The following is a 144,179-nucleotide window of genomic DNA, read 5'->3' as shown; positions in this document are numbered from 1 at the left end:
CACCATATTTACACCAAACTAATTACGAAAGTATAGCAATTCAGTGGTCAAGAATTAAAGTAAAAGTTAATCTTTCCCAAGCATTAAAACTTGCAAAAATCCAATGATGCTCCCCCTTCACTTCCAATTCTGCTAATCGTATGTGTGTCTCTAGTGGCTAAAATCTCCCGACCTATTACCCCTATTAGATACAGTTAATCTATGATATTGGCCAATTACAAATATTAATATTAAAATATATCGACTAGAATTATATTTACCCATTAAACTACTAATCAAATTAAAGCATATTCGTGGTGCAAACATGGTTTCCCTTTGCGCCTGGAATGGACCTACTCACTTATACTAGATGTAAAAATGATAAAAATAATGATGAATTCCATATAAAACAGATACTAATGAAAACAATATAATAAGGAATACCTCAAATTTTATACTAATGAAGAATAATGAATCCGCTAAAATAATTGTATACAATGCTTACAATGGAAGATATGAGGAAAAACCCTAGCTCTGTGTATAGTACGTATCTATCTATGTCCTCTCCAAGCTAATAATAATAATTGATGTCTAGTCTAATAATAAAAGTATTTTATTATTCTAATCAAATTATAAGTGAAAATTCTAGACCGAGTAATAAAAAAGTTGTAGCTATCTGTTCACTGCAGTTTCTAGGCTGCTCGAATTTAATTCTCCTTATTGGACCTTCTTTAAATTAAAAAGAATTGTATAAGCTTCATGTGGGCTATAAGATCATTAAAAGTGGACTTTAGGATCTCTAAATACGGCCCAAATAATATGGGTAGTCCGTGTAGCCCAATAATACGAATTTTGCTCTATTTTCACTTTAAAATATGACTTTTTGCTCTAAATTCTTCCAAGTCTAGAATTTCCTTGTAACCTATAATAAAACATCAAAATCTATTAAATAAATATCCAGATCAGTGCAAAACATAATAAATATAAGGACAAAAATCATCTAAAATATATATATATAAATATATTTTATAAAGGCATGCTTTTAACTCATTGGTTTCATCTTTAACTTAGTTGAACGGTGATTCTTCTTTGCCTTTTTACTTGTTTGAGGAGTTCAACCTTTGGTTGGGGCTTTCCATTTTTCGCTATGGTCACTATCTCATCTACTATCGTCATTACTTCATCTTGCGAGTCCTTGCTAGAGCGGATTCGTCAAGGGAATATCACTATGTCTCTTGACCTTAGAGCATCCAATTTTGACGTTCGTTCCGATGTGTCGGGAAGACATATGGATGAGGCTATAAGTGGAGTACACATTCAGAGTAATCAGTATTGACTGGAGGATTGGTCCACTTTCATTCATGAGATGTCACATTTTCAACTACAACGAGAACTTTAGGATTCTTCTGATGGTTATCTCCTCTAATGGTAATCTCCTTAATTTTGGTGGATCTTGGCTTTGGTGCACCTTTTCATTCTTTCTTCAGGTCATCTTGGAGTGGATCGATATGGCGCCTCTTCAGTTGTCTCCTAACAGTTGGAAGTTGGCGGTAGCTTTGTTTGTGTTATATGATCGCCATAAGCTTGATGTTCGTCGGGGTGTCAAAGGTTTCTTCTATCTAGTTGCTCGTCTTCATCACAAGTTGTTTGGATTTTTGAAGGAAAAGAAGAGAAATGACAAGAAGTCCAAAGACATATTCTTCTAGTTGTATGATGTTGAGAGAGTCTGCACCAATTTTAACTTGGATTCTTGTCAACCTTTCTAACTTGTCTTCTATATATTTATCATACCAATATTCCCGTCATCTTCTTTCTTTGTGATATTCTTCCTTGTTCTTTAAAATAGATGATCAGAAGGTGAAGAAGTTGTATGACCACGGAGAGAGTGGGAACTATACTTCTTCTTTCTAGTGAGGACTTTAACCTTACGACCCTTGTTACGAAAGATAACCTGAAGAAGATTGGAATTCTTCAACCCGATGTGGGTTCCAATCAAAGGAAAGGAGCTTTCATCAAAAAGAAGGATGATTTGGACTTTTTGAAGGGCCTCCCGTCCTCATCTGGTACATTTTGGGCGTGCCCTAAGTAGTGCACACCCTCAGGAGTGCCCTAAGGGGGGGCACCCTTAGGGTTGCGCCTACTAGAAGTAGCATATTTAGTCTTTTCCTTAATTTCCATTCTTATGTGTTATACCTTACTTGTACTTCTTCATGTGCGCACATGTTATCTCCACGCCTTTTGTGTTTGTATCTTCATACATGTATCTTTTTTTACGCATTTATTTCATAATTCATATTGTATGCCTTATATTCATGGTAGGAGTCATAGCCAGAAAAGCATGGTAAGAGTCATAGTTGAGGTGACTGGTGTTGATTCTACTAAGGATTATGCTATTCCCGTGGCTGATGTTCATTCCACCATGGATCTTCCATTTCCGGACTACCTTCTCCACACCCCACGAGCACAGGGGTGCGCCTGTCAGGCCCTCCATCATCATCGAAGTGCGCCTTTAGGCTCTCTCTATCTTGGGTTCTTCCACATATTCTTTGTTATTATTTTCCCTTCATTATGAATATGTTCGTGACTCTTATTTGAGGTACGGGACTCTGTAAAATCTCTACAAGTTGTATGCATTTATCTATTTATTGCATCTTTATTTCGGTCTTCATATTATACTTCCTTTCATATATTGTTCTTCCACTTTTGGCTTAGATTATTTTCATCTTGAAAAAATCAATCAATAAATAAACTTGTAAGTGAAAGGATGTAACTCTAAAATCGTCCCCTTGAGGGAGACCTCTCCGGGCACGCCTTGGGGGTGTATGGCCCCTTAAGGAGGCTTCGCACCTCCTTGCATGCTTGGAATTTATTCTTGTTAATTTTGAAATCAAAAAACTAAAATGAGATGATGAGCAAACTTGTAAATAAAAAAACTTAAATTGAAGACTTCAATCATGGAGGAGGATCCCCTAGGGCACGCCCTAGGGGTTATGAAGCTTTTTCAGCAAGCTTCACATCTCCTCGCATGCTTGAATGTCATCCTCTTAACTTTGTTAATCCATTTAAAGATAAAAAATAAGACAACAAGTAAACTTGTGAATAAAATGATATGACAAAAAATCTCCCTTTTGGGTGGACAACCCCTGGGTAGGGATGGCAAAATAATCCAATCCGACATTTACCCGATCTGAAACCCGAAATTTGGGATTTACCGAATCCGATTTTTTGGATTTGAATTTGGATATGGATTTAAATTTTAAAACCGAAAAGTTTTGGATTTGGATTTGGATATTAGGTATACTGATCTGAAACCCGATCTGAAATCTGAAACTCTATCTGAACCCGATCTGAACCCGAAATCTGAAAAAACCCGAATTATTATATATATTAGTTATATGTATATATAATTAAAATTTTATATATTACACATTATAATATTATAAAATATATACACAATATACATTATACATATTAATATATAAATTTTAGAACATGTATTTTTATATTTACGTTAAAAAATAACTAATTATAAAGTTTAATGAAATATAATTATACAATCATTTAAACGGTGATAAGGTTTATAAGGTTAACAAAACATCTTTTAGTAATAAACCTAAAAAACTGGGTATCTATTGAGTTGATTTTTTAAATATTAGTTATACATATAATAACACAATTAATAGTGTTGTGTAGTGGTTGAAGATGACACGTTAAAACTCTTTCTCTATAAGTCGCGTGTTCGATCCCAAGTACTTGCAATATCAATAATTATACAAATTTTCAGATTTCGGGTTCGGGTTTCGGGTATGAATATCCAATTAAAAAAATCGGGTTTCGGGTATACCCGAATCCGATCCGAAATCTGATGGATCGGGTTCGGGTATTCATTTTCGGGTATTTTTCAGGTTCGGGTTTGGATAAAATTTTCAGGTTTGGATATGGATTCCGGAATACCCGACCCGATTGCCATCCATACCCCTGGGTGTTCCCTACGGCTGTGGGGCTCCTTCGGGAGTCTTCACTTCTTATAACTTGCTCGAAGGGTTATTTTCTCAATCCTTTTTTATCCTTGGAAGAATTAAAAAAGCAAACAAATAAATGCATGATCTTCAAAAATTCTTCCCCATGTGAGAGCAACCCATTTGGGTGCGCTCTAAGGGGGTGTGAGGCTTCTTTGAAAAGCTTTGCGCCTTCTTGCTTGCTTGAAAGACATTTATCTTCTTCGCTTGTTCAAAAAATGAACTATTTTTTACTTTCATGTGACTTTTCCTTTGTACTTCATGTATTGAAATAAACATAATGACGAGAATTGATCTTCACATTTTGAAATAAAAAAATTCAAAATTTCATCTATGCTGCGGAATGCCCTTTAGCGTAATATGCTCTAGTGCATGCACTACCCTTAGGATGAATTTTATTGTTGTTAGTTTGCTATTCAGGCTAAGCCCACTATAATCAACTATAAATAAGTGAGTAAGAGGACGATGCCACGCCTTATTCTAAGAATTTCCATTTATTGTCCATGGCATTAGCGTTGTATAAACCAAATGACATACCGGAACTGGGATCAAATTTCTAATCCATCTTCTCGCCCTCGGGTTCTGGAATTGATTCTTCCATCTTCTTTGTTATAGTATTTTATACCTCGTAGAAGTTACACAATATGGTCGCAAAGAAAGCGAGTGCCTTACAGCTTGTTCATATTGATGATTCTCATCACGGAGGAAAATTTAAAGAAGATTGGAATCTTTAACCCGAATGTTGGTTCAACTTCTAAGTTGGTTCCATCGAGAAGGTTGAGAGTGTGAACGAAGAAGCCGTCCCAAAAAAATCTCCCAACTTTCTCTAGTAAGCTTTGGGGCACGCTCTATAGGTACCACACTTCGGGGGGCCCTAAGGGGTATATAGCTCTTTCGCGATGCTTCTTCTTCTTGTATACTTCATAGTAGAGGATGTTGATGGAACTTTAATTGTTGATGGACACACGGTGGACATTCGTCACTCCAATTCCAATCTTTACTACCAAGGCATTGTATTCTACTTACTTCGCCACTCCAGGGCATGCCTGGGCCTTCTTCGGTTAGGGGAGCAGCCGACTTGGTTCTTGTTGACTTTTTTAGATCCACCACTGGTATCCTCCTTCCTGGAGCGATACTTGTAAGAGTCGTGTTCATCTCTCTTCTTCCCGCTGGCTTTAATTGAGCTCAGTCGTCCATATGGTGAGGTCTTCTTCTAGCTTTAGAAATATCAAACTCTGAGGTTCACCCGTAAAGGCCCAATGCTCGTTCATAATCATAGGACTTCACGGATAATGCACCTCATTGGCTAAGAATAACATTCCGCTACCAACTGTTTCCTTTGACTAAGAACGCAGGTATAGCCATGGTTCACCTTGAGTGTCAGACGCATCCTCAACTAGTGGATGCAAAGTGCAGGATTACTCAAAAGTTTTCGAACAAGGTTGATAACAAGAACAGAGCTCCTAAAGCATGCACCAAAATTAACCTCACATCCCAAATGAGAATATCCATTGACCACAAAATAAGGCCTTCAATATCTGGCATACCTCTTAAAGCCTTCAACATCAGGCATACCTCAGGAGTCCTTTAACATCAGGCACACCCGCCTTCAAAAAATATCCAGGCAAACTCCTAGAAGCCTTTAATTTTAACTTCTCTACAATCTTTAGGGTACACCCTAAGGGTATTGTGCTTCTTTGATCTTTTTGTGGCTTCATTCTTGGAGTGCATATCCTTTGTAAAAGGAACGTCTATTTTGACAAGGTCTTCATCCTTCAAAATGCTTGCCCAAGAGATTCTTTAAATGAGAAAATCCTTCTCACTTCTTCTGGATCTTCAAGTCGTTGAATTAAGTTTTCCTTTGAAGGCGCGCCCACGCCTTAATATATTGAAGCATCTAATTATCTTTGTGATTTTAGATAAGATTCTCCACCCGTGATCTCAAGTAAAATAGAACCTTAAATGTTAACTAGAGGACACGTCCTAGATGTACGGACATTTTCGATCAACAAACTATCCTGAATATTGTTGAAAGTCATCGGGGCCTCAAATATCCTTGTCAAGGTGGTTTTGGGGATTTCCTTGATTCAAAATCTTCTTCATGATATTTTTCCTAGACAAGTTAAAGAGACAAACATTGAAAATCACCACAAAACTAGTTGACTATTACCTTGATGGATCGCCTTAAAGATGAAGATTAACTCCCAGTAGTAACATCTTCTTCTTAAAGCCTTTTCCTCGTGATTTATCATCCGTGATCTCCTTCATAGCCGGAAACCTTCATTCATGGATCTTCTTTATGGTGGTAACATCGTTCTTTGATCTTCTTCATCGTGTCTGTCATCATGGCCACGGGTAGCCAACCTTCAGATCTTGTCGTAAAGTTTCTTCATTATGTTGAGACATCTCTTCATGATAAAGTTTTGCGGCAGCAGAATAACGACCGTGGTGTGACGCTCTCCAAACCCGGGTTAGAAGTTTGGGGTTCACAATACAAACACACAATATATAAACCTGCTTATGACAATAAAATATATGCAATGACCCTACTTACCATATTCCATGAATTGCAACAGGTTGAAGTATGCACATAAGCCACAACCTTACTTATATTATAAACATTCCAAAACCCATCTAGTTTAACTTACATCTGAAAATAAAACATTCTTACAAACGTTCAAACTTAAACTATAACAAAAGTCATTAACTAGCTTATTCTGTCTCACCTAGAACCCTAGCTCGCACATTTGGTTGGGGATCCTCGCTACCAACAGGCTCCTTCGTAACTGGAAAAGAACATAAACAGAATCACACAAATGAGCTAACTAGCTCAACAAGTCACTGTGATAAAACTGAGATTAAACAATGATCAAATAAAATGATTTCGAGTATCAAGTTTACGGATAAGCAATGATTAGAACTGGATATTCATTTTTAATTTAAAAACCAAGGTTAGGCTACTGATCAGTCACGCACTAACCCCGAGCAAGGCACACATCTCTACTCTATATACTGGATCCAAGGCACACATTGGCCCAATACGACCACGAGTCTCGTCTAACCACGAATCTGGTCCACATTTATAAAACAATCTAATTTTATAACAATAATAGAGTAAACAATGTAAATCAATAAACAAAAGCATAAATAACAGTTTCTTTCAAGCGTAAGATGATTTACAATCGCTACAGGGTATAACAAGGTAAGTACAAAGATTGGTATCAGCCGGTAACAGAATCAGATAATAAAAGAATCAAGGACTTGTGGTTACAAGGATTGATCTTCTGAGGTATAAGGTACGAAGGTTTGTATGTTAAACAATTCTGGTTCAGTGATCAATGTATAGTTTGTATGTATTTGTGGAGTAGTATCATATATCTATGGTTTGTATATGATATTCAACAATCAATGGTTTACAAAGAATAAGGCTTACGGCTCAAAATCAATAATTGGAATCAGGGTTTAAGGTTAAATACTTCAAAGCATTTGCAATATAAAACAGAACTATTCTAAACACATATCAAGATAGTTTAGGATCACTTGCCTTTTCTCACTCTCCTTACGCTTCACTTGTTTTCGTTCACCGACTCCTAATCACTGACTATCTTCTTCCCTTTTCTATGCCTCACTTCCTCTGCTAGACATCACAAGTATCTATAAATACTTATTCTTACTTTATTTTATTCGTTACAAGCATCTATCTACCCTTCGTTTCACCCAAATTCGACTTATTGATTGAAAGTTATGATAAAAATACAAACAATGCACACATAATCATATCATACATCAATCGGATCACATATAACACATAGTACGTAAGATATTCGATAAAAATATTTTTTCAAAGAAGATTCGGGGTTTAAATCATTTTTCAGATATTTAATACAAATTTTTTAAACGATTTTCGGAATTAAAATGGGTCGTTGAATCATTTATAAGCAATTAACAGGGTTCGAATACCTATATCAGACTTTAAAATCATTTTATAATAATCGTCGAGCCATGAAAATAATTTAAAGTAATATTTTAAAGCCCCAAACCATTTTTCAGAATTTTTAAATCAAAAGAAATAATTAAATCTAATTAAATAATCAATTAAAATTAATTAATAATCTATTAATCAATTAATATTCGAATTAATTGATCAACTAAATAATTAATTATTAACTAAAATTAATTAATTAAGTAATTCAGATTTATTTTTGAATTAAAAATAATTTTCAAAATTAAAATAATGATTTTTAGAATTTTTAATAATTTAAAATGAATTTTTAAAATTAAATTAAATAGAAAATATGATTTTTAAATAATTTTAAAACAAGAATCCAAAATTTGCAAGTTTTTGGAACTATAGGGACTAAACTGTTTCTTCTTCGAAACTATAGGGACCTGTTTGCAATTTTTACAAACCTTCGCCGAAAAATGACGTGGTTCACCGGGGAAGTCGACTTCGGTACCGTCACACCACCACAAGCTCCAGATTACATCTACTAATTACCAGGAGTCTATTCATGTAATCAAAACAACTTAATAACCCCTGAGTTGGCCGGAAAATCTCAAAGAAAACTCTTCGGACAGCGAGTTCTTTTCTCCGGCCAGCTCGATTCCGATATCGTCTATACATGAGACCGCCACAAATCGGTTCCTCTTTTTAAGCTCTACACATTCATACCAACCAATCATGCTAATAACCACTAGATCAAAAACCCCTAAATTTAATTGAAAACATTCAAACACAGATACCACTTAACAGATAATTCACCAAAAAAATTCATATAATAAACACATAATATTTATTTATTAACAAAATAATTACACGATACATCGTGGAATTTACATTATTCCCCCTTAAAAGGATTATGTCCTCAGAATCTCCTTAGTAAACAAATGAGGGTACTTTTCTCGCATATCCCTTTTTAGCTCCCAAGTTGATTCTTCAACCCTTGGGTTTCTCCATAATACTCTTACTAACTTTATAACTTTATTTCTTAACATTTTCTCTATTTCTTCTAGAATCTCTATCGGACTCTCTACATAAGACAAATCTGCTTGAAGTTCTATTGGCTCGTATTCGACTACATGCCTGGAATCTGGAAAAAACTTCTTAAGCATCGATACGTGAAAGACATTAGGAATGTGCACCATATGCGGGGGTAACGGTAATTAATATGCTACCTTGCCGACACGTTTCAAAATTTCAAAAGGTCCAACGTATCTAGGACTCATCTTTCCTTTCTTTTCGAATCTAGTCAATCCTTTCCACTACGACACTTTCAACACTACTAAATCTCCATCTTCAAAGTCCATATCCTTCCTTGATTGATCTGCATATTTTCTCTGACAGTCTTGGGCTGCAATTAACCTTTTTCGAATAACTTCAACAACTTCTTTTATTTGTTGCACCAACTCGGGTCCAAGTATCTTGCATTCTCCTACTTCATCCCAATACACTGGTGATCGACATTTACGTCCATAAAGAGCTTCGTAGGGTGGCATTCCAATGCTGGCGTGATAACAGTTGTTATACTCAAATTCTACTAAGGGTAAATGTTCATCCCAACTTCCTTTAAAATCAATGGCACAAACACGTAACATGTCCTCAATTGTCTGAATTGTTCTTTCACTTTGACCATCGGTCTGCGAATGATAAGCTGTACTCATATTCAATTTAGTTCCCAAACATTCCTCAAAACTTCTCCAAAACCTTGAATTAAATCTTGGATCTCGATCAGATACGATAGACATAGGAACTCCATGACGAACTACTATGTCTTTCAGATACATCTGAACTAACTTGTCCAATGAAAACCTTTCATTAATAGGCAGAAAATGAGTTGATTTAGTAAGTCTGTCCATTATAACCCAAATGGAATTGTGGTTCACTTTCGTATTTGGTAATCCAACTATAAAATCCATGACAATATGCTCCCACTTTCGTTCTGGAATCTCTAGCGGTTGTAATAGTCCATTTGGTCTCTGGTGCTCCGTTTTAACTCTCTGACATGTATAACATTTACTGGCCCATTTCACAATTTCTCTTTTCATGCCTGGAAACCAATAATTCTTCTTTAAATCTCTGTACATCTTGGTACTTCTTGGATGGATTGAATACTTTGAATTGTGAGCTTCCTGTAGAATTTCATTCTTGAACTTTATCACTGGTGGAATCCAAATTCTGGAAGAAAATATAAGAATACCTTGATCATCCTTTTGAGTGCACAACTCTTCTCCTACCAAATGATTGATGTCCTGGTCCATTACTTCCTCTTGACACTTCTTTATCTTCTCTAACAACTCTGGCTGAAAATTCATACTATACATTTTTGCTTTATTAGGCTTACAAATTTTGATCTCTAATTCCAATTTCTGAAACTCCTTATATAACTCTTCTAGTACTATCAACACGTCCAATCTCTCCTTTCTACTTAATGCGTCTGCCACAACATTTGCTTTTCCTAGGTGATAGTTAATCGTACAGTCGTAGTCCTTGATTAACTCCGATCACCTTCTCTATCTCATGTTGAGTTCCTTTCGTGTGAACATGTACTTTAAAGTTTTATGATCCGTATAAATATCACATTTTTCTCCATATAGATATTGTCTCCAAATCTTCAATGCGAATACTATGGCCGCTAGTTCCAAGTCATGAGTAGGATACTTCTGCTCATGAGGTTTCAGTTGTCTTGACGCATATGCAATAACCTTGTCGTGTTGCATCAAAACACAACCTAATCCCTTATGAGAAGCATCACTATATATTAGAAAATTTCCTTGATCGTCTAGTAGTGACAAAACAGGTGTTGTGATCAATCTCTTCTTCAATTCTTGAAAACTTTCTTCACACTTCTCGTTCTATATACACTTCTCATTTTTCCTGGTAAGCTTTGTTAAAGGTGTCACAATCTTCAAGAAATCTTGGACAAAACTTCGATAATATCCCGCTAATCCCAAGAAACTTCTCACTTATGTTGGTGTTTTTGGCCTTTCCCAATTTGTAATAGCTTCAATCTTTGTCGGGTCCACTTTGATTCCCTCGTTACTGATTATCTGTCCTGAGAACTGAACTTCATGTAGCCAAAATTTACACTTTGAGAATTTAGCATACAACTTTTCCTTCCTTAAAATATCTAAAGGTATCCTTAAATGCTCCGTATGGTCTTCTGTTGATTTCGAGTAAATCAAAATATCGTCTATAAACACAATGACAAACTTATCCAAATATTCCTTGAAAATTCTATTCATCAAGTCCATAAACTCTGTTAGGGCATTGGTTAATCCAAAAGACATCACTAAAAATTCATAGTGACCGTACCTTGTTCTGAAAGCTATCTTTGATATATCTTCAGGTTTAATCTTCAATTGGTATATCCGGATCTCAGATCAATCTTAGAGAAATACTTGGCTCCCTTCAACTGGTCAAACAAACCATTGATTCGAGGTAATAGATACTTATTCTTGATTATAAGCTTATTGAGCTCCCGATAGTCGATGCATAATCTCATGCTTCCGTCCTTCTTCTTAATAAATAACACTGGTGCACCCCATAGGGATACACTAGGTCTGATCACTCCTTTTCCAATAACTCTTGCAATTGCTTTGCCAACTCCTTCATTTCAACGGGCACTATTCTGTATGGGGCCTTGGATAATGGGTTCATTCCAGGTGCTAACTCGATTGCAAACTCGATTGCAAACTCAATTTCCCTATCTGGAGGAAGTCCTAGTAACTCATCTGGGTACACATCCGAAAACTCATTGACTACTGGAATATCTTCAAGTTTTGTTGGATCATGATTTCTCTATATCACATAAGCAATAAAATGCTCGCATCCTTGTCGCAGTAACTTCTTAGCTTGAACCATCATTAAGAACTTCTTTGCTTGTCTCTGACCTTGAAACGTCACCACTGTCTCGTCTAGCGTCTTCAAAATTACCTTCTTATTACGATAGTCTATCTGAGCATCGTGCTTAGATAACCAGTCCATTCTTAAAATAATGTCAAATTCTCCTAACTTAAATTGTATCAAATCCACACAAAACTTATTGCCAGAAATCTCAATCTCACAGTTCACACATACTTGATTAACAGATATACGCTCTTGATTTGCTAATTCCACAATCATTATTTCATTTAACAATTCAATTGGATAATTCAACTTATAAACAAAATCTTGAGAAATAAATGACTGAGTTGCTCCCGAATCTACTAACACTTTGGCATATAAAGAATTCACAATAAGCATACCTGCCACAACATCAGTGTCCTGAATAGCGTCCTTCACAGAAATGTCAGAAAGTCTAGCTCTGGGAGGCTCATTCACTACTAGAGTAGATCCCATAATTCTCAATGCATTACTAACTGGGGCTGATGTCTTGCAATCCCTTGCTATATGTCCTGACTTTCTGCACTTAAAGCATATAAATCCAATCGCTGGAACTTTGCCTGCTGGATTCTGGGTAGGCTGGTTCTTATTCTCTGGCTATCTGGCTGGTTGAGTATGGCACTCCCTTGAATAGTGCCCTTTCTGGTTACATTTATAACAAACCACATTCAACTTATTACAAACTCCTCCATGTTTCTTTCCACATACCTGGCATTCTGGTAGAGCTAGCCTCTGCTGATTTGGCTGGTTCCCAGTGGTTGGACGGTTGCCTTGTCCTCCGTCGCCTACATTCTGCTTCTCATAATTAAAATTCCTCCCTGCTTAAAACTTGCCTTTCTTCTGGTTAAAATTTGGAAACTTCCCTGCTTGTGATTGTCCTTCATTTCCTTCAAACTTCCTCTTTTTACTCTCCTTCTCCTTCTGTGACATTTCACTTTCCGTCTCTGCAATCATTGCCTTCTGTACAACTCCTGCCTACGTGTCTAATTCAAAGATGGCTAAATTTCCTCTGATTCATGGCTTAAGACCTTGCTGGAATCTCTTAGCTTTCTTCCTATCAATATCCACATATTATGGTACAAACCTTGACAATTCTTCGAACTTACTTTCATAGTCCTCTATTGTCATACTTCCCTACTTTAACTCCAAAAACCTCAATTCCATTTGATCCTGAACAAACAGAGGAATTTTTTCTCTAGAAACAACTCCTTGAATCTTTCCTAAGTAATAATATATGTTTCTTCCAATGTCTTAACAGCCTCCCACCAGTATGTGGCTTCATTCTTCAAATAGTAACTTGTAAATTCAACTTTCTGTTCCTCTCTCACCTTGACTAAAGTAAATGACTTTTCTATCTTCTTTAACCAAACTCTCGCTTCAATCGGATCTAAAGAACCTTTAAATTCTGGTGGATTCACCGCCTGAAAAGTCTTAAAAGTTACCTAAGGATTAGTGTGTGTTTGTTGCTATTAGGTCAGGTTGACTATTTGTTGAGCCAAGATATGAAGAATATGGGCTACTGTTGGGTCTATGGGACCTGGATTTGCATTCTGGTTATTGTTGTCTTGGTTGTCGTTGTTGGTTTCTTCATTCTGGTTGGTAGACCAGGTATTTCTTTTGGGAGGCATTTTCTGTAAAGAATCAAACAACTTATTTAGCCTTTAAATTAAATCAATTCTATTAAAAGTTTTGTAAAACAGAAATATCTCTTTTTGAAAACATTTATAATAGTTGAACTAAGTAAATTGCATGTTTCTTTACATAATTTAAACAATTAAAGGGGATGGGTATATGTTATCACAAGAGTTTATAACTAGGCCAGTAAATAAAGTAAGATAAAAAAGATGCAGTAATGTAAATGACAATGCTGGAAAAGGTAAGGTAATGATATGTATATTAAAGTTTTGGTAGTACAAGCATGAAAACGCTTCAACGAAAGCAAAAAGTGTATAAAAAGCCTACACACTAATCAGCAGGTCTAGTCTATATATACAAAACAAAAGTCTTCTGATACACACTATACACCAATGTACATATAACAGCTGTCACAACATCTTTGTCATCTAGCTCCAGGGAAACTCCGGTCCACCAAGCCTCACATGATCCTTTAACACCTCTCTGGCCCAGCCAATAAGAGCATTTGGGTCTGCATACTCACAAGTTGCTCCATACAGTCTAGCCTCCAGACCCCTCCGGGTCATATGAATCTCTTCCCGAAGCTCCCTCGCACTCCTGTCAACATTTATAGTCCTCGAAATATGATGTAGCACATGAATCTGTGCCAACAGGGCCTCTCGCTCCAAAAGAAGAGCCCCATACCGATGATAAGGAACATGGTGTGGAGTAAACTGGAAAGTTGCACCCGCAACCGATTACCTAGTAGAGTCGGAATCAGCAGGTGGGGGTCTTCGGATAGGTGGCCTCATACCATGGTGTGGAATAGCTCACAGTGGTACATCCGTCACAATAGGAGGTAGTATGGCTAACATCGGAGGAAGAACAGTACGTGGATCAGATGACGGTCCTTTGACTAAAGGATCAGAATGATCAGTTGGTATTTGAATAAAGGAATCTGCTATCACTGCTAACAGAAAATCACATCGCAAGATAAGAATCTTGAATCACCACACGAATCATACTAACATCTACAGTCGCACTCAACTTCTCAACATTCTATCTTTCTATTTCTTACTTCTAATCCTAACCCTCCACCCATTCCCAACATTCTAGGCTTGTGCCAGTGACTTATAACATGTAGCTCTAATACCAAACCAGTGATGCCCTCCAAACCCATATCAGAGTTTTGGGGTTCGCAACACACACACACAATATATAAACCAGCTTATGACAATAAAATATATATAATGACCCTACTTACCATATTTCACTGATCGTAACAAGTTAAAGTATGCACACAAGCCACAACCTTACTTATATTACAAACGTTCCAAAACCCATCTAGTTTAACTTACATCTGAAAATAAAACATTCTTACAAACTTTCAAACTTAAACTATAACAAAAGTCTCCAGCTAGCTTATTCCGTCTCAACCTGGAATCCTAGCTCGCACACTTGGTTGCGGATCCTCGCTACCAACAGGCTCCTTCTTAACTGGAAAAGAACATAAACAAAATCGCACAAATGAGCTAACTAGCTCAGCAAAGTCACAGTGACAATATTGAGATTAAACAATGATCAAATAAAATTATTTAGGGTATCAAGTTTACGGATAAGCAATTATTAGAATTGGATATTCATATTTAATTTAAAAACCGAGGTTAGGCTTCTGATCAGTCATGCACTAACCTCGAGCAAGGTACACAGCTTTGCTCTATATACTGGATCCAAGGCACACATTAGCCTAATACGACCACGAGTCTAGTCTGACCACGAGTCTGGTCCATATTTATAAAACAATCCAATTCATAACAATAACAGAGTAAACAATGTAAATCAATAAACAGAAGCATAAATTACATTTGCTTTCAAGCATAAGGTGATTTACAATCGCTACATGGTATAACAAGGTAAGTATAAAGATTGGCTATCAGTCGGTAATAGAGTCAGATAATAGAAGAATCAAGGACTTGTGGTTATAAGGATTGATCTGCTGAGGTATAAGGTATGAAGGTTTGTATGCTAAACAATTCCGATTCAGTGATCAGTGAATAGTTTGTATGTATTTATGGAGTAGTATCATATATATATGGTTTATATCTGATATTCAACAATCAATGGTTTATAAAGAATAAGGCTTACGGCTAAAAATCAATAACTGGAATCAGGGTTTAAGGTTAAATACTTCAAAGCATTTGTAATATAAAACAGAACTGTTCCAAACACATATCAAGATAGTTTAGGAATCACTTGCCTTTTCTCGCTCTACTTACGCTTCACTTGTTTTTGTTCATCGACTCCTAAGCACTGACTATCTGCTTCCCTTTTCTATGCCTCGCTTCCTCTGCTAGACATCACAAGTATCTATCAATACTTATTCTTACTTTATTCTATTCGTTACAAGCTTCTATCTACCCTTCGTTTCACCCAAATCCGACTTACGGATTGAAAGTTACGATAAAAAACAGACAAACAATGCACACATAAGCATATCATACATTAATTGGATCACATGTAACACATAGCATGTAAGATATTCGATAAAAATATTTTTTTAAAGAAGATTTGGGGTTGAAATGATTTTTCAGTTATTTAATACGAATTTTTTAAACATTTTTCAGAATTAAAATAGGTCGTTGACTCATTTATAAGCAATTAACAGGGTTCAAATACCCGAATCAGACTTTAAAATAATTTTATAATAATCATCGATCCTTGAAAATAATTTTGAGTAATATTTTAAAGCCCGGAACCATTTTTCGGAATTTTTAAATCAAAAGAAATAATTAAATCTAATTATATAATAAATTAAAATTAATTATTAATCAATTAAATCAATTAATTAATTAATATTTGAATAAATTGATCAATTAAATAATTAATTATTAACTAAAATTAATTAATTAAGTAATATAGATTTATTTTTGAATTAAAATTAATTTTCAGAATTAAAATAATGATTTTTGCAATTTTCATAATTAAAAACAAATTTCTGAAACTAAAATAAATAGAAAATATTATTTTTAAATAATTTAAAACAGAAATCCAAAATTTGCAAGTTTTCGAAACTACAGGGACTAAACTGTTTCTTCTTCAAAACTACAGGGACCTTTTTGCAATTTTTACAAACCCTCGCCGGAATACGACGGGGTTCACCGGAAAAGTCGACTCTGGTACCGTCACACCACCATAAGCTCCAGATTACATCTACTAGTTACCAGGAATCGATTCATGCAATCAAAACAACTTAATAACCCCTGCGTTGGCCGGAAAATCTCGAAGAAAACTCGCCGGATGACGAGTTCTTCTTTTCTCCGGCCAGCTCGATTCCGGTATCGTCTGTACATGAGACCACCACCAATTGATTACTCTTTTCAATCTCTACACATTCATACCATCCAATCATGCTAATAACCCCTAGATAAAAAACCCCCAAATTCAATTGAAAACATTCAAACACAGAAACCACTTAACAGATAATTCACCAAAAAAATTTATATAATAAACACTGAAAATTGACAAAATAGTTACACTATAAATCCCGAATATTACACGTGGCGCCCGTGGGCTGCTATTGTGCATGTGGAACGCCCGGGGCAATACGCGCCTGGGTCTGCTACGACACCCTAGAGATGTTGTAGGACCGAGTTGAATCTTGAGCATTAGTCTTTTACCGATTTGCTGATTTTTGATATACCTTAAGTGTTTTTTCTACACAATTAGCCACACTATAGCGTCAATCGTCATGTCTCTTAAAGCGTCCATCTTCATATATCTTGAAGCATCCATCTTCACCAAAGTTGTAGCCGTTATCGTGGGAGTTTCCACCATTGTTAGACATCCTAACCTCCTAAGATTCGATTTGATTCTGCCCCTCCTAGTGCCAATTTGTTAATGGATATAATTGGTTAATAAATAATTAAGGTTCACGGCCGGAATCAAGATCTGCAATAGTGGTTCTTCACAGTAAAAGTCTTCGGAGTATGGTGATTTCGATGAATCGTGAGCTGAGATTGCAAAGGGTGTTTAGTGGTGGCGTATAAAGCACTCTCTTTCAAACCTTTATTATATGCCTACGTACCTCTATTTATAAGGGAACAAACCCTACCTAGTTCTTGGAAAACAAGAAACCAATATTGTGATTCCCTCAAACCCGGGGTACTAATTTAGGGCTCATAACACATATATTAAACAATATAATTAATATTATAATTAACCCCGAGACTTATAACATGATCAATATAGGATAAGGTATGAAACAAGACTACAACTACCAACCAGAAGTTTAAAATTTCATAACCAACTTTATTATTATTATAATTTACAACTCCGGGTTGGAATTGCTAGATAACCCATAAGTGTCTGAAACCAAAATGTATATAACGAAAAACTAAAGCGATCCTCCCACTTTCCATCTACATGTGCTGGGACTGCAAACCTAACAGTCTGCAAAGGTCCACTAAACACACTCTTACATGTTGTGCACCTAAGAATTGCCATATTCTCACTACACTGCCAAGGATTAGATCAAAATAGAATAAATGAACCACATAGCTCAGCAAGTAACTAATCAAAACAATATATTTAAACTTGGCAGTAAAAGTCTAACTAGATATTTCCACTCTAACTCAATGTGATTTAGGGTTTAAGTCAAGGATTACGATGAGGGTAATAATCATGATTCTACAATTCAATTCCTTTCGACAACTCTTTCTTTTCAAAAACATTTTCATTTTCTATCTTTCAATAATTTGAATTCACTCTTCTTTTGAATATAAAAAGTGATGCCGCACACATATCTCATTTTGAAAATAAAAATGAATATTTTTTGATTGAAGTGTATATCAATTTCTATAAGTTAATAATACGGGTGATTAGCTCATACTGACCTCCATCCGGTCATTATAGGTACCCAAGGCACTATATGGCCTTTAAATATATTCTTGTCCATCTCCGAATTTAATAACACACCGGTCCATCTCCGGCTCTATACACTTGGCTGGATTTCAATTTTTGGGATTTCAATGAAAACCTTTATATTGGAAAAATCAATTCACCTTTCAAACTTTATTCCATTTTAAAACATTAACCAACCTTTGAAATCATTCAGACTCTTTCAAGTCAAAAATCATTCTTAGTTTGATTTCAGGGTATAAAAGTATAATAAGGATCACATGAGAATTCAATAAGTAGGGTGTAAACAAAGAATGAACTTAGGTATTATGAGCATGAAGCGTAAACAAGCTCCAGTTTATAATCACTGGTTACCAATAGTAAGGGTAGTATCAATATAGAGTTATTGTTTAAATATGGTTTCAATAAGGAAAAGGTATTCAATCAATATAAGTATGATTAAGGCAAAGTTTATCGATGAACGGAATGTCAACAGGGTAAAAGTATCAATATAGCATAAAGAATATCAAGGGTGCAATGTTTAGAATTTAATTAAGGTTGACAAGTATATAAAAGAGAATCAGGTTAAGCAAGGTAAAAGTATGAGACTAACAAGGATCATAATATAATTTTAACCATCTTTTCATTTCAAAGTCACAGTCTTTATCATTATAAAAAGGGCAAAGTGACTTGTCTCAAAAGCTTTCCATCTTAATCTGAATCAGTTCACTGTCACTTAGAATTTCCTTTTCTTTTCTAGTTCGCGTTTCCTCGCTTGCCAAATATATAATTAACAATAAAATCCTAATTAGGGATAAGTCTCACAACTGACAATCCCCTGATCGTCCAACTAGACTACCCTTTTCGCTTTACCGACTTATGTTAGGGCTAAACACGCGCTAATAATTCACACAAGTTTACGCGTTCGCAAGTAATATAGAATCTTTTCTAGTTCGTTCCCACAGAGACTGGCGTTAGTTAACTGTGTAATTTATGCACCTATTCACCGATGATATGGTTATTATCCAATGCTAAGATGATAACAATTTGGGTTGTTTATACTATGAATTACACTAATGATTATAACTAAAAGAGTAAAGAGAGTTGTATAGTATATGAGACAAATATAGGATTCTAACTTCATTAATACTTCATTCAATAGCCTTATTGTTCTTAACCTTAGCATACAATGGTGATGACACTAATCAGATAACACGAAACTGCTAAATGCCAACTTTCGTTGCACGAATAACATACTACCAGACATCCACAAAAGAGATAGAAGCTGAATAGACACCAATTTGACAATATAATGGTTTTAAGCACAAGTTATCTATCATGATTACACAGGGCAAATAAGATGGGTAAAACTACCTATGAATCATGCATAACAATAACACATGAACCTATGCTAGCATGGAAAGTTCTAAATCCTTAAATTCACGGTCGCTTCATTAAGAATTAACACGCTATCTTACAAGTTCACGAGTCTTATAAGACGAATAAGCACAACCAATACTAGGTTATCATTCAATCACGACAAACGAAGGTACATAAACAATTTTAACTAAAGAAATCCATAAATAAATCCGCTAGAACCCCACGATAACGATTAGCCCATAATCGGACTCATCATTAACGTGGGTTCCGATGAAAGCATGGTATAATAAACATAGTCTTTATACTTAAATAACAAAACCAAGTACGAAACAAGAGTAAAGGTTCACAAGTAAGAAAACTAGCATCCAAGCTACAACTTAGAACAAAAATTCACAAGTAAAAACAAGATTTTCTTCGTCTTCGTTGAATCCATGCTAAAACGGTCTTCTTACGGCTCTCCTTGCGCTCTGGTACGTCTCTTTTATGAAAACGTTCTTATTTGAATATATATAGCAGCCCTAATCAATATGGAAGTCTTCCAATTAGAATTGCATTAGAATCAGGATTCAAAACTTTCACACTGGCGCGGCCGCGCGCTATCACAGTGCAGGCGCGCTGTCATTCTAGAATCCTGGCGCGGTCGCGCGCTATCACATCACGGGCGCGCCGTCCTTCTGGGAAAAACTCAGATTTCATCTTTTTCCTTGCTGCTTCGAGCCGACTTTCCACGAGCTTTTATTCCAACACCACCTTGACACCAAATTAGCACCAAAATAATGCTAATTCACCTGATTACCTAGATAATGTCTGAAATGCAAAAACACTAGAAAACACATTAAAACACTTAACAACTTAAGTACAAATGCATCAATTCAAAGCTTATTAGAGCATAATAAAGTGTCATAAATACCACTCAACATACCCCCAAACTTGAATCGATGCTTGTCCTCAAGCATAAACAGACTCAAAGAACAAGAAACAAAAATGCATGAATGCAACTATATGAATGCAACGATCCCAATAGAATAACTCAACCACTCAACAAGCAACATATCAACAAATACAGTTACTCGCATAAAGATCAATTAAATCATACAAATCAACTTTCAAACTAGAGACGTGCGTGTGTGCAGATGCTTACAGATATACTATCGCAACTAGATCAATAATCATGACTTACTACTCATCAAGGCAATTGCAAGGTTATAAATAAAATAAAAAGCTAGACCCAAAATAACCTTTAACACTTCAATTCTTATATTGGAATTTTATACGGATTCATGCTTTTATTCAGAATAAAACAATACATATATTCTTATTTGATCGTTCAATGAGTGAGGTCCACAAAGGACTTATACAATAGTACCCAGGTAGAGAGCGTTAGGTTAGCGGATCCCAGACTATAAAAGCCTTAGGTCACTAGGCACAAAGTCCCCTAAGAACTTAATAACTCGAGTACTAAAGAGCCCACTCGTGATCAATTATACATAACACTTATTTTCTTTTTTTTTCTTTTTTTTTTCTTTCTTTTTTTCTTTTTCAATTTTTTTTTCATTTTATGAACGAGTGCATTTCGCTCCATCTCGTTCAGCCCTAGACTACTCATATAAATATGAGTTGGCTACTAGCCATTTGATACCTAGCCACAACAACTAGCAATGAAATCCAATTTTTCTCCAATTTCTTAAAATCCATGTTAATTTATTATTAAGAGAATATCCAATATTTTAAATATAAACAAGCGATTAAACCTCGACAAACAAGCAAACCATGATCATGATCTAGCACATAAGCAACCTATAAGACTTAGTGAAATACAATTGTCTCTAGCATGCAAATCAACTTAATACGACTTAACATCTCTAAACAGGACATCACTATACTAGCATCAATATCACAAGCCAACTGGAAAAATTATCTAAGGGATCATGCTATAATGCAAATGCGTGAACTATATGAACAAACTAACATCAAACTATCAAAAATAAAAAAAAACTGTATGGCAAAATATGCAACTATATGAACTAAAAACTATCATGAATATGCAACTATATGAGACTCACACAAAACATATTCCTTCAACTACTACCCCTAAACTTAAAATATTCACTGTCCTCAGTGAAGGTAATAGTAAGGAATTCAGGCATACCTAATCAGAATCAGGCTCCTCACCCTCAACGGGTGGAGTGTTAGGTGTGTCCGGAGGTGGATACACGGAATCCTCACCAAAAACTGGCCATTGGATATCAACACCGGTGGCTCTAAAATCTGTCCCCAATGTTTGGGTGAGATCTCGTGCGAACCTGCTGTGGATGTCATGCATCGCATCCATCCTCCTAGCCAGACGCCTGTACTGCGTATTGCTCTTCTTCAATGGTTTCTTTAACTGTGACGGCTCTATCTCCTTACCCAATTGAGCTCTCCAACCTGCTTCAAGGGCTTTCTTCGACCCACCAGCATAATACTGATCTGCTGGACGCTTTCCCAGAAGCATATCAAATGAATAACAAGACCCTTAGGATCGGGCTTACCACCATACCACTCCACCATGTGCAATATAATCGAATTATCAATGGCTGCACTAGGGAGCTAAAGTTGTTCATGTGTGGCCCAACGAACACGAACTGCCATACACAACCTCGTCACTATGGACGCATAGGGTATAAAACCTGTAGTGCTCCCTCTCAAAAATCGCAGAATACCACGGTGAATAATCCTACTTATGTCCACATAATCACCCTTCAGAATACCCCACAATAAGCGTGCTCACTCTACAGTAACCTCATATATATGAGACAATGGCAGAATATTAGCACAAATAAAGGCATTCCAAGCACAGGCAAATTTGTTCATACAAGAAGCAGGGAATGTGGCATAATCAGGTGTGCCTCTGTTGAATGTCCAATGAGTCTTAGGCACACAAGGAGTAGCCACAATCAAATCCAAGTCAAAGTCCTCCGGAGTCTTATCATTCCAAATGGCTTGACCGTGTTTTTTCGCGGGCTACTTAATTACCCTCATTATTGCTCCTACACTATAATCCACCGTCATCCCCCTAACTACCGTGAAACCATTCTTGTTCGCCTTTGTATTAGCATAAAACTCCCGCACAACATTCATGGGTACAGCAGCGGGTTCCTTACAAAAAGGAACCCAACCCATCTCTTGAATTATCTCCAATAGCTTACCATCATTTACCGATGGTAGAAAACCTCGTTCCTTGATGATTGGATTCGAAAGAAGCCTAGTATACTCCGCTTCAGCCTCGGGAGTAGAGAACCTTGGCATTACACCACCTACACTTGATGAATCGGTGGCGTTGCTGCTGACTTGTGTTCTTTGTCTCTTGGGTGCCATTGGAAGTGAGTAGAGGGAATAAGAGTTGTGTTTGAGAGAGAATTTATGTTTGAGAATTTATGAATTGGTGAAGAAGTTTGTGTATGAGGTGTATGTATATATAGGTTGTGAAAAGAGAATTATATATGGAATAGAAGTGGGATTTGATTATGGGAATAATGGGAGTAATTGGTTTGATTTGGAGAGGGGATTATGGGATGTTGGGGAGTAAAATTCGGTTGGGAATTGATTTTGGAATAAAATTCCCGTTTTTCCCTCCTTAACTGTCTTTTATTTTTTTCTGAGTTGGGATACGGCGCGGCCGCGCGCTGAGACAGTGCGGGCGTGCGCTACTTCTGCCAAACTGGCGCGACCGCGTACTGTAATAGCACGGGCGCACCGTGCTTCTGTGAAATCAGCGCGGTCACGCGCTAGGACAGCGCAGGCGCGCCAAGCTTCTGAAGTGAGCCCTGAATTTTTTTCTTTTTCTGATTTTTTTATGATTTTCTCTTTTCTTCTTGCTTCCTCTACTTACTAATGTACAACAAACTTGGGTTGCCTCCCAAGAAGCACTTGCTTTTCATCGTTAGCTTGACGTAGAACTTGAGATCAAACGGACAATAAAATGGCACTAACCACCTCGCGGTTTGCCGTGTCACCATAGTAATGCTTCAACCTCTGACCATTAACCTTGAATGCTTGGCCTGGATCATTCTCAAAAATCTTCACCGCTCCATGTGGAAACACGGTTTTGACAATAAACGGCCCTGACCATCTTGAATTCAACTTTTCAGGAAAAAGATGAAGACGAGAGTTGAACAAAAGAACTTGTTGCCCCGGCACAAATGATTTGAGCACTAGACCCCGATCGTGCCATCTCTTGACTATCTCCTTGTATATTTTGTTATTCTCATAAGCTTGAAGTCGAAACTCATCGAGCTCATTCAATTGAAGCATCCTCTTCTTTCCAGTTGCATCCAAATCCATATTGAACTTCTTCAAAGCCCCATACACCTTATGCTCTAGCTCCACCGACAAATGACACCCCTTACCATAAACCAACTGATACGGTGACATCCCTAGCGGAGTCTTGTATACTGTTCAATAAGCCCAAACAGCTTCATCAAGCTTCAAAGACCAATCTTTTCTTGATGGACACACAACCTTCTCTAGAATGCGTTTGATCTCTCTGTTAGATACCTCGGCTTGACCATTTGTCTGAAGATGGTAAGCCGTAGCAATGCGATGATTCACATTATACCTTTGCATCATAGCAGTGAACTTGCAGTTACAAAAATGCGACCCCTCATCACTGATTATGACTCTTGGAGTTCCAAATCTTGTGAATATCTGCTTGTGAAGAACATTAAGCACTATCTTAGCATCATTCATTGGCAGCGCCTTAACTTCAACCCATTTCAACACATAATCAACCGCCAACAAGATATACTAATTATTACAAGATGACACAAATGGTCCCATGAAGTCGATTCCCCAAACATCAAAGACTTCGACCTTGAGAAGCACATTAAGAGGCATCTCATCCCTTTTGGACATATTCCCCACTCGTTGACATCGATCATATTTCAAAACAAACTGATAAGCATCTTTAAACAAAGTTGGCCGAAAGAAACCTGCTTGAAGAATACGAGATGTTGTCTTTTCTCCACCATAATGTCCTTCATAAGCCGTTGAGTGGAAATCTCGCAAGATCCCCCTCGCCCCGTTTCGATGTAAAGAATACATCTCCTGATGATTTGGTTAGCTCATTGGCGAAAAAGAAATAATTTCCCTGTTAAATAGGTAAAAACCCCTCCTGGCTCATCCCACATATACCACTTCACTTCATGCAGAAATTTCTTCCTTTGAGCTGGAGTCAACTCTGGAGGCATGACGTTACTTACAAGGTAGTTCACAATATCTTCAAACCACAGTTCTTCTACTTGCACTCCAAATAACTGCTCATCGGGAACAGACTCATTAATCAAAGACTTATTTTGTGAAGTAGAAATTGGATCCTCTAAACGTGAGGGATGATCAGCGACTTGATTCTCAGTCCCCTTTTCTGTCCTTGATCTCTAACTCAAACTCCTGAAGTAAAAGAACCCATCGAATCAACCTTGGCTTCGAGTCCTTCTTCGAGACAAGATATCGAATTGTTGCGTGATCATTGAAAACTGTCACCTTCGTCCCAAGGAGATATGATCAAAATTTCTCAAAACCATAGACAATAGCCAAAAGTTCTTTCTCAGTAGTGGTGTAATTCAGTTGATCACCATTAAGAGTCTTACTAGCATAGTAGACTACATGAAATATGTTATTCTTGCGTTGCCCAAGAACTGCTCCAACTGCATAGTCGCTTGCATCGCACATCATTTTAAATGATTCAGACCAATCAGGTGCAGTTATGATAGGTGCCGTAATCAAACTCTTCTTCAATTTCTAAAAAGCAGCAAGGCACTCGTCATCAAACTTGAAAGGAACGTCTTTCTCTTGCAAATTTCATAAAGGCTTCGAAATCTTCGAGAAGTCCTTGATGAAATGCCTATAGAAACCCGCATGACCAAGAAAACTACGAATTCCCTTAACAGATATGGGTGGAGGAAGATTTTTTATCACCCCCACCTTGGCTTTGTCCACCTCAAGTCCCTTGCTAGAAACCTTATGACCAAGAATTATGCCTTGGCGCACCATAAATTGACATTTCTCCCAATTAAAAACCAAGTTGGTCTCAACGCGACTTTTCAATACTAAACCCAGATTATGCAAGCATTCATCGTAAGAAGTTCCAAAGATCGAGAAATCGTCCATGAACACTTCTACATTATTCTCAATCATGTCAGAGAAGATAGCCATCATACATCTCTGAAAAGTGGCTGGCGCTCCACATAGCCCAAAAAAACTCTTCGGAATGCAAAAATGCCGAAAGGACATGTGAATGTAGTCATCTCCTGATCTTCTGGAGTGATACAAATCTGATTATATCCCGAATAGCCATCCAGAAGACAATAGTAATCATGCCCATTCAATCTATCAAGCATCTAATCAATGAAAGGAAGAGGGAAGTGATCCTTCCTTGTAGCCTTGTTCAACTTCCTATAATCTATGCAAACTCTCGACCCTATTACTGTTCGTGTCGGAATTAGCTCATTCTTCTCATTCGCCACCACAGTGATACCACCTTTCTTTGGCACACACTGAACTGGGCTCACCCATGAACTGTCAGAAATAGGATTGATAATTCCTGCATCTAGCCACTTGAGAATTTCCTTCTTCACAACCTCCTTCATGATCGGATTTAGCCTTCTCTGTTGCTCAACAGTAGGCTTCCTTCCTTCCTCTAGCAGAATTTTATGCATACAATAAGAAGGGTTGATTCCTTTGATATCTGTTATAGTCTAACCAATTGTCGATTAGAACTCTCTAAGAATCCTAAAAAGCTTATCCTCATCAGTATATGAAAGGTCAAATGCAATAATAGCAGGCAAAGTAGATGCCTCACTTAAAAATACATACCTCAAATATTCAGGCAAAGGTTTTAGCTCAAGAGTAGGAGCTTCTTCAATAGATGGCTTGAGGCGTTTCAGAGAATTTTTCAACTCCTCTAATCCAAGAGATTCAAAAGGCATATCCATCTTCTGCTTCCAGGGAGAAGCATTCAAATATTGCAAGTGCTCGTCGCCCTTCTCATCTTCACTATCAGAATTCCCCATTAAGGCCTTCTTTAAGGCATCGGACCTTAGCAAACAATCGAGTTCATAATTAACCACAGTATCGACCATTTCCACCTTAAAACACTCATCATTTTCTGTAGGGAATTTTATGGCATTGAACACATAAAAAGTCACATCCTGATGCATCACTCGCATGGTAAGCTCACCTTTCTGCACATCTATCAAGGTTCGGTCAATAGCCAAGAAAGGTCTTCCCAATATTATGGGAATCTTCTTATCCTCCTCAAAATCAAGAATTACAAAATCAGCAGGGAAAATGAGTTTATCCACCTTGACCAAGGCATCCTCCACAATACCTCGCAGATATGTAATAGAACGATCGGCCAACTATAAAGTCATGTATGTAGGCTTTGGATCAGGCAAGTCCAACTTTTTGAAGATTGAAAAAAGCATCATATTGATGCTAGCTCCCAAGTCGCATAGACATTTATCAAATGACACATTTCCAATGGTGTAAGGAATAGTGAAGCTTCCAGGATCTTTAAGCTTCGGAGGTAATTTTTGTTGCAACACGGCACTGCATTGCTCCGTGAGAGCAACGGTGTCTAAGTCATCAAGCTTACCTTTATAGAGAGAATACCTTTCATGAATTTCGAAACTACGCATCTGTTCAAGAGCTTCGGCGAAAGGTATGTTAATATGAAGTTTCATGAACACCTCCAAAAACTTCGCAAACTGCTTATCCAGTTTCTTCTTCTGCAACCTCTTAGGAAATAGGAGCTAGAGGATAGATCTGTTTCTCCCCTGTATTACCCTCAGAAGAAGTGTGCTCAACAGTAGTCTTCCTTGGTTCCACTTCGGCTTCCTTCTGTACTTCTTCTTCATCAGCCTCCACTTCAGCAATGGGAGTTTTAGCTATTTCAGGATTCGCAACCTTACCAGACCTCAATGTGATTGCTTTAACATGCTCCTGCGATTCTTTCTTGCCTGGCGCTTCAGTGTCGCTCGGAAGCGTGCCAGGTTGACGATTTAGTAATGCATTCACAATTTGCCCAATCTGATTTTCCAAGGTCTTGATAGAGATAGCTTGGCTCTTGCACATGAGTCTCAACTCCTCCAATTCATATTTTTCATTAGCTTGAGGTAACTGCTGAAGTTGAAGTTGTTACTTCGGGACATACTGCGGTTGCTGAAAACCAGGAGGGTTATATCTTCGTGCTATATAAGGTTGATAAGATTGTTGCACCGTAAATAGACTGTTGCTCCAGCTGAAGTTAGGATGATTGCGGTTGTTTGGATGATAAGTGGCTGGAGCTTGTTGTTGTGATCTCTGAAAGTTGCTCACAAATTGAGCTGATTCACTAGAAATAACGCACTGCTTAGTTTCATGTGCTCCCGCACAAAGTTCACAAACGCTAGTAATCTGATTAACTCCATAATTAGCCTATTAGGTCACACACACTGTAAAAGGGGGTTGAATACAGTGTTTACTACAATCAAATCGAATATAAGAACTCAAGTAACAGGACACAGATTTTATTCAACTCAATAAACTCTGTTACAAAGAATTGTTCTCTCTCAGTGATGAACAAATTATCACGAGAGCTGCTAGGGTTACAATGAATAATAATCTCAAATAAGATAACACATATAGTGTAAACCCTATGCTATGTTTATATAGACACGCAGTTACAAGATAATCTTCTAATTGATATCGAATATGATTCTGTATCCTAATATATATCAACTAGTTATCTTTTCTTCCAAGTATTCTATTCTTTATAGAATTCTTGTTCATGCATATCTCTTCTTGTTTTAGTCTCGATCTTCTTTCCTTTCAATCAGCCGCCTTCCTTATCTGAAAGTCTCCTTAAGTCCTGATATTATCTCCTGATAAATATCTTCTGATAACTTAAGTTCTGACAACTTAAGTTCTGATATCTTAAGTCCTGAATTCTGTATAAGTACTGATTTCCAGTTAATTCCCGATTTGTCCTGTTAGTTAAGATCTGAAAACTAAACACAATTAATTATTAGACATGACATCAGAAATATATCTAACAATCTCCCCCAACTTATAAATTAGCAAAATATACAAGTTTAACAGATATTTGATGATATCAAAAACATTAAGTACAAATACATGAGAATTTGACTAGATAACTACAACTTATAGTCCTTACAGCTTTACCATCCTTAAAATCTGATATCAGCTTCAGTCTATATATCCTTCAGAATTTAAGCAGTTGTAGATCTTTGACTTGGCTTCAGTTTCTGATCTCTTTGATATTAGGAGTTGTTCTGAGATAGTTCTTCAAAAGTGTTCTCTCAGCATATTCAAGTTCATTGACCATCCTCCTTTTAGCATTTTTCAGTTCAACTGTATCTTCACCAGTTTGAAAGATAGCAGCCCTGAGATCATTTATTTTAGCTTTTCTTATATCCTGATCCAGTCTGATGATATAGGCTTTATCAGACTCTAGATTGAATTCAAGTCCCTTAATACCAGAAAATGTAGTGATGATTTTAGCAGTATTAGGCTTCATTTCAACAATATCTCCACTGTGAGATCTATACTTAGGACAGTATGGGCTGTCAAACTTTACAGTGTAAAGCCTCTTATGTCTTTGAATATTTGATTTTAAATAACCTGCAGCACCATATGTTGATCTGTTTTTCACTTGAAGTAGAAATAGAACATGTTCCAGTTCTTCAAAATACTTCAATGGAATAACATTCTTCCTGATCTGGAATACCCTCCCATCTGTCATAAAGTATAACATGATATCTTCTTTCAAAACAGAATGGTAAACCATTTGTACAGAGTCAAGTTGATTCAATCTCTCAGGAGTTGCACCTACTCCTGGTTCACTTAAGGAAGTTGGATCATTGGTAGTGTTGTGTATTCTTCTTTCATCAGAACTACCCAATCCTGATTTGTATCTTGCTTCCTTTCCTTGAATAACTCTTGCTTCAAAAGCACTTGATGTACTCTTCAAAGGTTGAGTCTGTTGAGCTTTTGTAAATCCTAGTAGTAGCATCTTTGAAGGTTTAACATGAGCAATATCAGAGGTTTCGTTTTCTTTATCTTCTAATATCAAGCCAACTTGAGCTATGTCAGAGGTTGCTTGTTTCACTGTAATATCAGATTTTACTAAGTCCTGATCTTGAACAACATGAGCTCTGTCAGAGGTTGTTTGAATATCCTTTTTCTTCAAAATCAGACTAGTATCTTCATCATTAATTATTTATTCATCCATGATTGCATGTATACCTTTACAAGTTCATCAATTTTTGCTTTGCCCTTGGATCTTGGATCTACCTCCACTTGTGATTTGGCTTTGATTGCCTCAAAATTTGTCTTCTCCTTAATCACAATACCCTTAGGCTTTGGAAGTTTCTTTTCAACAATAGAAGCTTTAGACTTGAATTTGACATTTTCTGCTTTAAGTCTGGCTTCTTCTTCCTTTAGACTTTCAAAGTCCATTCCTGGATTTTCTTTAAGAAATAATCTCTTTGAAATATCTTCATCCAGCTTCTGTAACTTAGGGTCTTGATAATAAACTATTGTTTCCTTCCCCTTGAGCTTCAGTTTCTGCATAAATTCTTGACTTTCACCCTGTATAGGAACATCAGGCTTTGTCAGAACTTGTTTACCAGAACTTATTCTTCTGTCAGCATCAGAGCTTGATCTCTGTGTAGAAGTTTCAGCTTTCCTAGATGAAGAACCTTGACCTTGACCATGACCTCTACCCTTTTCAGAGTTTCCCTAGTCATCATTTTCATCATCCTTACCCTTCAGTACTTGACTAGATTTGCATTTGGACTTACTCACTTTCTCCCCCTTTTTAGCATCAGCGGATAGAAGAAGAGAGACAAGCAATTCCACTAAGGATTGGATCTCATTGAGTTGAGTTTGCTGAGAAGCTTGATTCTTTAGAATTTTAGAAATCTGATCTTGTTGCTTCTCCTGAGTCTTTTCAATATACCCAATTCGGTCAAAGGCTGGCTTGAAAAATCTGTTCTTTTCTAATTTTACATTCATATCTTGCTGGATCAGTGATTCTTGAATTTTGTTCACCTTGTCATGAGTTATTAAGTGTTGACCTTGAAGGTGCCTGGTACTCAATGCAGTAACTCTAAGCTGTGCCTTGAAATCATCATTTATCAGCATTTCATCAGCTTTGTCCAGGTGCTCAGCAAGAATTTTTTCAGTAGGAACAAAACTAACTTTGTTCCACTCCTTAGTCCACTCCTTTCCTCTAGGAGTTTCACTCCAAGGTACTGGTGCATCCTCTCTAACAAACTTCTTGATTAGATCAGCTTTGCATGGAGCATGTTGAGGTGCATGTCCAGATGGACCAGCTGCATCAGCATCTACATTTGTAGCAGCTTCACCAGTAATTTCAGCATTGTCAGCATCAGAACTTACAGAGCCTGCAGTATCAGCATCCTCTGATAGAATAACAATATGTGAGGCTATAGAGGTTTCAACATCATCCTCTAAATTCTGATATGCAACTAAGTTCTGATCAACATCCAAATTTTGATTCCCACCTACAATCTGATCTTCATCATCTATATTCAGAATTGGTGTTGTTGGAATATCTGCATTAAAATCAGCATCTAGAAGTGGTGTTGTTGGTGGAGTAACTTGAGTGGGTGGAGCTTCCAAGTATAGAACATCAGGTACAACCAAGTTGTGAATATCCATTTCATCACTTGTACCTGGATCTTCAGCATGTACTGGATCATTAATAGGAGACACAGGAGGTATAGGCACTTTCTCTGGAATATCCTCTTGTTCTTGAATAGGAGACTTGTGAGCTGATTCAGCAGTGGGAAGTAATTCAATTACTATAGGTTCTGTTGGGATCAGAGATTCCTGACCCCCTTCTTTAGCTGCTGCATCCAGGATTTCTTCAGAGTGTGATGATTCACTTATAGCCCTCCTAGATCTTTGCTTTTTAAGTCTCTTTGCTGAAGTAGAGACTTTGGGAGCTTCATCATCAGAATTTAGCTTTCTAAGCCTTTTGAGGGGCCTAGAACTCCCAGTTTCAGTATCTTTCTGAGAAGAGATCTTCCCAGCTTCTACCAGAACAGTTCTGATAGGGGAACCTATTCCTCATTATCTGACTCATCTCTCAGAATAATTCTCCTTCTCTTCTACTGAGACTGAGGCACAATCTTAGTCCTCTTGGGTTTTGAAGATGAAGGCTTCACTGGATGTGCTGATGGTTGAGGTGAGTTTGAGGTTGTTGAGAGATGGTATGTTCTGATGGTTGTTGTGTTGGTTGTGATGAGTTGGTGGGTTGAACATCAGGATATACAGATGTATAAGTTTTTGGATCAGCATTTACTAAGATTTGTTTTACTGACTGAGGAATCTTTTCAGTTGACCCAGCTTTCTCAAACTTTTCTCATAGCCCAGACTGGCCATAAGCTGCTGTAAAACAGGATCCTCCACTGTTGAGAATGTACAATCTTTAGGTAAGTGGAGAGCTTTACAAACTGCTCCTAGAGTAACCACATGCTCGACATCTCCTGATATGAAAATTATGCTTGGTGACCCAGCAGCACCACTATTATCAAAAAGCCCATTTCGCCAAAACGTCAGCACTTGTTTGCTTGAAATAGTTTGAGGTTGGGTCAAAGCATACCCAATCTCACTATTGGCTAATAAATCTTGCACAAAGTGCTGATCTGATGGAGCTTCAGCCTTATTCAAGATTGCAGCATAGTTATCTGGTACAAACTTAGCTCCATCAACAATTAAATCCTTGGGCGCCATCAAAAATAAGTGAGAAGTTAGAGTGCCTGAAAGGTGTTTGAGAAAATGTCTGTATAGAAAACCGTCAGAAAATGTGAGAGAATAAGAAAAAGAGAGAGAGTGAATAGAATAGAAATGTGAATAAAAGAGTTAAAAATCTTTTATCTCTTTTACTTAGACAACCCACGTGACAACAGTTATGAGAAGTGGAACAGACCTTACACATGTCAGCCAAGCAGCAGTTAAGACAAAAGTTAATGGGCACGGTAAATAAGTAATGATTACTTTGCACGTTCAGTTTTTCAAAAAGAAACTGTTCCCACTAAACAAATGATTTTTACTGCTTTATCTCACATAGTCCAATATTCTGAAAAATATAACCGTTCAAGTATTGACTTAAAAGTAAACCAAGTAAACAAATATTGCCACGTCAGCATCAGAACTTGATTATTATCATAATTTAAAAGTCATCAGAATATGGCTCCTTAACTCAAAAAGTGAATGTACATTTTTGTAATTCTTCACACAAATACTGATATGATTTCAACAGAAATTAATCATCAGAACTTCCATCAGAACTTGTCCTCAGAATTTATGCAACTGACACTTAAACTGTTCATCTAAAATAACATTGATCACCACAGTAATTTGCATCATTCATATGGAGTGTAAGTGTGTGCATTAATCTAAATATCAGATAAAGAGTAAAGTCTGATTCACTTCAGTACATCTTATAAATAAGGTATAACTCAGAATTTTGCTCAAAATATGTCATTAGTCTGAAGTTCACTACAGAATGAGTTCATGCATAAGTCCACCTCAACTGTTTTGTGCTCATTTTATGCATCTTTTGATATTCCTTTTTACAGTGGCTTCTCAGTGCAAGTGAGTCACGACTGCTTATCAGAATTTATGCTATTATCAGAGTATTTCTCCAGTAATCAGAGAATGTAAAAAGTCACCAAGAAAATTTATTTTTCTTTTCTAATGCATATTACTTAATACCAGCAATACACTTGGGTCTTCCCTTCCACATGTATTTTTCTCTAGATCTCAAAGGAGTGCCTGATTTTTATTTCTTTTTCTTTTGATAAGTGAGGTTTATCAACACTTAGTAAATCCATAAGATTTACCAACATCAGAACTTAACAGATAAGAAACACTATTCTAGTTTTTTGACTTAGTAATAAGATACACAAAGTAAAACTAACCAAGCTCAATATCAGAATTTGCTTGTGTTAAGAGAGTTCCACATAAACAATTACTTCAAACATGGGATCATTAGTATATTAAAGACTACTAGGTCAGCATCTAGCACAGTTATCCTCATTGGATTGAATAGTCACAGAAACATTCATATCACTATCAGAGTTTAGAAATTCACATCAGACAACAATCAGCACTTCAAAAATTTCAATTTAAGCACAGAATACACAAAGATAGTAATATCTGTAAATATTGATCATAAAGTCTGATGTATCAAAACATAAACTAAGCAGATTTAGAGAAAGAACCTGAAACCATTTCAAGTTCATTTACCAATCTTGTAAAAGTAGCTTCACACAGTGGTTTTGTGAAGATATCTGCTAGTTGTTGATCTGTTGGAACAAAATACAATTCCACTGTATCTTCCATCACATGTTCCCTTATGAAGTGGTACCTAATGCTGATGTGCTTTGTCATTGAGTATTGAACTGGATTACCTGTCATAGCAATAGCAATTTGATTATCACAGTAAATAGGGATTTTAGAATATGTTAACCCATAATCCAGTAACTGATTCTTCATCCAAAGAATCTGTGCACAACAGCATCCTGCAGCAATGTACTCTGCCTCTGCAGTTAATGTGGAAATTGACTTTTGTTTCTTGCTAAACCAAGAAACTAATCTTCCTCCAAGAAATTGGCAGCTTCCACTTGTGCTTTTCCTGTCAATTTTGTATCCTGCAAAATCTGCATCTGAGTAACCTATTAGCTTAAAGTCTGATTCCCTAGGATACCACAATCCTAGATCAGCTGTACCCTTAAGGTACTTGAAAATTCTTTTTACGGTTGTTAAGTGAGGTTCTCTTGGATCTGCTTGAAATCTTGTACAAAGACAGGTAGCATACATAATATCAGGTCCACTTGCAGTTAGATAGAGTAATGAGCCAATCATACCTCTATAATCAGTAATATCTACTGATATACCAGTATCCTTATCCAATTTTGTTACAGTGGCCATAGGAGTGGATGTACTTGAACAATCTTGCATTCCAAATTTCTTCAAAAAATTTCTGGTGTACTTAGATTGACAAATAAAAGTTCCTTCTTCATTCTGCTTGACTTGAAGGCCCAGAAAATAGCTAAGTTCTCCCATCATACTCATTTGATATCTTGACTACATTAGCTTGGCAAACCTTTTACACAGTTTGTCATTTGTAGAACCAAAAATGATATCATCAACATATATCTGCACCAAAAGTAAGTCCTTTCCATGGTCGAGATAGAATAAGGTTTTGTCAATTGTCCCTCTGTTAAATCCACTTTCCAGAAGAAACTGAGCTAATGTCTCATACCATTCTCTTGGAGCTTGTTTAAGGCCATAAAGTGCTTTATCAAGTCTGTAGACATGATGAGGAAATTTTGAATCTACAAAACCTGGAGGTTGTTCAACATATACTTCTTCTTCCAATTCTCCATTAAGAAAAGCACTTTTTACATCCATTTGAAAGACTTTAAACTTTTTGTGAACAGCATAAGCCAAAAATATCCTTATGGCTTCCAATCTAGCAACTGGTGCAAATGTTTCATCATAATCAATTCCCTCCTGTTGAGAATATCCTTTTACAACCAGCCTTGCTTTATTCCTTGTAATTATACCATCACTATCAGCTTTGTTTCTGAACACACACTTTGTACCAACAACTGATCTGTTCTTTGGTCTTGGCACTAGGGTCCAGACTTTATTTCTTTCAAATTCATTTAACTCTTCCTGCATTGCTTGCACCCAATCAGCATCTTGAAGAGCTTCTTCCACTTTCTTTGGTTCAGCCTGAGAAAGAAAAGAGTGATAGAGACATTCATTTGATGTTGTTATCCTAGTTCTTATACCTGCTTCAGGATCTCCAATAATCAAGTCAGGTGTATGTGCTTTAGTCCACTTCCTTGCAGATGGAAGATTATCTCTAGAACTAGATGCTCCCCCCATGATCCATGATGTCTCCATCAACATTCTCTAATGCTCCCCCTGAAATTATACTCTCTGAGTTGGATCCTTCAGAATTTGAGTTTCTAGATCTATCAGAATTTGGTTCATCAGAACTTGATGAATCAGAATTTGAGTTTCCAGAATTATCAGAACTTGCCCCATCAGAACTTGAAGAGCCTGTTCTTGGTTTTGATGCTTCTTGAGATGTGGTTGGATCTTCAATATGCCCCCCTGCACAGGTGTATTTTCCATTGGCGTAGTTACCACAGTTTCAATAACATCAGAGTTTAACCCATCAGAGTTTGCAGTATCAGGATTTAGACTGTCAGGATTTACAGAATCAGAATTTAAAACTTCATTCTCAAATCTCAGCTGATCATGATCATTAAAATCTTCAAGTCCTGTAATCTTCTTATCATCAAAAGAGACATTGATAGATTCCATGACAACCCTTGTTCTTAAATTGTAGACTCTGAAGGCTTTTGTGGAAAGTGGATATCCAACAAAAATTCCTTCATCAGCTTTTAGATTAGATTTGGATAGCTGTTTAGGATGAGTCTTAAGAACAAAACACTTGCATCCAAATACATGAAAATACTTCAGATTTGGCTTCTTTTTCTTCACCATCTCATATGGTGTCTTTCTATGCTTGTTGATAAGTGTTGCATTCTGAGTAAAACAAGCAATCTACACAGCTTCAGCCCAAAAATAGGTTGGTAACTTTGCTTCATCAAGCATAGTTCGTGCAGCTTCAATAAGAGTTCTATTCTTTCTTTCAACAACTCTGTTTTGTTGTGGAGTTCCAGGAGCAGAAAATTCCTGCTTGATTCTATGGTCTTTGTAGAACTCTTCCATAATCAAATTCTTGAACTCAGTGTCATTATCACTTCTTATGATTTTCACAGAGTCTTTAACCAATTTATCCAGTTGTTTGACATGATCAATCAAGATAGATGTAGTTTCACTTTTTGTGTGTAAGAAATACACCCATGTATATCTGGTGAACTCATCCACTATGACCATAGCATATTTCTTCTTTGCAATAGACATGACATTCACTGGACCAAATAGATCAACATGTAGTAGGTGATAAGGCTCAAGAATTGAAGATCATTCATGCTCTTGAATGAAGATTTTCTTTGTTTTGCCTTTTGACAGGAATCACAAAGGCCATCAGGAGCAAATACTGATTTTGGCAGTCCTCTCACAAGATCTTTCTTGATTAGTTCATTTATATTGCTGAAATTTAAATGAGAGAGTTTCTTGTGCCAATCCCAGCTTTCTTCAATTGATGCTCTACTTAACAGACAGATTGCAGAACCATCAGAACTTGTTGAAAGCTTGGCTTCATAAATGTTACCATGCCTGTATCCTTTCAGAACAACTTGGTCTGTAGATTTGCTTACAATTTCACAGTGTTCTTCAAAGAAATCCACATGATAACCTTTGTCACGGATTTGACTAACACTTAGCAGTTTGTGTTTAAGTCCTGAGACTAGAGCTACTTTTTTAATGATGACATTCCCAAGATTGATATTGCCATATTCCAGAGTTTTTCCCATGTTACCATCTCCATAAGAAACACCTGGACCAGCTTTCTCCATAAAATCTGATACCAGGGCTTTATTTCCAGTCAAATGTCCTGAACATCCACTGTCCAGAACTAGGATGTTTTTCCTGTTGCCCTGCAATCACAAAGACCACTAATGATTAGTTTTAAGGACCCAGACTTGCTTGGATCCTTTGGCCTTATTAAGTTTGTTAACATTTGCAGCGGATTTAACATCACAGTTTATGTTAAAAAATTTCTTATCAGAATTTACAGTATCAGACTTTGCATCAGAACTTACACTAGAAGAAATAATGCTAAGTTTCTTTAAAGAAGGTTTTATTTGATAATAATCATAGTACAAACTATGATATTCCTTAAAAGTATAAATGGAATGCCATAAACTACCACAATGAAAACAAGGATTTTGTGGCCTATATCTAACAGACTGACTCTTAACTCCTGATTTTGAAGGTAAGGAGTTTATGTTTTTATTCTTCCTGCAAAAAGAAGCCAGATGGTTAGAATTTCCACAGTTATAACATTTCTTTCTAGGAGCATTAGGAACAGGCTTATAATCATTGCTTTTATTCACACCTTCCTATCCATTCCTATTTTTCCTAGGTGACTTTACCTTGTTTACATTCTTAACATCTTTCAGCTTATGCTTAAGCTGCTTCTTTGTCATTAAGCCTATGTTAACTTCAGTTGGCTTATCCTTTTTTGGTTTATCAGAAGTTAATTTCTCTTTAACTTCTGATTTATCAATATCAGACTTTACGGCTACAAACTTAACATGATTTACCTTTGACTTTTGTTTAATAATTATAGGCTCAATTTCTACAGTTCCTTTATTATTCTTATCATCTCCATAACCTAAGCCCTCTTTCCAGTTTCCACTACTTAACAAATTCTGAGTTGTTCTGCCAGAGTTAGTCCAAGTCCTGATAATATCTCTCTTTCCTTTTCTAACTCAGTTTTTAGAGATTGATTTAATTTTAACACTTCATCTCTAACATAAAAAGCATCATATCTTTCTTTCTAAGTTTGATGAAACATAACTAACTCATTTTCTAAATAGTCATTCCTTTTCTTACAAGCCAAATTTTCAGAAGTTAACCTTTCACATGTTAAAGTTTGATCTCTATAACTAATGAACATGGTTTTAAGATATCTTCTCAACTCAGTAATATCATCAGTATGAAAAGCATAAGTTGTTTGAAGTACCTTTAACTCAGCAGCTTCAGAACTGCTATCAGCATTTGCCATCAAAGCATAGTTCACCTCACTTTCAGAATCTGAAGTGTCTGTCCAGCTTTTCTTCTTTGTGATAAGTGCCTTTCCTTTGTCACCTTTTCCTTTCTTGCAGTCAGGAGATATGTGGCCTTTCTCACCACAATTGTAGCATTTAACATTTGAGTAATCTCCTCGGTCAGACTTTCCAGCTTTGCCTTCAGATTTTCTGAATCCCTTCTTATCAGAACTTTCACTTTTCCTGGAAAACTTCTTTCCCCTTCTGAATTTCCCGTAAGCTATCTTTGCGATACCCTTCACCATAAGAGCACACAATTTCATCATCTCTTCATCAGCATCCATCTCAGATAGACTTTCAGTTTCCGAATCCTCATCACTATCAGAACTTGATGACTCAGTATCAGACTTTGTGATGAGAGCCTTTCCTTTGCCTTTCTTTGAGACAACCACTTTAGGGGATTTTTTCTCAGCCTTAAGAGCAACTGTCCTTGACTTTCTCCCATGCCTCTTGCTTCTTTGATCCATCTCAAGTTCATGAGTTTTGAGCATACCATAAATTTCATCAAGAGTAGTTTCATCAAGAGCATAGTTGTCTCTTATAGTAGTTGCCTTCAAGTCCCAACTTTCAGGAAGAGCTAAAAGGAATTTAAGATTAGTATCTTCAAGATCATATTCCTTATCCACCAGTGACAGATCATTCAAGAGTTTGACAAATCTGTCATATAAACCAGTTAATGACTCATCAGGTTTTGAGTCAAAGTGCTCATACTCTTGAGTGAGTATAGTCTTCCTGTTCTTCTTCATTGAATCAGTTCCCTGGCATCTTGTCTCCAAGGCATGCCATATCTCCTTTACAGTCTTGCAGTTAAGTACCCTGTTTGACATGACATTATCAATGGCACTATGCAACAAATGTCTTACCTTTGCACCCTTGGCAATAGATGAGATATATTTAGCTGTATATTCACTTTTCTCCTTTGGTACAGTCTGTGCTGGCTGATCTGCAACTACAACGGAGAGCTTGGTTGGCTTATGTGGTCCTTCATTAATTCTGTCAAGGTATTTTGGATCTGTAGCTTCCAGAAACATAGACATCCTCACCTTCCATATGAGATACTCAGAAGGTTTCAGTATGGGAACCCTAATAGTCTCATATCGATTATGAATTTGAGTCTTTGGAGTTTCTTCAGTTTTGGTGGGCTTGGTTGGAGTTTGTGTTTCTTCAGACATGATTGTTTTTGGATCTTTACTGTATGTATGTTAACAGATTGCTCTGATACCACTTGTCAGGTCACACACATTGTAGAAGGGGGTTGAATACAGTGTCAACCAAATCGAATATAAGAACTCAAATAACAGAACACAGATTTTATTCAACACAATAAACTCTGTTATAAAGAACTGTTCTCTCTCAGTGATGAACAAATTGTCACGAGAGCTGCTAGGGTTACAATGAATAATATTCTCGAATAAGATAACACATATAGTGTAAACCCTATGCTGTGTTTATATAGACACACATTTACAAGATAATCTTCTAATTGATATCGAATATGATTCTGCATCCTAATATATATCAACTAGTTATCTTTTCTTCCAAGTATTATATCCTTCATAGAATTCTTCTTCATGCATATCTCTTCTTGTTTTAGTCTCGATCTTCTTTCCTTTCAATCAGCCGCCTTCCTTATCTGAAAGTCTCCTTAAGTCCTGATATTATCTTCTGATAAATATCTTCTGATAACTTAAGTTCTGACAACTTAAGTTATGATATCTTAAGTCCTGACTTCAGTATAAGTACTGATTTCCAGTTAAGTCCTGATTTGTCCTGTTAGTTAAGATCTGAAAACTAAACACAAATCATTATTAGACATGACATCACAAATATATCTAACATAGCCAAAGAGTCCACTTCATCGTTAAAGCTTGAAGTTGAGTAGTTATAGCAGTAGCTTAATCCACTTCCAGAATTTCTGCTACCTTTTCTTGCAACATTCTTTGTGTAGGATTTTGGTATTCATTGGTTGCCATTAGCTCAATCAACTCATAAGCTTCATTATATCATTTAGCCCATAGGGTCCACCAGATGCTACATCAAGCATAGGTCTCGAGTGTGCACCTAGACCATTGTAGAAACAGTTTATAATCATCCAATCAGGCATGCCGTGGTGTGGGCACTTCCGTAGCATCTCCTTATATCGATCCCAAGCCTCAGACAAAGATTCATCAGTTTGCTGAGCAAACTGAGTAAGAGCATTCCTGATTGCAGCAGTCTTCGCCATAGGAAAGAATTTAGTGAGAAACTTTTGAGCAAGATCCTCCCAATTGGTGATAGACCCTGGTGGTAGTGAATGTAACCAACACTTCGCTTCGTCCCTCAAAGACAATGGGAACAGTTGCAGCTTGATAGCATCTTCAGACATATCGTTGAACTTGAAAGTGTCACAGATCTCGATGAAATCCCTGATGTGCATGTTTGGGTCCTCAATAGGATTACCCCCAAACTGAACTGAGTTATGTATCATCTGGATCGTGCTTGACTTGATCTCAAAAGTGTTAGCCTTGATGGTTGGCCTAATGATGCTTGACTATATGTCATTGATCTTAGGCTTAGAAATTTTTATTAAAGCCTTAAAATTATCTGCTTGATCCGCCATCTCGAATAAAGGTGGTTCTTCAATTTTCTCTTCTTCAGCTACTTTCTTTTCGTCCTCAAAATCTTCCCTACGATCCCCTACAACTTCTTCCTCGTCTTTTTCCAGAATTCTCCTACGAACTCGCGAACGTGTTTGCATAAACGATCTCTAAATTACCTGAAATACAACAAGAAAAAAAATGTATGTAAGTAACAATGTCCGAGTCAATGAACTTTAACGATCACTGATGATAAACACATTAACTAAAAGTTAACACTGCAGTCCCCGGCAGCGGCGCCAAAAACTTGTTAGGGCTAAACACGCGTTAATAATTCACGCAAGTATAAGCGTTAGCAAGTAATATAGAATCTTTTCTAGTTTGTTCCCAAAGAGACTGGTGTTGGTTAACTATGTAATTTATGCACCTATTCACCGATGATATGGTTATTATCTAATGCTAAGACGATAACAATTTGGGTTGTTTATACTACGAATTAAACTAATGATTATAACTAAGAGAGTAAAGAGAGTTGTATATTATATGAGACAAACATGGGATGCTAACTTCATTAATACTTCATTCAATAGCCTTATTGTTCTTAACCTTAGCATGCAATGGTGATGACACTAAACAGATAACACGAAACTGCTAAACGCCAACTTTCATTGCACGAATTACATACTACCAGACATCCACAAAAAAGATAGAAGCTGAATAGATACCAAAAATATTGAGACCCTATATGTCTATAGAATTTGACAACATAACGGGTTTAAGCACAAGTTATCTATCATGATTACACAGGGCAAGTAAGATGGGTAAAATTACCTCTGAATCATGCATAACAATAACACATGAACCTATGCTAGCATGGCAAGTTCTAAATCCTTAAATTCACTGTCGCTTCATTAAGAATTAACACGCTATCTTACAAGTTTGTGACTCTTTTAAGAAGAATAAGCATAACCAATACTAGGTTATCATTCAATCACCACACACTAAGGCATATAAAAAATTTTAACTAAAGAAATCCATAAATAAATCCGCTAGAACACCACGATAACGATTAGCCCATAATCAGACTCATCATCAACGTGGGTTCCGATGAAAGCATGGTATAATAAACATAGTCTTTATACTTAAATAACAAAACCAAGTATGAAACAAGATTAAAGGTTCACAAGTAAGAAAACTAGTATCCAAGTTACAACTTAGAACAAAGATTCAAAAGTAAAAATAAGATTTTCTTCGTCTTCATTGAATCCGTGCTAAAATGGTCTTCTTACGGCTCTCCTTGCGCTCTGGTACGTCTCTTCTATAAAAACATTCTTATTTGAATATATATAGCAGCCCTAATCAATCTGGAAGTCTCCCAATTAGAATTGCATTAGAATCAGGATTCAAAACTTTCGCACCGGCGCGGCCGCGTGCTTTCACAGCGCGGGTGCGCGCGCGGCCGCGCCGTCCTTCTGGGAAAAACTCAGATTTCATCTTTTTCATTGCTGCTTCGAGCCGGCTTTCCACGAGCTTTTATTCCAACACCACCTTGACACCAAATTAGCACCAAAACAATGCTAATTCACCTGATTACCTAGATAATGCCTGAAATGCAAAAACACTAGAAAACACATTAAAACACTTAACAACTTGAGTACAAATACATCAATTCAAAGCTTATTAGAGCATAATAAAGTGTCATAAATGTCACTCAATAACTTACATATAGACTTATAATCAGACATCACGAAGTCAAATAGCACATTGTCACCTTTATTCATAATAAATTCATACTTTTATCTTCTTATTCTCAAACTTTTATTAACTTACTATAATCCAAGTAATCACACAAGCACATCTTGTTCACATATAACATGTATAATCATGTACTTATTATGAGTCACATAATCCCAATTAGTATCCTTCTCGTATCATAATACATGTAATTTTTAAGCAATCCATATTGTCAATTGTAGAGGATTTCTTAACATTGTATTTATACAAAAAAATTGAAATTAAGTATTCATATGTACAAGCTTCCCTTATAACCACATCAATCAATCATAAGCACATATCCACTTCTGAATTTTTTAAAACACCTTTTACATGCAATATTATTAATCGCCTAACAGTTGAATCACAAACCAAAATTAGATTCCCAATTCACGAAATCGATCTTATCAAATTTGAAAAATTCCAATAATCGCACATGTACCTCAATGGTTATTAATAAATAGGTTTTAGATCTCATATTTATCAACTAATCACAAAAACCGAACAAAATTTAAATTAATAAAATACGAAAAATTCTCTAATCACAACATGCAAACATCAATTATCGAATTTAGGAAATATAGAGCTCAGTAATAACATCACAGTCCACCACTGGTGGCGGCGGTTTTCTGACAGTGCCTAATCGGGGTTTCCAGCCCTTAAAAACCACCAATTTTGATTATTTACTAATGTAAACACACTTAACATCACAAATCACTCACAAAACCATACAATCCGATCCAAATTTGGAAAACAGAACCAAACCGGAATTAGGGTTTCGAATCAAACTCAAAGAAATATGCATGCAACTATAAAGAGTTATAGAGGAGGAAAAATCAAACACATACATGGTCTCATACTGAAATTTGATGAAGAAACGAGTGTGTAATCGAAGAGAGAGAGAGAGAGAGAGCGAGAGAGAGAGAGAGAGAGAGAGAGAGGGGTTAGAGAGAGAGAGAGTCGAGAGAAAAGAGAGATGAAGAGTTGGAAGAAAAAGGAAGGGAGGGGGTGTCCTAATGGATTTATAATTTTTTTTTTATGAAAATCTCTATCCCCTGGTATTTTTAAAATAATGTTTGAGCTTGCGGTTCATTTCTCGCAATATTCGTAAGATAACGCACAAAATAGAAACAACTTTCATAAAAACACTTTTAAATACCAAAAACTTAAAATAAATTCAACTCTTATTTTTAAAAAGTCTTTAGGACTATTTTAGAGATAATAGAGCAAGTTTTATAACTTGAACATACTATGAATATTTTATAAAAATACTTAAAGATCAAATAACCCTTATTTCTTGTAAAATAAATCATTTAAAAATATTCAAACATTCCCCAATCACAATTTTGCACATATAAAGGTCAAATAATATGTATTAATATATCTCATTCAATCAAAACTCATATCTGCCATTTTTCTCATTTAAACTTTACTTATAAGTATTCTTCGCATTTATCAACAAATCGATAATTCAAATAATAATTCAATTTCACATACCCTTAGTCAATTAATCATATAAACACATACAACATTTTTCATCTCATATTTTCCACATACTTCATTTGAATTTCGCTCTTAATCATCGTATCAATTCCACTTTTTATTTAAGCAGCCTTTACGGGTCACGTCCCATCTGACGACCCAGCTCACACTTTAACTTGGTTATTAATCACACTTCATATCTTAAGTCTTGTACTGACTCGTCAAACTGGAATAATTCATATTAAATATTTCTCCACTAATTCACATAATTTGCACATAATGAACATAATTTATATTTTATTCACATAATATAATTTACGAAAATCCCAATCGTTACAAATATGGACTTGGCTTCCCATTCTGAGGCCCAATAGGAGTTGTCGAAATCCTATTATAACTCGAACATATATTTTTTAGGAGTTTCTAGCGATGTGGCCTAGTCACAATGGCCCAAGGCTCAAATACAACTTCATAACTTCACGAATAAGGAAACTCCCCGGCCGATGGATATCCTCAACGCTGCCATTAACTTCGTCGATCATAATTGCATGTAAAACCATGACTTACCGCAAATGCTCAAGCGCATCCTCGGCCCCGCGATGAGGATAATCCACCAGATTACATGACGATTGATCTCAAGCGTATAAGTGCAAAGTGCGAGATAACCCCAAAGTTTCCCGACAAGGACAACCCGTCGAATGCAGGGACAAGGATCCCAAAGCACACACTAAGTTTAACGACCATTCTCCTACCAACAATATGCGCAAGACTACATAACCACACCTTCAATATATTTTCGGGAAAACGAGCTCTCAAAGACCTCTCTTTTATCCTCAGCTCACATAAATACACGCCAAAAAATTAACTTGAAAAATTTAACAAAAATAATAATTGTTCCTCCATCCCCCCCTCATTTTTTTACATTTCGGAGATAGTGTCCGACACACATTTTAAACTTTGTATAAATGTTAGTTCCATAACTTAATTTTACGATTTTAAATAAAAACTAAATATTTAAATTTTTATTGAAAAAAATATTTTTTTTTTAAATTTATGAAACTATACTTTATATGCACCTCAAAATGCGTACCGGACACTTTCTTCTGAATGTAAAGAATTGAGGGAGTGTGTGTGTGTGTGTCTATATATATAATCATTGATAGCACAAATAAAGTTGACACTTTAATTTATGTGATGCCAACATTTAGTACCCGATGTAGGCATCTCATAACAACTCACTTAACACCATAATAATATTTTAACAATTTAAATAAAACTATCTCTATACCTCGTGCAATGCACAGGTATACTCTAAATTGTGCTAATTGAAATTGTTTTCGCTGTAATTGGTGATGATATATTTATGTTGCTACCTGATGGATAAATAATTTATTTGTTTATGCATATGAGCACGAGTGATTAAGATATGTTTGTCATGGTGCATTCGCATGAAGTAATAAATGATGTTAGTTTACATTTTTTGCCACTTCATAACTAAATGGTATTTGTAATATGTTAATGCTTAAAAAAGATACAAGTGATTATATCAATCACTCTAAATATAAAAAAAAATATTAATTTATATTTTAATTATTTAATGTGTTTATGTGTTAAAAATGTGATTGATGTGTCATACTGTATAGGCAATTGACGTCAGTACTGTAGGTTTACTCACTGAATGACATATGATACTCTCCTACCCAATAAGTTTCTATTTTGAGATGTTCCAAAAGATTGTTAACATTTCCTAAAATAACATATATCTTTATAATGGCTCCAAATTTTTGCCCTCGTTTTCTTAATTTTTCTGGAACATAATTCCATTTTTAATCTTTGTGTCTAACAACGATGTTAACAACCTATATGACGGTGGGAGTATATGATATATGTCATAGAATGATTAATAATGACGTATAAATCGTACGTATATGTATAAATAGTTTATTTTATTTTTTATTTCATTGAATTTAATATAATATTTGACCATATAATTATGTTGGAGGACGAGTTTAAATTGATGACAAATAAGAATATACGAGTATGTATTATTGTGTATGTCCCTGTATTAATTTATATACATGTCTATATTTTAATTGTATATGTGTATGTATGCACATTGTAATTATAAAACAATTGAAATTCTTTAATAAATTATTGATAAGGTAAATTAAATTTTAGATAGATATTAATAAAGGTGTTTAATTGCCATATGAATTAATTTGCTCAACAAACCCCCCTAACGATGTTAACAACCTACAGGACGGTGGGAGTATATGATATATGTCACATAATCATTAATAGTGAAGTATAAATTATACATATGTGTATAAATAGTTTATTTTATTTTTTTATTTCATATAATTCTATATAATATTTGGTCATTTTATTGTGTTGGAGAACGATGTTAAATTGATGACAAATAAAAATATATGAGTATGTATGTATGTATGTATTTGTGTATGTGTATATGTGTGTGTATGCCTGTCTTTGTATATATGTATGTGTGTATGCATGCATGTATGTATGTATGTATACATGTATGTACATGTGTATATATGTTTGTATGTATGCATGTATGCATGCATACATGCATTTATGTATGTATGAATGTATGTATATATGTATGTACATATGTATGTATGTATGTATGTATGTATGTGTGTGTGTATGTATGTATGTATATATGTGTGTATGTATGTATGTGTGTATGTATGTATGCATGTCTGTCTGTATGTATGTATGCATGTATGTATAAATGCATATATTAAATATAAAACATTTAATAATCCTTAATAAATGAATGATAAGGTGAAATAAATATTATATTGATATTAATGTAGGGGCATAATCGTCATATTAATTAAATTGCTCATTAAACCTTCATGTTGTTGTATTATATATATAATAGATAGATGTTAACAATCGTGCCAAATTAACACATTAATAACATTCAACAATTTTAATTTAATATAATATTAACAAAGATGCCAAGTTATTTGATAGACAAGAGTTGGCTTTGGCTTAAATGCATATGCAAAATGATATTAAAAACTAGTACAAGGTAAGATTAAAAAAAGCTTTTAATGTTATATTAAAAATATAATTAGTATAATATAGATGCAAAATGATTTAATTTAATAAATAATTTTTAAATATGAATACTTTTTATTATTATTAAAGTACACTAACTTATACTCCTATCTTATATAATGGTGATCGGGGCAGGATGTATAAATTAAGGGTTAGAGAAAACTAAATTCTTCGTTAAACTTATTGATGTTTGCTAAAATTTGATAAGTTCTATTGAATATATTATTAAATAGTTTAGATAAAAAATATTTTTTATAATATTATTAATTGTTCGACTTGTTAAGAAAGTGTCCGAATTCGATAGCAAGATGTTTGGTTTAATCATAAATAGAGCAGTAAAATAATAAAAATTTTCCTTAAATTTTCACATTCGGCCATATTCGAACTTGATAAGCTCGCCTCATGCTTTCTCGAATTTAAATTTGAATAGTAAAATATGTTCAGTACTATAACGGACATTTTTCGATTCAATATTCGAGTTCTATTTATTCACAATCCTACATGAATTTATTCTTATCATAAAATTAAAAACTATTTATTAATATATACATATTTATTTAGATACGCAACTTCCTCGTAAAGTATGCTTTTCAGATTTGATTTAATATTACAGTAGTACAACAAAATTTAACATTTGTATTATATTTGCACCAACAAAATGACTGTCACAGTGACTGCTGGTGAGTACAACAATACATGAGCATTTTTTCAATAAGCACTTGATTACATTTTCAAAATTTTGACATTCAGAATGTACACAATTTTCGCCCTCCATTTTTTTCAATAAACATTTCTTAAACTTTAAAAATAGTGACCCGCACAGACAAATGTGGCTCACTGCAAATCAGAGAAGTACCTGGTCATGAACTCTTGTCATCTCTACCACTTTCTTTGTTCTGCTAGAATTGAGTAAATGACATAATGTCACTTTGACTTGAAAATATACAAACCAGTGAAAAAGAAAAAAAAAATCCCAAGCAAAATCTCTGTAATAATACAAACAGAAACTGAAAATTGTCCAAGCTTAATCTCTGTACTTTCCACTTTCAATGGCAAGAACACTATCTCTATCATTCACCTCTTCATACAATCAACCAAACTATCTCAACCAAACCAACCATTTCAAATCTCACAAACAATCACTTTTAAGCCAAAAACAAACCTACCCTTTTGTTAATTTCTCTAAATCTAGCCATTACAATCTCATTCTCACTTGTTCAACTTCTCAACACTCTTCTTCTTGTTCAACTTCATCATCACCAACCCTTTTGAGCCCACTTCAAACAGGCACCTTTCTGTCAAATCAAGATCTTGAAAAGCTTCAATTTTTACAAGATTTCAGCTATTTTCAAGAACTTGAATCTGGGTCCATGTGGGTCAGGGTGATGAGAGATGATGAATTAGATATGATTGTTGGGTTATTAGCAGAATCTTTTGTTGAATCAATGGTGATGCCAAAAGGGTATGTCAATCTTTTGGGGATTTTAGTGAAACAATATTTAGTGGAGAGGAGAAGTTTGATGCCTCATACAGCTACATTGATTGGGTTTTATAAAGGGAATGATGATCAAGGTGAAGGAGAGTTGGCAGGGACTGTTGAAATTAGTTTTAATAAGAAGGGTGCTAATGCTTCTCCTCCATCTCCTACTCCTCCTAAGGATTCACCATATATTTGTAATATGACTGTTAAGAAATCTCTTAGGAGGTATGTTCTGTTCTTATGACTTGGAATTGTGCGATTTTAGTTTCAAAGTTCCAATTTTTATTAGTGTTAGTTGTGCACTAGCGTTTTGAATTTTGAATTTTTGATTTTGGAACAATTACCTCGAAAATGTAATTTTGTTTGTGTCCTAATTTTGTGCATTAATCTTGGATAGTTTAACAATTATAATGTGTGAATGAAGGCGTGTGCTATTATATTGAGCTTGTTAGGTTTCTTTACAGTTCAATTATATTTCCTTTATCGGATTTGTGATTTTGAAGATCATTTTTGACTTCGTACTAATTTGAAACTGTTTGGCAATTCAAACTTAAGGGAAGGGTTAGCCATTACATATCTACTTCGATTCTCAATTTATCTAGCTACTTCCTATTTGATGAAGTCCACAGGGTCAATACACAAGTAACGTGACAAAGAATGTGCACTGTTATAAGCAACTTGTCGATATTATTTAAAAAATTTAGCATTTTCTAGTGTCTACACCCCCCCCCCAAAAAAAAAACTCCTGGCTTCATATCAGCATGCGCTCTTTTTCCAGCTGCAATCAGTAAATGCTTGTTTCATATGTAGGAATGCAGATACGTATTCTACAAACATATTTTTTTGGGTCATGATGATTGTTTCGACATTTATCAAGTACTTCCAGGCAAAATATTATCAGAACACTAAGATTAACTCTTTATATATTTTTAGGAGGGGCATTGGATGGCATCTGCTCAAAGCCAGTGAGGAACTAATATGTCAGATGAGTTTCTCAAGGGATATATACCTGCACTGCAGAATGATTGATGTTGCTCCATTTAACATGTATACAAGAGCAGGTTATAGTGTTCTTGAGACCGATAACATCTTAATATTGTTGACATTACAGAGGCGCAAGCATCTAATGTGCAAGAAAATAACTGTCCCAGCCAGTTATTCAGAAATGGATGTACCAGAATGAATACTGTTAATGAACAGCTACGAAGATACTAATCAATTTTTTTTCGAGGTATACTAATCTCAGCCATGACGATACATGGTAGTTGTATTATCCTTATTTCAGGAATGTATACTTATTTTCAGTGGCTTACTTTTTCTCTCTCAATCACGCTACATTAAGCCATTTGTAGTAGTTTTACATGGTAGATAAATATGGTTACCTTGTTCATCCTTAATTCTTATGAATTTACACTTTTTTTCTTAATGTAGTAATAGTTGAATTGTTCGATCCGCTCTGGTCATGTTTGGGCTTCATGAAAACTTTTGTTGCACTGATTGGTATGATCTGTTTGCAAACAAGGAAAATGCTTTGTCTTTAGAATAATCACAACTTTATGCATTTAAATATTCGACAAAATATATCAAGCAGAATGTATAGATGTACAACTAGAGTATCGTTGCAGCCTTGTGGGTTAACTATCGTATCAATGTCAACTGTGACGACAAGTAGATCACCAGGATGCATATGTAGATATTCATTCTTTAGATTATAATGCCCCATTATTATCTATGTACACATTTGTAGGTCTCTTAACTCTTAAAAAAATTAAATCTGAATTCTTGTTCCCATTCTGGATTTATTATAGTGTCTTTACCTGGAGATGTTTTATAGAAGCTGCAGCCATAGTGAACTCTTTATGGAGGGAAAGATCTAGCAAAACAATATACTTCTCAGACCATTTAAAAAAATGCATGTCCTCACTTGTCAGTCATCCCTCTCCCTCTTGCTGAAAAAATGTTGAAGTTGAAGTATACAATCTGTCACTGATGGTTTTCACTACCATCAGTGCGAAAACAGCTTGATGTTTTCAAACATGGCTATGAACTCTGTTCGTTCTTTGGGTCCATCATCTGCCGCATTCTTTTCTCTTCATTTAAAACATATCTTACCTGCACACACTCAATCGACACCTTTCATTCACATCATAACATTAAAAATATATTTCTTGTGCCATTATTATTTACTAGTACACCACCAGTATCTGGCTATCTGCCGGAAAGAGTTATAGCTGCAGTACAAGGTTTTTGTGATTAGGACCATGATTCAGGTTCATGGATCTCTATTCAGTCAAAAACTCAAGAAGAACCACTCCAAATGCAGCATAATGTGAGTTGGCCCGTCTGTTTTAAGTAAGCGCGAAGATAAAACTCTTGTGGAGAAGATCGGAAGTGCTGTTGACTATTAGTTCCGTTTCCTTTGATGAACAGATATTACATGCAAATGTATATGACCAAAGTTTGTATTTGGAGAAATTGACGTGGATTTAAGACAAGTAAAAAGATTTTATATGACCAGATCACCAGTTGATTTGGCATTTTATTGCTATTGTATATTTGTTTCTAGAAATCTATCCGTCTCGTGATGTGTTTTTTTTTTTTTTGGTTTTCCGAGTTATACATCTCATGATGTTGTAACTGCAAATTTGTTATTTTTCAATCTCATGATGTTGTATCTGCAGATTTGTTATTTTTCAGTAGTCACTAAACTAAATAAGGTTGCTCTTTATAGTCAAGTCATGCAAAATGAATCACTTTATACTTTTTAATGCACCAAGTGCAAGGTACAGATATTATTCTTGTGTTGGTTTGGCTAAAGAATATATTACGTACCTCTCGTTGAAAAGAATGGGCGAAATAAAACTCAATGTTGAGAGAAGTTTTACTGCTGTACTATAGAATGTAGATAGGGTCCAACAGATGATGGAGCAATTAGATATCTAGATAAGGTGCAACAACTCAAGTAGGAGTTCTTACCTTATTTGGATAAGCATGCATACCAATGTATACCTAGGATGCGAACTGATGGTTTCCATGGCCATATGGCATGAACTGATGGTTTCCATGGCCATATGGCATGAACTGATGGTTTCCATATCCAAGAAATTAGTCGGTTGCAAGAAAGAGGACATTGTGACAGTTGTTCTTTTTTCTTTTCAAGTGCTAATATAGTTGCTGTCTTTGATCTCTGCTAAATTAGTTGCTGATCCAATCGCTGCCTTCCACTAATGATTCTTTCTTTTGCTCCGTACTTGGCGTTCAAAAGAGTGTTGGTGCATTTGAAGTCCCTACGAACTCGAGGAGTTCCAGCTGCAGTGCTTCAATGGAGAGAGGCAAGTCATTTTTCAGCTCCAAGTGCTACTTGAAGCCGCAATGGCCAATCCATTTCCACATCTCGAATTCCTTACGAGCTGCTCAAGTTCCTATAAGTTGCCATTGTACGCTCCCAAATCATATGATTTAACTATATAAACGAAGATAAGGATGACAACGTTGTTAAACATGGCTATCTAGGTTCTATAGCACAAAACAAACGCAACTAGAAAGGAGATGAACGTGTCTCGGGCTAACAACTCATTTGGGCCTTAAGAAGTTATAGTTTTTGGGCTAGTAATATATACAAAACCTGTTTCCACAATCCAAAGAATCATGTTCAGAACATTTTATAGTAGAGTGGGAAGGATTTAATGTCCAAGGCCTCATAAAACCCGACTCCTAGTTTCTGAATAGCTTATAAATAAATGCCATCAAAATCCTTCGTATAAGTATTTTCTTATACTTAATCGCACATGTATGTACATGCCAAGAGTAGAACTGGTAATCTCTCGTAAAGGGACACCAGTCAACCACTACTTCATCAACACTTTTTTTTGAAGTATACATATTTTAAAGTTATTATTATAAAATTTTAAAGTAAACGACAATAAACCGTTTGTATTAGCCAAAATAACATACCTTGTTTAATTTTATTTAATATAATATAAGAAGAATAGTTTACAAGTTTTCTCTTCCAACATTTTGCACATAATGAAAAGTGATGCGATTTTAAAGTAAAGGGTCGAGATGCTCTTTTGATGCTTCAAAGCTTTAATGTTTGAAGAGCAAAACATGCTGCACAATATGCACCATTCCACAGCCACAATATACGAACCAATAATCTTAATTTTCTAAGCAATGAAGTGATATATCCATAGCTCTTTAGTCTTTATTCTCTTTGAATTTATATTACTTCCAGTGGGTTTTGGCTTTTCTAATCTGTTGCTTATTGTTTAATTATTTCATGACTCTTTAATGATTCTTCTATAGACTTTTATTGTAGGAATGAAAGCAAAGGCATCGTTTCAATGGTCTAGCTTATAGTTAGTTAATTATAGTGGATAACTCTTTGAACTTTAAAGTGTGCGAACCAGTGGTTACATTATACAAATTTCGCAGAAACTCGACTAAAGTACATTGCTAAATACATAGAGTTCCAACATCTTCTACTACCTTTGAAATACATGCAATATGCATTTTAACATTTGGTGTTTGTGCTTTTGATTGTTCAGCTAGTTTTGTGGGAGGTTGGCAATAATCTTTTTTATAATTTTAGTTTGTGTTGGTACTCAAGAATTATTACAGTTTTCTGATCAGAAAGTTAAGTGGTTTGTCTTTCTCTGTTATAGTCTACAAGGTTTTGAGAAACAGGGAAAGTCATGGCAGGAGGAGGAGCTGCACCGCCACCCAAACAGGAAGAGCTGCTTCCGCATCCGGTGAAGGATCAGTTGCCCAGCATTGCTTATTGTATCACTAGTCCCCCTCCCTGGCGTGAGTTCCTCCCTCTTCTTTTTTCCCTTTATTGATTAATTTAAATTTAAACATGTAGAAAACTTCGCAGTATGTTATTCACATGCACATGTTCTTATGCTCAGATTATCTGCCCATTTAATATTGGCTTATCCTCTATATGAATGTTTTTTTTTTTGGAATTTATCGATGTTAAGAACCATCAAGTAACTTTTAATATTGTGTTTGATGATTGTTGCTCTATTTTTGGAGTTGGTGCCTGACAAATACTATAAGTTTTAATGATGTGTTGTTGCTCTATTCAGCTGAGGCCATCTTACTTGGGTTCCAGCACTATCTTGTGATGCTTGGCACTACAGTTCTCATTCCCACTACTCTGGTTCCACAAATGGGAGGAGGAAATGTAAGGCTTTTGATGGATATATAGTAATTATAATAACTCATGCTTTTACGATTTTTTCGCCTTTATTTGGTAATTATTTGACGGTGCTTTGATTAATGAAGCTTATGATATTCAGATGTCGTTTCAAAGTATGCTTATTTATGTGATCAAAACTCGTGAACATGAACATGGCTTTACTTTTTAGGAAGAGAAAGCAAAAATGATCCAGACACTACTCTTTGTGGCTGGAGTGAATACGTTGACACAGACAGTGTTTGGTACTCGATTACCTGCTGTAATTGGAGCCTCTTATACATTTGTACCAACAACTCTGTCAATTGTCTTGGCTGCTCGATACAGCGACCTTGTAGATCCTGAGGAGGTATCTTTCTCAGCCCCTCTTTCCTCGTTTCATCAAAATTACTGATATTCGAATGTTTGAATGCAGAAATTTGAGAAAATTATGCGAGGGACGCAGGGTGCTCTTATTGTTGCTTCTACACTTCAAATTGTTCTTGGCTTTAGCGGTCTTTGGCGTAATGTGATCAGGTTAATTGATACTGTTCCATGACATATTAACGTACTCTTTTCGTTTTTTTTTCTTCTTTTTTTTTGAAATAAAGCAAAATTCTCATTAAAACTTATAATCCCTCAGAACAGTCTCTGCCAAACAAACAGGGAGAGACGATAAATCAATATGGCAATTTACTAAACAGGGCAACCTAGCAATTTCATGAGCTACTCTATTAGCTTGACTCCTAACAAAATAAATGGAAGTATATAGTCACTCTTGAAGGAGTATATTACACTGATTAAAAACTTCACCCACCTCCAACAGATTCTCCGTTCTCTTCCTTATACCATACACAACAAGTATCGAATCAGTCTCAAGTTCCACCTTCTGGTCATCCAGCTTTTTCATTTTAATCCAAGAAAGAGCTTCGCGCGTTGCAATGGCTTCGGCTTCCAGAACTGATGCTGCAGCTTCAAAGCACTTGCACCTCCCAGCTAAAAACTTCCCTTCATGGTCCCTGAGCACCATACCAACTGTGAATGGTTCCAAAGCTGATCAAAACGAAGCATCCACATTAACTTACAGAATCCCTGGATCAGGAGGTTTCCACTTGTGCTTCAATCTTTGAACTTGATTTTGACAATCCTGAACCCTGCTCTTATTCCTGACCCATTCACGTTTCCATTCCTCTATTTGATTAAAACTGTTAACCATAGCTACTTCAACACTAATAGTCTTTCCTTACCAGACCTTTTTGTTCCTCTACCCCCAGATACCCCAAAGAATAATACAAATTTTTGTAATCTCCTCATCCTTGGCCTGAGACAACATGTACAGGAGCCACTCTAGAGCACTCTCTACCAAACTCATATCATACATCAAACCCGTATAGTTCCAATACTGACTGGCAAATTGACAATCGAAAAAAATATGCAGGAGATGCTCGATGTCTTCGTTACACATGGGACATGTTACAGACAAATGCATTCCTTTTGAGCTAAGTCTCGAGCGAACCGGATAGTGTTCTGACAGAATCTCCAAATAAAGATTTTTACCTTATGAGGAATAAGTGGCGACCAAATCTTCTTCCAACCATGACATTAAGTGAGAGTATATGTGTTGTAATTCTGATTATACCAAAATCTATAACCAGCCTTAGATGTATACACCCCCGTAGAAGAGTCATCCCATACAACTCGACCCTGCGCTTCACGTGGAGGGAGAGGAACTGAGCGAATAGCCTTTGCATCATCAGGGCCGGGAGAAAATTCTCACGAACCATTGGGACATTCCAACTCCTTGTACCCGAAATGATGTAATCCGATACTCTTTCCTTCCTACCTACATATCGATGATCGTTTTCAACACGAAAATTTCTTTTCCCTCGAAGCCACTGATCTTTAGTTGCACATATGTCCTCACCATTACCAACCACCCACCTGAATCCCTGATTGAGTGAGTGTGTCGCTGTCAAAAGACTTTGCCAAATAAAACTCGGATTACGCCCCTTCTGAGCATCAAAAATATGTGTATTTGGATAGTATCTCGCTTTGAAAACTCTCGAAACCAAGGAATATGGATTATGCACAAAGTTCCAACATTGTTTGCTCAAAAGTGCAATATTGAAACCATATAAATTCCTAAATCCCAAACCACCTTTAATTTTTGGCATAGCCATACCATCCCACGCTAGCCAGTTCAAACCCTTGCCATCAGAAGAACTCGAACGCCACCAATATTTATTGAACATGATCTCTAAATCTTTGCACAAAGACTGAGGCATCAGGAAACTAGACATAGTATATGCAGGTATTGCTTGAGCCACATTTTTAATGAGAAGTGTTTTTCCTGCTCTGGAGATTGGCTTCTTGTACCACCCTTGGATACGTTTACTCGCTCGCTCCTTGAGATAACCGAACACCCTCATTTTTTTTCTTAATAACATATTCTTGTATCCTATGTCATTATATTTAGGTAATGAAGATATAAAAAAAAAAAATAATCAACTTTTTGTTCTTAAGAATGAACAAAGATGAATATAAAGAAAGAATTTGCAGTGACTTTTATTACAGGAGAAAGGTACATTATATACACACCATATAAATCAATCTAAACACTGTCTGAGGCATGAAAGCAGTGATCCACTTTCAGTGGGATTTTATTATCCTAATCAAGGAAAGTAAATATGCAGATGATACTAACAGATATCTACACAGCCAATCTTAATACTCCCCCTCAAGTTGGAGAGTGAATATCATGAACACCCAACTTGTTACGTAGTGTCATAAACTCATCTCTTCCCAACGCTTTTGTAAATACATCTGCTAATTGAAAATATGTTCGTACATATGAAGGACTGATCATTCCACCTTGTAGTTTCTCTCTGACTATATGACAGTCTATTTTGATGTGTTTTGTACGCTCATGAAAAACCGAATTTAATGCGATATGTAAAACAGCTTGGTTATCACAAAATAACGGTGTCGGTTTTATTTGTGGAACTCTTAAATCATGTAATATATAGCGTAACCAAGTGAGCTTCAAACAAGCATTAGCCATTGCTCGATATTCGGCTTCTGCTGGGGATCTAGAAACATTTGTTTGTTTCTTAGATTTTCATGTGATGAGCGAGTTTTCAAGAAATACACAATATCTTGTAACCGATCTTCTTGTGGCACGACAACCTCCCCAGTCTGAGTCACACAAGGCTTTTAATGAGAGATCATTTTTTGAAGAAAAGAACAGCACTTGACCTGGAGTGCCTTTCACATATTTAAGAACCCTTATAGCAGCATCCCAATGAGGTTTTTGAGGCTCATGCATGATCTGACTTAATGTTCTAACTGAAAATACTATGTCGGGCCTTGTAACCGTAAGATAAATGAGCCTGTCAATTAGTCTCCTATATTTAGTTGGATCATTTAACAATGTTCCATCCGTGGGAGTGAGTTTCGGGTGTTGTTCCATTGGAAACGTATCTGGACGCACACCTGAAAGTCCAACATTTTGTAATATATCCAATGCGTATTTTCTTTGTGACATGAAAATACCTTCCATGGAACGAGATAATTCAATGCCCAAAAAATATTTAAGGTCTCCAAGATCTTTAATGCGGAAGCGTTTCAACATAAATTTTTTTAGTTGTTCTATTGCTTGAAGATCATTTCCCGTAAGGAGTATATCATCTACATAAATAAGGATCGCTGTAAATGAGTTACCTTGGACCTTGGTAAAAAGAGAATAATTAGCCTTAGACTGTTGATAACCTGCTTTTTGAATGGCTGTTGAAAAAGTAGAAAACCAAGTTCTTGATGATTGTTTAAGTCCACATATTGATTTGTTGAGACGACATACAATATTCTCCCCCTGTCGTCGAAGGCCCGGTGGAAGTTCCATATAAACTGTTTCTTGTAAGTTACCGTGGAGAAATGCATTTTGGACATCTAATTGATGAATAAACCAATTTCGAGCAGCAGCAACAATGAGAAGACAACGGAGGGTAGTAAGTTTTGTTGTTGGAGAAAATGTTTCTTGGTAATCCACTCCTTCAATTTGATTGTATCCTTTAGCAAAAGGTGTGCCTTGTAGCGCTCAATCGTGCCGTCTGATTTATATTTTATTTTATAAACCCACCTACAACCAACAGGTTTATGTTCATCAGGGAGTTGAACTAAAGTCCATGTGTTATTTTTTTGTAAAGCCTCCAATTCTGTATTCATGGCCTGTCTCCAGTGCGGATCAAGAATAGATTGGGAAAATGATTTTAGTTATATATGACCTGTAATGTTAGCTAGAAAGGAACGATGTACAGGTGATATACGAGAGTATGAGAGAAATTTAGAAAGAGGATATCGAGTACCTGATGTTGAACTTGGTGGTGATGAAGAATGATTGACAAACAATATGTAGTCTTTGTGCCATGCTGGAGGATTTTTATGTCGAGTGACTTGTCGTGTTGGAAGAACCTGAGGTGTGGAGGAACTAGATATAGTGAAATTTGGTCATTTTGATATAAAGAGGTAGGTTGTTCTGTGTTAGGTCATTCAATTTGTTCAGAGTTTTGACTTGAAGATGTATGCTCAATAGCATCTACTCTTTCAGTTATATCATCATCATGAGATGACATTATAGGTTCTGTTGTGATTGATGGTAGATTTAAATGCTAACTGTCTGTGATGTTATATGAAGGGTTGGGCAAAATAGAATCTAGCTGAGATAGTTTAGAAATCATAGGAAAAGTGGTTTCATGAAATTTAACATCCCGACTCACAAAAAAATTATGGGTTTCCAAATCATAAAGTTTATATCCCTTTTGACCGAAAGGATACCCAACAGAAATACAACTTTTGGCACGTGGGTCAAACTTTTGAGTCTGATGAACAACAATTGCATAACATAAACAACCGAATACCCTCAAGTGATCCAGCTTTGGTGGTTTATTTTTCAATAACTCGTATGGTGTTTTTTTGATAATAATGGCGATGGCAATCTATTAATAAGGTATACAGCTGTCAATACACATTCACCCCAAAAAAATAATGGCAATTTGGATTGAAAAAGTAATGCTCGTGCAACAATGAGAATATGTCGATGTTTGCGTTCTAGTACCCCATTTTGTTGTGGGGTGTAGACACAGGTATGGTGATATTCAATGTCATGGTGTTTGAAAAAATTTCTCATAGACAAAAATTCTGAACCATTATCAACCCTTACGGCTTTAACACGTGTACGAAACTTAGTATGAGCAAATATGATAAAAAAATTGTAAAATATTTTGGGTGTCAGATTTATTTTTCATGAGATTCACCCATGTGCACCTTGTAAAATCATCGAAAATTGTGAGAAAAAACGAGCACCTGAATGTGTAGAAATTTTGTACAGCCCTCAAATATCACAATGTAATAAATCAAATAGGTATTGAGTTGATATAGAACTTAAAGAAAATGGCAGTCTAGTTTGTTTAGCAAGTGGGCAAATAGTGCAATTATTTTCAAGAGAAATGTTATTACAAGGCAATAAAGAAGTTGCAAGCTTCAAACGAGATGCTGATGGGTGTCCCAGACGCATATGCCCCAGGTTTGATGGTTGGGAAACTTGATGAACCAGGGGAGTTTTTATAGGTGACATGTAATAAAGACCGCCATATTATTTACCCGAGCCAATCATCTTCTTCGTAACCAAGTCATGTAAAATACAAAAAGTTGGAAAAAAAGTTGCACAACAGTTTAGAGTTGTTGTCAATTTCCTTACTGATAATAAATTCAAGTAGAAAGATGGTACACATAAGACATCTTTCAAATTAATATCTGAACTGAAGGGTATATTTCTAATTGAAGTAATAGAAGCTGATGACCCTGTCGGTAAATTAACAACAGGTATTGATGATGATTTTGTTTGAGTAAAATATGTAGAATCAGAAGTGATATGATCGGTAGCTCCGCTATCTAAAATCCAAGGCATGGTAAATACAGAATTAATTGATGGATTCATAAAAAGAGACGAACCTGCTGCATTTTCAAAAGCATTGTTATTACCAGATTTGTCATTTGAAGCCATCATTGATAGAGTGTTGGCAAGTTGTTGAAGTTGGTCTGATGAGAGTCCATTCAGAGGATTCAGTAAATTGGAAACTTGTGTAGTTGCACCACTATCTTGTTGACGAACTCCATGTGCGGAGTTAGAAGAATCAATTGTATTGGCAGTATGAAAAGAGTTAAGTGTATTCCTTTGAGACCCATGTTGCTTGTGTGATTGGTTATACCGACTATTTTGATTTCCAGTGTTATTGTTGGGAGTCCACATACCATTTTTGAACTTGCACCTATCTTCAGTATGACCTTTTCTATCACAATGTTTGCAATGAAATTTTAAAGTTCGACAATTTTCAATAGTATGGCCTTCCCTGTTATAGTGCTCACATTGTTTGTTCTTGAATTTGTTTGAATGGAAAATTTTTTGAATGACTCCGAAGTCATTTATCGTTGTGTTTCATCTTGAAAGGCAAGGGAATAGGCTTGACGTACATTAAGTAATGGTGACATCATGAGAATGTTGAAACGTACAATATTGTAGGTGTCGTTGAGACCCATAAGAAATTGCATCATTTTATCTTCTTCTTTCTGCTCATTATGAACTTTCATTTGGTTGCATGTTGGTGGAGTTCGAAAAGTGTCAATTCAACCCAAAGGCCTTTGAGTTTTGTGAAATAAGCTGATACATTCATGGTTTCTTGTGAAAGAGATGCCGGTGATTTCTGAATTTGATAAATTGCTGGTGCATTTTTCTTTGAAAATTGATGCTTGAAATCTTCCCACACTTGATAAGCAGATTTGGCGTGAATAACTTCTTTGGCCAGATAGGTTCTACTGAATGAGTGAGCCATGATAAAATCATACTATTACACTGATTCCACAAAGCATATTCTGCAGGTTGTTCTACCTTTGAAGGTTGTTCAATAGATCCGTCAATAAGCCAACTTTGTTCTTGGCTGTAAGAGCATGAACCATTAATTTGCTCCATGATGGATAATTAGGACAATCCAATTTGATTGGAACAAGCATATGACCAGGCTAATCTGAATGATGAACAAAGTATGGGTTTGATGTGTCCATACCGAAGGATGAGGCGATTGATTTTTTGGATGGGGGTTTAGTTTGGCTGTTTGTATCTGTTTCTTCCATTCTTGAGTTAAGCCTTCAAGAAAATTGATCTTGTTAAATAACTTGCTCTGATGCCATCTTAAGAATGAACAAAGATGAATATAAAGAATTTGTAAATGGTGTAAACAAGGTCTACAAACTCACAAGCTTGAATGTTATTTCTGAATGGTTAATATTGAAGAGATAAAGAAACTAAGCACATACAGAGATATCTTTTAAACGTAAAACTGAACCTATAAACCAGGAACTACATGCCAGGTTTAACTCCACTACTTTCCTAAATAATCTCAACCTCTATGACCTATTCCAACTGCATACATTCACGTACATATACAACTGATTTATTCAGTGACATACTCACATAAATAATAAAGTAAGCAATCATATTTAGATTAAATATTTATTCCAACAAACTCCCCCTTAATCTAAAAATGATTAAGATCCTTGACGCCCAGCAATTTTCGCATCCTTTCAAACTTGACAATCGACATAGGCTTTGTGAGAATATCTGCTCGCTGCAATTCAGTACTCACATGCTTGATAATTATGGAACCCTTCTCCACACATTCTCGGATGAAATGATAACGCACGTCTATGTGTTTGCTACGCCCATGGAACACTGGATTCTTAGCAAGGTCAATAGCAGACCTATTATCAATGTAAAGCACTACAGGCCCAGCTTTAATATTCATAATCTGACTCAATAAACTGTGGAGCCATATCCCTTGACAGGCTGCAGCCGTAGCTGCCATGAACTCAGCTTCGCAAGATGACAACGCCACACACCGTTGTTTTTTGAGATACCCATGTGATCAATGATTCATCAAGATAAAATGCCATACCACCTGTAGATTTTCTATCCACAATATCACCTGCAAGGTCACTATCTGAGAAGCCAGACAGCATGTAGTCACCATTACCTCGAGTATACACCAGCCCATAGTTTAGTGTCCCCTTCACGTACATCATTATTCTTTTCACTGCATTATGATGAAGCACAGTAGGTCTCTCCATGAATCTGCTTACTAAACCTACTGCATATGTAATATCAGGGCGCGTATGTACTAAATACCTCAAGCCACCCACCATACTTTTATAGTCTTTGGAGTTAACAACTTCACCTTTTTCATCTTTGTGCAGTTGGATCTTTGGTTCCATCGGGAATTTAGCTGGGTTATAATCTGACAAGCCAGCCTTTTCTAAAAATTTCTTTGTATAAGCCACCTGCTTTAGTTCGATATGTCCCTCTCCTTGTTTTACCTCAATACCGAGATAGTAACACAACTTTCCTAAGTCAGACATCTCGAATTCTTTGTTCATCTGTGCCTTGAATCGAATGATATTGTTTACATTCGTACCTGTGATGATCAAGTCGTCAACGTACACACCTATTATCAAGGTCTCGTCACCCTCCCTTTTAGTATACATAGCATGCTCTAGTGGACACTTGATGAACCCAAGCTTCTCGAGACATCTATTCAATTGATTGTACCAAGCTCGAGGAGCTTGCCGAAGACCATATAAAGCCTTGAATAACCTGTAAACCTTTCGCTCTTGTCCTGTCTTCTCATAGCCTTCCGGTTGTTGTACGTACACCTCCTCATATAACTTGCCATTCAAGAAAGCTGACTTCACGTCCAAATGATGGACTTCCCATGAATTTTGAGCTGTCAATGCTAGAAGAAGCCGCACCGTCTCCATCCTTGTTACTGGGCAAATACTTCTTCGAAATCAACCCCATACTTTTGCACATACCCCTTTGCGACTAGTCTCGCCTTATGTTTCAAAACCTTCCCGCCAGTGTCCTTTTTAACTTTGTATACCCATTTCAAGGCAATTGCCTTGTGCCCTGGTGGTAAGTCTGTCAATTTCCATGTTCCATTTCTCTCTATTGCATTGATTTCGCAGTCCATAGCCTGTCTCCAACAGGTTTCCTTCATTGCCTGTCCAAAATTCATCGACTCATCAACCCCAGCAAATAGTAGCTCATCAGCCAATTCCTCATCCAACTCCACCTGCTCAGTCTCATCGTATATGGCCCGAAGACTCCGGTAGTGTCGAGGTGGCTCACTATCATCATAAGCATCCTCATTCACATATTCTGTACCAGCTGTGTATCTTTGGCTCACGATGCTCTCACGAGATTGAGGTGTCAGCAATGTACCACCTCGCTGTGATGTACTCCCTTGAGTTGATTGTGGGATGACAAAAGAATCACCTCCTGTGGTCTCAACCTGGGAACTGTCTTTGTCACTTGATATAGCTTCGTCCTGAGTTTCTTCACTAAATATCCCTGTTACTGAAAACGAGGAAGATACCTGAGGTTTATTCTCTGTTATATTACTCCAGTTCCACCCCTTTGCTTCATCAAAAACAACATCACGACTAATGTGTACACTCCCTGTATCAGGATTGTACAAACGTTATGCCTTTGTTCCTGCTTCCCTTCCGAGATGTACAACACATGTGCTTCTGTCATCCAGCTTTGTTGTATTCACACTAGGGACCTTCATATAGGCAAGACAACCAAAAACCCTAAGGTACTCGACCTGTGGCTTCCTTTTTGACCATGACTCATATGGTGTTGCTCCTTCGACTGCTCGAGTTGGAAGACGATTCAGTAAATAGACTGCATGCCGTATTGCTTCTCCCCACATGTATGAAGGCAAATTTCTTTCTTTCAGTAGACTCCTCCCCATAGCAACCACAGTTCTGTTACGTCGCTCCACAACTCCATTCTGTTGTGGAGTGTACGAGGCTGTAAAATGACGAACAATGCCCATCTTTTTACAGAAAGATGTAAAATTGTTTGAACAGAATTCACCTCCTCTGTCTGTGCGAAAAACTTTAATCACCTGGTTAGATTCTTTTTCAACCTGTGCTTTGAATGTCTTGAAGTGTGTAAATGCTTCGTCCTTTGTCCTGAGCATATAAACCCACATAGCACGACTAAAATCATCAACAAGTAACAGGAAGTATTTATTACCAGCTCGTGTTGGTGGTGATATAGGGTCGCAGATGTCTCCATGAATGAGTTCCAGATGTTCCTTAGCACAAAAATTAGATTGCGAAGGGAATGGGCGTCTTGACTGTTTAGACTTCAAACATCCTTTACAGACATCTTTCGGGTGAGTGAAACTTGGCAAACCATATGCCATTTTGTTCTTGGACATCAGATTCATGGAATTGAAATTCACATGACCGAGCCGTGAGTGCCACAGCCGGGTCAATTCATCCACCTTTGTTAACAGACACATACCACTATTATCCTTTAAGATTATCTTGTACAATCCATTAGTTGCTCGCTTCACTTTAATGATCAAGACATTCTTTTCATTATACACCCACAAAAAATCTCCCTTGATAATTACTTTACTGCCATTTTCAGAAAACTGACCCAATCGAGATTATATTATTGCATAAACTTAGAATAAAATATACCTCCCTAAGAATACATTCTTTGTCATCCTGTGTCATGAGACTGATTGACCCTTTTCCATGTATTTCAACTGCAGATCCGTCCCCGAACTTGACTTCACCTTTCACTCATTCGTCCAAATATGTGAATTTCGAACGGTGACCAGTCATGTGATTACTGGCCCCATTATCGAGGTACCACACGCTAGTGCCCCTTTGCTCTTCATGCCCTGCTCTAACCAGTCTTGGGCTCACTCCTCCTTCATTCAATAGGATCATTTCTTCCTTGAAAGTTTGGCACTTTGCCAATAGAAGGGTAGGTTCATCATCATTCACCTGAGTCAAGTTTGCCTCATGTATTCACTCCTTTTCACGTCTGGACTTACGACACTCTGCAGCGTAATGTCCATAAGCAAGGCAGTTAAAGCAGCGTATCTTGGCTCTATCACGTCCACCCCTGGAAAAATCTCTTCCCCTGGCTTCGTCTCTACCCCATGAGCTACCTTTATTTGCTCGCTTTAGCCACTCATCTCGAGTGAGCAGTAACTGACCATCCTTGTTCTCCCTCTTCACCCATTCTTCTTCAGTGAGAATGAGCTGTTGTTCACTACTCTCAGTTTTCCCACACAAACTTTCCTCATGGGCCTTAAGAGAGCCCAATGTTTCCTCAACAGACATCTGCTCCAGATTGCCGAACTGATCAATGGCTGAAGCTATCTGCAAAAATTTTGTGGGTATAGCTCGCAGAATTTTCTTGACCACATATGCTTCTTCAACTTTCTCCCCTAATGCGCGGATATTTGTTACCAATCCGTTCAGCCTCATACAGAAATCGTCAAGCTGCTCAGTATCCTTCATAGTGAGGGCCTCAAACTCTGATTTGAGGGTCTGGACCTTCGCCTTCTTTACCTTTTCTGCACCCAAGTGTACCGTTTTAATTGATTCCCATGCCTCCTTTGAAGTTTTCTTTTCTGCAATTGATAGCAACAAGTCCTCAGCAATGCCCCGGTAAATTATGGCCATTGCTCGCTTATCTATCTTTTCCTCGATGGCTGCCTTGGGATCTTTGGGCTCTATGGCATCCCACACGCCATGGGCTTGAATGAACACCTTCATTTTCAGTGACCACGCTGTATAGTTTGTCTTGTTAAGCATTGATAACTTAAACCAAACGAGCTTTCCTTTCCCTTTGTGGCTTCCATGGGTGCACAGGTTGATTGTATATGATAGGCTCTGATACCAGATAAAGGGTGTAAACAAGGTATACAAACTCACAAGCTTGAATGTTATTTCTGAATGGTTAATATTGAAGAGATAAAGAAACTAAGCACATACAGAGATGTCTTTTAAACGTAAAAACTGAACCTATAAACCAGGAACTACATGCCAGGTTTAACTCCACTACTTTCCTAAATAATCTCAACTTCTATGACCTATTCCAGCTGCATACATTCACGTACATATACAACTGATTTATTCAGTGACATACTCACATAAATAATAAAGTAAGCAATCATATTTAGATTAAATATTTATTCCAACAATTTGAACTGACTTTTATTACAGGGGAAAGGTACATTATATACACATACCATATAAATCAATCTAATCGGCATGAAAGCAGTGATCCACTTTCGGTGGGATTTTATTTTCCTAACCAAGGAAAGTAAATATGCAGATGATACCAACAAATATCTACACATGCAATCTTAATATGTGTTGTTTAAGATAAGTCATATATCCATTCTGTTTGAGATTATCTAACAGTTTTAAGTGCCGTAAACTTATATGATCAGATTTATGAGTCCATTATCCATTGCTCCATTGGTCTCTCTAACAGGGTTTGGTCTATATGAGTTTGGTTTTCCGCTGGTAAGCATCTGGGATGAGCAATTAAACTTGACAAACATTTCTTAAATGCAAGTTAGAACTGTATACTTTGTTCTCTCTGCTTATGATTGTTGCAACTTATGACTAGCTTTCAAAATGTGTGGAGATTGGGCTGCCACAACTCATCCTTCTAGTTATCTTCTCACAGGTACTATAAATCATGTGTAACTGATATCATATTTGACAGATATATTAAACGATACTGAATTGAATTTAGTAATTAGTTACGAAGAACTGTTAACAGCGTATAGCTGATTTATAATCTTCCCTATATACAGTATATACCTCATCTTATGAGTGGGGAAAAGCATATCTTTGACCGCTTTGCTGTTATATTCTCGGTGATTATTGTGTGGATTTATGCTCACCTGCTCACTGTTGGTGGAGCTTACAAGCACTCGCCAAGAACACCCCAAATGAGCTGTCGAACAGACCGTGCTGGAATTATTGGTGCTTCTCCATGGTTTGGCTTGTTTCATTTCTCTGAAATTATAGGCCTCAATTAGTTTCTTTTCATGAGTTGTGCAGAAAATAAGAAATATGTAATAAGATGTGCAAGTTATTTAAGATTTCATGCATTTGGAAGCTAACTACCAAAAGGAGGGAATAACAAGTTGGACCAGTAACTCAGGTAACTGTTACCACATGTTCTTCTAATGCACTTCATTTCATGTAGGATACGAGTTCCATATCCATTCCAATGGGGAGCTCCTACATTCGATGCTGGTGAAGCTTTTGCTATGATGGCTGCTTCATTTGTTGCACTTGTAGAGGTTTTGACTTCTGCTCTCTACCTTCTACAATAACAAATGCAGGACTCAAAAACCCCACTAGAAAATTTAGACAAATTTCTTAAAGTAGTTACATTCTTGCATGTCCTGTCTTATCTAGTCCTAGAATACAGCCCTTACAATGTGTTACAAGGCTAAGTGCCATTGATACAGCATGCATATGATACAGGCCTGTTCCTCTTTACTTATATATGTTGCTTTGGTATTTGATAATAGGTCCATTCTTTATCTGATGCTTTCCCCTAATCTATGTTTTACTAATCCAAGAAAAGAGTGTTATTTACTTGTTTCTCACCTTGTGTGCTCCTCATACAGTCCACTGGTGCATTCATTGCTGTGTCAAGGTATGCGGGTGCTACCCCTATACCGCCCTCTGTCCTTAGCAGAGGAGTTGGTTGGCAGGTATGATCTGATTATCTTTTACTCTGAAGTTGTATCCTGACTCTTGTACACTGCATCAAATTCATTTTTACATGAAGAGAAGGCAGGAAATTAAACTCATTTGTTACAGAAATTAATAAAAATAATGACATGACACTGCTCAATCTTGACCACGGCCATCTATTTAAGCATTGTGAGGATCAGTTTTTTTTTACAACAAATGAAACATCAGCTCAATATCATTTTTGGGGAAAAAAAATGTTTTTTTCTCTTTCAAGAAGGCGAAACTAGTTTTTCAATATGAGCTTATCATAATTCCTCAGCAACCTTCTACACTTAATTTTGTTTGTCTGTACACTAGGGAGTGGGTATATTGCTCTCTGGACTATTTGGAACTGGAAACGGCTCATCGGTATCTATGTAAGATTTAAAAAGCTTGAGTTTACTGAATCATTGTTCGAAAAAGTTTACGACTGAAATCTGACTTCTGCCATATTATAGTGAAAATGCTGGTTTGCTAGCGTTGACACGTGCCGGCAGTCGAAGGGTTGTACAAATTTCTGCTGGATTCATGCTATTCTTTTCGATACTAGGTAATTTACATACTATCGTAATGCACTCACTCAACTATCTCAAAGTGATAAAATTCTGTATCTCTGTTGACAATGATTTGCATACGCCTAAATATCCAGCAAAATTTGGGGCTGTCTTTGCCTCAATTCCGGCACCAATCATTGCAGCTCTGTATGTTCTTTTCTTTGCTTACGTGGGTGAGTTCTTACAGAACTCGTGTTCTCTCCTTCCCTAGCAGCAAACATATAGAATATTCATATTGCTAACATCTGTGCATACTTTAGGTTCAGGAGGCCTAAGTTTCCTTCAGTTTTGCAATTTGAATAGCTTTAGAACAAAGTTCATCTTAGGCTTCTCAATTTTCATGGGATTATCGATTCCACAGTATTTTAACGAGCATTTGGTAGTAAAGGGTTATGGTCCTGTCCATACTAATGCTAGATGGGTAAGCAATGCCTTATCTATTTTATAATCCTTAATTATCTTCTTTCCTCCTCTTTTTTACATTCTTGATATACTGTGTGTAGTTTAACGATATGATCAATGTCCCATTCTCGTCGAAAGCATTTGTTGCTGGGGTTCTGGCTGTGTTCCTCGATGTCACGCTTCATCGAAAAGACAATGCTACTAGAAAGGACAGGGGTATGCAATGGTGGGACAAGTTCAGGGCATTCAAGACAGATAGCAGGAGTGAAGAGTTCTATTCCCTGCCCTTCAATCTCAACAATTTTTTCCCTTCCGTGTAACATGGCGAAGTTTTGGATTGTTGCTTGACCAAGTTATTAGCGCGCTCCTTTGAGTATTACACGCCTTAATAAGATTACTTTGTGTCATTGTATTACACTTTCTGTTGTAAAGAACTCAGGGCCCATTTGTTTATTTAGGAATGAGATCTGAATGGGGCTTTTACTACACCGGTCACTTTCAGCTCATTTGAGTAATTTTTTTTTTGGGCTGGATAAATCAAAATTATCCGGACGAGAGCTAAAATCAGCTGACGAGTCGTACTCAAATTCTTCCCTGAATCATTCTTATAATCTATCTCCCGCGTATATCCATTGATCGTTCTTGTTTATCCATCCGATATTCGCGCAATATTTTGGTTATCATTAAAATTTACTACTTTATCTTCCCTATCTTCTATATATATCTATCGAACTATTGAGTGTATCCATCCGCTGCAAGTGTTAATCTCTCTTTACCCTCTCAGCCAACTAATTATTTGACCTCTCTTCCGAAAAATAACAGGTAATTTCTTATTAATTATGAGCTATAAAATCCATTTTGTTTTATGTATCTTTTGTGTTGCAATATGAATTAGTTTACACGGTTATGACCGTGTTTAGGGATTAGGTTGTTAGAAATATGACAAAACCAGTATTTGATAGTATATAATTGATATATATATTGCTCTTGCGTATGCCTCCTGCTTAGGCTTCTCTATTTGATTCGTGATTAATGTTGGACAAACTTAGTATTTTAGACTAAGTGTTGAATCATTTTGAAACTCTATATGAGTGAAACACATTATGTGTAAGTGGTGTGTATTTATTGAAATGTATTCTCCTCTACGAGGGCATTCCAACGCATATTTACACACTCAAAATGAGTAAAAGCTAAAGGAGAACTGATATTCCAAAGTGTGACCTTTAATGTGAAAAGTGGGTTTTGTACCACATCGAGAGTAGTACAAACCTATTCCTTAATTTTTCTTATAAATACCCTGTACCACATCGAAAAGAAGAAAAGTCATTTTCAAGCCTCTCTTTATAAGTGGAGTATCAGGGCACCGGTTTTATTAAATCGAGAAAATAAGAGTCGCCTCTTTAATTCTAGGTCTCTTCAGTCTTAAATTTTTCAAATATCCCGGTGATAGTTCTCGGGCTCGGTTCAAGTTCGCTGAGAGTATTTTCGAGTTATCGATTATACTAGTATCTCGTTTTATCCTGGGAAGCAGGTCGCTAAGCACGGATGGTGTGGGGTGAAACTGCTTTAAGGAGACAGTTTTCTGGACTCGAGATTAAATAAAATCTCTGTTTATTTTCTCAAACCCTTCTCCTAATTTAATGGTTAATTCTTATATCTTTATGTGATTTAAGAATTAACAATGATTTTGTGAATTAGTTATATATTCAATATATATAATAACGTCTATATCATACAAGATTGACAACAATCTTAAAGAAGTTTTCTTTTTCTAACGATTCAGAATTTTTCAGGATTCGGTTAAATTGCTTCGTATAATTAAGATTATGATCTGTTGGTTTTTCTGTATGTCGTGTGCACCATATGCTTATATATTTGTGGTGTACAACTCTGAATTTACCTATTGTACTCTACTCATTTTAGTTGTGGTCATGTTGGTTTGTACATGATTTGATAAACCAACGTTCACTTGTTGGATGGAAAAAGTGGATTATTAAGTAGGTAAACCGGTGATTGGTAGCCATATTTTTCTTATTATCCTTGTGCATGTGCTAGCGCTTAAGTGCACCAAGAAGAATCAAAGAGGATATTTCCATGCTTTCGGTGTAATAAATAATTTATATTTATGTGCCATAATCCGATTTTATCAATATGTGCACTCTTATTTATGTTCAACTGGTTATTTAGTTTCCATGGTTTTTATATTAACATCCTTGACTTAATTTGATAAAGTTGGGAATTTTTTTTGATGGCTTTGATTTGAGCATTTCTTTTCTGGACAAGTAATAGTTACTTGTTAATTGACATTGAATATATGATATATTCTTGTCAAGTGTCTGACCTTGTGTTAATGTTTAACGTAAACATAACTATAGGTTTATTTCTAGTATTATTTGTTGTTGTTAGTTATGAATAAAAAATCAATTTATGGGACCCAGATATTGATCAGCTAAACATTTTCTGTATATATGTATTTGGGTTTTTTGGATTTATTAATCCAGATACGTCTATTGCATAGAATATTCGAAAGAGCCTGCGAGTTAAGACATATCCGGTATGAATCATGTGAGTGAGGAGTAATTATTTGGAAAATTATGTGTTGGATATTTAAATTGAGTGAGATATTGGTTTAGTTTAAATTTGATTATTTGAACTAAATTAATTCGACTTCCGAATATAGTTGATTGCAGGAAGTTCTTTTGAACTTAAATTCTTTGTGGTCATTCGGAACACTTAAAACCTATTGGGCCTGAATTATAGGTTATTGGTCGGCATGAGATTAAAATTTTCTGGTTGAATTTTATCATCCACTTAAATTATTATTTCTCGTGTTGGTGTCGGTCTACTGCGGAAGTGATACACGAGCCTATTACGGTGATCCATGTGATACCTAATATGGCGATTATTGATGTCAGCTTTGCTAGCTGAATTTTGAAAAAATTCGGAATGATGTAAACCCTAACACATTAACTGATCAAGGATCACTGAATGTAGGTTTATTGGAAGCCTATGGGTCTCTTCTGGTTGTACCAGTAGGTGAAGCAGAAATGTTTGTTCATGCGAACCATGTTAAAATTATAGAGAAATTCAGTAATTGAATTTCTGGTGACAAGAACTACAAGAAGTTCTTTAGATCTGATATTAAAAACCTTAGAGGTTTTAAAGAATGATGTGAAACCTGCTCAGATGAGAGGTAGTGACACGATATGTGCTTACTTTCTGGTTTGATAGTAAAATATTTGTCACTCGTACTCATAATCGAGTCAATACTGAAGCTAAATAGAGAAACGTGTGCTCTATAAGCTCAAGGTAAAAACCAACTTAATACAGATAATTAATATGGTAGTGAATAAATTTAATGATGAATAATCACCGGGTGAATATTCACGATGTCGTTGAACCTTACTCGCATTAAATAAATGGAGTAGATGCAGGCTTGAGTTACGCTCTGAGGAAGAACCAAAATGATTGTGATCGGCTCAGACTATCATTAAATTTGAGGAAATTAGTTACGAGGGCTAATCGTTCCTTAAACAAGATACCACAGAAGGAAATAATTAAATTTCCTATTAGTTTTGGATTTTTTTTGACATTATGTGAAATATTAAAATTGTGGGGTATCTAAAATAGAAAATAATTGAATTTTCTATGAATAGTGGAATGTAATGAAACACAACCTGAAAATAATTGAAATGTGGGGGTATCTCGAAACTTGATACCAATACCTCTAGTGGTAACATGAGGTCCAAAATCAATTGAGATATTTTGGATGGATACATAGACAATGGTTGAGTCTAATAATATATGATATATGAATCTAATTTGTGAGATTCGTAAGAATACTATTACAGAGTTTATGAATGCTTATGCGATAAGCCAGTAGTTCCTAATAGATCTGTAATTAAAAGTCATCTAAATGAACTTACGAGTTATTGGATGAATGCAAGGATGAACCTGTAGAGGGCAAAAAACTTGGGTAATTGCTAGTCCCAAATATCTTGATAATTTGCTTGAAGGTAAACCTGTAAGTTTAATGGAAGCAATGCGCTTCTCGTATAATTCCTTGATAAGTGAATTTATCAAGAGAAAAATTGACTATTACCGAGAAGTCAATAAATCAAGATTTTCTAGTACGTGTACTAGAAAATGGATTGTGTATGTTTTCTCTATGTCCTTTGTGGGGGAAAGGATGTTAAGAAATAGAGAGAGTGGTTTTGTTTGACAGAATCTTGTTTAAAAAATATATGGTTCTTCTTATGAGATAGAAGCATTATGACCCAAATGAATTTTCAAATTAGGAAAATATATGTGGGTCGGAAGGAAGTAAAAGGTCAGACTGATAATAAAATATTACAGTCAAGAGTGATGACCTTATACTTTATGAAATATTCTCGAGTTTTGAGAATAAAGTTCATTAAGATGATACTAAAATTATCATATTGTGAAATTTAAAAGTGCATCAATGAATATTGAGACGGTCTTTCTAAATAGATATTTGGAGAAATATCTATTTACGTGAACCTGGGGGTTGCTCTAGCTAAAGCAAGAGTAGAAAGTCTGTATTTTCGGTGATTATGTTGAGTGAAATAACATAGACACGAAATAATGACATATTAAATTAGATATTGCTATGATAAGCAATGGCTTCAAATAAACGACATGGTTGCCATTTTGAGGATACTCAAAATTGGTTATTATGTGAATAAGGATTGCCAGTTTAAGAACGCTTAAACTCGGTAATAATGCAAATTGAAATTGCTAGTTTTTGGGACGCTAAAAGCTGGTAACATGAATAACAAGTGGAAGCCTTGAGTAATAAATGATAAAGTTATTTCATAAATGTGAAATATGTCAATATGAGATGTCAAACTGATTTAAAATCATAGAATTGACAAGTGTGCATGTGTTACTTACACATGATATGCAAGTCATAATTGATTGCATGTGAGTGATCTGATCATTGCGAGAAGTAATGACAAGAGAATCATTTCTGAAAATCTTGATGAGATTGAAAGATTTTGATTTGAAGATTACAATCTTCGTGACTTTAAAAGTCTTAGATGATACATGTCACATGTTGGTGATGTGAATCTTGAAGAGATCAACCAAACTAAAGTTGTCATAACTAGAAAGGATTTGTATTTATCCAAGCGTAGATGAACAAGGATCTCTCAATAAGGATTGCAAGTAGGTTGTACTTTTTAAAATTATACAAAATCAGACATAGGCTACACAGTTGGTAAACTGAGTAGATGCACGAGTACAATGAAAATTGGTCGCTTGGAAGTGATTGCAATGAGATTCAAGGTGTATGATATGTGCTTGTGAGCTTGACTTCAATACGAAAGATATCTAATTATATTATGTGGTTATAAATAATATGTAAATTAGATATTTGACTTTAAGAACTTAAAAGTCATTAGAGAATATATTTCACACTTGGCATTCGTGTCATGGAAATCCTAAACTTAGCTTGATTCATGATGGAATGCGAGTCTGGTGCATAAAATAAATGCAGTTGAAAGGCTAAATAACCACTTTGTAAGGATATTCCTAAATGACAAGGAAAATGTGTCTTCAATATGTATATATTGTGTAATCAATCTGCATATTGGGAGATCACATTATTGTGTATGCAATGGTATGTCTCACATCTATGATGATGATATAATACCATTAAACAACTATTCTCAACGAGAATTATCATGATTGACTATGTAAAGTCAAATGACAATGTTTGGATCCACTTACCAGATTGTTTAACTGAGCGAATCAGTTTAAGCCAAGAGATTATAGTTAGACCGAGAGATAGTTGTAAAATCATCGAGAGGAATGTGCCTTGCCTATTGCTTAACAGCGTCATGGTGGACACCCAACCTTGCTGACTGGAGATCCCAAGAACTTGGTTCAATGGGATAACTAAATCATGATGATCAAATCACCGTGGGGGTAACCCCTCGCCTATTTCTATGATGATGAAACAGTGAGACCCGTAAGGTACGAGGTTAAGCTTTATGCTTTTAATGATTTTTGACGAATACATGTATTTTAAGTTTAAATACATGGAATTCTGTTGAGTAAACACGAGTTACTCTATAAGCTCCGCGTCTGTCTGTTTGTGGTGTGTGCTACTGGACCATCAATCTCATTTGTGGGGGATTGTTGGACAAACTTATTATTTTGGACTAACCCCTTGCTCCCGAGTTTTAAAACGAAAGGAAAACAAGTGAAAGATAAGTAAATTAGTTTCACTTCCCTTCGTAATCGTGCTCCCGATTTTTTAAAAGGAGCGAAAGCAACTGTTAATGAATATAAATTTGACAATCTTTTCACTCCAAAACTTTCACTTCAAAAATGGGATGAAAGTATTTTACCTCATAAACACTTCCTTCCTTCCCATAAAAAAACTCGGGAGCAAGAAGTGTTGAATCATTTTGAGACTCTATATGGGTGAGACACATTATGTGTAAGTGGTGTGTATTTATTGGAATGTATTCTCCTTTACGAGGGGATTCCAACGCATATTTACACACTCAAAATGAGTAAAAGGTGAATGTGAAAAGTGTGTTTTGTACCAAATCGGGAGTAGCACAAACTTATTCCTTGATTTTTCTTATAAATACCTTGTATCATATCGAAAAGAAGAAAAGTCCTTTTCAAGTCTCTCTTTATAAATAGAGTCTTAGGGCACCGGTTAAGTCGAGAAAATAAGAGTAGCCTCTTTAATTCTCGGTCTCTTCAGTCTTAAATTTTCCAAATATTCCGTTGATAGTTCTCGGGATCAGTTCAAGTTCACTGAGAGTATTTTTGATTTATCGATCATACTAGTATCTCATTTTATACTGGGAAGTAGGTCGCTAAATCCGGATGGTTCGGGGCGAAACTGCTTTAAGCAGACAGTTTTCTGGACTCGAGATTAAATCCAATCTCTGTTTATTTTCTAAAACTCTTCTCCTAATTTAATTGTTAATTCTTATATGTTTATGTGATTTAAGAATTAGCAATAATTTTGTGAATGAGGTATATATTCGATATAAATAATAATGTCTATATCGTACAAGATTTACATCAATTAATTTGTCGGATTTTTTAGATTATTGGTTAGTATGATAAGGGTGTTAAACAAAATAAATTATCACAGTAGCTCTTTTTCAATTGAATTACATGTCTAAGGTATCTCATGGATGATCTTTTAATTAATATTTGGGTTTTCATATTGTCTACTTGATGATGTAGTCAAATTATTTTTAGGTGATATCTCTTGTTTCTTCTGTTTTAGAGATTTTATAGCCAGAGCTCTTTTTAGGTACATTGAAGAATTTTGGCCGCAATATAACACAAAAAGAATTTATATAGTATACTTAATGCACAAGCGAGTTCATAGACTGCTCTAACTGAACATACCTTCCTTGAATTTTGAACTGTGGAGGCTCTTAGGAGACAGTTGTATCATATATCTTAGTTCAGCGATAATTTTTCAATCTTTGGTCACTGATGCTATACCCAATAGTGTATGCACCAGCTAAAATTAACTGCTAATTACTGTACTTGATAAATGATAACAAATTAACTCATAATCATATGATTCAGAAACAACACTAGATATCTTATTCTCTTGCAAGTTTGGCATGTTAATCAAAAGCTACTTAGATGTTTTTTATGTTTTGGACAACATGTTTCAAGTATCACCATCCACTTAAAAGAACTCATACTGGTACGTCCTTTTACCCTTCTTTATCCTTTCAATAGACTGCTTCAGCTTTCAATTTCGAACGATTAAGCGCTAACATTCACTCTAGCTTTACACATTTTAGGACACCGGTGCCCTTTCTTTTTCACAATAATGAATTAATTAGTAAAGGTTTGACATTTCAAAACAATGAAGTATTAACATTTCATATAAGGAACTTATAAACAGAGATTTACATATTTTTTCAACTAATGGTGTGAGATTATTGGTATGACTTGACATGTAAAAAGTTTATTTTTCGCGTTAAAATAGCCCCACAATAAAGTGTTTCAAATAATGTTTTAAATTTAACCAACTTCTACAATCAATTCACACTTGAAACCTAATTTCTAAATATTCCAGACTTTCACTTTGTGACTTTTTCACTTTTTAAGATAGCAAATATAATACAATAATTTATTTTATTTAATATATAGCATAAATTATATCATATACTATTTTAACACAATACTTAACCTACCATTTAATAATAATTTTTGATTTTTGATGTTATAATATAAATATAACATCAAATTTAGCAAAACATTAGATATGCTCTGATGACTTGTACAGCCAGTTCCAAAAATAGATTAGGTTATTTTGATTTTCACTAAAAAGATACCAGGGGAAATTAAGTCAAAAGGATTAGATATTCTATAAAATATTTAAGATTTATTTATCCACTATGATATATTCAAAATTTTGTAATAAACAAAATGAATTTGTACTTGAAATCATATAAGACATTGTCCCATACAACTTAAAAACTATCTTAGATGTGTTATGTTTATATAAACTATCTTACCTGTTTGTTTGTCATTAAGATCTTGAACACCCTACTCTTATCAAATTCAAAATTTTCCTTTAACCACCCAAGAGCAGTAGACCACCATTTGTATAATTCTTGCAACTACCATTTTAAAGAGGAAGAATGTGGGAGATGGATACAATTAAAAACCATATCCTTCGCTCACAATGTAACAAAAACAACATACCCCATTTTGTTAGGTTGAGGGCTTTAACTAATCTAAAAATAGTTAGAATGTTTTTTTTCAAAGACAAATAAATTGTTACCCTACATACACAAATAAATAAATGAAGTTTTGATTTTGCACTACTTATTACACCATTTAAAGACTAAAATATATAAAAGACCAGCTTCCTCATTCCATGGCCAGAACAGATGAAAGACCCATCTATAAGATTTATGGTTCTAATAATCTAGCTAGTCATGTTTGAACAAAAGATAGTCAAGTCACTATTGAATACTTGAATCCCAGACCCCCCAACACCTCACATGGCTTACAATTTTACCTAGTAGACTGACATTAGTCTTCAAATGTTGTTATGCATGTGAATCAATCTCAAGATTTTTTCAAATGAAACACAATGTTAAAACCAGTTTACAAAGGTCAAAGATATTTGGTCATGTGAAGGTCTTTTATATAAAGTAATCAGAGTATTATACGATCTCTATGCTCAAACCCCAACATTAAATTTAAAAAATCAGCTCTGTTATGGTCTCTTGTCACCTTGTCCAGTATATTATGTGCTCTATGTTCTAGATCTGTAGGATGTGGCCAAAGTAATTAGTCTTCCACTGTTTGCTTGCCCTCTATACAACAGCACAAGTTCCCAACTTTTAACTAATTCAAAAGCCGGACAGGAATGTCCCTTTTTCTTTTAGTACAACGTATTTACGTAACTCTTATGTCTCAACTCGAGCAAATAAAATGTAATTATCGGATATCTTAATTATAAAGAGATAGATATAGAAATGTGCCATTCTAGTGTGTTAATTACTGTAACAATCCAACCTAACTAATAGAGCTTATAAAGGCAAGCATTGAGCAAAGTTTAGCTCCCTGGAAATGCTTAGTGAGCAATATTCCAATGCATCTTATGACCTAGTTGGTGAAAGATGTGACTTTGAGTTACATTCAATGTTTTTATGCTTCTAAAATGGAAACAGCAAATCAGAAAGTGATTTTGCTTATAAAGATAGCATTTGCTTTTAATTATTTGGCATCTAAACACATAAAGAATAGTATCACAAGATAGTGAAATCAACATTTTTATTCTTAAATGCAAAAAGAAATAAGGGTATTAGTGAAAACACCAACTTTTTTACCTACCATTCATTATAAAACAAAAGAATCTTAATAGACCTGACATACAGATAGCTTTGAAGATAACTTCAGTAATGAAGGTACAATGCAGCCCCTCGTATATGATAAAGAATCAATCAGGTATCAAGAGTTCAAATAATAAATGGAACCACTAGTCCACCATCTAAATCTGAATGTGTACTTTGGAAAAACTTAAAATAAAGAAGTTTGAACATGTTTTGTGTTAGTTACTTGTTATGTCATGTTTTGGCATGTCAAATACTTTTTAATAATTCCGTAATTTATTAATTATTAATTCTATTTAATAATTAATTGCTTAACATCCAAGGTATCCTCTCTCCGAAATGAGGAAATAATTAATCTTAATAAATCAATAATGGAAAATATCTCTCAACGATATTTTTCAAATCAGGAAGATATCACAACGCTCAGATTAAATCAGATAAAATCGGTAATTACCACATTAACGAAACTTATCCCTAAAGTCTCTTAGGGATAAGCCCAAATTTCACAGAACTGCGTAGGCTTGATCCAATATAAATTGGTACGCAGGGATCTTGGCAAAGGGATCCGATACAACGAGACAAATCGAGATAACACCTAAGTCCAGCCTCTCTTTTTCATAAACCCTAATCTAACAATTATACCTAAATTGCTCTATTATTCCAGCAACCCTCCGATTTCGTGTTGGTACGAAATTCCTCCAACAACATTTGGCGCTAGAAGGAGGGCTTTATTATTCGAGGAGGACGAATAAATTTTACAAAATTTGTGGGCTTAACAATCAGTCTCATGGTGAACCACAAGACCTGGCGGCGGCATGCAAACATGGCAGCAAAAGAAAAAAGGACAAGTAACTAGCAAGGCCACGCACGAAGACATAGAAAAAAGAGGAAACTATGTACATAATTTGAAACATGAAGATTAAAAGAAAACAAGGCAAGGATGTAATTTGTTGTGGAGCCCGCGAGGTACATCAAGAATAAAAAGGTAGCCAACAAATTGATGTACTATCAAACACAAGCAGGACATGCATGGAAGGAGCAAGGCAGCTAACAAGCAAAGTGACCCAGGAACTCGAAGATTAGTTTTCGAATTTTTATTTTAATTTTCATCAATTAATTATAATATGCTACGCATGTAAAAATTGTGTTCTTAAATATTTTTATGCAGAGAAAAATACTATTTCGTGCGAGTCACAGATTTTTATGATTGTAAAATTATTGCGCCATTCTAATTTTAGACGACACACATATTTTTGAAAATATCGTACGAGATATTTATTTGAGAGAATTGTTGATTTTTAGATGATCGTACGAGCTGCATCTTTCTAAAATATAAAATATTTATGCTAGTTGCATAATTTTGGGAAAATATTTAATAAAGAGCATTATTTTCGGGAAAATAAATATCGCGACAATTTTAAATTGGCATATTTGTTATGTTTGAATTACGTTTAAAATATTTTGCATATGCTGTCGCGATAATACATATATATCGAAAAATATTTTCAAACTTGTGAATGGGAATTGCTATGTTGGGTAGCTGAGACAACCACTTAGAACGATATACACAACCGATTGTGAACTTGTATTGTTGACACCTTACGCCTAGATAGGCAGAAAGATTACAAATAGAAAGATTGAAGGTACGAGCTCACCTTATCTTAAGTATGGAAAGAGTTTCAAGGTGCGAGCTCACCTTATCTTAAGTACAGAAAGAGATTGAAGGTCGGGAGTTCCGCCTTATCTTTTGCTGAAGGCATGTTTGTTGATCTTGTTACATTCATATAATACTAGCAGTTCACCTCAATAATACAATTTTACAATCGGCTGTTATATCTATCTTGAAGTGTATATGCCAAGGTCCAACTTAACATTATTATTTGCAATGGTTTTGTACATTTGTGCTCGCACAACCACAAACAAGGAAATATATATCTTTTTCGGATCTTGCATGGTCTCGCACATGCATTCACATAATTGTTTTGAGCACGAAGGTGCTCTATGTTATATACTAAACTCTGATTTTTAGTTGTTTCAGCGATCGAATAATATTTAGTTCTCTACTGCAGCAAGCTATACTGAAGAACTAGGGGGTAGTTGTTATGCCACGTTTTGGCATGACAAATACTTTCTAATAATTCCGTAATTTATTAATTATTAATTCTATTTAATAATTAATTGCTTAAGGCCCAAGTTATCCTCTCTCCGAAACGAGGAAACAATCAATCTTAATAAATCAATAACGGAAAATATCACTTAACGATATTCTTCAAATCAGGAAGATATCACAACGCTCAGATTAAATCAGATAAAATCGGTAATTACCACATTAACGAAACTTATCCCTAAAGTCTCTTAGGGATAAGCCCAAATTTCACAGAAGTGCGTAGGCTTGATCCAATATAAATTGGTACGCAGGGATCTTGGCAAAGGGATCCGATACAACGAGAGAAATCGAGACACCTTCCAAGTCCCGCCTCTCTTTTTCATAAACCCTAATCTCATAATTATACCTAAATCGTTCTATTATTCCAGCAACCCTCCGATTTCGTGTTGTTACGAAATTTCTCCAACAACATTACTCATTCACGTATAATGTATAATCCGTACATTAGATTTTCTAAATTAGATGAAATGGGAGTGAAAATCCGAACTCGTGACAATCAAAGAGCCAAAGAAACTTGAGTCCTTGACTCCAGTGTATCTTCTCATAATTGATAAAGTACCAATCAGGTCTTAAGAGCTGAAAAAATAATGGAATTACGAGATAGCTACCATCTGAATTTGAACATGTACCTCGAAGGAAATAGATTAAAGAAAATCGAACATGTTTTTGACATACGTTACGTAATATTTGAATGGATATGGGTTGTTTGGATCATGAAAATTCAAGCCAATTAACGAGATTAAGATAAGTTTCTTATTAACTATATGATCCGAGTAATGAGTTCATCTAAAACCTTAAGGTATTGAGGAATGCTCACAGGATCCCCTCACTCGAAACCCATTAATGGGTCTATGAGTGGAACGTTGACGCCCATCGATGAGTGGAACGCTGCCGCCCATCTTTAGGACATTAATTATTTTTAGTGTTCACAATATATTGTAAAAATGTTGGGGGTAGCTAGAAATCAAACCGTAATTCTCCGCGGGCCTAAACTCTGATACCATGTTGAGTAACCGCTCATCCAAACTCTTAAGATGTTAAAGTAAAACCTCAATAGGATCATATAGTTAACAATTCTAATACAATTTTGTATTGTAATACAGTATCATTCTCCTTTCCGTTAACCGGTTGGAATTTCACGATCCATACATGCACTAATTTTTTTTTAGGTACTGCCGGGAGGGAGAATGAGAAATTAAAGGCATTTTTAACTAAGCTCTCAACAAATTGCAAAACATGATTATGATCAAATTTTTTAGAGCGATGCTACATATCTCGAGAAAAATCCCAAAAATATTAGTACTAAATGACACACATTATTTCATTTGTAAAACTCATATTAATGAGTGAGGGATCCATTTTATTAATGAGTAAATCAATATCACGATAACTCAGCGTTCTGGAACACTTTCGGAAACAATTTTGGGCAATTTAACATTTCTCAATCTTTTTAGTGCCAAAAGAGGATATTCGGTGTTCTATTTGGGCTGATTAGAATCATATACTATCTGATAAAAAGACATATAATACTTCTCTCGAAGTTACAGCTTCTTATAAAAATTATACATTACCATCAACCCTCTGTAGTGAAAAGCTAAAATCCTGATAAATAGACCAACTTTTGATCTTAGTATTTAAAAAATGAGTATATCAACCAGAAAAAGATGTTGATGGGGGAAGATTAATTTCTGGACTCCTTCAAAGAATGTGACTCATCCCTTGATAGGTACATTAATCTTATACAGTACAAACTAGATAGCTAATGTTTTTCTATAAAACTCGAAAATCAGTGTATATTGGCCGGACGGACGATGCAAAGCTTATAACTAAACATGAAAAATGTAGGATCTACAGATAAAACTACTTCAAATTGCAGTACTAATGGGTCCAAAAAAAAGGCAGAAGTGTCTTGGATTGTAGCATCAAGACCTTGAGAGCATGCCAAACACGAATAAAAGGTGGTAGTATAAAAGGAATCCCAAATGCACGCTTTGATTTGGTTCAAGGATTAAGTATCATTTTTACTGAGTTATAATTACTAATTATTTCCCTGTTAAATTCGAAAACTTGGCTCCTTCACCACCGCCAAACATGCCAGTCCAAGAATTCTCGACGTTTATCCACGTGGCGAACCAGCTGGGCCTGGATTAAGGTGCCGGCACTCGTATGGTAGTTGACACCTAAGTAATAAACACTAAATTTCTTAATCATGATGATATTAGCATAATAATTATATGCAACTTGAAGTTGTTTATTTGTTGATATGTGTATCCATGGAGTTAATTACTTAATCAAGAAAAGTCAGTGGGGATATAAATTGAGTGCCTTAAAGGGGGTAGTTAGAAGTACTGGAGAAGGGAAGAGAGTGGAATGAATATTTGAGTGAGACATATTTTACCATTCCAGGAAGGTGCATGGTGAGTACTGCCAAGATATAGACTACTGGTTACCACACATCCCTTCCTTCCTTTTCTCCTTCTTGTCTCTCTTTTCTTATTCAATATCTTCTGTTATAGTTTCATTATTCTTGTAACATTATAAGAGATATATATGGGTAATTGTCAAGCAATAGATGCAGCTGCACTAGTGGTGCAACATCCAGATGGGAAGATAGAGAGGATGTATTGGTCAGTTTGTGCTAGTGAAGTTATGAAAATGAATCCCGGACACTACGTATCGCTTATTATACCATTGCCTCTTGATGGAGAAGATAATTTGGAGGAAAAGGATAGGGAAAAAACAGTGAGGTTTACGCGTGTTAAGCTTTTAAGGCCAAGTGACAGGCTTGTTCTTGGTCGAGCTTATCGTCTTGTCACCACTCAAGGTTAGTTCTTGTTTCGCCTCTACAAGGTTACCAATGGTACTTTATACTTCTAACACAACTATAGCTTTGATATTTAGTTTCTATAATGTTATGTTTCGATTATTTTCTTGTAGAGGTGATGAAAGTGTTGAGAGCGAAAAAATATGCAAAGATGAAGAAGAATCTGCCGGAATCAGCTGACATGGATACGGACATTAATTCTTGTTGTGAAGCAGAAGCCTCGGGACTGGAAAGACCAACTCAGGTAACTTTTAAAAAAAATCTGGAATTTGTTGTTTTAATACTCCTGCAAGAGATTTTGTTTTCTGATGGCTGCGTAGTTTCTCCAGTTGCGATTAGTCTCTGCTAGTGGAGTAAACATATGTACTTCATAAATCATAATTGTTTTGCTGTTTCTGAGAACTTCTGGCTGGTTTATCATAATAACCTTTTTTTCATAAATTCCTTAATGTTCCACGTATAAACTGGAAAGTTGCTCACTGATTGATAAAACAGAGAAAGTGCAACACAAAGTGGAGAATAAATTAGATCTGTGCTGGACAATATATAATGTATTAAAGAACACAATAATTATAACAAAGTAATATTCACACTATTATAGGTTCCTTGATCTTAAATACTTATCTTTCTCTGGTTTCATGATTTCAGGTCACGAGAAATGAAGGGCAAAGGCAGAGGCCAGGAGTAGCAAGATCAAAATCATGGCGCCCTAGACTGCAGAGCATATCCGAGGCTGTAAGCTAGTGGTTGTTGAGTTGTAAAATTTTCAGAACCCTGTAAAAACAGATAACAGTAAGTCAATGAAAATCGGTACTCAGATTTATTTAGATTTTATTCTCAATGTAGTCTAATTGTTAAGCAATATCGAGTAATTACACACTAATTACAAACCTGTAAAGCAAAGAGAGTAAGACCAACGGTACAAGTATCAATTCATGACATATATTCAAGATAAAGTCGCTTTGTATCTTTATCCGACTTCTTAAAAATACAATTAGTACTTGACAATAACATGAAAAATACAATTTATGATCACATAAGTGGTTTTGCATTCCAAATTTCTCCAGTTCCGTAGCACATAATAGGGATGTCCGGGCAGCTAGCAAAAGGTGCACCGGGAAGTTTCATTTCTTCGAGAGCGAAATGCATATCTTTAAATGGCTCTATCAGCGTTGTCCCCAGGTCCCCCATACACCTCATGCAAGAATTCACTAAATATCTGGTTCATCACAAATGTATATATTCTGCGGTCACTTTTAGAAGTTTTAATCACCTTATAGTGGTCCATGTTCTACAAAATTGGCTCACTTAAATTTTAATGTTAACATGCACAAAAGCTTGATACAGCTACATGAGAGCTGTTCAGATAGAACTGCTTACTCTACAGCGAGGGCCGAGGTCCCATATCACATTCCAGAATCAATCATCGAACAAATTTCATGTAAAAAGACTTTATTGCCCACAAAAGGGCTGCATTACAAAGAGATGTTTAAAAAATCCGAAACCCAAAATCCGATCCGATCCAATCCAGAAAAAAGCACGAAAAATCCAATCCAGAAAAAAACACGGTCCGGTTCGGCCCAGCCGCGGGCCTTAAATAGGCCTTCTTTTTTTTTCTCGAAAATCCGGTACGGCCCGAAATCCGAAAAATCTGGATGAAAGCCCGGACTTAACAAAGCCCAGATAAAAGTTCAGATCCAAAAAAACTCAGATAAAAGTCCGGTTCGTCCCGGATAAAAACCCGGGTATTTTGAAAAACCTGATTAAAAAACAGAATATAAAATTTGAAAATATGCAATACTTTCTATAAATTTTTAAAAAATATATTTTAATATTAGAAGCAATTAAGGTGTATATGGTTATTTGTCGATTTATTTCGTTAAAGTTTTCTATTTTTTCATCAAATTAAAATGTATTAAACATAATTAGAGTAAAAAACTTGAAGGTGGCTAAAAATTTCATAAATTATCAAGATTTTGGTCCAAGTTTAAAAATGACATGGCGGCGCCCGTCAAGTACCGTTAACTATGCGCCGTTATTAAAATACATTAAATTAGATAATGTTGGCTAAGTTTTAACCCACTTTTCAAAGTACTGGTCGGGTGGAAAAAATTATATTTTCTATAATTAACTAGGGACTTTTACCCTCGTTACGCAAACTTGTTATCCGACAATTTTTTAAACGTAAACTGTTATATAAATGAAAACAATTGGCAAATCGTATTCTGAGATGGTGAACTTTTAATTATATTAACGAACAAATAAAAAACAAAATCTGTCATTATCCGTTTACTATCGCTACACACGCTTATTATCCGTCATTTTTACAATATTAAACAAATAATCATCATTTCCAAATAAGATACAACAAATAAAAATATTTAAATGGAACATAATTTCTTCGCGAAAATGTAATGCAAAATACAACCAAATAATTTAAAAATATTTGGAAAAAATATATAGTCTAATGTTTTTATATACATAATTTATTTGTATACAAAATTATGAAAAGAATGATTTGTATAGCATGCTCACATTCACTATGTCAACTAAATATGAGTCATCTTCAAATGTTTACTATGAAATCCACCATTGATGCAAAAATTAGACTCAATAGTTTTATTACAAAACGATAGCCATAATTCTTCTATAAAAGGATGACCATCTAGCAAATAGATTGAGTCTGTATTTTTTGCATTCAGCCAAAACCTTAAACATGTAGAAGTTACTGCATATTCGAAATATAATTATACATATCTTCAAATAACGTTATTATTTCTCGCATCTTAATTTCTATTGAGCAATTCAAACATCTCCTCGCAAGTCTCACTTCTTTCTTAAAAAATATGAAACTGAACTCCTACTCATAATTAAGGAACACTGTTAAAATTAAGAATTATAAATCGTATTTATCCGAGCAGTGTATCTCTTAGACTATAAAATTTAAGCATATTTGTTTAAAAGTATATTTTGATTTCACTGATTTTCTTAATTATGTCTTCAGACAAACGTCAAATTTTTTTGTTAAAATTTCAATACGTGTATTTATAAATTACCATACAATTATTTAAAATAATAATATTTTATTTAGATATACATATATATACCCACACATACACACACAAACACTAAATTGTTATACTTTGATTTTCCAAATTTCAACAAAATAAAAGGACTGCGTGGCAAAATTAATATTTCGACTTAAAAAGGATTACACATATATATACATATTGATTTGACTATAGAATTATAAGTAAATGGGTAGTATATGAAAATCTAATTTACTAAAATTTTGTATAAATTCGGGTAGCGGCTGCGGGTTATCTACGATAAAAAAATGATTATTATTTCAAATTTTAATAAATAAATTTTTTAACAAAAAATATATGAAATCGTTATTACATCAAATCCGAAACAATCTTGTGTAGAAAAGCATAAATATATTTTCAATGAATTAGAATTATCAAATACAACAACAATCACATGTCCTGCATATTTATTAATCTTAATAGAGACTTTTTCCTGCGTTATTCACACTTATTATCCGTCATTTTTGAAACGTCAATAAATAAATAAAAAATAGATAAATTAAATAATAATATAATAGGGCTTCAAGATAATTTTTTCGCCATATTAATACAAATTACAAATTTTAATTTATCTCATCGATATATATATATATATATATATCGATAAAATGTTATTATAAATTTTAGTTAATAACATCTTTCGTTAAGGAACTTAGGCCCATGGTGTAACTTATGACTTAAAGTTGAAAAGTGTCATATAAGTTGTATCAACATCGTAACTTAAAAATTATTTAAGTGTTTGGATATTTTTACTAATAAGTTGATCAGGTTTGATCATATGTTTGGTAAATCATAACTTATAAGTTATAATTTTTCTATAAAAAATTAAAATTTTAATATAATAATTAAATTCATGAATATAAAATTCAAAACATATATTAAAAAATAGTAATATTAAATTAATTTTTAAACACTACCTGTATACCCCTAGTTCATATTTTCAAAATCAACTCTATTTCATTTAGAGTATCTTTTATTTATATTTTCAAGATTAACCTTATTTTACATATTATTTTCGATTAATGTAACTAATATTGATAAAAAAGATAATTATTTTATCAACATTCAATATTTTAATATGTGTAATTTTTTTAGCATTGTATATGTAATTCGAAATAGAGGGAGTACAAATATCTGCAAATTGAAAAATCATATTAATTAGATATATAGGTGATAACTTATGAATTTATGTAATTTTTGTAATGTTAAATTTTTTAATGTAATTAATATACTTAATATAATTAATAACATAATTAATTTATTGTTTCCTTAAACATTTAAATTTAAGTGAAGGATAAGGAAGTTGAATGAAAAGAGAATGTACCGGGTTCTAACATTCCCATTTCGTTAATATATGACACAAATATGACCATTATTTTGAACAACCAAAGAGTGCTTAAAGTTGAAAATAATTTTATCCTATTTAAATTGTAGTGAACGTAACCCAAACAGCCACTTAAACTTTCACTTCAATTATTTTAATATGAAGTGATCAGATTTTAATTATATTAAGTATAAAACATTACCAGTATAATAGTTCTAAATATTTAGCATAGTCGATATATGAGCATATTATTAAAGTTGAATATTTTAAAAAGTTTTCTTTACAAAATATTAAACATGTAATAAAAAATCAACTTCTAGTTTGTCCATATCATATTCTTGTCATATTTTTAACATAGTTTAATTTCATAAATATATAAGATCACCCAACCTAATTTTTTAATATATGTTACTCGGCGGCGCCTCACGGCACCGTCTCGCACTTTATTTTGGAAAATTATCATAAGAAAACATTTTTATTAAGAATATAAAAATATGAAATTCCTTATTGTATATCATGTTGCCTTTAAAATACATAAAATTAATCATCAACATTTTAGTTGGTAGTCTTTTGTCACATCTCAAACTTTTATTTTAATTATTTAATTTTAAAGTGATCTGATCATTTTTTTGTCAAGTATAAATCATTGCCACTATAATAGTTTCAAAATTTTTAGTATACTTGATCTTTGAGCATATTATTAAAATATTATATTTTTTCCGTCTTTGATAAATATTAAACTTTTACTAAGAAATTAAATTCAATAATTTCAGTTTGTCCACGCCATATCCTTAACACAGAATCATTTTCACAAATTTATAATTTTACTCAGTCTAATTTTAAATATATGTTACTCGACAGTGCCTGTCTCGCATTTCATTTTAAAATATAATGTCATCTGGAGACATTTTTATTATGACTATAAAAATATGAAAGTCCTTATTATTTTTATTTGTGCATCAAGCTATCTTTAATATGTATATGTATATAATTAATAATCAACCATTTAGTTATTAGTAACATCTTTTGCTAAGCAGTTTAAAATTTTACTACAATTTTCAAATTATAAAGTGACCGGATCATATTTTTAATAACTAAAAAATTATGCAATTATTGTTAAACCAATTCCAAACAACCAATTAAAAGAAGTAAAACATTATACATTTTCATAGATTCGAATTGTTAAATACTGCAACATCCACATGTGCCGCATTCATAATATTTTTTGTAATAATATTTATTAATTTTGTATATTTGATTTACTTATTAAGTTTCTTCCGATTTGAATATTAGTGACAGAGTATAATTTTCACAAATTTATAAGTTTACTTAACTTAAATATATAATATATACTCGACAGTGCCTCGCATTTTATTATGAGTTTGTGCACCACTACCTCATTTTACCAAAATGTCAATTACTAAATGATGTACTTGATTTTACACCAACGCAAGATAAATTTGTAAAATAAATAAAGCGTTATAATATTTTTGATCAATTAAAATTGTTAAACACTACAATAATCGCATGTCCTGCATATTTTAATATTCTTAACAATAATATATATTAAAAATGTGTTTTTCATATAATTGTTTAAGATTTTTTGAAATAATATTTGAAAATTCATCACAAATTATAATTTTCACAAATTTGTAATTTTAATCAGCATAAATATGTAATATGTATGGCTGGACGGCGCATCACATTTCATTTTAAATTAATGTAACACTTCTTTATTTTACCACAATACCCATTGCTAAATGATATAATTGATTGTACACAAATCCCGAAAAATGTTGTAAAAGAAATAAAGCACTACTACATTTTTGATGAATTAGAATTATTAAAAATTATAACTATCGAATGTCTAGATTTTTAAATAATTTTAATAATAATATTTATTAATTACATGTATTTGATTCAATTATTTAAGTTTTTTATCAAATAAGATTTAAAAATACATAACAGGGTATCAATTTTACAAATTTGTAAGTTTACTAACTTAATTATGTAATATATATAACTCGACATGAATTTTATTTTAAATTTGTGCGCAATACAATGCTCATTGCTAATTACATAACTGATGTTACACAAATGTCAATTAACATTCTAAAATATAACTTATGCCCATCATTGAAAACCCTACCATCCTCCCATAAACCAGCCTCATTATTAATTATGTGAATTCAATTTAGTAATTTATGTTATTTTAAATAAGATTTGAAAGTGGTAACATAGTATAATTTTCACAAATTTTAGCTTTACTCGATTAATTATATAATATGTATTACTCGACCACAGCCGTCTCACATTTCATTATATAAATACCTAAATAAATTTATTATAAATTTGTTTGCTTTCTTATATTAATCTAAATTTTAATATAAATATTTTATTGTATAAGTCTAATAAACAAATAAATATAAATAAATAATTTTATAAAATTTTATTATTTTAAATAACCGATAAAAAACTATTAACTATAATCAAATATAAAGTAGATTATATGACCTATTTTTAAAAAAAAGAAAAAGGTAAATTACTATAAAACGCTTTTTAAAATTATTTATACTTAGAGTCTAGCCTAATTTTGAAATAATGACATCTTAAATTCTTCATCTATTTGAGTAGTTTCTCTCCCTATAATTTTTTTTAATTACTTTTCCTTTTTTTTGAGATTACTAATTTTTGTGAGGTTGAGATTACAATATTGTTTCTAAAAACCACATAAATAAGATTAGAGTAAATTTTGTTACTCATTAAGATTATAATAAATTTTGTGTTTCATTCATCCCGTATAATAAATTATAAATTTGATGTTAGTTGTAGATTTTTATTCGGATAAAAAGACAATCACACTATTTATGTAAAAAATAATATTATTTGATATGAAAGTTAATAAAAAAATTGAATTATGAAAATTTTAAATTAGGTGAAAGAACTGTAGAATAATTTTTTTCAAATACATTACTTATATTTATATTTAACGGGTTAAAATCTTAATAAATGAGTATATTACTTATGTTTAGATTTAACCGTACTTCAATCCTTTTTTCTTATTACAGTTTTAATACAAAAAAGCTGTGAAATTAAATTAAAATGAGCTATAAAAAATCATAATAAAATACAATTCTTATAAATTTCCAACTTTTCTCACGTACAAATAATTTTGTAAACATTAAATATAAGTTTAGGTAAATGTTCCCTAGCTTTAATTTGAGATGAAAATACTAAATTATTAAATATAAATTTGAAATCTAACTTAAATTGCATGAATTGTTTTGTGAAATGAGTAAGAAAAAAATTTAATTTATTTTAATATAAAAAGCATTTTTCTAATATTTTTACTCGGTATCTAATTAAATTTAAGTCCCCATGCATTCCACTTTTTTTATTTTCTTGATATGATAATATTATTTCTTAAAAACTACAAAAATAAAATTATTATAAATTTTATTTCTCAATAAACCCTTACACAAAACTATAAATTCGGTATTAGTTGCAATTTTTATATCGAAAAAAGGCAATCACTTTTCTACAAAAAGTATATTATATAATTAGCAGTGGCATGGACTAATTAGCACTAATTGGTATTACTGGCCGGGTATTTTATAATCCTCATACATAAGTCATAACTATTTTATAATCCTCATACATAAGTCATAACTTCTTACGTGTAAGACTCTTAACATTACAAAACAAACATGTTTAGATGACCCATGTTATGTTTTTCCTGTAAGGTTCTAATGACTGCTCAATGCTGGGTGAGTAGAGATAGCATAATAGGAGATTATAATGTAATAAATCAAAAGAGTTTTCTAGATTGTGTGATTGGATTGGGATGTGAAATAACTTCTTACGTGTAAGACTCTTAACATTACAAAACAAACATGTTTAGATGACCCATGTTATGTTTTTCCTGTAAGGTTCTAATGACTGCTCAATGCTGGGTGAGTAGAGATAGCATAATAGGAGATTATAATGTAATAAGTCAAAAGAGTTTTCTAGATTGTGTGATTGGATTGGGATGTGAAAGCTTGGTACCATGGTGTCAGTTCAAAGAAACTTGTTCAGGTTATATAATATGGATGATAGCCTCTTTGGCAAGACATTTATATCCCATACACTTGATACAACAAAAATAAGTATAAAATCTTACACTTGGCACATTACATAGGAATATCAATTTCATTAAAGGCAAATTACATTGAAAATATGTTTTTGCTGGCTGATAAAGCTCAGTCTCGGCCAATTAATTTTTCAAGATCATAATTTGCACCTTTTATTATCTCCCGATATTTTATAATGTCATAAATGTCACCAATGTCCTACCAAACCTCGCGCACATACTAAAGATACTATCAGGTTTGATTTATAATGGCAAATTAAAAAAAAGCAAAAAAGTTATTTACAACTCAAAAGAAGCATGACAATTTCTGTAAAAGTAGGCCGAGACTTATAATGGTTTGATATGTTGAGATTGCTCTATTTGTTGTCATCATAGTGACTTCGCCATAGTGAAGTCTAAAAGCATTAGCTATGCAACTATAAACAAGTTTTGACACACATACTTACTCAAGTAATACGAATACATGATAATATAGCACCTTGCTTGGGTCAATGTCATTCCGCAAACACTTTCATATGTTTCTCAGAAATATGTATAATATAAAAGCACCAACACTAGTCGATGCCTTAAAGTCCCAAACTGTCATTAAAGTTCTATGAGTCTAAGCACATTATCTTTCCTTAAATATTCTAGCCTCTGAAAATCATACAAAATGGACAAAAATATTATCAGCTTTTCTTTAATCACATTTGTTACTTGCTAGATTATAAGTATTATTTGTAAGACTGTAACAAAAGCATACATATTTTGTGGAAGTGGGAAGAACGCTTATCAGGCGTTTGCCAAATCTCGGTTCCTCCTTGGCTGCAATACCACATGTAACACACCATTTTCAACAGCTTCTAAAGCCAAGTATGCATTGCTGACCGGCTTTGTATTTTCTATACAAACTGACCCAAGCAGGCCATGAAATCTTAGCACATTGCTCGGGTTAGGTGGTTTTTTTGACATATGAAGTTGTTATCACAATCGCGGAAGGTGGATGATCGGAAACAGTTTTGGATAGTTCACTAAGATCAAGATTTGGAAAGATGGAACTTTGACATATAGGGCATTTTGTAGTTTTCATAGTCATGTTAGGTCAATATTTAGTCTGCTAAGGACTTGTCAACACACATCACCTGCTATTTATACTATAAACAACAACTTCTCACAAATCAGCCTAAAGTAGAGACCATTTGTAATAATCAAATATATGAAAAATTATGTACCGGAAAAATACATGTTATCTCATAGATGGACCTCGACGGAACAATGATTTCATAGATATTCTGTAAATCAGTAGAAAATCTTGAAATGAACAAAACAACAATTTATAAAGAAAAACTATAAAATAATAATAATACCTTAATTCCAACATGGGACACTTTCAAACAGGTGTAAAATTCGCTGCAAAGGCTGCAATAGGCTTAAGCCTGAACTTTGAAAGTTCTTGGATTAGCGGTTTCACAGCTTCTCTGAATACCTGGGGCCACAAATAGCCAATAAAATATTACACCACCCAGTACATTTAAGATCGCTAGTCAATAGGGTTGCAAAAAACCCATCTGATATTTACTCTGAGATACATGATCCACTCCTTCCATATTTTGCATATTTTAATAGTCAACAACAATTTGCTAATATGTGGCCTCTTTTTAAGAATATTAGAATTTAAATCACACGCCTCATTTTTTTCATTGCTTTACATTGGAATCATATTACATAACGCAACTTTAATGAATAGTCCTATTATATAAGTAGGCTGTATCGTGCATGGATTTTATTTATAAAAAAGAATAACCTATTTTTTTCAAAGAAGAACAGATCTTATTGCCTTCACCCCCATGTACCCATATTTTCCAACTTGTTATGTTTGAATGTGAAGCATTGCATTTTCAATTACTGTGAACCACTCTAACTGAGGCATCTACGTATTATCTTTGTGAACTTTCAGTAGAATCCTCATATTCCTTTCAAATTTTACTTTTCAACACGTTCCCCGAGCAATTACATTTATCATCCACTTCATATTTGGGTTAGTCATGGCATCGAAAACCAGGTGCATGTACTAATTAACTATTATGAAATATTTGGAATATTGTAATATTCACTGATAATTACATATCTTTAATGTGATAAATGAAACTACAAAAGCAAGAATATACATTGAAATAAATTAATTACCTTAATACAAATGATGAAGTCTTGAACACTTGTTTTAAACTAGAGTTGTTGAGCTATTGGACTTTTAAATAAACCTAGTGTAGAAAGGAGAGAAATAGCCACACCTTGCCATCATGCCAAATACACAATTGACTTAAATGTCAAAAACTTTTCCAGTGGTCTGATGTGTGCCACTTTATCCTTTGTAATACCATAAAATTGAGCTAAATAATACAAAGCCCACGACTCACTGAAATTCAAAATCAGGGTCATATAAGGATACTTGCAAAATGCAAATTGGTATTTATTTTGAGAAGGCAATTAAAGAACAACAGAAACACTTGTAAGGCGGACTCCCAATTTTACTGATGTATCCTCGTCGACACAAAATAACATGATTGTGGGTATGGATCTTGGCCCAGTCCTCAATTTCACTGATGTATCCTTTGTTGTTACCAACTTCTTATCATAAAGATCAGCTACTCTAGAGCTTTCTGTTTCACTTTCTCAATCTTAGACAACTTCTCATTTACCTTTTTAGGACTTTCTGGACATTATATAGTTGAGCCTGTAGTTTTAATCCCTTCAACAGCCGTGTCAGTTGCTTCAAAAGTTAGTAAAAATCAAAATGCCGATAAGGATCAAATTAGATACCAATTTCACGTCTTTTAATGTATCTATTACACTTAAAATGATTAGTAACATTACTATAAAAATATACAACCACACTAATAATTAATATGTATTCATTTCATTCAATAGTTATCAGATATAATTTAAAACTCAAAGAATATTAATTTAGGCTAAACTTACATCAGGTAACATACAGATCTTTGGAGATCGATGATCCATTGAGAGAAATGATACTTGATGTATAATGTTAGATATATTTGAGATGTCATGTCTAATCTGATTTGTGTTTAGTTTTCAGAACTTAACAATAGGACTTATCAGGACTTACTGAAATCAGAACTTACTGAAGTCAAAACTTAATATCAGAACTTAAGGCGTTAGAAGATATATATTAGGACTTAAGTACGGGAAGACTTCAGATAAGGAATGCGGATGATTTACAGGAGAAGATCTGGACTAAAACAAAAGAAGATATGCATGAAGAGTTAGAGGACTAGAAGACTTATAGAAGATATCTAAATGATATATTTTAGGAGACAGAATTATATTCCATATCAATTAGAAGATATCTTGTAGCTGTGTACTATATAAACACAGCTTAGGGTTTACACTATATGTCATATCATTATCGAGAAGATTATACATTGTAACCTAGCAGCTCTTAGTGATATTGTTAATCACTGAGAGAGAACAACAGTTCTATTGTAACAGAGTTTATTTAAATATATACTTGATCTTTGTTACATACCTGTGTTGAAATTGATTTGATTGTATAAACACTATATTCAACCCCCTTCTATAGTGTTGTGTGACCTAACAAGTGGTATCCGAGCTTTTCTGTTAACACACATACAATAAAGATCCAAACAATCATGTCTGAAGAAACACAAACCACAACTAAGCCCACCAAATCTCAAAAAACTCAAAACACTCAAACCCACAGTCGATATGAGACTATTAGGGTTCCCATACTGAGACCCTATGAGTATCCCATATGGAAAGTAAAGATTGTAATAACCCCAATTTTTGGAAAATTTTGAAACCCTTATGAATAGTGTTTTTGCTGAATGAGAAAACTTTTCATGCCACGCTATGTAGGGGTTCTGTTATTGATCTTATGGGATATTATTAGTACTCTATGAAGTATATAAGTGTATGTAAAGATCGTCAGAATCCAATTCCGAACACTTTGGTTTTTCCCGGAAATCCACAATATACGGAGAGAATTAAGTATAAGGTAACAGGATAAAAAGGATTTAAATTAAAGGATTATAAAAGAGGATCATAAAAAGGAATATAATGTATTGAGAAAGGTCAAGGGAACCTAAGTAATAAGATCCCGGGTATGATCCTTCAAACGATAAACGAGAACGAAAGTTAAGCGAACCGTACAACAGATCAGCGGTCATTAGGCAAACGATTAGGAAGCTAATCAAAGGGATTAAGGGGAGTGATGTCATCCAACCAATAGAAAGAAGACAAGGAAGGGAGGATGACATCATAGGGGTGACATAAGCATGACATGGAAGGAAGGAGGTGTGGTTGATTTAGGACCACACAAATGCAAGGACAAGGTGGTAATTTGCTAAATGGAAAACAAAAACAAGCCAACCAACTAGCAATTCATTTCATCAAAATCAAAAAAAATCAACCAAGGCTTTGTTCTTCATTTCTTGCTCTCGGCTTTTTGCCATTTTCAAAGCTACAAATTTCCAAAATCAAGATCCAAGCATCCTTAATTGGTAAGAAAATTCCCTAACCTTCCTTATGCTTAGTAATGGCTATATCATGAGTATAAGCCACTAATTCTTTCTCTAGCTTCTTGAATTAATCATTGGAGAAGACAATGAATAGTGTTTTCAAGTTTTAACTTGAGTTTTTTTCTTGTTTTTCTTAAAGATCCAAGCTTTCCTAAGGCTTCTCCAAGCTTATTAAGGCTTCCTAGCTTCACCCACCAATCCAAGGAAGGTATACCACTTTCAAACCCTAGGTTCATATATATTATAAAGTGATTTTGATGAGTAAGATGTTATGGTATCTTGTTGTTATGTTTAGAGTTGAGATTTGGAATGGTGGTGAAATGAAATGATAATTTAGTGGTTTTGATTTAAAGAAACTTAAAGCATGATTAAAGTTAGGTTAAGCATATGTATGAATGAGTAATATTGAATTGTTTGGGATTGTTATGATGTGGTAAGGATGGGTGTTTGATGTGTGTGGATTTGAGGATGGTTTGTGATGATTGTGGGTAGTTTTAAAAATGGGAAATCGCGTAAACATAGCCGTCGTAATGTCCGATTTTCTTTGGACTGTTTTGTGCATAGCATTAGGACCCGAGAACCCCCTGTTAAATTGTGACCACTGCCATGTTTAGATAGCTCATGTTACGAGCTTCGTTTTGATATGTAGTTCGTCCGATTCCGATTTACGGTTTAGGAGAAACGACCGTTTCAAGTAACGGCGTTTCACGAACGAAACTTTTTCCCTCGCCTTACTTTGGAATGTAGGTTAAAGACCAAAAAGGATTAACTAATGTGTGAAACATTTATGGTAAGTGTGTTAGGCAGTTGGTAAGTCATTCGCGAAGGAATCGCTTTAAAACTCGAAAAGGTTAAATTATTAAAAATGGTGGAGCCGAGGGTACCCGAGTGACTTAAGCAAATCGGTGAGCGTAAAACAAGCGTTAGAGTCTAAGTTAGTTAAAGCATAGATCTACAAGTGATTTTGGTTTAATTCCAACTTACTTGTTGTTTATAGGTTATCAGACTCGTCCCGAGCCTTTCTCACCCCCAAGTCGCTCAGGCAAGTATTCTATCCGTTATACTGTTGTTGTGATGAATATATGTATTTGCATTATCTTGCGATAGATGCATGTGGGTTAATTAGCAAATTGATGCGATATATTGTAGCATGTGATATGGTATATATGCATGCCTGTTTCATATTCTTGGAATATATATCTGTTGGATTATTTGATAATACCTATGCTAGAGGATAGTGGTAACTTGCTTATACCCTTAGTATAGGGACCCAAAGGTGAAAATATTTTCTAAAACCGGGAGTCGAGGATCCCGAGTAGATTTTTGTATATATATGGATATGGATATATATATATATTTATATATATATATATGCTTATAGTTTATCCAAACTATTAACCGAATAAGGTTTATTCGATAACCTTATTTTATTTAATGAATATTATTACGAATATTCATTCGAGGACTTATGACTCCTTTTATTTTATTATTTGAATATTATTCCGAATATTATTCGAAGGCGTATGACTCCTTTACATTATTATTGAATATTATTTGAATATTCATTTGAGGATGTATGACTCCTTTATTTTATTTAATGAATATTATTTATAATATTCATTCGAGGTATTATGACTCAGCTTATTTTATTTATTGAATATTATTTGAATATTCATTTGAGGATCTATGACTCCGATTATTTGCTGAGATATATTCTTTATTTTATTAAAGAATAAGGTGTCGATAATCAAACTTATTTTTGATTATTCAAATAAAGATATTACTTTCGTATAAGTATATCTTTGATTATTTGCTATTCATTTCAAGTATAAGTTTTAATACTTCTACTTCAATTATTTTATAAAGATTATTCTATATGGGAATATTATTTAAATAATAATATTCAGTCATTTTCTAAATATTCTGGGGACTGATTTACTTCATTAAATCAGTATTACTCCAAACACTCTTTAAAGTGTTTTCGAGTCTTTAAAATGATTTTCAAAAGTTAGAGCGGATCCCAAAACTATTTTTATATTTAAGATCTTCCTTTTAAAAAGGGGATTTAAATACTCGCTCAAAACCTGGGGGGATCCGGCTCGGTGGTGTATTTTATATTCGCAACAAGGTTGCTGTCTTGGTAAAAGAGTTTTTGATTACTTACCCAATATTCGGGAAGTAAAATTCTTGGAACAAGTTAATCCATTAACAGGCATCGCCTGGGAAATATCGGTGAGTTTTCCTTTCCAACTAGATACGACTTCTTGGTGGAGCCGTATCAACAAGTTTCTACTTGGGGAAAGGGGGAAACGAGCTTTACGTTTCAGAGTCATGGATTTCATCTGAACTAGGAGTGGCGTAAGTGGTCGAGTAGCGCCGGCCCAGCCTTATTATATTGGCCCAAATGGCCTGGAAGTTCCGCTAAGGCGGTCCATTCCTTAGGAGTTCAGTGTTCGGTTGACAAGTAAATCCGACAGGTTCTCCTCTACATGTAGAAAATGGTGGGGTTGTACTACTACGACTGATCATCGTAAGTGGTCTTCCTGGCGCGGTAAACTCCCGTAATGAGTTCATCATCCATTTGGATAATTCTGCAACACTACCCGTAGCATTTCGATCGAAAGGCTACTAATGGGTGGTTGCCGAAGCATTGACAGGGTCAAACATTTTTATTGGTGTATCCATTGAATGAAGTATCTCGTAACTTCATCTCTTTTCAAAATATTTCAAAGATCAAATATTTTCAAGTTTTATTTGTGGTCTCATCTATAAGATGACCTCGTGAATCTTATAATACTTTGAACGGTGATAGTTCAAGTAGCTTTATAAATGATATAAGTGTGGGGAAGTATTGGTAACTTCATTCCTTGTTTTTACTTATATCTAGTAGGTAATTATCTTACACACGATAAAGATTCTAGTAAGTATCCATTTAGATACTTGTATTATTGTTATCACTACATATTATCTTGCGAGCTGTAAGGCTCACTCTTGCTTTATTTCTTCATCACACAACAACAGTTAGGAGAGATGGCCAGACTCCAGCAGACCCAGCGCAAGCGCGTGGGAAGCGTCCCGCGTCTTCCCGATGATGTTGTGGCTGCTATAGCTGCAGAGGTAGATCCATTGTAGTTCAGACCATCTACTTTTGAGAATCAAATTATGTATAATTATAACTTGTGGCAGATAATGGCAATTAACTGTAAATTTATCAAGTAATCATTTTGGGTTGTAATAATTTTAAATTGTGGAATAAAACGACTTGTGATTATTTGTGGATGTTCATCTCTGAGACTATAACGTGTGGTGTGTGTTTATTGTGGGGTCACAGTACAGAGTAGTTGATTGTGTATTAAGATTGGGTGTTATTAAGGGAAATGGATCTCGTGACAACCCGGATCCCCGACCCCGGATTTGGGGGTGTTACAGAAATGGTATCAGAGCTAAGCGTTATAAACCTCAGAGATGATGGGACGTTAAGATAATAAGTTAACTAAGATAATAAGAACTCTTGCCAAGTTCATAGTCGGGCTACCTAACGTAGCACTGACAGTTAAAACCCTTATGGGAACCCTTATAAATATCGTGATAGGAGCGTAGTTCGTTATCGTATATGGTAGCGGGGCTCCGAACCCTGAGGTTGAGGAGCAACAACACGATGATGTTTTATTACTAATTGGAGATCGGATTGTGGATCCGATAGAGTGTCCTAATGCAGGACCGGATGATGTTGATATTGAGGATGTAGCGGTTGAGGATGTTGTCCTAGAAGGGATAGTTGTTGAGGAGGATCCCATGGAGGATCCTGACAAGATGGGATAAAGGACCACTGATAACCATGGTTAGGTCGACTACCAGAGGTAGGATGGGCCGGTCACTACCAGAGGTTCGTTCAAGTTTGTAAAGATAGTAGCCCCTTTAACGCGGCTTACTCGTAAGATTGAGAAGTTCGAATGGACAGAGAAATGCGAGAACAACTTTTAAGATCCGAAGCAAAGGTTGGTGACGTTCCCTATGTTGGCGTTGCCGGATGGAAAATGAGATTTTGTGATTTGTAAGTGACGCTTCGCATAAGGAATTAGGGTGCTTCTTATATAGCACAGCAAGATAATCGCGTCTGCGTCAAGACAATTAAGGGAATTTAAAATTCGATATCCCCACCCATGAGCTTGGGCTCGTGGCAATAGTTTTGCCCTAAAGATTGGAGGCACTACTTGTATAGAGAGAAGTGTGAGATTCACAAACCATAGGAGCTCTAGTACATTCTTACGTAGAAAGAGCTCAACATATGCCAGAGGAGGCAGTTAGAGCTAATCAAGAATAATGATTGGGAGATTCTTTATCATTCGGGGAAAGCCAATGTGGTGGCTGATGCCCTTAGTAAAAAGGAGAGGCTCAAGATGATAAGGTCTTTGGGAGAGTTTATAAGAGATTTTGGAAATAGAAGTGAAGGTAACCGGAGCCGGTACCGAAAAGCTGTTTGAGATTGCAATAGAGACCGAATTATTGGGAAAGAGCATATTGTGCCAGAAAAAGTGATGAATGAAGGCAGAGAGCCAACAAATAGATATGAGATTAATATCGAGAAAGATGATAAGGGAATAATGAGGTATTCCTATAGAATTTGGATTCCAAATGTTTAAGAGCTTAAAGATGAGATCTTAGAGGAAAGTCATAGTTCAAGGAATAAGATTAAGGGCAAACCCTGAATGTGATAGTCAGGGAGGACGCCATCAAGATAGAAGGAACCCATAACATAATGAAGTGGAAAATGAGGATTTTAACGTATAAGATAACCCCAAGTATGGGGAGTAGGAAGAAACATTTAGACTGAGGAAACAAAAGTCGAGTAAGGAAAGGAGACCCGAGACGGTACTCCTATACGGCAATTCATGGACCTGTCTAAAAAGAACTTAGACTATTATCCCCAACCACCACCTTGAGGGAGCAATGTGGTGTGAAATTTTTCAGGACCTTTAAGTCTCTAAGCTCTCAGAGTTCCAAAGAACAGGTTGACCTTGTCGAGGCAAGAGCCTGGCTAAGGGAAATAAAGGAATCATTGAGATTCTGAATGATTGATGAACCACAAAAGACTATTTTTGTCACTTACCCTCCTAAGAGAGAGACCACCTGCTGGTGAAAGACCAAGGAAGGCACGGAGCAAGAGATTATAATAAACTGATTTAAGTCCAGTCGATTGTTTTCGGGAAAGTAATTCCCAAAGATAAGGAGATAATGTAAAAGCTTTAGAGCCAGAACAAAGGCAGACAAGTATGATAAATTATGAATCTAAGTTGTAAAAGTTGTCAAGATTCGTTCTGAGGGCACGAATCCAGAATGACGGGATGTTTGAAATCAATGCGTATGTTGTGTTGGTTCATGAAATAATGATAAGAGAAAGGAAAATAATAAGAGACTGAAGCGGAAAGGAATATAAAGGCAATAGAGTTTGAGGTATGATAAGGAAGTTGGGTATGAGGAAACCCTCAAGACTCGTAGCAATAGAAATAGAAAAGCATGTAATCGTCAGGATGAGGGTGATTCACCATGAGTTAAAATTGATGATTGAAGGCATAGGAGATGCATATATTTTGTCCCCTGTAAGTTGGGAAGATTCGAGGAAACCTTGAGATAATTCGAAGGATAAATAATGAGACGCGGATAGACTAAGGAGACAAGGAAGTAAGAAATTAGGAAAATTGGATGAAGGAAGTGACCTTCAAGAATGTGAAGTGTAAGATCGGTGGCTTGATACCCAGATAGGGAGACGCCAGGTATGAGAGATATCCCAACATTGAGGTGACTGTTGAGATAAACAACAAAAATTAAATAAGGAATTATTAAGAAGAAGTTCACGTTGAACACGACCAATATCTTCCAGAACATCCTTGTTATCGTTACCAAATTAGGCAAGAAAAGCGGATAACCGTTGTTATCTTTTGGAGGCCATATTTATTGACCCCATTTTGAATACAGGCGTTATTGTGAAATTAGACATGTACTATCAAGGTGGGAATGGTTGAATAAGACACTCTTATCAGGGATATATGACTTTATTTATCCATGGATGGATGCATGTACCTTTCCAAAGGTGGAATTAAGGATAGAACATCGGTAACTTAAAATGAATCCTAGGGGACTGCATAAAGGTTGGCATGTCACCCTTAATAGGGACAGTATGAGTTTTGACAGTATGATTGGGAAAGGGTTAAGGTAACAACAACCTTTAAGAATCAGTGGAGAAATTTTTTTCAGAAGTATATAGACAATGGTTCTAGTAATAGTAAATGGTATTTTAATATGCCCTGTATCTAGGGAATACAGGAGGAACGATTGAAGGATAACCTTAGAGGCTTTACAAGGAGAAAGGTAATATTCAAAATTTTCAAGAATAGAAATGTTGATAAAGGAAATATGACGTAATTATATGTTGCCAAGTGGGGCACGTGTTAAACCACGAGAAAGTATGGATCGAACCAGTAAAGGTCGAAATTGTTCAGGGCAATTAGGACTTAAGAAAAAAAAAAAAAAATGTTCTAAGTATGATTGAGAGTCAGTCTTGACAGTGATTAGCCTCTAAAGAATGAGGCAATAACTTATGGAAAAATGGTGATATTTTTCCCATCTGATTTTAAGGAAAACATCTTCACTCAAGCAGTGATCGGAAATAAGGTAGAAAATTTATTTGGAGGTGGTTAAAATGACATTGACTGTAAGGAAATTTTACTATCAGGAAAGGCCAAAGAGGTGGCCGACACTTTAAAGGTAAGTGGATAATTATAGGCGCGTGTGCCAAAAGAATACAGTGATGATGGTTAAAACTGTGAAGGTTGTATTATGGTTTGGAAGATTGACATTCCTTCTGATGACTGTGCAATACCCAACCGTAATAGTAGTTGGTAAATGTTTAATTCGTGTAATCGCCATGAACGGGCTATCTATCTTATAAGGTCCTATCTTGAGATAAGCCAGAACCATGTTTCAAAAAGGACTAGATGAACCCTTGAGTTAATTCTTCTATTTAGGGCGTATGATTAAGAATGGTATTAACCTGCTATCGTTGCTTTGATTGAAACTCTTCTGCACTTTTATCTGCTTCATGTCATGAAAGTACGTCAGAGTTTGGAGTGTTCTTCATGAATTGTGATTGGTGGTTATGTTAACTCCTTAGGAGAATTAGATACGAGATGGATGGACTCCGTATGGTTAGTTATTAAGACTTCATGGAAAATGAATGACTACAGTAGGTCAGTGGTGGACCTTAGTAAGGCAGCAATGATTCTGCGAGTAATGAGCTGATTACAACCGTGAGAGTTGTATTGGAATGGGTGTTGAGATTGAGTACCACTAATCGGGTAGTGGTAGTGTATAAGTTATCATTGATAGACTAATTAAGTAGAGTATCTACCTATTGAATATTTATTCTTTCTTATCAATAGAAAGTCGTATTATTATACGAGGAAGGTTGCGGTGCAAGCATAGAATTCTAGTAACGATGATGTCTAGAATGAGATCCCAGATTCGATTTTCGATGTCGAGGGAGTTTCAAAGGTAATTGTGTATAAGCTCGAGGAGGGGCATGGGTCCATAGAATGATGGACGGGATAGAGAAAATATTTAGGCACGTGAAATGCGATGCTATAATACTTGATGTTGATATAAATACATATATGTTTTGTTCTCCTATGACAAACCTCTATAGTTCAGAGGTAGATTCCAAGCCAGATATTTTGTGGCAGTATATTTTTTTTCATATATACAATTCTCTTCAGTTCGTTCTTTTCTCTTCTTTTCATTTCATGTAAGCTGAGAAGAACAACCCTTCCAGAAGGGGAGGTATTGCCGAATGACTATCTATCTTTGTGATAGAAGCCTAGTAGGATACCACATGTTGTTTAATTGCTTGTCAAGTACTAAAGGCTGGCCACCTTCTGTACTAACTATGCAATATAACAAGTGTTCATGATCATAGTGATCTCTCAACAAATTCCTTTACTTCTATTTGATTGATCAAATTTTGGAAAATAGAAACAACTGAAAAAGGAGTAATAAAGTGGTGGTAGTATGCGGAATGGGAACACATTCGTGATACTAAGGTTGACGTGGTTATTAAAAGGTTATAGAACGCTAACGAGCAAAAGTATAACCAGTATAATATTAGGAACGGAAGGTGATAGCGATTACGAACTGGAAAAGAATGGGTATTGAGAAGCAAAAGTTCTAATGCTAAAAGCTATAATGAGAGTCTGTGAAATAGACTTGAAAGAATTTGGAATGATCACTTAATTCGGATTGAGTTATCTTACGACAATAGATCATATGTCATTATCGAGATGTCGCCTTATGAGATCCTTGAGGGAAGATAATGTCGATCTCCCTTATGTTAGGATGAAGTTGTAGAGCGCAAGATGCTCGGACCCGCAGTAGTCCAAAGGACCAAGGATATGATAGATCTAATCAGAGGACGGCTGGTAGTAGCCCAAGATGGACATGATAAGTATGTTGATTTGACACGGAAGGATAAAGAGTATGAAATAGGGGACCTAGTAATGTTATAGGTATCCCTTGGAGAGGATTGATGAGGTTCGGAAAGAAATGAAAGCTAAGTCCACGAATTGCTGGACCCTTGGATATATTAAGACGTATTGGGAGGATAGCATAGAAGCTAGCCCTAACCCCGGACATGTAGCAGGTCGTAACGTGTTTCACGTATCAATGTTAAGGAAGTGTAATTTAGATGCCAGATAAATAGAGGCATATGAGCGCATAGATATGCAACCCGACGTAACCTGAATGGAGCAACCAGGAAGGGTTATAGAGTGAAAAGGAACAAGTGCTTTGGAGAAGGGTTATCAAACTAGTCAGAGTTTGATGGTAGAACCACAATGTGGAAAATTGACTCGGGAGTTAGAAAGTGTAATGCTAAGAAAGTATCCCCATTTGTTTTCTATCTGATTCCGGGACGGAATCCTTTTAAGGAGGGGAGACTGTAATAACCCCAATTTTTGGAAAATTTTGAAACCCTTATGAATAGTGTTTTTGCTGAATGAGAAAACTTTTCATGCCACGCTATGTAGGGGTTCTGTTATTGATCTTATGGGATATTATTAGTACTCTATGAAGTATATAAGTGTATGTAAAGATCGTCAGAATCCAATTCCGAACACTTTGGTTTTTCCCGGAAATCCACAATATACGGAGAGAATTAAGTATAAGGTAACAGGATAAAAAGGATTTAAATTAAAGGATTATAAAAGAGGATCATAAAAAGGAATATAATGTATTGAGAAAGGTCAAGGGAACCTAAGTAATAAGATCCCGGGTATGATCCTTCAAACGATAAACGAGAACGAAAGTTAAGCGAACCGTACAACAGATCAGCGGTCATTAGGCAAACGATTAGGAAGCTAATCAAAGGGATTAAGGGGAGTGATGTCATCCAACCAATAGAAAGAAGACAAGGAAGGGAGGATGACATCATAGGGGTGACATAAGCATGACATGGAAGGAAGGAGGTGTGGTTGATTTAGGACCACACAAATGCAAGGACAAGGTGGTAATTTGCTAAATGGAAAACAAAAACAAGCCAACCAACTAGCAATTCATTTCATCAAAATCAAAAAAAATCAACCAAGGCTTTGTTCTTCATTTCTTGCTCTCGGCTTTTTGCCATTTTCAAAGCTACAAATTTCCAAAATCAAGATCCAAGCATCCTTAATTGGTAAGAAAATTCCCTAACCTTCCTTATGCTTAGTAATGGCTATATCATGAGTATAAGCCACTAATTCTTTCTCTAGCTTCTTGAATTAATCATTGGAGAAGACAATGAATAGTGTTTTCAAGTTTTAACTTGAGTTTTTTTCTTGTTTTTCTTAAAGATCCAAGCTTTCCTAAGGCTTCTCCAAGCTTATTAAGGCTTCCTAGCTTCACCCACCAATCCAAGGAAGGTATACCACTTTCAAACCCTAGGTTCATATATATTATAAAGTGATTTTGATGAGTAAGATGTTATGGTATCTTGTTGTTATGTTTAGAGTTGAGATTTGGAATGGTGGTGAAATGAAATGATAATTTAGTGGTTTTGATTTAAAGAAACTTAAAGCATGATTAAAGTTAGGTTAAGCATATGTATGAATGAGTAATATTGAATTGTTTGGGATTGTTATGATGTGGTAAGGATGGGTGTTTGATGTGTGTGGATTTGAGGATGGTTTGTGATGATTGTGGGTAGTTTTAAAAATGGGAAATCGCGTAAACATAGCCGTCGTAATGTCCGATTTTCTTTGGACTGTTTTGTGCATAGCATTAGGACCCGAGAACCCCCTGTTAAATTGTGACCACTGCCATGTTTAGATAGCTCATGTTACGAGCTTCGTTTTGATATGTAGTTCGTCCGATTCCGATTTACGGTTTAGGAGAAACGACCGTTTCAAGTAACGGCGTTTCACGAACGAAACTTTTTCCCTCGCCTTACTTTGGAATGTAGGTTAAAGACCAAAAAGGATTAACTAATGTGTGAAACATTTATGGTAAGTGTGTTAGGCAGTTGGTAAGTCATTCGCGAAGGAATCGCTTTAAAACTCGAAAAGGTTAAATTATTAAAAATGGTGGAGCCGAGGGTACCCGAGTGACTTAAGCAAATCGGTGAGCGTAAAACAAGCGTTAGAGTCTAAGTTAGTTAAAGCATAGATCTACAAGTGATTTTGGTTTAATTCCAACTTACTTGTTGTTTATAGGTTATCAGACTCGTCCCGAGCCTTTCTCACCCCCAAGTCGCTCAGGCAAGTATTCTATCCGTTATACTGTTGTTGTGATGAATATATGTATTTGCATTATCTTGCGATAGATGCATGTGGGTTAATTAGCAAATTGATGCGATATATTGTAGCATGTGATATGGTATATATGCATGCCTGTTTCATATTCTTGGAATATATATCTGTTGGATTATTTGATAATACCTATGCTAGAGGATAGTGGTAACTTGCTTATACCCTTAGTATAGGGACCCAAAGGTGAAAATATTTTCTAAAACCGGGAGTCGAGGATCCCGAGTAGATTTTTGTATATATATGGATATGGATATATATATATATATTTATATATATATATATATGCTTATAGTTTATCCAAACTATTAACCGAATAAGGTTTATTCGATAACCTTATTTTATTTAATGAATATTATTACGAATATTCATTCGAGGACTTATGACTCCTTTTATTTTATTATTTGAATATTATTCCGAATATTATTCGAAGGCGTATGACTCCTTTACATTATTATTGAATATTATTTGAATATTCATTTGAGGATGTATGACTCCTTTATTTTATTTAATGAATATTATTTATAATATTCATTCGAGGTATTATGACTCAGCTTATTTTATTTATTGAATATTATTTGAATATTCATTTGAGGATCTATGACTCCGATTATTTGCTGAGATATATTCTTTATTTTATTAAAGAATAAGGTGTCGATAATCAAACTTATTTTTGATTATTCAAATAAAGATATTACTTTCGTATAAGTATATCTTTGATTATTTGCTATTCATTTCAAGTATAAGTTTTAATACTTCTACTTCAATTATTTTATAAAGATTATTCTATATGGGAATATTATTTAAATAATAATATTCAGTCATTTTCTAAATATTCTGGGGACTGATTTACTTCATTAAATCAGTATTACTCCAAACACTCTTTAAAGTGTTTTCGAGTCTTTAAAATGATTTTCAAAAGTTAGAGCGGATCCCAAAACTATTTTTATATTTAAGATCTTCCTTTTAAAAAGGGGATTTAAATACTCGCTCAAAACCTGGGGGGATCCGGCTCGGTGGTGTATTTTATATTCGCAACAAGGTTGCTGTCTTGGTAAAAGAGTTTTTGATTACTTACCCAATATTCGGGAAGTAAAATTCTTGGAACAAGTTAATCCATTAACAGGCATCGCCTGGGAAATATCGGTGAGTTTTCCTTTCCAACTAGATACGACTTCTTGGTGGAGCCGTATCAACAAGTTTCTACTTGGGGAAAGGGGGAAACGAGCTTTACGTTTCAGAGTCATGGATTTCATCTGAACTAGGAGTGGCGTAAGTGGTCGAGTAGCGCCGGCCCAGCCTTATTATATTGGCCCAAATGGCCTGGAAGTTCCGCTAAGGCGGTCCATTCCTTAGGAGTTCAGTGTTCGGTTGACAAGTAAATCCGACAGGTTCTCCTCTACATGTAGAAAATGGTGGGGTTGTACTACTACGACTGATCATCGTAAGTGGTCTTCCTGGCGCGGTAAACTCCCGTAATGAGTTCATCATCCATTTGGATAATTCTGCAACACTACCCGTAGCATTTCGATCGAAAGGCTACTAATGGGTGGTTGCCGAAGCATTGACAGGGTCAAACATTTTTATTGGTGTATCCATTGAATGAAGTATCTCGTAACTTCATCTCTTTTCAAAATATTTCAAAGATCAAATATTTTCAAGTTTTATTTGTGGTCTCATCTATAAGATGACCTCGTGAATCTTATAATACTTTGAACGGTGATAGTTCAAGTAGCTTTATAAATGATATAAGTGTGGGGAAGTATTGGTAACTTCATTCCTTGTTTTTACTTATATCTAGTAGGTAATTATCTTACACACGATAAAGATTCTAGTAAGTATCCATTTAGATACTTGTATTATTGTTATCACTACATATTATCTTGCGAGCTGTAAGGCTCACTCTTGCTTTATTTCTTCATCACACAACAACAGTTAGGAGAGATGGCCAGACTCCAGCAGACCCAGCGCAAGCGCGTGGGAAGCGTCCCGCGTCTTCCCGATGATGTTGTGGCTGCTATAGCTGCAGAGGTAGATCCATTGTAGTTCAGACCATCTACTTTTGAGAATCAAATTATGTATAATTATAACTTGTGGCAGATAATGGCAATTAACTGTAAATTTATCAAGTAATCATTTTGGGTTGTAATAATTTTAAATTGTGGAATAAAACGACTTGTGATTATTTGTGGATGTTCATCTCTGAGACTATAACGTGTGGTGTGTGTTTATTGTGGGGTCACAGTACAGAGTAGTTGATTGTGTATTAAGATTGGGTGTTATTAAGGGAAATGGATCTCGTGACAACCCGGATCCCCGACCCCGGATTTGGGGGTGTTACAAAGATGGCTATGTTTCTGAAAGCTACAGATCCAGAATACCTTGACAAAATTAATGAAGGACCATATAAGCCTACCAAGCTCTCTGTTGCAGTTGCTGATCAACCAGCAAAAACCATACCAAAGAAGAGAGGTGAATACACACTTGAAGATATCTCATCTATTGCCATTGATGCAAGGGTAAGGCATTTGCTGTATAGTGCAATTGATAATGTCATGTCAAACAGGGTAATTGGATGCAAGACTGCAAAGGAGATATGGGATGCTTTAGAGACAAGATGCCAGGGAACTGAAGAAATAAAAAAGAATAGGAGGACTATACTCACTCAAGAGTATGAGCACTTTGACTCAAAAGCTGATGAGTCATTAACTGATTTATATGACAGGTTTGTCAAACTCTTGAATGATCTGTCACTGGTGGACAAGGAATATGATCTTGAAGATTCAAATCTAAAATTCCTTTTAGCTCTTCCTGAAAATTGGGATTTGAAGTCTACTACCATAAGAGACAAGTATGACCTTACTGAAACTACTCTTGATGAAATTTACGATATGCTCAAGACTTATGAACTTGAGATAGATCAAAGGAGCAAGATGCATGGAAGAAAGTCAAGGACAGTTGCTCTTAAAGTTGAGGAGGAGTCTCCTAAAGTTATTGTCTCAAAGAAGGGAAAAGGAAAGGCTCTCATCATAAAGTTTGATTCAGAGTCATCAAATTCTGATGATGATGATTCAGAAACTGAAAGTTTATCTGAAGTTGATGCTGATGTAGAGATGATGCAACTGTGTGCTCTTATGGTGAAGGGTATCACAAAGATAGCCTACAAGAAATTCTGAAAGGGCAAGAAATTTTCCAGGAAAGGTGGAAGTTCTGATAAGAAAGGGTTTAGAAAGTCTGAAGGCAAAGGAGGAAAGTCTGACAGAGGAGACAACTCAAATGTCAAATGCTACAATTGTGGTGAAAGAGGCCACATATCTCCTGACTGCAAGAAAGGAAAAAGTGATAAAGGCAAGGCACTTGTCACAAAGAAGAAAAGCTGGACAGACACTTCAGATTCTGAAGATGAGGTGAACTATGCCTTGATGGCAAATGCTGATAGTAGTACTGACACTACTGAATTAAAGGTACCTCAAATAACCTTTGCTTTTCATACTGATGATATTACTGAGTTGAGATTATACCTTAAAACCATGTTTATTAGTTTTAGAGATCAGACTTTAACATGTGAAAGATTAACATCTATTGTCTTGCTCTTAAAAATAGAAATGACTATTTAGAAAAGGAGCTAGTTTTTCTTCATCAAACTAAGAAAGAAAGAGATGAGGCTTTGTATGTTAGAGATGAAGTGCTAAAATTGAATGAATCTCTAAAACCTGATTTAGAAAAGGAAAGAGAGATCATAAGGACTTGGACTAACTCTGGCTTATTTTGATCTCTTTTCAGAATATTTCTTTAAAAAGCTTATTTCTTTATTTAATTAATGCCTGAAATGTACAAACACAAAAACACATCAAAAATACCAACAACTTTAGTCCAAAATACCAACTTAAGCCTGAAATGAAGCGTTTCAAGTAGATATAAAATCCACTTATCAGAAGCTCCTACACTCGAGCTTAAACCTTTTCCTGAACACTTGAGGTATGCTTTTTTAGGTGATGCATCTACTTTGCCTGTTATTATTGCATCTGATCTTTCAGGTAGTGATGAGGAAAAGCTCTTGAGAATTCTAAGAGAGTTCGAATCAACAAATGAATGGACTATAGTAGATATCAAGAGAATGAGCCCTTCTTATTGCATGCATAAAATTCTGCTAGAGGAAGGAAGCAAACTGACTGTTGAGCAGCAGAGAAGGCTAAATCCGATCATGAAGGAGGTTGTGAAGAAGGAAATTCTCAAGTGGCTAGATACAGGGATCATCTATCCTATTTCTGACAGTTTTTGGGTGAGTCCGGTTCAGTGTGTGCCTAAGAAAGGAGGCATCATAGTGGTTTCTAATGAGAAGAATGAGCTCATTCCTACTCGAACAATCATGGGATGGAGAGTTTGCATGGATTACAGGAAGCTGAACAAAGCAACAAGGAAGGATCACTTCCCTCTTCCCTTTATTGATCAGATGCTTGACAGGTTGGCTAGGCATGAATACTACTATCTTCTGGATGGCTATGCGGTCTATAATCAGATTTGCATCGCTCCAGAAGATCAGGAAAAGACTACATTCACCTGTTCGTTTGGTACTTTTGCCTTTAGAAGAATTTCTTTTGGGTTATGTGGTGCACCTGCCATATTTCAGAGATGCATGATGGCTATCTTCTCTGACATGATTGGTCAGAATATGGAGGTGTTCATGGATGATTGTCCTGTGTTCGGGGATTCTTTCGATGAGTGCTTGCAAAATCTTGGCGCAGTTCTTAAAAGGTGTATTGAGACCAATCTGGTTCTCAACTGGGAGAAATGTTACTTTATGGTGCAACAGGGCATCATTCTCGGGCACAAGGTCTCTAGTAAAGGTCTTAAGGTGGACAAAGCCAAGGTGGGGGTCATTGAAAACCTTCATCCACCAATTTTTGTTAAGGGGATTCACAATTTTCTTGGTCATGCGGGTTTCTATAGGCGGTTCATCAAGGATTTCTCTAAAATCTCTAAACCATTGTACAATCTTCTAGAGAAAGATATCCCTTTCAAGTTTGATGATGAATGTTGAGCTTCTTTTGAGATCTTAAAGAAAAGCTTGATCACGACACCTGTCATAACTACACCTGATTGGGATGAGCCTTTTAAAATGATGTACGAAGCAAGTGACTATGCAGTTGGAGCGGTTCTTGGGCAAAGGAAGAACAATATATTTCATGTGGTCTATTATGCTAGTAAGACCCTCAATGGCGCCCAACTGAACTATACTACTACTGAGAAGGAGCTATTGGCTATTGTCTACGGTTTTGAGAATTTTTGATCTTATTTGTTTGGGATTAAGGTGACAGTTTTCACTGATCACGCTATAATTTGCTATCTCATCTCGAAGAAGGACTCGAAGCCTAGACTGATTCGATGGGTTCTTTTACTTCAGGAGTTTGAGTTGGAGATCAGGGATAGGAAAGTTACTGAGAATCAAGTTGTTGATCATCTCTCTCGGTTAAAAGATCCAAGTACAACTTCACATGACAAGACTTTGATAAATGAGTTTTTTCCTGATGAGCAGTTGTTTGGTGTGCAAGAAGAAGAACTGTGGTTCACAAACATTATGAACTATCTTGTAAGCAACATAATGCCCCCAGACTTATCTTATGCTCAAAAGAAGAAGTTTATTCATGAGGTGAAGTGGTACATGTGGGATGAGCCATTTTTATTTCGTTAAGGAGCCGACCAAATCATCAGGAGATGTATTCCGTACAGCGAAATGGAGATTATTTTGTGAGACTGTCATTCGACTATTTATGGAGGCAACTATGGTGGAGAGAAGACATCAGCTCGTATCCTTCAAGCAGGATTCTTCTGGCCTCATTGTTTAAGGATGCGCATCAGTTCATTTTGAAGTGTGATCACTGTCAGCATGTTGGTATTATATCAAAAAAGGATGAGATGCCTTTTAATGTGCTTCTCGAAGTTGAGGTCTTCGATGTTTGGGGAATTGACTTCATGGGGCCATTTGTCTCATCTTGCAATATTCAGTATATCTTGTTGGCGGTTGATTATGTCTTAAAATGGGTGGAAGTCAAGGCTTTGCCAACGAATGATGTAAAGGTAGTGCTAAATTTTCTTCATAAGCAGATATTCACAAGATTTGGTACTCCGAGAGTCATAATTAGTGACGAGGGGTCGCATTTCTACAATTGCAAGTTCACTGCTATGATGTAAAGATATAATATGAATCATCGTCTTGCTATAGCTTACCATCCTCAGACTAATGGTCAAGCTGAGGTGTCTAACAGAGAGATCAAGCGATTTTTAGAGAAAGTTGTATGTCCATCGAGAAAGGATTGGTCTTTGAAGCTGGATGAAGCTGTTTGGGTGTATCGAACAGCATTCAAGACTCCACTAGGCATGTCACCATTTCAGCTGGTTTATGGTAAATGATATCATTTGCATGTGAAGCTAAAGCACAAAGCGTATTGGACTTTGAAGAAATTGAACCTTGATATGGATGCAGCTGGTAAGAAAAGGATGCTTCAATTGAATGAACTCGATGAGTTTCGACTTCAAGCATATGAGAACAACAAAATGTATAAGGAGAAAGTCAAGAGGTGGCACGATAGGGGTCTAGTTCTCAAATCATTTGTGTCGGGGCAACAAATTCTTTTGTTCAACTCTCGTCTCCATCTTTTTCCTAGAAAATTGAAGTCGAGATGGTCAGGACCGTTTATTGTCAAAACTGTGTTTCCACAAAGAGCGGTGGAAATTTTTGAGAATGATCCAAGCCAAGCATTCAAGGTAAATGGACAGTGTCTTAAGCATTATTATGGAAATACGGAAAATCTTGATGTGGTTAGTGTCGTTTTGTTGGCAACGTGATCTCGGAATTCTATGTCAAGCTAGCGACGTAAACTAAGCACTTCTTGGGAGGCAACCCAAGCTTGTTGTATATTAGTAGAAGATAGAAGGAAGAAAAAACAAGAAGAAAACATAAAAAAATCAGAAAAGCAGAAAAAAATAGGGGATTTTTTACAGAAGCACGGCACGACCGCGCTGAAAGGACAGAAAGTGCGTGCGCCCGCGCTGGAATAGCAGTAACATGGCGCGCACGCGCTACCAGGTGGCGCGGCTACGCTGACTCACTGTACCCGAAAAATATATTACAAAATCAGAAAAATCAAAACACAAACACTACATCATTTTAATTTTACTATCCCACTACCATAATTCCTTCTCCTAATCAATTTCTAACACTACCCATTACCCCCACTAACCCACAATCATAATCCACTTATAATTCTTATTCTCTATATATATACATACAATTCCATACACCCATCTCCATAATATTCATATTCTCAAGTCTAAATCTCTCAATACACTCTTTTATTCTCACTTAATCAATCTCGATGGCACCCAAAAGAGCCCGCACTCACGTTAGCAGCAGCACTAATCCCACCACTGCCGATTCATCGAGTGTTAGGGGCACGAGACCTAGGTTTGTGACTCCGGAGGCAAAAGCGGAGTATACGAGGTTGTTGTCGAAGCCGATAGCTAAGGAGAGGGGTTTTCTACCATCAAGTAAGGACGGTAAGTTGCTTGAGATGATTTTAGAGATGGGTTGGGTTTCTTTTTATGAGGCACCTCAAACAGTGCCGATGAGTATTGTTCGCGAGTTTTATATGAATGCGAAGGCGGATATGAATGGTTATTCTGTGGTGAGGGGATTGACGGTGGATTATAGCCCTGAGGCTATTCGTCGGGTTATCAACCAACCAGTGAGGCAGCCACAACAGGAGGATTGGGTAACGAAGACAGGGGATGATTTTGACTTGGATTTGATATTGGTCATATTGTGTGTTCCGAATACGCAGTGAAAGTTTAAGAGGGGGTCGAACGAGTATGCTAACTTCCCCGCTTCTTGCATGAACCAGTTGTTTCGTGCATGGAACACTTTCATCTATGCGAACATCATGCCTTCATCTCATGTGCATGATGTGACGGTCGATAGGGCAAAGTTGTTGTGGGGGATCTTATAGGGTGATTATGTGGATCTTGGCTTGGTGATTCATCAGGGGATTCTGAGGTTTTTGCGAGGCAAAACTACGGGTTCTATCCCATATGTCTTGATTGTTACGAAGCTATGTGTGGCGGTGGGAGTTCATTGTCCCACATACCAGCAACTTCAGATGTCGAGCGCCACCATTGACAGTTCGACGATTCTGAGCATGCAGGAGTGATATGGTGGGAAGGCGGATGAGAAGGGACTGGGTTACACCTTTCCGAGTGGCCCGCCAGCCGATCATACATATGCTGGTGGTTCTTCGTAGGCACGCAGAGCAGCGTGGCGGCATCAGGTTAGGGAGCCTAGTTCTTCGCAGCAGCAATGAGAGGCTGAGGATAGTGCTGGTTTGGGTTCAGCGCAGTATAGGCGACTTTCGAGACGGATGGATGCGATGTACGAGTTGCATAGTAGGTTTGTACATGATCTCACCCTTGCGTTGAGAACAGATTTCAGGACCACATGAGTTGACATTCAGTGGCCAGTTTTTGGTGAGGATGATGTGTACCCGCCTCCTGACACTCCACCCGCAGAGGGTGATGAGGATTCTTCTTCCGAGTAGGTATGCCTTTATTCCTTACTATTACCTTCACTGAGGACAGTGAAAATTTTAAGTTTGGGGGTGATAGTTAAGGAATATATTTGTGTGAGTCCATATAGATGCATATTCATGATAGTTAGTTCATATAGTTTGCATATTTGTCATGTTATTTGTTTCTGTTTTTGTTTTATGTATTTGTTGTCTTGTTAGTATGTTGCATATAGTTGCATTTGCATTATATCATGATCCCTTAAGTTTTCTTTTCCGATTAATTTGTGATGTTGATTCGAGTGTAGTGATGTCGTATAGAGGAATATTAAGTCCTAACGAATTGATTTGCATGCTAGAAATAATAAATTTTTCATAAAGTCTTATAGGTCGCTTGCGTGCTAGGTCATGATCATGGTTTGTTTTTTTGTCGAGGTTTAATCACTTGTTTATGTCTAAAATTTATGATATTCTCTTAGTGGAAATATACCATGGATAGTTAAAAATTGGAGAAAAATATTGGATTTCATTACTAGTTGTGGCTAGGTGTCAAATGGCTAGTAGTCGAGTCATATTTATATGAGTAGCCTAAAGTTGAACGAGATGGAGCGAAACGCACTCGTTCAGAAATTGTTGGAAATATATAGCAAAAAGAGAAAAAAAAAGAAAAAAAAGAAATAGAAAAAGGAATATATATATATATATATGTGTTGTGCATAATTGATCACGAGTGAGCTCTTTAATACTCGAGTTATTAAGTTCTTAGGGGACTTTGTGCCTAGTGACCTAAGGCTTTTATAGTCTGGGATCCGCTAACCTAACGCTCGCTACATGGGTATTATTGTATAAGTCTTTTGTGGACCTCACTCATTGCACGATCAAATAAGCATATTTGTATTTGTTATGTGTTAGCAATAAAAGCATGAATCCGTATATAACTTCGATAAAATTGAAGTGTTGTCAGTTATTTTGAGTTTATCATTTATTCTGTTTATAACCTTGTGATTGCCTTGATGAGTAGTGAGTTATGATTATTGATCTAGTGTCGAGGGTATAAATATTAAGCAATTGCATACACGCACGTTTCTAGCTTGTGTGTTGATTGGTGGTATTTGATTAAACTTTGTGCGGATAATTGCATTCATTGAGTTGTTGCTTATTGATTGGTTTAATTATTCTGAGGGGATCATTGCATTCATATTAGTTACATTCATGCATTTTTATTTCTTGTTTTTGAGTATGTTATGCTTAAGGACAAACATCGATTCAAGTTTGGGGGTGTGTTAAGTGGCATTTATATCCACTTAGAACACTTTGTAAAGGCTCGAATTGGTGTTTTGTACTCAAGTTGTTTGTGTATTTGATGCGTTTTTTGTAGTGTTTTGCATTTCAGGGCATAATGGGAAGAAGGTCTGTCAATTACATGATTGATGCTTGGAAGAGTGTTAGGATGGAGACTTGGTTGAGTGCACGAAGAAAACAGCAAGAGAAGACAAGTGAAGAAGAAAAATCCAGATTTTCCAGAAGTTCAGCGCGGCCGCAATACACTTGGGAGAGGCCGCACCAGACACAGAGCGGCCGCGCCGAATTCCAGGGCGGGCGCGCCAGGACGTTTTTCAAAAATCCTGATTCTAATATAAGATTGATTTGTTGGGATTTTTGAAGGTTTGGGCTGCTATATAAAGACTATTTAAAGACGTTTTTCATGACGGAGAGCAAGGAGAAGACAAGAAGAAGACCTAATAGCACAAATTCAACGAAGGAGAAGAAGAACTTATTTTACTTGTGATTCTTTGCTTAAGTTGTAATCTTGGATGCTCGTTTTCTTTATTGTTGAATCTAATACTCTTGATTACGTACTTTGTTTATTATTTAGTTTATAAAGACTTAGTTTATTTATCATGCTTTCATCGGAACCCATGGTGATGATGAGTTCGGTTATGAACTAATCGTTATCGTGGGGTTCTAACGGATTTACTTATGGATTTCAATAGTTAATTTGTTTCGATATCTTAGTATGTGGTGATTGTATGATATCCTAGTATTGGTTGTGCTTATTCTTCTTATGAGCATCGCGAACTTATAAGATAGCGTGTTAATCTCTATTGAAGCGATAGTGAATATAGAGGTTTCGAACTTGCCATGCTAGCATAGGTTCATATATTTGTTATACATGATTCATAGGTAATTTTAACCATCTTACTTGCCTTATGTAATCACCACAGATAACTTGCGCATTAAACCTTTATGTTGTCAAATTCTATAGACATATAGGGTCTCAATATAATTGGTGTCTATTCAGCTTCCATCTCTTTTTTGGATGTCTGGTAGTAGGGTATTCGTACAACGAAAGTTGGCGTTTACTAGTTTCGTGTTATCTGATTAGTTGTCATCACCATTGCATGCTAAGATTAAGAACAATGACTTTGAAAGAAGTATTTTACGAAGTTAGAATCCCATATTTGTCTCATATAGTTAATTCAATCACTTTAATCTCTTAGTTATTAGCATATTAGTTTAATCTTAGTTAATAAACATCCTAATTTGTTATTTGTCTTAACATTGAGCGATAATCATACATTGTTGCATAAGTGCATAAATTGAATTTAACCTAAACCAGTCTCTATGGGAACGAACTAGAAAGAATTCTATATTACTTGCGAACGCGTATACTTGCGTGTAATTTTAGCGCGTGTTTTCGTCATAACATGTATCCATCACTTTATTACTTTTAACTTTAGTTTTATACTTTAATAATAAAAAAAGAGGTTTATTCAAAAAATACCCATGTTGCCAGAAAGTATTTTCAAAAATATAATATGCGACATTTACAACCTCGTATCCAACTTCGTCAAAAAATAACCTCCTCTGCACCCTCATATGCAACATTGATCGTATTTAAAAAAATTCAAAAACATGGATTATTTTTATAAATTTCCTAAAATATAAAATCTATATATGACAAGAATGGTATAAAATTTAGTATTAATGGGTCAAGTTTAAATTGACAACGGATTAAATCTTAAAGTAGTCACGAAGTCAGGGCCATATATCAAAAAGACCATTCTAGTTATCGGAGCATCGATTGCACCATAATAGTTGAAAGTAATGACATTTCGTTAGTCAGACCCGTTGACTTGATAGATTTTTTTTAACGTTAACCAGAGTCGAAGCTGTATAGACATGGAAAGATACGTGACTTCCAACTAAAGCCACCTCAGAATATATTAACAACTCAGTTGGACACATACATGTGTGTATATATCTATATGCATATATAATCAAATTAAAAATCATCTAATAATTCAGCGTAAGTAGAGCAGGTGATCTTCGATTCTTCTTCTTTTTCTTCATATATGTTTTTTGTCTTTCACTTCAAGTTTTCATTTCATTGATGTAACGCCCCCAAATCCGGGGTCAGGAATCTGGGTCGTCACGCAATCCTTCAATCATGTGTAACCTGTATTAACTCAATAATCCAATAATTCCATATCACAGACCCCCAATCTCGCACACTCACAAGTTATAGCCTTAGAAATGACGTACAATAAGTATCATCTGTTATTAAAATTCAAATGTACTTTACAAGATCTCAAACAATTATTCATAACCTCTACATGAAGTTACAATAATTATGACTGATATCTTATACCTATCTGATACTCTGGCCCACCTGAGACAAAGCTGCCAAGGATTTTCCCCATGACTGCAAGCAACTAAGTCCCACACCGGCATACTGGTTATCTGTTGTGTTGTGACATTTAAAAGAAAGCAAGAGTGAGCAATAATGCTCGACCATAATAATGTACAGTATGAAAAGACTGTATGAGAAATTCAAGTATAATTCCATATATGATAAATATGTTTATACAAAAATAGTTTTCCTCGGTGATACACACCTTCTTTCGAAAATAATCTTTTGTGGTCTTATTATCTTGCGAATACCTTAATGGTAAACCCAACACCTAGGCTTGGGTTACGGTATTGCATCACAATTCCAATTGGAAGAATAGGACATTCACTGGAGCCCCTGAGATACGAGCCCCCGAGATACGAGCCCCCGAGATACGATGATCAGTTGTATAACGGTAACAGTAACCTTTTCAACATGTAGAGGGACGACTTCCTAACATCCTGGTTGTCACCCAAGCCGCATTCGGGCTTTATATGCTTCCCCATTCCACCCGGGTATATTTTGCATACTTCATATGTCCTTCAGTACACATGGTACCTTCTCATACGGAAAATAAATATGGCAGTCTCCCCAGTCCACGAAGTACTGGATCTCTACCCCTCCTTGTCCTTTTAAGAATCCTATCATATTCTTGGAATCATCGAACTATATCGAAGTTCCCCAAGCGTTTTGCTTGTTGATAGGCATAACTTTACCTCATATATATATATATATGTACTTCCGAAATTTTTCGGAGGAAGTATTAAGGATGTGATTTGACCGTTGTCAATAGATAAGTAAATAAGGGGGAGTTTTTTTTGAAACTATATTCAAAATATTTAAAATAAGTTGAGATAATATTCTCCGACGATCTGAAATTATTGGAATAATTTTCCAAAAATCAGAAAGTATTTTAAATCAGGTTTTATGATCTTTAAATCATAATAAATCATTTATTAATAATTAAATATTAATCATTAAATAATTAAACCTCGAATAATTATACTTTAAAAGAATATTTAAAATAATATTCCTCAACTAATTTATGTTTAAGTAATTTAAATTAATCTTTAATAATAAATCGGGTTTGAAATAAATAATCGTTGGAGAATATTTTTCCTATAATAAATGAATAGTAAAATAATATTCATTATTCGAACAATAAAATATAGTTGAGGAAATACAATATTTGGAAATCGTTTTAATAAAAGTTTGAGGTATTTAATGTTTCGTAAGTGGACGTCGAGTCCCTTGGAACACAACTACTACAGACTTTAATCGTCCTAAAATATCACCAGGATGATTCCCAGGTTTTTACTATAATATACATACTGACCGACTCTCTGTCTACAATATACATGTCACGCTACTTTCTAGCGTTAACATTTCTCAAATATAACAACTCCGGAATACTTCGGGGTTTTTACAAACTTACACCGACCAATCCTCGGTCTAAATATATCGTTTCAAATCTGGTACTTTCATTATACCAAAATCATCATATCTTATGATTCAATATATAATAATTTATAAATCACCGTAAAACATTTATCATGCATATATCACAGTGTTTAAAAGCAATCACAACACAACAGTTCTAAAAAGGTAGGGTTTGAAAACTTGCCTGGAGTCCAAGATACGTTTTCCGACTTCCTCTCGTTCCGGGTTTTCTAATCAACAAATATCATAATCTTAATCAGTATTCCTAATCTCATCACCAACTTATATTTCTAATAAGTTCAATACTTCATAATTTTCAATATTCGACCGACTCAAAATAAGTATCAATCCTTGGTCGAAACGGACGGTCAAAATAGTTGACTTTACCGAATGTTACTATTACGCGACTCGCACTCTATCATTTTTAATAAATTGTAAAATTAGTATTTTTATACGAAACCACCTCGAGGAGCTTCTTTACTGCATTTAATATTAATCCTAAAATTTTAATTTTGATAAAATGAATTTAATTAGGTGAAAAGTATTTCAAAAGTTCGGTCAACTATGGAGTTTTACTATTCAAACCGCTTTCACTAAAACGTTGATATCCCTCAAAGTGTTAACTCAATTGATATACCATTTTCTCGTGCGCAATCTAGACAAAATTTAAAACACATCACTTAAAAATGTTTTTCTAGTAACAAGGGTAAAAATCCCGAAGTGGCAGTTTCCTAACAGGGGTTGTTTTTTACGTTCGTACTTCGCGCGACCTCGTGTCCGATATTTTTATAAAATTTAAAACTCAACATTTTTACTTGAAATTTTTATGAAAGTTAATAAACTCTATTTATTACTCTCTGTAAAAACTTTATGATTTTTAAATATTTTTAAGTCGATCATTTATATTTACAAAGTTCGTAATTTGTAGCAGTTTTGTCACATAAATCACTTTTACTAAAACGGTCATAACGTTTGATCCGTAAATTGAAATCAAACAATTCAAGCACCTAAACGATCCTTATAACATTGTCTGTCATAATCAAGTCTCACTTTTCAAGAAACTATAGTTTATACATTCGGGAACTTCTGCAGAAACTTAAGTTGAGTTTTGTTCATTTTAACGAGGTTACAATTACGATCCGAATTTCGTTTACGTCTTAAATCATTATACCACCATCAACAATCATCAAATCATCATCTCAACACTAAATCCTCTCAAGAAAATCATTTTCTTGAGGCAACAATCATCAACCTTAAAACTAATTAACTAAACATCAAGATAATATCAAATCAATCATCAAAACCATATTTATATCCAAGATCCTTACTTTTCTTGAAACTTAAAACTTAAACAAAGTTTGGATGAATGTTTATACCTTCCTTGAAGCTTTTTAATACTTAATAAAGTCCTAAGATCCTTGATGAAGCCTTGATCTAGCTTTAGGAGCCTTAAACTTCCATGAAAAATCAAGAAAACAAGTTAGTGATTTTCGGAGTTACTATTCACCCTCAACTTCAAACATTTTTATAAAATTGAAAACTCCATGGATGGGTATGAAATTTGGTTCGTGACTTACCCATGATATGAAAGAGGTTTTGTAAAAATTTGGTGATTTTTGACTGAGTAGATCATCAGATATGAATTTTTCTTTCCATGGTGTTCTTGAAAATCAGCATTGTGTTTTTGGAGAGAGAGAGAGAGAGAGAGAGAGAGAGAGAGAGAGAGAATTTCTTGGCTTGCTTCTTGAAAATGTGGTGGAAATATGCTTCCTGTGAATATAGAAAGTGTGTAAGATAAGATGCATCCTATTTTCAAAGGCTAGGCTAATTAGCTAGGTGTCTCATTTGTCAAAACTTGCATGATAAGCTCCTTGAATTTATGTTTATTAAAATTTGTTATTTATTTATTTTGTAACTAGCTTCCTAATTTATTACTTGTTGGATAAATTTATAAATACTTAATTTTCCTAGGTTATCACTTGATTCCTTGCCATCCTACATTATCTCGCATTCCTTCATGTACGTTTAAATCATTTCCCGTAAATGCTACGTCGAATAATTCCGCTTATCGTAAATCATTACCATTTCCAGTGCTCGTACTTGGTTATGAGTTAAGAAATTATAATTCTCAAGATTTTCTTGGTTGCAGTATAATTCTCTTATTCCTCGATGGCTCATAAAATAATATCATTTGGACAATTGGTTTTCTTCGAAAACTCACGACATTTGCATACACTCATTTAGTACGTATAACCACAATATGAACTCGGAAACTTAAATTAAAAACTCGTATATGGTGTGGTCGCAAAAGTTTTTATTAAACCGTAAGGTTACTATTCATAAAGGTCTTTTTCCAATGTCAAAAGTTTGGGTTTTTATAGTCTTCCCCACTTAAAAGGATTCTGTTCCGGAATCAGTTTAGAAATAGGCAGGGATACGGTTCTCACATGACCACCTCGAGTTCTCACGTTGACTTCGTAGTATTGGATCTCTTCATAAAATCTCCACTCATCCGTTCAATATATTTCTGGGTACTCGTCCTTGTAGACCTATGACCTCTACACGTTACTCCACAAATGCTAAGTCTGGCTGCAAGTTTATTAGCTCATTTTCAATCATATGTTTGGCGTTGACGGTTAAATTTCCTAAGCTCGATTCATGGTACTCGTTATAAACTTGGTGACTGTTCGAAAATGGTGCTAATTTATAATCCAACTTTCTTAGTCCTTTAAAGATTTCAACTGATCCAATAAATCTTGGTTTCAACATTTCTTTACCTTTCAAATCTCATCACTCCCTCCCCGGGAGGCACTCTCAACAATACTTGGTCTGTTATGTTGTACTCTTTGTCCTTATAGTTCTGGTCCGCATATATCTAGTGTTCATCTTGGGCTGCCATTAGCCAGGTTCTGATAAGTTCTAGGAATTTCTTTGGTCTATTGACTCAATTATGGTCCAAGTATCCTCCGCTTACCAACTTCTTCCCAATTTAAGGGAGAACGATTCTTTCTTCTATACAAAGCTTTGTAGCCGTTCCAGTGCCCGCATGATAACTAGTTATTGTCGGTAATTCGATTAACGTCAACTGGTCTCTTCATTTCCCTTAGAAATCTATAATATTGACGATTAATGCATCCTCTAGTGTTTAGAATCATCCTTCAACTTATTTGTTTCCCCTCCATCGCTCCTACTAGTGCTAGAGTTTCGTTCCTTAACGTTTTCCCATTTTGGCGCATCATCTCTGTCAATTATTTTATGTAAGAAATCCTCGTCGCATTTCTACACGCTCGTCTCCTGTTACACGCTGAGCGTCAGATTTAACATTTCATCCTGTAGTAATGTAAGGCACATCATCGTCATGTTGCCATCTTGAAGGAAGCACCATTTCATACGCAATTGATTGACATATTTTAGGATCGTGGAACATTCAGCTTCCGTCATCGGTCAGACTTCTTTAATCATTCCCCGTATAATATCTATAGTACTACAATACCTTCTGGGTCGTACTTGTTATTCTCGCTAGCGCCTTAGACGTATTCACGTTTATTGGTACCTGCTACCAGCGGCCTTTATAGGACGTGTACGATCTTTCTTGCCTTCAGTCAGCTCTAACCATAACATTCTTCATTCTTCCACGTTGTCCTTCGTGAGGGATATCAGCGTCTATTTTCCGTATGCTCGCGTGGTAAGTATATCTATACGAATTTCTGTCAATGATAAGCGATTCTCCTAACTGTCACAAATAAAAGGCAAGCTGATAGACGTATCTGCAATGGTCTGGATAGTCCTCTCATTCTACTCGTCGATTTGAGAACTCTAAGTCGTGCCTCTGTTCGTCCCTTCTCACAAAATATCTTGGGAAATAATTGTAACGCCCCCTAATCCGGGGTCAGGAACCTAGGTCGTCACGCAATCCTTCAATCATGTGTAACCTGCATTAACTCAATAATCCAATAATTCCATAGGACAGACCCCCAATCTCGCACACTCACAAGTTATAGCCTTGGAAACGACGTACAACAAGTATTATCTGTTATTAAAACTCAAATGTAGTTTATATGATCTCAAACATTTATTCATAACCTCTACATGAAGTTACAATAATTACGACTGATATCTTATACCTATCTGATACTCTGGTACACCTGAGACAAAGCTTCCAGGGATTCTCCCCATGACTGCAAGCGACTAAGTCCTACACCGGCATACTGGTTATCTGTTGTGTTGTGTCATTTAAAAGAAAGCAAGAGTGAGCTATAATGCCCAGCATAATAATATACAGTGTGAAAATGATTATATGATAAACTCACGTAAAACATCATATATGATAATTACATTTTATTCAAAAATAGTTTTCCTCGGTGACACACATCTTCTCATGAAAATAATTCTTTAGTGGATTTTATTATCCTGCGAATACCTTAATGGTAAACCCAGTGCCTAGGCTTAGGTTACGGTATTGCATCACAATTCTAATTGGAAGAATAGGACATTCGTTGGAGCCACCGCATACGATGATCAGTCGTACTACGATAAAAGTAACCTTTTTTACTAGTAGAAGGACGACACCTTCGTATCCCGGTTATCACCCTTGCCGCATACGGGTTATGTGTCCTCATTTCGGGTATACACACACTTCGCAGGTCCTTAGGTACATATTGTACCATCTCCTACGGTACCCGTAGTCTATCCAATACACGAAGTACTTGGATCCTACCCCTCCCTTGTCCTTTAGGAGATCCTATCATATCCCGAGAACTCAAACCACATCGAAGTTCCCCCAAGCGTTTTGCATATTGATAGGCATAACTTTACTTCATATATATATATATATGTACTTCCGAAAGTTTTCGGTGGAAGTACTAAGGATGTGAGTTGATCATTGTCAACAGATAATTGAATAAGGGGGAATTTCTCTTTGAAACTATATTCAAAATATTAAAAATAAGTCGAGATAATATTCTCCGACGATCTGAAATTAGTCGAATGATTTTCCGAAAATCAGAAAGTATTTTAATTCAGATTCTATGATTTTTAAATCATAGATAAACCAATTAAATAACTAATGCATAATAATCAGATATTAATCGTTGAATAATTAAACCTCGAATAATTATACTTTTAAAAGAATATTTGAAATAATATTTCTCAACTCATTTATGTTTAAGCAATATAATAATCTTTAATATTTAATCGAGTCTGAAATAAATTTTCACTAGAGAATACTTCTCCCATAATAAATGAATAGTAAATAGATATTTATTATTCGAACGATAAAGTATAGTTGAGGGAATACGATCTTTGGAAATCGTTTTAATAAAAGTTCGAGGTGTTTAGTATTTTGTAAGTGGACGTTGAGTCCTTTTAAAACACACTACTATGTACTTTTAATCATCCTATAATATCACCGGGACGATTTTCGGGTTTATATTTTATAACACAAAACTGATCGACTCTTGGTCTTATGACTTATATATCACGCTCTATTATAGCGTTAATATTCTAATTAAAACACCTTCGGAATACTTCTGGGTTTTCATCAAATTTTACTGACCGATCATCGGTCTAAAATATATACACGCCACGCTACTCGCTAGCGTTAACGTTCTCAATTATAAACTCCTCCGGGATACCTCCGGGTTTTTATAAGCTTACACCGACCGACTCTCGGTCTAAATATAACATTTCGAACTCGGTATGAACATATACTAGAAATTATCAACAATTGAGTAATGTAATACATCTCAAACTTCGTAAAACAGTTTAAAGCAATCTCATGCATATATCACAGTTTTGTAAAATATTCACAACACAACAGTTCTTAAAAGGTAGGGTTTGAAAACTTTCCTGGGTATCTTGAGGTGGAGGATGCTCTAGGTTCTGCTCGGAAATCTATAATCATAACACAAGTCGCTTTGTTAGGTCCCGTTGTAATTTACGGCTACCCGCACCCATGCGCTGATCATTATGCACCCTCTCAACTTATATTACCCTTATTATATCTTTAAGTCCTTATTCACATTATGGTCACTTCCTTTTTAAAAGTATCTTAAGTCCATTTTCATTTTCGTCGTCGGCTCCGCTTATGGATTCTACGGTTTCTAATCGCGCGGTCTAGGCTCCGATATTTTTATAAAATTGAAAAATCATTATTTTCACTTGAAATATTAATACCAGTTAGGAAACTCAATTTAATACTCTCTGTAAAGTTTTCATGATTTATTAATATTTTTAAGTCGATCCTTTATATTTTCAAAGTTCGTAATTCGTAGCAGTTTTTGTCGTGTAAATCACTTTTAGTAAAACGGCCATAACTTTTGATCCATAAATCGGAATCAAGCGATTCAAGCTCCTAAATGATCCTTGTAGCATTTTCTATCATAATAAAGGGTTATTTTTCAAGAAAATATTTCGGGACTTTCTGCAGAAACTTAAAGTTATATTTTGTTCTTTTTGACGAGATTACGTTTACGATCGGAGTTTCGTTTACGCCTTAGATCTTTATACTACCACCACCAATCAACATATCATCATCAACACACTAACTCCTCTCAAGAACATCATGTTCTTGAGACAACAACAATCAACCTTAAATCTACTTAGCTAAACATCAAGATTTAAACAATACCACCACTAAAACTAGGTTTACAACTACATACTAAAAGGATCTTGAAATTGAATCTTAAATAAAGTTGGGTCAAAGATTTTTACCTTTCCTGAGAGCTTGAGATGTGTTCTTGATGATGGTGAAGTCTTGGGAGTGCTTAGTATAGTTTTTGGAACCTAAAGCCACCATTGAAATCAAGAAACCAAAGAAGAGTTACTATTCACACTATTCATTATAAACTTTCTTGATTTTATTTTACCCATCAAACCTTGATAAAAAGAGCTCAAAGATTTGTCTTACCTTAGTTTGGTTGATAGGAAGCTTGAGAATTAATGGGAGGATTTATCCATGGCTAGAGCTTGAAGTTTTGATTTTGATTTCTTGGTTTTAAGAGGAAGGGCCGAATGGGAGGTTTTGGGGAGAGAAGGAGAGTTTTATGCTTGCTTCTTGGTTACTTCTTGGTTGCTTCTTGGAAATAATGCAAGTGGTATCTTGTATTGATTTTTATTCTCTAGTATATATCCTAGGGTTTAATTTATGTTGGCAAATCGTAGACAAAAACTAGCTAGCCTTTGGTAGATTACAAGCTAAGCCACTTATTTAACTCTCTAGCTCACTATTTGGAAGCCTTGGTTGATCATCCTACACCTTAGCTCACTATTTAATAAAGTAACCATGGTTACTTTCCTACCATGGTTAGTTAGCGCGTTACGTTTATTTAATCGTTTACGCGTTCGCTCGGTCGCTTAAACATTTTCGTAATACTTCCTCGCAAACGGTTCGTGACGTAATTCCTTTCGTATTTATTCCTTATGTTTTGAATTATCATACTTGGATATAAATCCGTAGGGTTTTAAATTCTTAATAATATTGTGATTCCCGTAATCCTTGATGATTCGTAAATATGGTCGTTTTTCAAAGTTCGTTTTCTTCGAAAACTAATAGCGTTTACATACACTCATTTGGTACGTATATTCATAATATCAACTTCGAATCTCATTTTCTCATTCATAACATACCATTGTCAACAGATAATTGAATAAGGGGGAATTTCTCTTTGAAACTATATTCAAAATATTAAAAATAAGTCGAGATAATATTCTCCGACGATCTGAAATTAGTCGAATGATTTTCCGAAAATCAGAAAGTATTTTAATTCAGGTTCTATGATTTTTAAATCATAGATAAACCAATTAAATAACTAATGCATAATAATCAGATATTAATCGTTGAATAATTAAAACTCGAATAATTATACTTTTAAAAGAATATTTGAAATAATATTTCTCAACTCATTTATGTTTAAGCAATATAATAATCTTTAATATTTAATCGAGTCTGAAATAAATTTTCACTAGAGAATACTTCTCCCATAATAAATGAATAGTAAATAGATATTTATTATTCGAACGATAAAGTATAGTTGAGGGAATACGATCTTTGGAAATCGTTTTAATAAAAGTTCGAGGTGTTTAGTATTTTGTAAGTGGACGTTGAGTCCTTTTAAAACGCACTACTATGTACTTTTAATCATCCTATAATATCACCGGGACGATTTTCGGGTTTATATTTTATAACACAAAACTGATCGACTCTCGGTCTTATGACTTATATATCACGCTCTATTATAGCGTTAATATTCTAATTAAAACACCTTCGGAATACTTCTGGGTTTTCATCAAATTTTACTGACCGATCATCGGTCTAAAATATATACAGGCCACGCTACTCGCTAACGTTAACGTTCTCAATTATAAACTCCTCCGGGATACCTCCAGGTTTTTATAAGCTTACACCGACCGACTCTCGGTCTAAATATAACATTTCAAACTTGGTATGAACATATACTAGAAATTATCAACAATTGAATAATGTAATACATCTCAAACTTCGTAAAACAGTTTAAAGCAATCTCATGCATATATCACAGTTTTGTAAAATATTCACAACACAACAGTTCTTAAAAGGTAGGGTTTGAAAACTTTCCTGGGTATCTTGAGCTGAAGGATGCTCAAGGTTCCGCTTGGAAATCTATAATCATAACACAAGTCGCTTTGTTAAGTCCCGTTCTAATTTACGGCTACCCGCACTCATGCGCTAATCATTATGCACCCTCTCAACTTATATTACCCTTATTATTTCTTTAAGTCCTTATTCACATTATGGTTGCTTCCTTTTTCAAAGTATCTTAAGTCCATTTTCATTTTCGTCGTCGGCTCCGCTTATGGATTCTACGGGTTCTAATCGCGCGGTCTCGGCTCCGATATTTTTATAAAATTGAAAAATCAATATTTTCACTTGAAATCTTTGTGGAAGTTAGGAAACTAAATTTACTACTCTCTGTATAATTTTCATGATTTATGAATATTTTAAGTCGATCCTTTATATTTTCAAAGTTCGTAATTCGTAGCAGTTTTTGTCGCGTACATCCCTTTTAGTAAAACAGGCATAACTTTCGATCCGTAAATCGAAATCAAGCAATTCAAGCGCCTAAAAGATCCTTGTAAAATTTTCTATCATAATCAAGAGTTATTTTTCAAGAAAATATAGTTTACATCTTCGGGACATTCTGCAGAAACTTAAAGTTACGTTTTGTTCATTTTAACGAGATTATGTTTACGATCAGAGTTTCGTTTACACCTTAGATCTTTATACTACCACCACCAATCAACATATCATCATCAACACACTAACTCCTCTCAATAAAATCATGTTCTTGAGGCAACAACAATCAACCTTAAATCTACTTAGCTAAACATCAAGATTTCAACAATACCACCACTAAAAGTAGGTTTATAACTACGTACTAAAAGGATCTTGAAATTGAATCTTAAATAAAGTTGGGTCTAAGATTTTTACCTTTCTTGAGAGCTTGAGATGTGTTCTTGATGATGGAAAAGTCTTGGGAGTGCATAGTATAATTTTTGGAACCTAAAATGACCATTGAAATCAAGAAACCAAAGAAGAGTTACTATTCACACTATTCATTATCAACTTTCTTGATTTTATTTCACCCATCTAATCTTGATAAAAAGTGCTCAAAGATTTATCTTAACTTAGTTTGGTTGATAGGAAGCTTTAGAATTAATGGGAGGATTTATCCATGCCTAGAGCTTGAAGTTTTGATTTTGATTTCTTGGTTTGAAGAAGAAGGGCCGAATGAGAGGTTTTGGGGGAGAAAAGGAGAGTTTTTATGCTTGCTTCTTGGTTGCTTCTTGGTTGCTTCTTGGAAATAATACAAGTGGTATCTTGTATTGATTTTTATTCTCTAGTTTATATCCTAGGGTTTGATTTATGTTGGCAAATCTTAGACAAAAACTAGCTAGCCTTTGGTAGATTACAAGCTAAGCCACTTGTTTAGCTCTCTAGCTCACTATTTGGTAGCCTTGGTTGATCATCCTACACCTTAGCTCACTATTTGATAAAGTAACCATGGTTACTTTCCTACCATGGTTAGTTAGTGCGTTACGTTTATTTAATCGTTTACGCGTTCGCTCGGTCGCTTAAATGTTTTCGTAATACTTCCTCGCAAATGGTTCACGACCTAATTCCTTTCGTATTTATTCCTTATGTTTTTAATTATCATACTTGGATATAAATCCGTAGGGTTTTAAATTTGTAATTATATTGTGATTCCCGTAATCCTCGATGATTCGTAAATATGGTCATTTTTCAAAGTTCGTTTTCTTCGAAAACTAATAGCGTTTACATACACTCATTTGGTACGTATAATCATAATATCAACTTCGAATCTCATTTTCTCATGCATAACATAGTGTGGGCTAAAATTTTTTCCCGTCTGTCAGGGTTACTATTCATTAGGCGTTTTACAAGGTCTCAAAAATTCGTGTAGTTATATTACTATTCAAAAAGGTCTTTTACTGATGTCAAAAATTTGGGTTCTTACAATAATCCAGTTATGAAATAAATTCCTGGGTCCTTGCGTGGCGCGATATCACGGGGTCTCTCTATCACCAATTATCTCTTTCGCGTTTATAAAAATTTTATAGAGTGGAGATCTATCATTTGCATAAGAAAATAAGCGGTCTTATTTAACCTATTACCCTAAATCCTCAAACAGCACAACGGCTAACTTGGTTCTTGATATTCCTCTTTCAAAATTTACTATAAAAACTATCACTCCCATTTGGATAATTTACAAGCCGCAATCGCCAAAATTTTAATCTTCGCCTTTCCTTTTCACTTAGAACCATGTCGAGTACTGACTTGCCTAATCAATGACATCCCTTTCATATTTGGTCATGACTAATATCCTTTTAATTTTTTAGGTATCTTTAAGTCTTCCTGTTAAGTACTAAAGGGTTGTCTTCATGCGATCCTTCTCATCAGTTGTCCTGAAATTTATTAATCTCAATCTATCTTTTACTACTTAAAGTGTCAGCCACCATATTGGCCTTTCCTAGATGATAATAGATTTCTCAATCACGGTCCTTTATCAATTTGACCAAAACTTCTACGCCATTTCCAGCGTAAGTAAAAAAAATTCCAAATTTGCCTCATATGTTAAACTCTTTGTCCCTTTCAGTGTGAACCTTATCGCGATTATTCTAGATTATTATTATTATGATGCCCTATTTCACGGTCCTTAACCTGCGTAGACGTATCATTACACTTCACACAAAATCCTATTTTTATCGTCGAGTATTTCTAACACGGGGTTGCTACTAACCTTACCTTCACTTTTTGAAAATCTTATTCCTCGAATTCATACATGCTTGGTCTTTCCTGAATTTATTAGTACCTATCCCGATAATGTTTCATAGAAGCGTACCTCACTAATCACGTTGGTATCTCTATTATCGTTCTTCTATAACCATGTTAAAGATTCTTATGATAATAACTAAATATGGTATTCCCTTTTTTTAAAAAAAACTTACTCATCCCGATGCTCCGATTGCACCATCATAGCATTGAGCTTTCAGTCTCATATTACAACAATCGGTTCTCAACTATATCTTTCTTTGTTCAGAAGGCAATTAGCCTTGGAAGAATGATTTTCACAATATTGTTGTAATTTAGACAATCTTAACAAGATTTCAAAATCTAACATCTGAACAAATAATGAGCTCTGAATAAAAGAGTCGCAACACTCAAAAGATTTATAACTTGGAAGGAAGAATACAACAATGATTATCCTTCCATGTCATTAGAATTCTATATTATGATTTTATAGAGAATATCCTTGAAAACAATGATTGCTGAATAATAACATCATACGAACAATACTTGTAAGATTTCCCCAATGAAATAATACTTTTCTTTTCGAATAATAAAAGAAATATCGAATAACATCCTCAATCAAAGGTTAACCATTGAGGTTTTAAAGAGATGCTATTTTGAAAGAAGGAATTTTATTCAATGATTAACAAATAAGGAAGTATATTGTTATTCAATCACTTTATGATTTTAATTGGATATTCGTTATATGAACGAAAGAATAGAACATTTCATGAACAAAATATTTCATAAACTGAGTATGAATTCTCATTTGAGCGGGCGACCTAGTTAGGTCTCAATTAAATCATTCTTTGAAAATTTCATCAACAATTAAATTTTGCATATATAATGCACTATGGAAAAATAAAAATTTGATTGGAAGTGGAACTAGCAAAATAATAACTAGTCCATATCAAGCAATATTATCAACCGGCTAAGAAAATGGCCAGCTCAATTGGTTTGGCCCATAGCAACTAGCTAGGATGATTAGTTAGGCTTTCGTCGTATTAATTAAATTTTCGACTAGTTAGGACAATTAACTAGTCATTCATGAGAACATATGCAACTAGGCATATTTCAGTTTGTTTGAAAAAATCTCAACGTCGTAACCACTGAAGAGATTTGTGGCTACCCGGATGACGATTTTGAAATAAAGAGTTTTCAAATTTAGGTCGAGAAAGACGATTATAACTCTGAATCGAGTGGTCTTGGCATCGGAATGATCGATAGCCTCTTATCAAATATTTCTTGCCAATAAAAGGGTACACTCAGAAGTGTCCTCGTTCACATACTTTATTAGATTCTCAAATAGAATTGAATTCGGAACACCAATATCAAATTGATACCCTTACTATGATTTCAAAGTTCAATATACAATTTCATCCCGATTAGAAGAAAAGGATTCCCGAGGAATATATGGATATTAGATCATCCATATTTTTAACAATTTGTTAGATATTTACAATCTCGACTGAGAAGAGTAAGTAAGAAAAAAGAATCAATTGAAGATACTCATTCTGAATATTCATCGATGAATTGAGGAAAAATTTATAAAAAAAATCTCTTGGATAATTGAAATAAAGTATAAATAGCTCTGAGTAGAACAAGAAGATCATAATCTATGAATGAAAGTTCATGGATTAACTAAAAGAATTGAACAAGTCCTTATGCGGAGAAAGACTATTCAAGATGGTCACATCAGAAGTTCAAAGTAGGGAACGAAAAGGATTGCCTGATATGACTTATCAAGGCAATACGAATGATCAACAGTTTGGAGGGAGTAGCGTGACAGTGAGTAGGTACCAAAATATTTCACTGATTATCCTACCATCATCATTATCCATCTGAGGATGATCCCATCTCTTTATTTCCGCCATTTCATGTTTCAACTAGTGTCTCCCTCAATCATCATTTTAAAATCGCTTACTATCTTAACTTTCGCACGTATATCTGTCATTCCGGTGTTTCACCTCGAAGACCTTAATCAAAAATATTCTAAAAGCATCTATAGGGGCCGATAGGGGCCTGCTACATGCATCTGTTACTAATTACAAGTGGCCAGTTTCCCCTGGGAACATATCAAAGAGATCTCTTAGGGATCTCAATGCAGTCCATAAGTTCAGTGGCATGTATATGTAAGTGAACATACCTTACCGTATATATTAGAGGTACGAGTATATATACGTAGTATCTGACATCATTTCTACCAAAGAATTCTGCTCTAGACTCATTGGTCTATCCTTTTAGAAGGTTCTAAGATTGAACTATCGCTCGTTGTAATCTTACGCCATTCAATTGTAGACAGACCATCAATTCTCAACGCTCTTGATATCTGAGCTAAACCATCATAACCTTACATGTTAAGCACACTAATAATATCATGTAGTGTAGTCGTCTTACAATAACATTCTTATATTACATTCAAATCTTCCTTAATAGAAAAATATCCTTAAGGGTATATTGGACACTATCTCTGGTGAATTCGTGATTAATACGATATTCACATCCTCATTGGTAAAATGACACCTTTAACAAGTTTGGGTCAATAACTTCAACTGTATATTAATAATTAGACTTCATGGTTCTCACATGTGATGCCCCCTCATGGGCAACCTATAGAGAACTACGAGTAACAAGGCTCGTTTTGTCCAAATGAACATTTGGTGTTGATAAAACCGTTTTTACCCCAAATGCCCTGGAGACTCAGCTCCGAGATCTACATCCACATACTTGCCAAATCATATATGATTCTAATTTTTCTCCTCATCATTCTGATAATCTCCATTGGTCCTATTAGTCATACTTTAATACCTCAAATATACACTTATCCTAACCTACACATTAAGGCTACATCCGGTAGTCCAATTATGAACTCTATATGAGCTCTTACGAAATCTTACGAAATCTTATGAAATCTCGCATCTAGACAAACTCCTAACACTCTCGTATCTGAGTACTATAACTTATTACTCTGATACCATTTCTGTAACGCCCCCAAATCCGGGGTCAGGAATTTGGGTCGTCACGCAATCCTTCAATCATGTGTAACCTGCATTTATTAGATATATTTGTGATGTCATGTCTAATCTGATTTGTTTAGTTTCAGAACTTACTATCAGAACTTAACTGGAAATCAGAACTTACTGAAGACAGGAAGTTATCAGAACTTAATCCATCAGGACTTACATCAGAACTTAAGTGCGAATACACTTCAGGGATGAAAAGTGACTGATTTACAGGAGATGATCTAGATTAAACAACAGAAGATATGCTTGGAGAGTTGTAGAGCTAAATGACTACAGTAGATAATCTCTGATTGATGTATTTTAGGAAAGAGAAGATATCATATCAATTAGGAGATATCTTGTAACTGTGTAGTATATAAACACAGATTAGGGTTTACACTATATGTGTTATCATTCACGAGAATATTATTCATTATAACCCTGGAAGAAACCTATTGTAACAGAGTTTGATATATTGAATAAACTTGTTTTCTGTTATATACTTGTGTTCATAATCGAATTGATTGTAGATACTATATTCAACCCTCTTCTATAGTATCATTGAGGCCTAACAAGTGGTATCAGAGCCAATCTGTTAAGCTTACAAATAGTTAAGATCCAAACAAACAATAAATCATGTATGATCAATCAAAAACCCAAGACCCTCAAGAACCTGCAAAGGTTCAACCCATTCAAAACACCAGTAGATATGAAACCATCAGGGTTCCTATGCTCAGGGTGTCTGAGTACCCTGTATGGAGTGTGAAAATGGCCATATTTCCGGAAGCTACAGATCCAGAATATTTAGACAGAATTTATGATGGTCCACACAAGCCCACAGAGCTTTCTGTTGTAGTTGGGAATGAGCCACAGAAGATGATTCTCAAAGAAAATAGAGAACTCACCACTGAAGACATCTCTTCACTAGGCAAGGATGTAAAAGTAAGACACTTGCTTCATAGTGCACTTGACAATGTTATGTCAAACAGGGTGATTGGATGCAAGACTGTAAAAGAAATCTGGGTTGCATTGGAAGTGAGATGTCAAGGAACCAATGCCATCAAAAAGAACAGGAAGACAATACTCACACAGGAGTATGAGCACTTTGACTCAAAATCTGATGAGTCACTAACTGATACATATGACAAATTCACAAATCTGTTGAATGATATGTCACTAGTAGATAAGGAATATGATCCAGAAGATTCAAATCTGAAATTTCTACTAGCTCTTCCTGAAAAGTGGGATTTGAAAGCTACTACAAAAAGAGACAACTATGAACTTGCTGATTTGTCTCTTGATGAAATCGATGGGATGCTCAAGACTCATGAACTTGAGATGGAGCAAAGAAAGAAGAGGCATGGAGGGAAGTCTAAGATAGTTTCTTTAAAGATTGAAGAAAAGCCAATTGTCACTAGGAAGGCAAAAGGAAAGGCTCTCATCATACAGTCTGATTCAGAGTCATCAGATTCTGATGTTGATGATTCAAAACCCTAAAATTTATCTGAAGTGGATGTTGATGCAGAGATGATGCAACTGTATGCTCTTATGGTGAAGGGTATCATAATGATAGCCTACAAGAAATTCAGAAAGGGTAAGAAGTTTTCCAAGAAAGGTGGAAGTTCTGACAAGAAAGGGTTCAGAAAGACTGAAGGCAAAGGAGGAAAGTCTGACAGAGGAGACAATTCAAATGTCAAATACTATAATTATGGTAAAAGAGGCCACATCTCTCCTGATTGCAAGAAAAGAAAAGGTGATAAAGGCCAGGCACTTATCACAAAGAAGAAAAACTGGGCAGATACTTCAGAATCTGAAGAAGAGGTGAACTATGCCTTAATGGCAAATGCTGATAGCAAATCTGATGTTGCTGAACTAAAGGTACCTCTATCAACTCTTGCTTTTCATACAGAAGATATTACTGAGTTGAGATTATTTCTGAAAAACATTTATATTAGCTATAGAGATCAGACTTTAGAGAATGAAAGATTAAAATCTCAAAATCTAAAGTACAAAAATAAAGATAGCTATCTTGAAGAAGAGTTAGTCAAGATGAACACTATTCAGACAGAGAGAGATAATATTGTATATATTAAGAATTAATTGCTTAAACAGAATGATTATCTAAAAACTAAATTAGAAAAAGAAAGAGAAATCATCAGGACTAGGACTAACTCAGGCAGAACAACTCAGAATATTCTAAGTAGTGGAAACTGGAAAGACGGGTTACGTTATAAAGATGGTAAAAGTGAGAAATGGACTTTGCCAATTAAGCCAATTGCTATCAAACAGACTGAAAAGCCAAAGGTAAATCCTGTTAAATTTGTTACAAAAACTGTTGTGTCTGATTCTGAAGAGATGAAAGACTCTAAAACAGAAGTCAAAGAAAAGTCAACTTCTGACAAATTAAAACAGGATAAACCAGCTTTGGTAAACATTGGCTTAATGACAAAGAAGCAGCTTAAGTATAATCTGAAAGAGATTAAAAATGTAAACAAGTGTTAGTCCCTTAACAATATAGCAAGAATTACAGAAGGGGGTTAAATGGAATTCTTGAACCATTTTCTTGATATAAAAATGTTCAACTCGATTATAGATATATTTGTTTCGATTAGCACAATGCGGAATGTAAACTTGAATGAATCAAAACATAAGTAATTAAAAACAAGAGTCTTTAAAAACTTTCTGGTGGATTTAAACAATTCCACCAGAGATATATATAATATATCGAGAGGACTCTGTGTGCAAAAATGCTCACAGCTGCTTACAAATGAACTACTGAGTTTATAGGAAATGCTCAAGATTCTGCTTACAAAGATTTCTCTGTTTTTTGTGTCTCTCTCAGTTATCTCAGTTCTTTTTTTTATTTGCTACTCTCTTGGTTTATATAATACCAAGATTACAAAGTCAAAAAGGCTGAACAAATATAAAATGTAACAGTCTTAATCTTTGCTGCTTTTCGTTGGGCTTCCACAATGTGTTTGTATACAACTCGACGGCTGTGTGTCAGTTTTCACTGTTCAACTGATGTTTGAATTCTTGATATGATCATCCGTCGACTTTCAGATCATCCATCGATGACTCAATTGATCATCCGTCGACTGCTATGTTAAACATCCGTTGATAGTCATTTGATCATCCGTCGAAGGCTTTGTTAATCATCCGTCGGTAGCTATTTTGACACTTGACTTCATTTCACTTATACAAAATTACAAGACATTACTTATGTACAATTAATCAACCTATTCTGCATATCTAGTTAAAGTCAACATGACTTATATGCTACTACAGATTCTATACAAAGGTGCATACATCACTGTGCTACAAACTTATTAATACATAAGCTACTTACTCGATGGATAATAAGTTATTCATCCGTCGGGACTATAATGAGTTATCCATCGGGACTATAATTCTTATCCGTCGAGTGCTACATAATTGCACTAAGTAAAATCTACTTAGATGTTTTGTTTAAGTGATCATCAAGTACACAACATATTCACAACAATCTCCCCCAATTTATGTCTACTGGAATTGTAGCCATAAATTAAGAGATACTTGATGATAACAAAACATCTTGAACATATATTTTTGAAGATAAGTAGATAAAACTGAAAGTGCTTCAATTAAATAAATTGTAGAAGGTTTGGCTCACAGTCAGTTCAAGATGCTCCTCTAGCCTGAGCAGGTTTTTCTAGTTTCTTGAAGGTCTGGATCTTCTTCCAAGCTTTCTGTTGTTATCTTCAATTTGATTTTGGAGCTGCCTGTGGAATTCTAGTTCATCAGATTCTGAGAGATCTATCATTTCTTGCATCTCCAAGAGAGTCTCATTGCTAGAGATACTCAATTGGTCTTCTAGTCCGAAGAATCTTCTCACACCCTTGTCATCCATGAATTCCATCAGCCAGTAGGGCCTTAGATGCACTCTTCTCCCTATGTATGGGATGATTAGAGTCTTTGGGAGTGCATCTTTAGCTCTAACACTCCTCAGCTCTTCAATCCTCTTCAATACTAGTCTTCTTACAGTTACATTGAACCCAAAGTTTTTCTTGAAGGATGAATAGACTTTGATCAATACAGCTTGGCTTTCTTGAAGTATCCTGTGAAGAGGCCACAACATCTCCCTTCCTCCTTTGTACTTGAACACCAACCTTTCAGGTAGGTTTCTGTATGCATCAATTGCCTTTACTTCATCCAGTTCATCCAGATAAAGGTTTAGATCTGAGAATTCTTTGATGTCACACAAGTACAAGTAGTCTCCCCTATTGACCTTGGGTTGAGCTTTAACTACTGTCTTGGATTTGAGAGGTGATAGCTTCACTTTCTTGACTGCCCTTAATTTTGTCCTTTTTGGCTAGGTAAGGATTGGCAAGTTGAAGTCAGGAATTGGTAATTTATCCCACTCTATTGGCTCATCCTTTGGCACAATAGGCTCTTCATTTATGTTCCTGTAGGGGTCCACCACCCTTATGTCTTGAAATACCACAGAGGGCTTTGATGCTTGAGTTTTAGCTGGTGTGGATTCCTTAGGAAATTGATCTTCCAATTCCTTGTCAACAACACCCAGTTTCCTTTTTGTTCTTCTAGCCAATTCTTTCTTTCTTGGGGATTTCTTCTGTTCTTCAATCTTCTTCTTTGATTCAGCAGCTTCAGATGGTTGAGATGGAATTTGTTGAGAAGAGTTTACAGCCTGTAGCTTGGCCAGGATGACAATCTGCTCTTTCTTTTGTTTAGATTTCTTTGCATCTAGAGCAGCTTGCCTCTTTTCCTTCTTTAATCTTGCTTTCTCTTCTTTCTTTGCTTGAGCAAATTGTGGATGTCCAGCTACCACACAAATTTCCTTTCCATTTCTGAATATTTTAGCAATTCTCCTTTTTGAGGCTGAATCAGCTGGATCTTTATAGAAGACAATGGATCTTGACAGAAGCTTCTTTTCATCAGGCTTGGGTGTCTCATACACAGTGTCCAAGGGATTCTTCAAAGATGACTTTGGATAATTTGCCCTTGGTTTGAGAATTATTTCAGCCTTTTGTGATTTGATGCAGGAAGATTGTCCTTTCTCCAGATAGTTCATGCTCATCTCATTCACACTGATTGGCTTGACATGAGAGTGATGGATGGCTGGCTTAACTGGCTCCTTGACTAGTTCAAACTTTTTCTGTATCTCCACATCAATCTTATCCCAGTTGATCAAGCTCAACTTTCCTTTTTCAGCAACTTTCAAATTTGCTGCTGCTGCTGCTTTAATTAGATCTATACCATCTGCAACTGGTGGCTTGGAGATAGTAATTGAGGGTACAATTACTTTGCTGATTTGTACTTGAAGTTTCTCCCCTCTGTTGGTCCTTTCTCCCCCTTACTTGATTCTCTCTCCCCCTTTTTGTTATCATCAAGTTGGGGAGTTAGGCCTTGTGCTTTAGCTAGTTGCATGAGAAGATTTGTCTGAGTCTGTTGATTTTGAAGAAGAATAGCCACTGAATCTTCAATAACTTGAACTCTATTTTCCAACTTGGCTAGCTTCTTTTCAGAGTCTGATTCTCTCCTCAATCTTAGTAGTAGATCTTGCATGGTACCATATGGCATTACTGAATCCAGCTTCTCAGAGTTATAGGTCTTTAAGTCAGCTATATCTCTTTTCAATTCATCCACACTGAGATTCTGTCTTAAGTGCTGAATCTTCATTAGATGTAAGGAGTCTTGGTGAGCTTGAAGAACAACCTTGGTACCAGCATCTGAAGTTTCCTGAAGGGCCTGTTGAATAGCCATTACTTGTTTGACCAAAGACACCTCAAATTATCCTGGTGTAGATTCCTTTGCCCATGCCCATTCAGGTAAACTTAAAGAAGAACTTGGGCCTTCAGCTCCCCCTAAGTTCATGCTTCCATCTAAAGAACCAGAGTTATCATCATTAAAATTTACTCCAAATTCTTCAGATGGCTCTCCAGCTTGAGAAGGCATCATGTTAACTGCAGCTTTATCTCTTTGAAGAGATTCTGAGGTGTGTACTAGATTCAAAGTCTGTTCTGTCTCCACATTGCCCTGAGCAGCCAACAATTGATAGGCTGACACAAGATGAGTAAAAGTGTCAGCATCCAAGGAAATGTTATCAATTTCAGCTTTGTAATGTTGCTGAGATTGTCTTTCCTTTTCAGCATCATCCACAATCATTGACTCACTAGCAATGGCTGGATCCATCCTTATTTCTCCTGTACCTGCCTTTCTCTCATAGTCTCTCTTTTGTTGTATCAGGGTCTCACCCTAGCTCCCCACCCTCACACCCTCACCTTCACCTACTAAGGTGGGACTCCTCTCACTCACTTTTGCCAATCCTGAAGAAATGGATTGCCGAGATTCACTCTTTTCCTCTCCTTTTGTCTGGGAGCAACCCAGCCTCTCACTCAATGCACTCTCCTCTCTCAGTCCTAAGAGTGACTGTATTACCACTAAATCTTCTGCACTTCAAATAATTGAAGTTTGAAGTTGTGCAGAGACACTCGATGGATAAGTGATATCCGTTGGGTGAGTTGTAAAGCTATCCGACGGATAACTGTTATTAAGCTTATCCGTCGGGATATAATCACTACTCGACGGATGAGCAATACCCATCGAGAGAGTAGAAATGAATGAGGTGGGAAGAGAAACTATTGTTGACTCTGTGTTGATTGAAGTTATTTGAGGCACAGATGTCACAATAGTATCTGAAAGAATTGGCAAGTGAGCCAATAAATCATCTAAAAGATGATGCTCACTTGCACTAGATTTTGGCTTCCCCAACAGAGTTAAAGAAGGGGAATCAGGAATTGAAGTGTTTATCATATCCACTTCCAGTGAGTTAGTTGGTGAGTATGGTATTTCAGTGGCTTCTATTATAAGAGATTTTGGCTGTAACTCCACATTTATTGGAGCCACATCAATCTGAATTTGAGAAGGTGCAGGGACTGTGTCTTTAACACCAGTTTGCACTGTGTGTGTGCCCTGTGCATCCCCAGTTGTTTTGGATTTCTTCTTTCTAGTGTAAGTTTGGGGTGAGCTTGTGTCCCTAACCCTTTTGTCCTGTGCTCTTGGATGAGAGCTTTGTTCAATAGCCACATCCTTTTGGGAGGATGCAGCTAGAAGTGAGCTTTTGTCCTTTTTAAGCACTGCAGTTTGTTGGGAAACTGCAGTGTGGCTAGGCTGGGATTCACTCAACTCTCCAACCTTATCCTTGGGGTTTCTTTGATGTTCACCCCTTCCCTCACCTATCTGACCCTCCTTCACACTCCCCTCTTTGGCTTTGGTAGATTTTTCAACTGATACCTTTTGAGAGATACCAGGGGGGGTTTTTTTTGATTTGGATTTGGAAATTACAGTTGTTTTGGCAGCTTTGGTAGGCAACTGTTTGGTCATTGTCACAGTTGCCATAGCTATGCCTGAACTCAAAGAAATAGAGGAGATTGGAATAGTTGAGGGTATGGATGAACTTACCTCACTTACCTGAGGTGTCAGCATTACAGGGAAATAGAACATTGGCACATCCCTATGGTGGTTGGCTCTGTTCAAATATGCAATGATTCTTCTCTCTTGAACCCAACAAGCTAATTTGTTGTTTGGGTTCTCAAGTGCAATTTCTTGACAAAGATGGTTAGCCAATAGCATAAAAAATCTAGCATAATATATGTTCTTTCCCCTTTTGGCTAACTCACCTAGCTTAAAACCTAACTCATATATGACAAGGTCACTGAAATTGTAAAATTTGTCTATAACTAGCATGTATAGCATGTTAAGCATGGAAATGTTCACACAATCAAAATTACTGATTTTTCCAGAGAAAACTTTAGTTACAACATCATACATAAAACTCCATTCCTTCCTAAGACCTAATCTCCTAATATCACTTAGCTTAGTAGTAGGAAGTGCATAATGCATGGAATTAAGCATATTGATCAAATCAGTGTCAGTGTGTGGTGAAGTTACATTATCATCAGGAATCTTGAAACATGCTTTTATCACATCACTATTGATACAGAATTCATTACCTTTGATGGTCAGAGTGATGGTTTTGTCAGTAGAGTTGTAAATTGCTGAAGTCCACATCTCTTCTACAACTTCACAAAAGATTGTGGGTGATTCAAGCATGGCAAAACTTAACTTGCAGTTCTTCACGAAGTCCATCATCTTGTGGTAGTCTTCTGATTGCCGAATACCCTTGTTGACCAAAGCCGTGAAGTTGTTCTTCTCGTAAATGAACCTAGTCTGAGACATAATCTTTACTACAGGTGCCATTGTTAGAGAAGGAAAGCTTGAAGAGAAAGAGGATTTTTGCTTGAGAGAGAATGAAATAAACGCAGTTGAATTTGAGAATGATAAAAGAAAATTATTAGAATGAAATAAGCTTTTATACTTTACTCAAAAACAACAGATGAAAATAATAAAGAAAAGTAAATTACCCAATACAAATTGCCTAAAATTAGCCGTTTCAAAATAAACTGTAAAAATTCCACCCATTATCCGTCGTGTAATGCTTACAAACTGTAAGTATACTCGATGGATAATATTCAGGGAATTAACGGTTAAGATTTAGACACTTCGACGGATGAG

At 35.3% G+C, this 144,179-nt stretch overlaps 3 protein-coding genes, 1 long non-coding RNA gene and 1 other non-coding gene across 9 annotated transcripts; 4 read left to right on the top strand and 1 right to left on the bottom strand.

The window, feature by feature from the left end:
• The first annotated feature begins 40,702 nt into the window (after window positions 1-40,702).
• LOC141663263 (small nucleolar RNA R71) lies at window positions 40,703-40,809 on the top strand. The gene has a single exon (XR_012551341.1). It is a non-coding gene; the product is annotated as a small nucleolar RNA R71 (small nucleolar RNA).
• A 7,485-nt stretch (window positions 40,810-48,294) lies between these two features.
• LOC141725084 (GCN5-related N-acetyltransferase 5, chloroplastic-like) lies at window positions 48,295-51,681 on the top strand. 4 transcript variants are annotated; one of them, XM_074527470.1, is made up of 3 exons: window positions 48,295-49,226; window positions 49,935-50,232; window positions 51,292-51,681. In XM_074527470.1, exons 1-2 carry the CDS (start codon window positions 48,571-48,573, stop codon window positions 50,182-50,184), a joined length of 906 nt encoding a protein of 301 aa, XP_074383571.1. In that variant the 5' UTR covers window positions 48,295-48,570; the 3' UTR covers window positions 50,185-50,232; window positions 51,292-51,681. The 4 variants fall into 4 exon arrangements, with proteins under 4 accessions (XP_074383571.1, XP_074383572.1, XP_074383570.1 ...); XM_074527471.1 differs by having other exon boundaries at window positions 51,192-51,681; XM_074527469.1 differs by lacking the exon at window positions 51,292-51,681 and adding an exon at window positions 50,810-51,165.
• Window positions 51,682-53,106: 1,425 nt separating this feature from the next.
• On the top strand, window positions 53,107-69,414 carry LOC141725083 (nucleobase-ascorbate transporter 6-like). Of its 2 annotated transcripts, XM_074527467.1 has the most exons (16): window positions 53,107-53,448; window positions 53,549-53,563; window positions 53,666-53,807; window positions 54,092-54,189; window positions 54,374-54,550; window positions 54,617-54,717; window positions 66,555-66,630; window positions 66,737-66,796; window positions 66,927-67,111; window positions 67,325-67,421; window positions 67,755-67,841; window positions 68,182-68,240; window positions 68,322-68,413; window positions 68,513-68,590; window positions 68,678-68,838; window positions 68,921-69,414. In XM_074527467.1, the coding sequence occupies exons 3-16, from the start codon at window positions 53,696-53,698 to the stop codon at window positions 69,137-69,139; spliced, it is 1,602 nt and encodes a 533-aa protein (XP_074383568.1). In that variant the 5' UTR covers window positions 53,107-53,448; window positions 53,549-53,563; window positions 53,666-53,695; the 3' UTR covers window positions 69,140-69,414. The 2 variants fall into 2 exon arrangements, with proteins under 2 accessions (XP_074383568.1, XP_074383567.1); XM_074527466.1 differs by having other exon boundaries at window positions 53,107-53,563.
• A 13,775-nt stretch (window positions 69,415-83,189) lies between these two features.
• On the top strand, window positions 83,190-84,507 carry LOC141725081 (uncharacterized). Its single transcript, XM_074527465.1, has 3 exons — window positions 83,190-83,673; window positions 83,787-83,917; window positions 84,322-84,507. The coding sequence occupies exons 1-3, from the start codon at window positions 83,400-83,402 to the stop codon at window positions 84,415-84,417; spliced, it is 501 nt and encodes a 166-aa protein (XP_074383566.1). The 5' UTR covers window positions 83,190-83,399; the 3' UTR covers window positions 84,418-84,507.
• Window positions 84,341-84,958, bottom strand: LOC141725082 (uncharacterized). Its single transcript, XR_012577001.1, has 2 exons — window positions 84,565-84,958; window positions 84,341-84,447 (listed from the first exon to the last, which is right to left on the bottom strand). It is a non-coding gene; the product is annotated as an uncharacterized LOC141725082 (long non-coding RNA).
• Between the last annotated feature and the right edge of the window lie 59,221 nt (window positions 84,959-144,179).

This window comes from Apium graveolens, chromosome 5 (genome assembly GCF_009905375.1).
Source record: "Apium graveolens cultivar Ventura chromosome 5, ASM990537v1, whole genome shotgun sequence".
Taxonomy (NCBI): Eukaryota; Viridiplantae; Streptophyta; class Magnoliopsida; order Apiales; family Apiaceae; genus Apium; species Apium graveolens.
This window is presented reverse-complemented; position numbering and strand designations above follow the sequence as displayed.

What these genes read in the sequence shown, in the direction of transcription:
- LOC141725081 (XM_074527465.1), top strand. Translation starts at nt 83,400, where the DNA reads ATGGGTAATTGTCAAGCAATAGATGCAGCTGCACTAGTGGTGCAACAT. An exon ending in TCGTCTTGTCACCACTCAAG is followed by an intron (nt 83,674 to 83,786) that starts GTTAGTTCTTGT and finishes ATTTTCTTGTAG; the next exon opens with AGGTGATGAAAGTGTTGAGA. An exon ending in GACTGGAAAGACCAACTCAG is followed by an intron (nt 83,918 to 84,321) that starts GTAACTTTTAAA and finishes TCATGATTTCAG; the next exon opens with GTCACGAGAAATGAAGGGCA.
- LOC141725083 (XM_074527467.1), top strand. Translation starts at nt 53,696, where the DNA reads ATGGCAGGAGGAGGAGCTGCACCGCCACCCAAACAGGAAGAGCTGCTT. An exon ending in ACCTTGTAGATCCTGAGGAG is followed by an intron (nt 54,551 to 54,616) that starts GTATCTTTCTCA and finishes GTTTGAATGCAG; the next exon opens with AAATTTGAGAAAATTATGCG. An exon ending in TCCATACTAATGCTAGATGG is followed by an intron (nt 68,839 to 68,920) that starts GTAAGCAATGCC and finishes TACTGTGTGTAG; the next exon opens with TTTAACGATATGATCAATGT.
- LOC141725084 (XM_074527470.1), top strand. Translation starts at nt 48,571, where the DNA reads ATGGCAAGAACACTATCTCTATCATTCACCTCTTCATACAATCAACCA. An exon ending in GTTAAGAAATCTCTTAGGAG is followed by an intron (nt 49,227 to 49,934) that starts GTATGTTCTGTT and finishes ATATATTTTTAG; the next exon opens with GAGGGGCATTGGATGGCATC.